General features: G+C 45.3%; 7 protein-coding genes and 1 long non-coding RNA gene across 15 annotated transcripts; 2 read left to right on the top strand and 6 right to left on the bottom strand.

Moving 5' to 3' along the window:
* The first annotated feature begins 786 nt into the window (after window positions 1-786).
* Window positions 787-14879, top strand: timm23a (translocase of inner mitochondrial membrane 23 homolog a (yeast)). The gene is made up of 7 exons (XM_007899254.2): window positions 787-978; window positions 3815-3873; window positions 4546-4639; window positions 5720-5804; window positions 9026-9084; window positions 9364-9474; window positions 12311-14879. Exons 1-7 carry the CDS (start codon window positions 852-854, stop codon window positions 12424-12426), a joined length of 651 nt encoding a protein of 216 aa, XP_007897445.1. The 5' UTR covers window positions 787-851; the 3' UTR covers window positions 12427-14879.
* A 2019-nt stretch (window positions 14880-16898) lies between these two features.
* On the bottom strand, window positions 16899-37308 carry ncoa4 (nuclear receptor coactivator 4). Of its 3 annotated transcripts, none has more exons than XM_007899225.2 (12): window positions 37149-37308; window positions 30718-30878; window positions 29377-29517; window positions 28270-28358; window positions 26968-27076; window positions 25955-26020; window positions 25314-25445; window positions 22170-23417; window positions 21069-21143; window positions 20363-20455; window positions 19532-19618; window positions 16899-18883 (listed from the first exon to the last, which is right to left on the bottom strand). In XM_007899225.2, the coding sequence occupies exons 2-11, from the start codon at window positions 30865-30867 to the stop codon at window positions 19565-19567; spliced, it is 2157 nt and encodes a 718-aa protein (XP_007897416.2). In that variant the 5' UTR covers window positions 30868-30878; window positions 37149-37308; the 3' UTR covers window positions 16899-18883; window positions 19532-19564. The 3 variants fall into 3 exon arrangements, with proteins under 3 accessions (XP_007897416.2, XP_007897425.1, XP_007897417.1); XM_007899234.2 differs by lacking the exon at window positions 37149-37308 and adding an exon at window positions 32075-32335; XM_007899226.2 differs by lacking the exon at window positions 37149-37308 and adding an exon at window positions 32053-32335.
* A 6645-nt stretch (window positions 37309-43953) lies between these two features.
* LOC103182276 lies at window positions 43954-50600 on the bottom strand. Its single transcript, XR_488301.2, has 4 exons — window positions 50399-50600; window positions 48567-48652; window positions 46562-46685; window positions 43954-45691 (listed from the first exon to the last, which is right to left on the bottom strand). It is a non-coding gene; the product is annotated as an uncharacterized LOC103182276 (long non-coding RNA).
* A 3597-nt stretch (window positions 50601-54197) lies between these two features.
* Window positions 54198-67896, top strand: LOC103182722 (L-threonine ammonia-lyase). Its single transcript, XM_007899817.2, has 12 exons — window positions 54198-54298; window positions 56592-56681; window positions 57454-57817; window positions 58625-58741; window positions 59254-59495; window positions 60903-61068; window positions 62323-62419; window positions 63284-63359; window positions 63684-63809; window positions 64285-64452; window positions 65840-65897; window positions 67375-67896. The coding sequence occupies exons 1-12, from the start codon at window positions 54198-54200 to the stop codon at window positions 67471-67473; spliced, it is 1704 nt and encodes a 567-aa protein (XP_007898008.2). The 3' UTR covers window positions 67474-67896.
* A 915-nt stretch (window positions 67897-68811) lies between these two features.
* tmem254 (transmembrane protein 254) lies at window positions 68812-76075 on the bottom strand. Its single transcript, XM_007899224.2, has 4 exons — window positions 75929-76075; window positions 73897-74000; window positions 72933-72992; window positions 68812-69621 (listed from the first exon to the last, which is right to left on the bottom strand). Exons 1-4 carry the CDS (start codon window positions 76013-76015, stop codon window positions 69498-69500), a joined length of 375 nt encoding a protein of 124 aa, XP_007897415.1. The 5' UTR covers window positions 76016-76075; the 3' UTR covers window positions 68812-69497.
* Window positions 76076-78164: 2089 nt separating this feature from the next.
* On the bottom strand, window positions 78165-94704 carry fam149b1 (family with sequence similarity 149 member B1). Of its 4 annotated transcripts, none has more exons than XM_007899204.2 (15): window positions 94607-94702; window positions 92746-92859; window positions 91584-91719; window positions 89374-89516; window positions 88390-88512; window positions 87599-87757; window positions 86105-86295; window positions 84778-84911; window positions 83969-84072; window positions 82936-83160; window positions 82630-82750; window positions 81537-81662; window positions 81241-81322; window positions 80705-80842; window positions 78165-79991 (listed from the first exon to the last, which is right to left on the bottom strand). In XM_007899204.2, the coding sequence occupies exons 1-15, from the start codon at window positions 94651-94653 to the stop codon at window positions 79918-79920; spliced, it is 1917 nt and encodes a 638-aa protein (XP_007897395.2). In that variant the 5' UTR covers window positions 94654-94702; the 3' UTR covers window positions 78165-79917. The 4 variants fall into 4 exon arrangements, with proteins under 4 accessions (XP_007897395.2, XP_007897413.2, XP_007897414.2 ...); XM_007899214.2 differs by having other exon boundaries at window positions 79928-79991; window positions 80665-80842; XM_007899222.2 differs by lacking the exon at window positions 87599-87757 and having other exon boundaries at window positions 94607-94704.
* Window positions 94705-95663: 959 nt separating this feature from the next.
* On the bottom strand, window positions 95664-116426 carry bms1 (BMS1 ribosome biogenesis factor). The gene is made up of 24 exons (XM_042336965.1): window positions 116367-116426; window positions 114333-114585; window positions 113401-113591; window positions 112989-113068; window positions 112156-112344; window positions 111752-111894; window positions 110901-111022; window positions 110115-110308; window positions 109445-109584; window positions 108176-108338; window positions 107612-108140; window positions 106802-106903; window positions 106198-106349; window positions 105200-105281; window positions 104243-104322; window positions 103053-103223; window positions 101935-102123; window positions 101256-101436; window positions 100286-100344; window positions 99330-99452; window positions 98995-99142; window positions 98032-98207; window positions 96928-97089; window positions 95664-96235 (listed from the first exon to the last, which is right to left on the bottom strand). Exons 2-24 carry the CDS (start codon window positions 114509-114511, stop codon window positions 96011-96013), a joined length of 3780 nt encoding a protein of 1259 aa, XP_042192899.1. The 5' UTR covers window positions 114512-114585; window positions 116367-116426; the 3' UTR covers window positions 95664-96010.
* A 1004-nt stretch (window positions 116427-117430) lies between these two features.
* Window positions 117431-123767, bottom strand: dnajc9 (DnaJ (Hsp40) homolog, subfamily C, member 9). Of its 3 annotated transcripts, none has more exons than XM_007899179.2 (6): window positions 123710-123767; window positions 122092-122273; window positions 121455-121595; window positions 120013-120267; window positions 119478-119564; window positions 117431-118776 (listed from the first exon to the last, which is right to left on the bottom strand). In XM_007899179.2, the coding sequence occupies exons 2-6, from the start codon at window positions 122269-122271 to the stop codon at window positions 118660-118662; spliced, it is 780 nt and encodes a 259-aa protein (XP_007897370.1). In that variant the 5' UTR covers window positions 122272-122273; window positions 123710-123767; the 3' UTR covers window positions 117431-118659. The 3 variants fall into 3 exon arrangements, with proteins under 3 accessions (XP_007897370.1, XP_007897364.1, XP_007897354.1); XM_007899173.2 differs by lacking the exon at window positions 123710-123767 and adding an exon at window positions 123633-123703; XM_007899163.2 differs by lacking the exon at window positions 123710-123767 and adding an exon at window positions 123629-123703.
* Between the last annotated feature and the right edge of the window lie 4107 nt (window positions 123768-127874).

A 127874-nucleotide genomic window follows, 5' to 3' on the forward strand; every position in this document is an offset into this window, starting at 1 on the left:
TTTTGTATTTGCCAATCATTATTTTGAAGAGTTTTTCCCCTTGCAATGTGCCAGCATTACTTGGCGAGCTCGGATTGTCAGGGGGTGCCATCCTTCAAAATAGGCGTTAAACCGAGGTCCTGTCAGTCTGTTCAGGTGGAAAAGGGAAGGGATTTTCTCCCAGTGTCCAGGCCAACAATCCCCCAGATAAAATTGGTCCTTAATGGCCTTTTGTGGGATACTACTGGGTGCAAACGCCAAAGGCTTGGAAACCCTAGAGTATACGTTGGGGTAACTGCTGGAATCTAACCAGCTAAAACCGCATATACTGCCTGACAAGCTTTCCCCCTCCGCTTGTCCAGCTGCGACCACCCAACCCATCAGGGCTTTGGATTGCAGGGTTAACGGCAGCTGAGTGGGATGACTCCCTGACCCCAGTGACCGGTCTGACCTTCCAGGTCTGGCCGATGAAAGTGACTTGGTTTGCAACCGGTTTGCGGACACGCCTGGCTCAGGAACCGGCCTGGAGAGGGTCACGGAGGGATGGCTCGATTCCGACACTCCTTGGCCAGGAGTGTCAACCTTGGAGCCCCAACTGGGTATCTCTGCCATTCAAAATGAACTCGTTGCCCCCAACAATCATGGCGTCGGGTGAGCGAGTGTGAGGGGCAAAATCCTCACCACGTGGTCACGCAGCAGCCAACGGGCACGCAGAGTGCATTGTGCCGAGCGATCCGTTTGGCCGCTGCAAAGTGTCGCGCTGAGCCCACCCAACCGGTTTGCGGTAGCCGGTTGCCTAGTGACACGGGCGGCAGGCGGTTGAGGGAGCGGCGGTGGCGGCGGCGGCTGACGTTGAGCTGTAGGTGACCCACATGGACAATTCGGGCGGCGGCGGCGGGTTCCGCAGCGGCTTCGGCCTGTTCGGCGGCGGCGGAGGAGCAGGGAGCGGCGGGGCTTCAATGCCTGACTACTCGCAGGCTGACCTCTCCAGTGTCCCCTGTGAGTAACATGCGCAGCCTGACAGCTAGGCCGCACCTCACCAAACGCCCGGTAACTCAGCAACACGAGCTAACCGGGTCCAAGTGCCCAGCCAACCAGTTAGTGCGCTTCACTGAACCAGTTTCACTGGACTAACCGCTTGGCAACAGACTGTCGAAATCGAGTCCGATCTCTTGTGACCGTCTCCAGTTCTTCCCGAGCCAGGATCACAGTAATAATAGTAATAATAATAATAATCCTTGCATTTGATACAACGCTTTTCACGTCGGGAGGACGCCCCAAAGCGCTTCACAGAACGCACTGTAAAGTGAATTGACCGTATATTTGTGGGCGAACGCGGCAGCCAATTGCGCACAGCGATGTCCCACAAACAGTCGTAGATTGAAAATGACCAATTTATTATTGTTTTTGGTTTTGGAGGGATTATTATTAGGCTCTGTGTGGAGTAAGGAAACTTGCCCAAGGTTTCGCCCTGTGCCTGGAATTGAACTCAGGTCTCTCACTTGCAAAGCGAGTGCTCTAACCACTGAGCTACAGTACTCCTGGGCACGACTGAGGACAGATAACCAAAAGCCCTGTGTACAAGGGAGATCTTGACAAGGATATTGAAGGAGGTTCGGGGAAGAGGTGAAGTTCTAGAGGGTGGGGCAGAAAGGCTAAAAGCGCCATCACCGATGGTGGGGCAGAAAGGGTGGGGAACGTGGAGCAGGCTAGTGCCTGCAGAGCTGAAATGGTGGGTTGGTAAGTTCTTAGAAGGTCGGAAAAGTAGGGTGGGGCAAAACCATGAAGGGCTTTAAAAGTGAAGACGAGGATCTCGAACTCAATCCTTTGGGGGAGCCAATGTACTCGGGCGTGGGTAGGTTCACAGTGCCTGGTGTGGGAGAGGACACAGAGCAGCAGAATTTTGAATAATCCACAGCTTGTGGTGGGAAGAGTTGGGAAGACCGCCGAGCATAGTTAGCAAAGTCCACTGTGGAGATGATAAAAGCATGGATAAAGGTCCCGGCTGCCCGAGAGAAAGGTAGTGGCAGAGGCAGGAAATGTTGTGAAGGTGGGAAAAAGCTGAGCAGGTCAAGGCACGGATATGTAGTTTAAATGGCATTTGAGAATTGAACAAGACATCCAGGTTCCATACTGGCTTAGTAAGGTAGAGTGTGCATCCATCTATAATGATGATGTCAGTGCAGACAGACGGGACCTTGCTTTAACATCTCATCTGAAGCATGGCACCTCTACCAATGCAGAGCTCCCTGAGCATTGCACTGGTGGGTCAGCTTGGATTCTGAGCTCAAAAGCTGATGTGGAGCTTGAACCCACTTCTGACACAGAGTCGAGAGTGCTACTGACTGAACCAAGGTTATAATAATAATAATCCTTGCATTTGATATAGTGCTTTTCACGTCTTCTCGACGTCTCAAAGCGCTTCACAGAATATACGGTAAAATGAATTGACTGTATATTTGTGGGCGAACGCGGCAACCGATTGCGCGCAGCACTGTCCCACAAACAGTCGTGGATTGAAAATGACCAATTTATTATTGTTTTGGTTTTTGGAGGGATTATTATTAGGCGTGTGGAGTAAGGAAACTTTCCCAGGGTTTTGCCCTGCCTGGAATTGAACCCAGGTGTCCCACTTGCAAGGCGAGCGCTCTAACCACTGAGCTACAGGACTCCACTCCTACAGGTTCACTCCTGGGCAAGCATGCTACTGTATTTCATAACTAACAGTGTCATTGAATTGTGCAATGTATTTTGTATGATGTAATGGTTTGTGATTGTACCATTTTTCCTCAAATGTGTTCAGTGTGTTGGAAATGTTAAAAGTACAACTTGTTCCAAATGAACTAATCTGCAGTGACGCTGTGTAGTACAGTGCATGGAATTCAGGAAAGCATTGTACCTTATTAATATTTTATTATTATTGTATTAACAAGTGGCGTGCTCTGTGTGGAGATTAATGGCTGTGTTACAGCCATGATGCTGTAGGGAGTGATTGTAGAAGGATTTCTCTGTACCTACTCCTAAGCCTGCTGTGTCCTTGTGTAACCTCGCCCTGCACATCAGTACCATGGCCTATCTATCTATGATGGATTTGTGGCTGTTCAATCTCTTGAGCGCGGCTCAAATGCTTATTCTTGGAGGTTTTCCAAAATAGCTGTTATAACAAATCCTTTTCACTCATTTGGGATAAAATGTTTTATAGCGATAACAGCAGAGCAAGAAATGAAAAGCTGTAATAGTGTTTCCCTTTGAACCATATTTGTTTCCTCTTCCCCCCTCCCCCATCACCCCCTCATTTGTGTCTGCCACATGTTTTTCAACAGATGGATAAGTATCTAACTTTCAAACTTCAGAAATTTTGATTGTAGCAGTGAGGAGAATCCTGAGAGATGTTTGTGGAGCCCCATAGCATAGTGGTTAGCACACTCTCCTCGCAAGTGAGAGGCCCTGGGTTTGATTCCCGGGCAGCTCGAAACTTTAGGCAAGTTTCCTTACCCCACCCGCCTCTTTACCTAGCAGTAAGTAGGAACCTGGTTGTTAGTCGATTGGTGGATTTCTTTCCAGGCGTAATAATCCCTCCAAAAAAAATTAACATTTGGTCATTCAATCCATGACTGTTTGTGGGACACTACATTCAATCAATTCATTTGGAATATACTCTGTGAATCGCTTTGAGATGTCTCAACAATGTGATAAGGTGCTATATCAAATGCAAAGATTATGTTGTTGTAAATATCTGATGAGCTTTAATGCTTGAGAGGAACTGCTGCAAAAGCCCATCTGCTGGGACGGTAGCACTTTTCCATTAACATAAAGTTTGCTTTGCTCTTCGCAGTGACGGGGATGAGTCCTTTGTCTCCATATTTGAACGTTGATCCCAGGTATCTGATTCAGGTGAGTAGAAATGAAAGCCTCTTTAAATCTCTGAAGTTATGATCAGGTTTTTTGGCTGAGGTTGAAATACAAGCAGTTCAGTGAATATAGGCTTTCCTACAAATACATTTTCCTATAAATACGCAGTTGAAGTAAAATCCTGTGAAGTGCTTCGAGACGTCTCGATGGTGCGATAAGGCCCGACGTCAAATTCAATTATTATTATAGTAAAACTCACATAAATCTTATCCTAAGTCATACATCCACCCAAGTCCAATTAAAACCACTTAGATTTCTTTACACTACTCATATTAATCACCTTCTAACTCGTAACTCCTCTCCCCTTCGCTCCTTCACTGCTGCACTTACTAGCTGCATTGACTCACAGGAAATGATGTCCTGACCTGCCAACACTTGTGCACTTACCAGCTGCATTGAATTACACACATGCAGTGTAGATTATGGATTAAATTAGATTTTGTACAGTTTGCCTGCAACTTGGACTTTTGCGTAAATCATATTAAATGTTATGCTCCCGACTGATACTATTTATGTGGCATTTCATTGTGTTTGAGATCCAATCTGTTATTTTTTTAGATTGTCATTGAAACAATGTTGTAAAGATTGCAGTGTAAAAATGTTGGGAAGGGTTTATTCATGACATCCATAGTGATTCCAGCCTCTCTCTTTCAGGACACGGAGGAGTTTATATTACCAACTGGAGCCAATAAGACTCGAGGCAGATTTGAACTGGCATTTTTCACCATTGGTGGCTGTTGTATGACTGGTAGGTTTGGTTTAACAGTCATCAATCTGTGCCGAGTAAGGCCCAAATGAGCAGCCTCTTTGAGCTTTACTCTGTGTCCAACTTATGCTGCAGCTGGGAGTGTGCTGGATACAATACAATTTACATCTATACAGTGCCTTTCGCATTGGGAGAACATCCCAAGGTGCTTTTGTGTGTTAGCCTGGCTCAGTGGGAGCTTTCTCGCTTCTGAGTCAAAAGGTCGTGGGTTTAAATCCCACATAGAGACTTGAACTCTAAGATGACACTCCAATCCAGTGGTGGGGGTCTGTGGTCATCCTTTGGATGAGATGTTTACCTGAGGTCCCATCTGCCTGTTCAGGTAGGTGTTAAGATCCCGTGGCGCTTTTCGAATAACGAAGGGAGTTTCTCTCTCCCAGTGTCCTGGCCAACAAGTTCCTCCAAATTAAAAAATAAATTGTTCATTCACTTCATGGCTGTTTGTGGGACATTGCTGTCTTTTTGTAATTATCTTAAATTTGTGTCTCACAATCCCTTCAAAATAAAAAATGTGGTCACTCAATCCACAACTGTTTGTGGGACACTGCTATGCGCAATTGGCTGCTGCATTTCACCCACAAAATAAAGTCAGTCCTCTTTACAATATATTCTGTGAAGTGCTTTGAGACGTTTGATCGACGTGATAAGGCACTATATCAAATGCAAGGATTATTTTTATTAGTCTTATCTCGTGAGCAGAAATGACTGCTGTATATTAACTGGTTGGTCAAAGCCTCCATGTTAGGAAATGTTGAATGCTGAATGGGGATAAGGGAAGCGTTGTGACTTCAGGGACCTGGATCAAAGCCATTTCAGGAATAAGGATGTGAAGTGAGTTGAATTTGAATCCAGGGATGCTCAATGCTGCCCCTGCAGTATAATTTACCTCAGTTTGTCAATGTGGGAAAACGGAGACATTACATTAGTCCAGTAAACAGTGCTCAATCTGATCCATTTGCAATCTGTCCAAAATATGTTCCATTGAGCCTTAAGTATGACTTTTGAATAGAGACCTTTTGAGTGCACTTGCTATTCTGTGTCACACTGTGTTCTGTGTTTCAGGTGCTGGTATCGGTGCAGTGAATGGCTTGCGTCTGGGATTGAAGGAGACCCAGGACATGGCTTGGTCAAAACCTCGAAACGTTCAGTGAGTGCCCGAGTGTAATGCAATGCGTAGCCGGGGATTTCAGTTAATCTGAGATTTACACAGATATGCTCTACACTGATCTTAATGACCAGTTCCTACAGCCCAGTGTGAAACCATCTCAATGCTAGAGATAATGCTATGTATGGTGTACAGAGATTTTAGGAGCTTCTCTTACTCTAAGATAGCACATTAATCATAGCGTGCTGACCTCGCAAGCGAGATGACCGGGTTCGATTCCGGGCAGGGCGAAATCTTAGGCAAGTTTCCTTACTTCACACGTCTCTGTTTACCTAGCAGTAAGTAGAAACTCAGTCGTTTGCTGATTGGCGGATTGCTTTCTGGGGGTAATAATCTCCGCCGCCCCCCCCCCCCCCCGCCATAGAATTCTTGGTTTGGTTTGGATATTCTTAAGCATTAGTGATGGATCTCCGCAAGTGTCAGACACCCAGCTGATCAAAACAAAATCTGCAATCATCTTATTGTTGGCAATTTTTTTTGTGAAACCTGTCTGCTTTGTGCAAAGGAATTGGGACCAGTTCCCTCTCACTTGCTGAAACTGAAAGTCACTGTTCCGCTATGGTGTGATGGTTCGTTGAGCCAGTAGATGGCGCTAGTCTCTTACTATAGATAAGCAGATGCGGTGGTGAGTGAGCTTCCAAAGATAGTAATAAAAATATCTCTGTATTTGATATAGTGCCTTTCACTTTGGGAGGACGGATAGGGCTGGAGCATGAAGGAAAGAGTGAAGGGAGCGTCCGGGTCAGTGAACCTGAAGGAGGTCATAGAGGGGGGAGGGCCAAGACTGTTGAAGGGTTTGAACACGAGAAAGAGGATTTTGAACTATCTGCTGGGAAACGGGGAGCCAGTAGAGCTAATTGAAGAAGAGAGTGATAGGCTCACAGGGCTTAGTGTGGGAGAAGACACGAGCTGCAGAGTTCTGGATAGTCTGCAGCAGTCTGTGTGCAAGGACCTTGGGGAGTCTGGCAAGTAGAGTGTTGGCACGCCAAGCCTGAGAAAGTGTCACATTTTTAGTGTCAAATACACATGGAGACTAATACTTGCTGCCGGTGAGTGAAATGACAGACCTCGATTGTTCTGTCTTGTGATTACTAAAGTCAGAAACATACCACAGTTCTGTGGTGCCCACTTGCCAGAGATTCCTAAACGCTTGCTTGGCCCTTTCCTTGGTCAGGGTAGCCTGCAGCTCTGCCCTAGGGTTTATCTCGGTATGATTACACAGCTGGTTTAACACAAGCTGATGATTAACGTGCACATTATCAGCCATGGTAAGTGTAGCTGCCTTATGGTACAACAAGTTGCAATTATATAACATGTAGGAAAAACATCTCAAAATACTTTACTGAGATAAGTGAGCATTGGTCAGGAAGGAGAATTAAAATAAAAATACACTAAGCTCTTTAGATTCAGAATTTAAGCATCCCAAATCACCTGAAATAATAATAATAATCGTTGCATTTGATATAATGTTTTATCACGTCATTGAGACGTCTCAAAATGCTTCACAGGATATGCTGTAAAGTGGATCGACTGCATTTTGTGGCCGATAAATACAAATAGACACCCCAAATCACGTGAAATAATGTTCCAGTACATCACCAGATAGGAATTTATTGAAGACCAATGAGAGACGAAAGGAAAATGTGAAGGTGTTGACCAAAGGCACAGTCAGAAAGAGAGAGGTTTGAAACCAGAACCATAGAAATGTCCGACACAGCAGTAGAATATTCGTCCTATTGTTTTATTAGGAGTCGCGTGGTGGTGAAATGATAAATAAATGAATAAAAGGCCAAGGATTCGCTGTGTCATGACGTCTAAAATCAAAAACATTCCACAGGTTTGTTGTTGACTTGCCAGAGTTTCCTGAACACTTGGCCAGGACCTTTCTTTAGTAGGGTTATCTGGCCCAGGGTTATCTCTGTCCATTTGTGCAGCTGGTTCAACACAAGCTGAGAAATCCACGTTATCGGTCTGAATAAAGCATTGAGCGCAGGGCAGCAGGTACAGAAACTCCCACCTCCCACAACGTCAGTTCAAATGTGTACTCATAGCCATATCCACCCAATGTGCACAAATCTCCAAACAAACCTCCCTACATCATGGTGTGTGCTTGCTGTGATCTTGGGCTGCCCCAAGGCATGTGTATGCTATGTTTACAGCCCCTTATTATATTGCATTGTGTCAGCCTGGCTCAGTCTCTTCAGTCAACGATTGTGGGTTCAAGTTCCAAGTGGGGCTTTGGACTCTTATTGTTTATGCTGACACTCTAGTGCGGTTTCAGAGGGCATTGTACTGAAGTCCTGTCAGCCAGTTCAGGAGGATGTTAAAGATCCCATGGCACTATTTAAAAAGAGAAGGGAGTTTTTCTCTCCTGATTTCCTGGCCAACAACCATTACATAAAATTGGTCATTCGCTCCATGGCTGTTTGTGGATTATTGCTGTGAGCAAATTGGCTACTGCATTTGCCTACAAAATATAGAGTCACTATGCTGTAAGTATTTTTAGACATCCTCCTAACATGGAAGGCACTATATCAAATGTAAGGATTATCTTTAATTCCTTGTATGTTACAGAACCACAAACACACAGCTCCGACTCCGAACTAATTGCACATGATGCAAATTGCATTCACTGCAAGACACACTTTAAATTGTGAGGGACTCCACCGTGGTGTCAGGTGGCAATTTATATCAATGGGAGCAATAATCGATGGTTAAATCTGTTCATTTGCTCATGTGATTGTAGTTAAATACTCTAGCTCTGTCACTGGCTATAGAAAGCCTTTGGGGAGTTGAACTATACGGTATCCACAAAGTCCTGTTAACCCCATGTTTTTTTTCTACAATGTACGGACCAACAACTGAAATGTGGAAGAATGATGGTAATTGTACTTAGAAGCACTTAATTGTAGTTAGTACAAGTGTCTAACTGTATTTAGACGTCCAGAGGATCAGTGTGTATGAGTGCCATCATTGTCATGGCAGATAATGATCCATCGCCATGTTCGGTGTGACGTCTTCTGTAACATGGATGGAGTGACGAGGCAAAATGCATCTCTGACAGCTTGTTTCAGCTCCTCTGTAGTCTCATAATCACTGCTTTGTAACAGGTGGATAACAGGACTTTGCGGACAACCTGTTTGGCTTTGTGTTATTTATGTTGAAAATGCAACTTCAAAACTGAGTTTGAATGTCTCTTCCAGGATTCTGAACATGGTCACAAGGCAGGGCGCACTCTGGGCCAACACACTGGGTTCCCTGGGTAAGTACGGTATTCATTTATGTATTGAAAGAAGGAACTTGCATTTTTACGGTGCCTTATCCTGTGCAAACACATCAAGCCCTTTACAGTAACTGCGAATCCTGCAACTTATTTTTGTGGCAAACCTTGCAGCCATTTTGCACACAGTGAAGTGAGATTCCCAGAGATAGCCAGGAGGTGAATGACCAATTCATCTGGAGGCTCTGTGTGGCTAATGTGTTCGGCGTCACTCTATTGCTGATGCGCTCTGTATGGTTGACGTGCTCTGTGTCCACACAGCTCTCTTATACAGTGCGTTTGGAGTGGTCATCGAAAAGGTTCGAGGAGCAGAAGACGATCTGAACACGATGGCAGCAGGAACCATGACTGGTCTACTCTACAAATCAACAGGTAACACACAGCTCTGGCTGCTGTCCTCAGCGTGTAACGTTTCACCCAAAACCAGTCAATCCACTTCACAGCATATTCTGGGAAGCGCTTTAAGACATCTCAATGACGTGATAAGGTGCTATGTCGAATGCAAGGATTATTATTAAGTGCTGATATGTTGTTTAGTTCTGCCCTATTTATAGATCAAATAGAAGTGGCTATAAAGGTCCCAGCCCCAATACTGCACTATTCCTCTGGAGGTAATTCTTCCCCCTTACACTTCTGAACTCGGTATTGTCTCCCAGCCACAGCTCTGTTCCTGTAATTCCTTCTAATAAGGTAGAGGGAGGAAAGGCTAAGTTGTTGATCATAGGTGATCTGATCATAGGTCATTCGTTGTTAATCTTAAATAAAGAAAAGAGCAGGTGCTGGAAATCTACCTCAAGTCAGTCCGCCTCTGGGTTATAACATTGAGTTTTATAGTCTTTCGGATCTGAACTGATATGTATGCAGGGATATGTTTGAGAGAGATAGGAAAAAGAGCAACAGCACAACCCCACTGTGTCACAGTGGCTCCAGGCTGTAGTAATAATAATAATCCTTGCATTCAATATAGTGCCTTATGTCGTTGAGATACTCAGGTTTGAATTTATGGAGAAGGGAGTTGAGATTGTGAGTACTAAAAAGGCTAAGGTTATAAACTGATGATAATATAAAAATCCTTATTTTTGATATAGCACCTTATCATGTTGTTGAGACGTCTCAAAACGCTTCACAGAATATATTGTAAAGTGAATTTGACTGGAAACTCGGCAGCCAATTACGCACAGCATTGTCCCACAAACAGTGGGGGATTGAGTAGCCAAATATTGCTAATTATTTTTCAAATTAATATTTTGTATTTTGAAAAATGTAGCAGTGCAGAGGCCATCATTGTGAAACTCACATAACAGGCTGTTCATAGATAAGCTCTTGTTTACCCTGAATGGGAGCGAGTTTATAGCTACAGATCTTATTGAAGCAAATGTTTCCAAGAGTGTCTACATGCACCTAGTGCAGGCTGTGCTGATAAGCTATCAGTGGCAGTGAAGGCAGTGTGTGCATGAGCAGGAATGTGTGCTGTCAGCCAGTTAGTTTCCACGTGACTGTTTGTTTATCACCGTTCAAACCTACATGTCATTAGTTTGCCTGTTGCTCTTGTGTCATTGTGGCGTGGATTGTTCGCTTTGTATCGCTTAACCAACCAGCAAGCAAGTTGTGCAACCTTACTATCTATTTTTGCACTAGTGAGATAGAGAGGGTGTGAATGTGTCCACGCATCAGCTGGATGTGTTGCTGGAACAGAATATGCTGACACAGTGCCCAGCCTCTCAGGGTCACTGCTCACATTGTAAACCCATCACGCACATTATCAACCCAGTCCAGGGGTAACTGATATACAGTTTATCCAGACAGCTCTTACCTACAGCAGGGATTCATTCATCTTCGGTTGTGCAAGACTCTTTCGTGAAATAGGCATAACTGTGCAAATACCGACTTCCCTCCCATATCCATAACATGGAGTCCCGTAGCATAGTGGCTAGTGGGCTCGCCTCACAAGCGAGAGGATCCAGGTTCGATTCTCAAGTGGGGCAAAATCTTAGGCAAGTTTCCTTCCTCCAAATGGCTTTGTTTACCTAGCAATTAGCAGGAACCCAGTTGTTAGTCGGTTGGTGGATCGCTTTCCGTGGGTAATAATTAGGGTTGCCAACAGATTGATCAGTAAATAAAATGGACAGGTTAATATTTCAGGACATCATAAGAACTGGATTAATGGTAATACAGAGGTCTCTTTATATACCAGGGACAGTTGGTCAGATATACTAATCCTTGCATTTGATATAGCGCATTATCACATCTTCGAGACGTCTCAAAATGCTTCACAGAAGACACTGAATAAAGAATAAAGTGAATTGATTGTATATTTTGTGGGCAAAATATAAGCTACTGAGTGAATCACCTTTGGTTTAAAAAAAAAGGTCGCTCAATCAATCTGTGACGTGCTTTGAAATGTCTCAACTATGTGATAAGGCAATATATCAAATGCAAGGAATATTAAATTATTGTTACATTAGGCTGCAAAGTGTAAGTCCTGACTCCTTTCTGGTTCAGAGGCAAGAGGGCTCCAGGCTCAGCTGACATTTTGGATGCACCAGGATAGACTTTTGCAGTTGGATACAATTTCTATACATGTATTCCTTGAGGTTTGACTCTATTAAGTGATCGCCGAGAGAGATTACATTATAAGCCATCTACACATCTCTGACGTATACAATTGCCAGCTTTGGAATCAGCTGTTTGAGAGCAACAAGAAATTACATTTAGAAGGACGTCCCAAAGTGCTGGACAGTTAAGGATTTGTACCCGAGCTGAGGGTTGAGAGCAGGGAAAATTGGGATAGGCGGGCGACCAAAGGTACGGTCAAAGAGGAGGGTCTTGAGACGTGCCTTGAAGGAGGCAAGGGTGGGAGCAAGGCAAAGGGACTGTGGGATGGAGTTCCAAAGGCTGAGGGCCTGACCACTGATAGTGAATAGTGAAACGGGCAAGGCGGGTGACACGGACAGGCCAGAGCCCGCTGAGCGGAGGGAGCGGACAGGTTGATATGGAGTTAGCAGATTATAGAGGTAGGGAGGAGCAAGTCTGTGGAGGGCTTTCAAGGCAAGGATAAGAATTTTGAACTCTACTTTGGGGGATGGGGATCCAGTGGAGCCGGGCGAGGATGGGGGTGATAGGGTCACGGAGCTTGGTGTGGGAGGCAGAAGAATGCCTTCACTGTCGACATCACTGTAACCTCTGTTATTTTTCCTCTTCATTCCAGCTGGACTACGTGGAGCAGCTCGGGGAGGATTCATCGGTCTTGCATTAACTGGGCTTTACTCAGTCTACAACAACTGGGACCATATAAAGGGTGTGTCGGTGCGAAATTCACTCTGAAGGGAGTTGTGCAGGAAGATGCAAAGGGGAGTGTTTGAATGTGTTGTACAGTGGATGAGGCCTGAGCTCCTCCCACTGTCATGTCTGATCTAATTTCATATGTTTTTTTGGCTATGTTTTTTCTGTCCTAAATTGAATGCCCAGTATTTCAATGATTGTCATAAAATGTTAATCTGCTAGTGGTGATGGGCCCAGCTTCACCCACAGGCCCAGCAGGGACTTTACGTTCCACAGGTCAGAGCTCTGGGACCTCACACAATACAACCCAATTGATGGTTCAATGGAAAGTGAATCTTGGGTTGCCTCTAGAGCAGTGACCCGCGGGGCCGTCACGAAGTGGCCCACTGAACTCTCGCGCTCGCCTAGGTAAGTCCGTGGTCAATCAATAGTGTGCTGTTTTTTTTCTTGATTGAACATATTTTAATTTTATGGCATAAATCAAGAAATATTGAATCAAGAACATTTATTTGGTTGGCCGACCAAAAAGATTAGCAACCATTGCTCTAGAGTTTGCTAGAGTGACCATCCATCTTATTAGCTACCTCTACTGGCATAGTCTTGGACTGTACTGTGGTCAGATCTTTAGACTAGAGTTTTGCCCCCACACCAAAAGTTCCCAGCCATGTTCTGCCCTATCTAGACACCATGAGTCCTGTGGCTTCATCCTCTTCCCTGCTGTCTACCTTCTTACTGAGTAATCAGATTAAATTCAGAGCTCAGTAATAAGAGGCTGTATTACAACATCAAATTCTAGCAATAGAAAGTAAACTGGCCAGGTGATATCTGGATTAAATTGCTTTTATTGGTCTGCTGGTCTAGGTGTGGTTTTGCCCACAAAATACACATTCAATCCACTTTACAGTAAATCCTGTGAAGGGTTTTGAGATGTATTAATGACCTGAAAAGACAGAATATCAAATGCAACGTTTATTATTATTATTAATCTGATCATTAAATAAAGTTGGAGGAGCCAATGACCACTTGGTCTTAAATGAGGAAATAAAAAGATTTTATAACTAATGGAATAAATCCCAGCTCTCAGCCTGTAGATGTATCAGGATTGTGAGAGATTTTCTACTTTGATGTGGGTTATACCATGTCTAGTGTTTGTTTCCTGTTTGCCTCTCCCCTCCCCCAATTTTAAGCATAATGGATATAAAAACACAAACTGTACAAACAGGAATGATCAGGTGACACATTAGGACAGACCACAGATGGCATCAGTCAGCAGCAGCCCAGATCCCAGTTGTGTTGATAGCTGACCACTACAATCGACTGCAGTGCCCCCTGGGCTCAGAGGAGAAAAATCAACCAGTTTCCTGCTCTATCATTATCTGATGTTTCCTAGTGGAAACCTGATATGTTGGATGAGAATGGTTGAAATGAGCTGTGATGCCCCTCCTCAGCCTGCAGATAGATGGCATCTCAGCCTTTCAGGAGAGAGCATTGGCATAAAAATAAGTCTCATGACTTCTGATGTACAGAATTGGCCTTAGGGACACGCCTGGATTAGACTCGGTGCATATTCCAGGCCATCAAAGTACTGTAATTTCACGTCTTATCTCACGGAATGCTGATGTCCTTCCATATAGTCTCGCCCTCTTTGAAAAAAATTCTTTAAACATTTTTTTCCCATGGCTTATTAATCCTCCAGGCAGTGACTTCTGAATCTTGTAAACCATAGGCCACAAGTCTTTCCCTGCTGTGTCTCTGTGGCAAAAGCATGCATTCTTAAGCCTGCAGTTGCCCTGTCTGTCTTTGTGCTATTTCTCCCTTTCTCTCTCAAAATCGAATGCCATCTGTAAAAGTCTTATTCTGCAACTTGGACCTTAACCCCTCAGGAGGGAGGGTTTGGTTGAAAGTGGGTTCCTCTGGCAAGTGCTTGAAATGGAGGTCAAGCCTTATTTAATTTCTGTTATTGGTGTCCCTCACCTTGATTATCAGTTCCTTCCTAATGAAGCTGGTCCTTTTTATAATGCTTAACATTGTGATAAAGTGAAATACTTAAAGACCACTGTACAATATTGTGGGAATGAGAAGCGATTATGTGCATGTTAGAATTACATTGAAGAAACCAGACAAAGTTTGGTAACGATTGGGCTATGTTTTGTGTAAGGAAAAAAGGTTTGGGAGGAATAAATCACGTTATCAGGACATTGTGGAGGGGGAAGGCCACTATCTGACGAGCTGTGTTGGTGCTTAACATTACAGGATGCCTGGCATGACCTGGTTCCCTATGGGTCATCTTGGAAATAAACAAGAAAAATGCTGACAAGCACTTTCAATAGTGCCAGGCATTTGAGAGGGGAAGGGTAACATCCCCTTAGAATTGTGAACAGTAATTCTGTTTGTGAACATTTTGTTTGTTGTTTTTAACTTAACTATTTGAGAAATCTGGTTTCAAACTGTACAGGACAGAGCAGCACAGAATAAAGAGAATATTTATTGTGTAATGAACCTGTGGCTTACATTTATAACTTATTGGTGGATTTTATGTTTATTTTTAATCGATCTAATTTTGATCTAACCTGATTTTCAGGTATGGAGTCCCATAGTGTAATGGTTAGCGCGCTCGCATCGCAATCAAGAGGACTTGGGTTCAATTCCTGGGTGGGGCAAAACCTTACACAAGTTTCCTTACTTGCCTCTGTTTATCTAGCAGTGAGTAGGAAGGAACCCAGTTGTTGGTTAATGGCTTTCTGGGGGCAATAATCCTTTTTTTAAAAAAAAAGAACTGGTCACTGAATCCACAACAGTTTGTGAGACATTGCTATGTGTAATTGGTTGCTGCATTTCACCCACAAAATAGTTATTCCATTTACAATATATTCTGTGAAGCGCTTTGAGATATCTCAACCATGTGATAAGGAGTTATATCAAATGCGAGAATTATTATTGAGGCATGGGAGAATTTATAAATGTGGTGAGTGAAATACAACTTCTGTAAGGGAAGTGTGCACAGCTGCCATAACATTTCCAAACCAAGGTCTTTTGAGACTTTGCCCAGTCGAAGCCCTTTCATATAAGCTGATCAGCTGCAAGCAGTCATTCCCTCGGCTGAAGAACTTGATCATCTTTGCCAACATCACAAAGGTACTGAAATTTTCTTGCTGCATTCAGTTGTCTCCTTGAGTGAGCTGTAAATCACTTTTAAGATACCAAATACCCAAGATTTTTACATTATATAAGTGTAAATTGGAATGTAGTATGAAACTGCAAATTTTCACTGCTATGCTTACTTTTGTGGTCAAGAAGAGCTATGTACAGACTCATGAGGAGTTGGGGGAAAGACAAAATATTTTAAAATATTATTTGACATTCATTGCAACTTTATTTACTTGAATTTGAAATGATTAATATTTGGTCAAATTAATGATTAAATTAACCACTTGTTGCTTCAACGGGGTTACAGGGAGTTGAATGTGAAATTGTTTTGCAGTGTCTTTCTTTGCTGATCTGGCAGCTTCTCCTTTTGTTGCAAAAACAGCTATGATCAGCAGCAAGTTAACATGTGTTCTGTTTAGATGCAGGGTTGGGGGGGGTAAAATAATTTGGGGAACAAACCAGTCTGATAAATCCTCTGATGGAAAAAAAACAAAGATGATTAGGTCCAGTGTAATCAGATAGTAAGGGTCTCTTGTTCCTGAAACAGCTGAAATTTGTCAACTTTTGCTGAACCCTTTATGCCTCCGTTTAAATACCAAATATCTGAAGTTTAACACGTTGCCCAGTGTTTTTTTGCTCAGAATTTCAACGATTCAGTATATATGTGCCTGAGCCCACAACAAAATTACATTTATAGAGCGCCTTTCACATCGGGAGGACGTCCCAAAGCGATAAACAGTCAGGTGTAGGGGTGAGGGAAGGCAGAGAGGTGGGAGGGAGACCAAAGGCACGGTTGAAGAGAAGTGTCTTGAGACCAGCCTTGAAGGAGGCAAGGGAGGAGAAGGGACCTTGGGGGGCAGAGAGGCTGAAAGCCCGGCCACTGATGGTAGGGCGGGAGACATTAAGCAGGCCGGAGCCCGATGAACGGAGGGAGCGGACAGGTTCGTAGGGAGTCAGCAGGTCAGGGAGGTAGGAGGGGACAGGGCCATTGAATGGCATTAAAGGTGAGGACGAGGATCTTGAAGTTGATCCTCTGGGGGATGGGGAGCCAGTGGAGTCGGGCGAGGTGTGAGTGATGGGGTCACGGAGCCTGGTGCGTGAGAGTACACGAGCTGCAGAGTTTTGGATGATCTGCAGCTTGTGAAGGGAAGAGTTGGGAAGGCTGATGGGGTTCTGGTAATGAGCCTTGATGTGAGAAATGCGTGGGTGAGGCAGTGGCAGAGTCTGACAATGTTGTGGAGGTGGTGGTAGGCACTACCGGTCATGGCGCGGATGTGGGGGAGAAAGGACAGTTCAGGGTCAAACAAGACCCCCTGGTTCCTGGGTACATTTTTCATTTGAATGCAGTAACATGGACAACAGACACCTTTTTATTGTAGCAGTTTATTGAGATTACACATTTGAATTCACAATGAAATTAATCTCCCTAAACAAGGCTGGTTAAATATGCAGCTTCCTGGCAGCTTAATACAGAACAAGCAAAGGACAGTCATTGTAACTTGATTTACTTAAGTTTGATACAAGTAATAATTGGTCAAATTAATGAACAGATTATTAATTATTATAACTGAATACTGTACAGGCAAACAACTGAAGTCAGCATCCCCTCCTGACCCTGGGTTCAGAGCCTACAACTTTATATAGTATATATACTGCTATAGTGAGTTGAATGTTTTATTAATCGAGTTGGGGATAGTCTGTCTGCCAGTGGCCTTGTGTGTGCTGAGAAGGTGGCATCTCAATTTTACTACAGGATCTTTAGCTCAGGCTAGTTTTTGATACTGAATTTAAGGTTGTTAGAACACCAAGATAGGATTAAAGCACCAACACTCATTCAGAGCTTGACCTGACTTATCTAGCTTGGTTCTAACTATTACTTAGTTGCACACAAAGTCACTGGTTTGATGAGCAGTTTACAATGACTGACAATCTAGCACATTCAGTTGAATAGTATGCTGCTGGAGACCACAGGGACACTTAAAGGTTTACAACAGGACAAGTTTGCTTCAGTGAAAATGAAGACATCCCAGGTTACATTTAAAAGAGTAAGACAGGAAGCACATTTCATCAAAACAAGTCAATAGTTTTGTGGTTATTCCAAACATTCAGTGGTTATTGGAAGAGAAATTCTATAAGAATTTTAAAAGCAAAAATTGGCTTAAAAGCAATAATTGGGTTGTGAAATAAATCATGGCCCCTCAGATCTGCTTGTTCAGGATAGATCAGCTCAGTACATCAATTCACTGGTACTCATTTAAATAATGACATGACTGTGCACATGTGACTGCCAGGATAGACCTTGGTCTTTCATCTAGCAATTATGTTCTAACATGCAGGAATTTTCAAATCATTAAGCCACCCAGTGTGCTACACTCCAACATCTAGTGTTAACACCCATCGTAACCTGGATTGTGTTCATGTCTTCTGTAGAAATTCAGTATCTGGCAGTTTAAGGAATCAAACCTCGAAGAACTTCAAACTCAAACAAACAGATGAAAATATTGTTTGTAGCATTAGGTGCACTTTTGCAGACATACTGAGCTGCAAAATAATTACAACAAATGCCACCACTCTGTTCAGTGTTGAAGACTTTCCAGATTGATTCTGACTGGGACACAGACTGGTAAGTTTGTCCTATAACAGCAGAATTACACATGCATCACCAAGGGATGGGAGCCATTCCAATAAACACCCACTGAAAAAAATGATCAAAGCATGTAAAAGGGGCCGACAGTCCACGCACTACAAATAAAAGGCTGTGCAGTTTGAACACTGTTGCTGGTACTTAATGAATCACAATTATCCTCTTTTCTACCCCAAGCAGGGCAATCCAAAAAACTTCCCAATATGGGTCTCGTGAGGCATTACGTACAGGTTTACTGTGCTGTGTTGGAACAGATTAATGCATTGTTTTCTCCACTTGGAGTCTGAACAGCCCCACAGGAATTGCACAGGAGGCTGCATAGACTCCCAGATCAACAGTATGTAGCATTATACCATGAATCAATAGTCACTGAAATCAGAGCAAGTATTGACTGACAGTGGTTTAATGGTAAGCTATTGTCCCAGTCATGACTCTGAGCAGTGGGATAGATTTAATAAGAGCATTGGCATGGCTGTTGGGAAGGGGTGGGGGAAGAGATGCCATTTGAATATAAGATTCCATGACAATGACTCCAGTTTCACAGCACAAACTTTAAAACACACCCAAGGTGATTTGAATACAGACTGACCTTCACAGCAGAAGCAAAACATTGATTTAGCAGAATCTTATCAGAAGGCATAATGTTTGCATCTGATGCAGCTACAGAATAAAGTCAGGTCAACCANTTTTTTCACTGGTGGCTCCAAGCTACAAGGGAGTAGAAAAACACAAATTAATACAAGGTAAAGGCACAAACTATTAGGTGATATTGCTGTCTGGCAAGCTTTCCTGCTGCTTGTCCAGCTAGGAACATCTTACCAGTCAAGGTTTTGACTTGCAGGGTTAACAGGAGCTGACTGAGATAACTGGTCTCCCCCTCCAAGTCTTGCCCATGAGCCAGGCTGGCTGTGCTGTCATCAGCAGTGCCCTGGAATATTGCATTCCCGCCTGGCTCAAGAACTGGATTAGAAACTGTTACAGAGGGCTGGCTCGATTCTGACATTCTGTTGCCAAGCATGTCACCTTGAGCCAGTTAAGCTCCAGGATACCCTGCTTATACACACCCCACCAGGGTTAAACTATTAGGTGCACGCTGTGTTCTGCTGCAGAAAAATCCCACACATTAAAACAAGAACCGACAGCCCAATGAACCATACAGACCAGGATCAACCCCTTGACCTTCACCAAATTAGTTGATCTTAGTCAAGGCATTTGATAATAATGTGTAAATAGGCAGACATTTGCTAACATTGTGTAAATGGTTCAATTCCTGCCAGCAGCTCAATCCTAAAGCCATAACACTGCAGGACATGATCAACATTCCCCACCTGTGCAAACCTTTTGCACAATAGATACCTTTTGGAATCCGTGTCCAGTTGCTGCGCCCAATCAATACAGATGGTTGACCTTAGGGATGAAAGTTCCAATTGGACCTTGTTCAATCTGTATATAAACAGATATTGTGATTAAAAACATGTATTTGATTATGTACCCATCATGTCAGGAGGACTTTTAAAAGAGCTTCACTGGATCTACTGTAAAGAGACTATTTTATAGGTGAATGTGGCAGCCAATTTGCTTACAGGAGTGTCCCACAAGTCGATGAGCAATTTTATCTGGGAGATCATTTCCCAGGACACCAGGAGACACTCCCTTCAAAGGCATCATGCTACCATGCTCATCCAAACCCTTAGTGCCCATTTGCAATCTTACAATAATCCATTTGTTACAGCAACAATATACCAAAACAACATTTATTTAGTGCCTTTCATGTCAGGAGGACACCCCAAGGTGCTGTATTGACTGTATTTTGTGGGTGAAACTCAGCAGCCATTTGTGCACAGCAGTGTCCCAGAAAGTTGTGGATTGAGTGACTTTTTTTGTTCTGCAGGCACCTCAAAATGCTTCAGAGAATTACTGACTAGGGTAATGACTATGAGGCAGTCACAGCAGCCATAGCAAGATCAGGAAGTGGCCTCTCCACCAAATTGGTCACTTAATCCACAACAGTTTGTGGGACACTGCTGGGCACGATCAGCTGCTGATAAGATGCTGTATGAAATGCAAGTATTACAATTATTATTACTCCCCACCCCCAGACAGCCCCAGGGCAGCCAGTATAAATCCCACCAGTAATGTTTCACATTTATGTGCAACCAGGTGCTATACAGTAACCACAAAACTAACCCTATGAGGACCTCTGTACAACCACTTCTCCGGATCAAAGGGCAGCCTCAAGTGAGCAAAGAGAATTCTCTCTTTAGACGGGTTGGATAAATCCTAAATGGAGAAAAGAAACCATTCATGGATCAGAGATGTGTCAATAACCTCAGAAGCCACATTTCAAACAGAACGCACACATTTATAAAGAGCCTGCAGGAAATTCCCTCAACTCCTTGGAGAGGACCTTCTGGAGGTATATAACTCACAAATAGGAGAGAGGGTAAACCCAGACCAATGCCTGCAGATTGAGCAAGCCAGCAAAACAAGAGGGCAATGATTCAATTTTAGGACAGACGCCAGAGACCATTTCTGTACAGTGGGCAATTGACAACTAGAACACTTTGAAGGTAGAATTCTGGGGATGGGTGGGTCAGCCCAGGTCATTTGATGTGACCCCCTGTACACTAGATACACCAAGGCCATTTCTATCTTTATAAACCAGTGGCGTTTCATGTGCATACGTGCAGCAGGCTGGAAGTGACATCAGCAGTCAGGCTTTCAGTCTATCTGCCCCCACTCTCTGGAACTCCATCCCGGAGTCCCTCTGACTTGCTCCCTCACCTCTTTCAAGCTCCGTCAAGACCTTCCTCTTTGACCATGCTTTCGGTTGTTCCCCACCATCTCACAGACAGTCCTTCACAGCACACAGACAAACCACACAGAGACTGACCTTTAGAGGGTTCTCACGATCAACAGATAGCTTCAAGTTGGAAAGAAGACTGGACATGTCAGACATGCTGTTCTCCTGTGTTCAAACAAATGAGAAACAAGTCACTAAAAACTGATAAAATACCATTTCATTTAATAAAATGAATTCAACTACCAATAAATCCATTTCACAGTAAAACCTGTAAAGCACTTTGAAATGTTCTTCTGACATGATCAGGTGCTATACCAAATGCAGGGATTATTATAATCATTGCAGGAACTTCTTCCCCTATCCCATCCTCAGTATACTTGGTCAGGGCTATTTCACTGTCTTTCAAGTGGACAAAATAATTTTGAAACCTAGAATGATTGGGAATCCTGGCAATAAGAGCAGGTAATAAACTCTGATCTGAGGCAGAACCCTGGCTAAAATGATCTCCACGTGAGGCCAACTGCAAGGCTCCCAGTTCTGAGATCAGTTATTTCAGTACAGACCAGGATTGGAACCTGTGACCAGGTGGTCTGAAGGGATGGCACAATATAACAATGACTTAATCTCCATCTTTGTGCAACTTTTTCATTTAAACAGGAACTATCCTAACAATGTCAATTCAGGGAGGTGACAGCCTGGCATAGTGGTAATGTTCTTGCCTCGGAGTCAGAAAGTTGTGCATCTAAGCCCACCCACCCCCACCAGGACTTGGTATCATGTAGTCTAAGCTGACACTCCAATATAATGCTGGGGGCAGGGTTGTTGTATTGTCAGATGTGCCAACTTTCGGATGTAATGTTAAACTGATGTCTATCTATTCAGGTGGATACCAAAAGTCCCATGGCACTATTCAAAAAGAGAAGGGAGATTCTCTCTTCTGGTATCCTGGCTAACAATCCCCCAAATAAAATTGGTCATTCATTCCATGGCTGATTGTAGGACATTGATGTGTGCAAACTGGCTGCTGCATTTGGCTTACAAAATACACAGTCACTCCATTTTACAGTATATCCCATGAATAAACTCTGAAACGTCGATATCATAAGATACTATAACAAATGCAAGGATTATTATTATGATAATTATATATTGAGCAGAGTGATCTGCAAGTCTGTGCGGAACCTGACTAACCTGAGCTTTCTTGAGCAGCAGAAATTTGTTCTCCACCTCGGATACGGCTTCTTTCTCTGGGCTCTCGCTGAGGTTTGTGGAAGTCCCCAGTCTATCGAGCTTCATGGGACTGCCGAAGGGAGTGTTTGCATTCTTAGCGACAGGGGAGCAACTTGGTGCAAGCCAGGCCGCGAGTTCTGTGCTCCTGGTTTTCATTGGATTCTTGACTGGAGGAGACTCGGGAAGCTCCTGGCTTTTGGGCATTTGGGTTTCTTGAATGGATCTAGAATTGGGGTGCAACCACTTGTCTAACTCCTCCCTCAGTTGCTCGGTGTTGCTCTTGCCAGGCTGGCCGGTCTCCACACCGTTCTTATCCTTCCCGGCTTGTTTCAGGAGCCACTCATTGATCGCCTCCTTCTCGCAACTCCGGCCGCACACGCACTCCGAGAAGCTGCTGCAGGGCTCGTTGGCTTTACAGGCCTCTTCCACCCGGATGGGCGGCTGCTGAGAGAGCCAGGCGTCGCTAGGTGACTTTTTCGTACCGAGGTGTTCACTCAAGCACTTTAATACGCTCAGGTTCTCAATCTCAACTGGTTTAGTCTGAGCTCCACAGCAGCTCCCGCAAGACTCACTCTTCACAAGCCAGTCGCTGGTGCTGTACTTCTCGGTGAAAGGCTTAGTTAGGGATTTCCACCTGTCCTCAGTGACGTGACCAAGACTCACTTTCCCGGAGCTTGGGCTCAGCTCTTCAGCGGCCTTGGGTTCTGCTTCCTCCTGCTCCAAAACCTCCATGTCTAACTCCTCAAAGGTGGAGGAGCTGCTGGCTAAGGACCCGCTGCGATGGCAAACAGTGGTGTATATGTTGGTGCTGTCAGCCTTCTGTTTGCTGGGCAGCAGCCAGTGCTCCAGGCCCTGTCGATGCCCCCAGGCCTGAATTCTGTAGTCGGCTTCATTCACAACCTGGAGAGAGCTTGAAGTAGGCTTCGAGCATTGGTGAGCAGTGGTGTTCTCAGTCAGGCCGTTCTTCTGCTTGTTGGGCAGCAGCCAGTGCTTCAGGTCCTGTCGATACTGCATTCTGTAGTGATCCACATCTTTCGGACTCTGGGTGCAGGTCGGGGTGGGTTTAGTGCGTTGAGGAACACTGCTGCTCTCAGTTGGGCCACTCTTCTGTCGACTGGGAAGTAGCCAGTGCTCAAGGCTTTGCCGATGCCCCCAAGCCTGCAATCTGAAGTAGTCTGGGTCTGTTGAGAGCTGATTTGAAGAAACCCCCTAAAGCCAAGTGAAATATTTCAGTTATTTTCAGATGCACATTCTTAATAGAAGCACAAGAGACCTCAGTACCAACCTCCCACAAGTGAACCCACCACACACAGAATTCAAAACCCTTCCAGCAAAAGCCCTAACGGGTAGGGTGGTCCTGGTTGGTCAGGCAGCAGGAAAGATAATAATAATATAATAATAATCCTTGCATTTGATATAGCGTTTTTCACGTCGGGAGGACGTCCTAAAGCGCTTCACAGAACACACTGCAAAGTGAATTGACTGTACATCTGTGGGCGAATGCGGCAGCCAATTGTGCACAGCAATGTCCCACAAACAGTCGTAGATTGAAAATGACTAATTTAATTATTGTTTTTGGAGGGATTATTATTAGGTGTGTGGAGTAAGGAAACTTGCCCAAGGTTTCGCCCTGCCTGGAATTGAACTTAGGTCTCTCGCTTGCAAAGCGAGTGCTCTAACCACTGAGCTACAGGACTCCACAAGATTGCCAGACAGTGCTCTCAATGGCAAGCAATATAGTTTAACTAGTTAGACTCCAGCAGTTACCCCAATATAAATTCTGGAGTACCCTTTATTAGCCAAATTTTATGGTGGGGGGTTGTCAGGTTTGGGAAAATGTTATGTTTGGGAAAAATTAAACCTTTTCTCGGAGGTCCCGAGCCTGTTTTGATTTTTGATATTTGTTTTTTTCCCTTTTTTTGGGGTCATCTTTGCCTCACTGTACGCAGAGTATAGGCTGAAGTACCCATTTCAACCCGAGCCTTGGCTCTTGCCAAACTGCGCCTAATACTCACTGAACTTAGGTACGCAGGAAGCATCCCTCCAGGGAGAGTGCGCATTCCATTCCAACATTGTATCTCTGGGATTTCCTTGTGTAGGTGGGATGTATGGCATTCTCAGTTTGGTTTGGATAACCGTAAGCATGGTGCTGGGTTTCCACATGTGCCAGTTACCCAGCTGACCAAAAAAAATTCAAAAACTGCTCAAATTGCTAATATTAATATATTTTGTATCTGCCAATTCCAACCCAATGTTGGCTGTTAAATACTCAATCCTAAAGTCAGAGCAAAATACAGGTCAACTGAGCATTTTGTCTGGACAAGCTTGCCCTGTAAGATCTGTAGCCTGGCTATCTGTTAGTAATTTATAGAAACTGGAAACAAATTGGGAATCCTCTGGCAATACTAGTTCATGTCAGTTTGCTTTTATATTAGGTGGGACTGTTCCCTCAGCTTAACTAGGTCAGTAATTGCAATATGAGTCATTGCTTTATGCAGCCACATTAAAGCACTTTGGGATGATCTCCTGATGTGAAAGGCTCTAAACCAAATACAAGGATTTGTATTAATTATTATTATATATTAACAGTTGCCTTTTAAGTCACCCACTCTGCATTTCAATGCTTCTCCTAGGTCAGGGAGCTGTGAACTATAGACATGCACGTATCAAACACACACAATGCTGTGTATATAAGTGAATATACACCATTTATTAAAAGTAAGTTCTTCAAAAGGATTAGGGGCAAATCCTGTGTCAGGTAAGAATACCACCACCACCGAGAAAAATAACAAATGACATCTGTATAGCGCCTTTCATGTTGGGAGTACATCCCAAGACGCTAGACACTCGAGATTTGGACCCGAGCTGGGGGTTGGAACCAGGAGGGGTGGGGGGAGGGAAGTAACAGTAGGTCGAATCTGATCAGCTAAATGTGCAATCAAAAAGGAGGGTCCTGAGAAGGGCCTTGAAGGAGGCAAGGAAGGGGACAAGGCGAAGGGACTATGGGATGACACTACAGTAAACACTTTAAAAAAACTACAGTAAAGGGCTGCTGAAAATCAAGCTGAGTCTGTGAGAACAGTAAGCTCCACGGTGTGTACTCACCTGGCTGGAATGCTTAAGTAGACAATCCTGAGGACTAAGGTTTTGGTTCCTCGGGGTGTGAGGACTGCTGCCCGACTTGCTATTGAGCAGCCAATCAGACAGTGGACATCCCTTCACACCAGGTGAAGTTCGCTGCAGGAATAAAAAAAAGGAACATTGAAAATTTATAGAGAGTAAGAACACACTACAGCAGCTTCCCCAGCTTTGGTACAAGGCAGACAGGCCACTTCCCAACACCTTTCCTCTTCTTAGTAAAACTTCTTGCCCTGCATTTTCCCTGGGCCGGGTGAAACCTTAGGCACGTTTCTCAACTCCGCATGCCTCTGTTTACCTAGCAGCAAGTAGGAACCCAGTTAGTTGATTGGTGGATTGCTTTCAGTCACTCAATCCACGACTGTTTGTGGGACACTATTGTGTACAAATGGTTGCTACATTTCGCCCTCAAAATAGTCAATCCAATTTACAATATATTCTGTGAAGCTCCTTGAGACACCTCAGGGACATGATAAGGCACTATATCAAATGCAAGGATTATTATATTGTTTTAGTGGAGTACTGAAGGCTCCAGACAACAAAAATGAGCTCTCTCCAGAATTGAAACCCGGGTGTCAATAACTTGGAGAATCAAACCCCTTCCTTACCTGTGTCAGGGAGGTCAGAAAGCAGTTACTGAATTCTTCTGCTGCACTGGGTCCAGACTCTGATCCCTAAATACAAGAAAAACATGTCTTCAGCTGCTTGGTTCATACCATTCAAAAGCATTAAGAGTCTCACTTAAGTTACTTCCATGTTTTGGGTTGGCATTTACTAGGTGTGAGGCTGCTTTGCTGGGCTTCCAATATAAGATCAAAGCTTGGGAGTGGGAAAATCAATTAGGATTCACACTCAAAAGGGTACGGAATAAAGACTTATTTAAAACATTCAGGGATGTGAGGATGAGCTGGGAAGTGTGATTTAAAGGCGATGTAGCAATGGAATGACACAATGCACTGAATTGCCCCCTTCCCAACTAGTCTATGTTCTCATATCCAGAGAACCTCGCTGAAGTGCATGTCTGTGAAGGTCAGGTGAGGCCAGATTCAATGGTGTTAAGCGACTCATTCAATCTACAATCCCAAAGCTTTCTTTTCGGCATAAAACAAACCAGTTATTGATGAAGGACCAAGGCACAAGGTCATTCTGCAAACAATGGAAAGTAAAGCCTCTTTCATCAACTCGTTTGGGAGTCGAGTGTGTATCCTCAGGGCAAGAGCAGGGGTGATTCATCACATCATCTCACACCCAGACACTCCTCGTTCCCGGTTCACAACCAGACGCCTCATTCCGCCTTTCACACCGAGACACTCCTCAGCCCAGCTCACAGACAACAACCAAAAATAACATTTGTATGGCACCTTTCATGTCAGGAGGATGTCCAAGGCACTGGACAGTCAAGGATTTGTACCCGAGCTGGGGTTGGAATCAGGAAGAGTGAAGGGCAGAGAGGTAGGAGGGTGACTGAAGACACAATCGAAGAGGAGTGTCTTGAGACGAGCCTTGGAATGACACGTGGGATGTGTAGATAGACATCTAGTCAACCCTCTTTCACACAGTAAAAAGACAAATCAGTACTTTTGAACCGCCTTATAACATTTCTTTATTGAAAAACTCTTACCAGGGTTCGGATGGTCCCAAAGGTGGTTATGGCTTGACGGAGGGAACGGACATCTGCTTCAAAATTTAGGGTTGGGGATTCCTCTGGCTTCAGGGTCAGACTATTGAGTCTGGAACACAATTAACGATCAAGTAAGTTGATGTCCGCTTCACATTTCAGTAATACTATCACAAAATTACCCGCTCATGTTAAATCTGTTTTCTCCACCCATCCCTCTACAGAGAGGTTGCTTACATAAAGCCTACAAAAAGCATACTTATAAAATCTAAAATGTAGAGACCATCACACCAAGTCTGCACTGGTGCTTCTCTTTCATATGGGCCATCTCATCGTTCAACCCCATTCTTTCACTTGCCCCCCCTCACCCTTTAAAACCCCTCCTTTTCAAGATCAAACTATATACTGTATATAGAAGTATTTTCTAACCTTGCCTTTTGTGATCTTAAATTTGTGCCCTTTGGTGACTTTTGCCATTTCCCCTCACACTCCCTTAGCAACCACCCCCAACTTGGATGCCCAGCCAATACTATCAAGCACTTTGGGACGTCCTCGTGATATGAAAGGCGCTGTACAAATGTAAATTTCTATTGTATCATACCTTGCCAGAAACCCAGAGGAGTGTGAGATAGTGTAACTTTATCAAGTTACCTCTTAAACACCCTCCAAGTAGGGAGACACACGGAGAGGGAGTAAGCAGCAGACCAGGATTTAATACCAATCTACTTAGTTCAAATGCAATTTTTTAAATTTCTTTTTTAAAAGAACTTTTCTATAATTGTTGCTGAATATCTTTAAGCTGCAATTGCTGCAAACTGTTCGATCGCAGCCTGATCCTCAGGATATTGGTACCTGAAGCTGAAGGATTCCTCACCTTCTGTTACCACCCAAGTAAATTTCAATTACAGCAGCTTGAAAGCAGCAGTTAAATAAGAAACAATTGCAATTTAATATGTCGCCTTTTAAATCATGAGCAGGACCAATAGAAAAGTTTCACCAAAAGTTGCAGAGAAAATTGACAAGTTTTGAAGAAAATTGAATGGAGTTAATTGGCGCTATTGAGAGGCACATTTTAAATGCTAACCTACATTTTTTTCACGAAATTGATAAAAACTAAACATGGAAGAAATGACACATTAGAGACTGTTGCAAAAAATTGCAAAAAAAAGCACTTCACAGGATTAATTGTAAAAGTGTAGTGACTGTATTTGTAGGAACATCCAGCAAACCATTTGCACACAGCAATGTCCCACAAAACAGTCACAGAGTGAGTGGCCAATGTTATCACAGTGGGAAGTAGATTACCTTTCCAGGCAGGCTGTAATTTGACTGACCGACAGGTTATTCTGGGGATGTTCCAGTTGATGAATAAGGCAGTTGAACTGACCCAGCAACTGAGAAAGGAAAATAAGACACTTAGTGGATCCACTCAACACAAATACAAACAAAGAACAATTCATCATAGAGACCGAGTCACGAACAGACAAAGTGGATTTGAAGCTGTACAACAACAACTTGCATTTATATAGTACCCTTCATCCGGGGTAGCATCCCGGGGCACTTAAACTAAGCCTTAACCAATGGATGACAGGATTCCACTGATTCTTATTCACAATAATAAAAATTAGAAAAAAAAATTACAAGAGCTTAACTTCTTTTAAAAGCCATTGTAACTTTTGAACTCTCAAAAGATGAACGTTAAATCCTTAAATTTCATATCTCTCACCCTCAACTCACAGAAACACAAAGGAAACTATGAGTCAATTTAAAGTGAGCAGTATATTTCAGTGGTTTGAAAATTAAGGGAACCATGGAATTGACATTAGGAACAGGTCGTATCCAATGGCAGGGTTTCAAGGTGACAAGATATTTCCGCCCGTCTTATTGCAAGGCTAAAGGATATACACTGAAACCACCACAAGCACGACAAGGAATAGAACAGTAAAGTAAAATAATCTGTATATTTCACCTCATTACTGTCAAAAAACCCTAGGCACTTGACAGGGTTTACTCTAAAGTGCAGCAATATTGTACAAAAAGCAGTGAAGCAAATGACTGATATTATTTGGTCAGACCTGGCTCTTTGTTGGCCAGGACAACAGTACAAACAGTACTGTTAAGCAGAATTGGCTGCTCCTACTTACTGCTAGGTGAACAGAGGTATGTGGAGTAAGGAAACTTGCCAAAGGTTCCATCCTGAATCAAGGAATCAAACCCTTTCGCTTGTGAGGTGAGTGCTTTAAACAATACGCTACAGGACTCCACAATTAATTTTCTTGAAGCAAAGCATAAATCAAGAAATATTCAATCAAGAAATATTGTTGGCCAACTATGAAGCTTAGCGACCACTGATTCGAAAGCCTCACCCAAAACTCCTCTAAGTTGGGGTGATAGGGCTGCCTGAAGCCTTACCCAGTACAGTTGCTGGAGCTGTTGTTGCAGCGACTCCTCCTTGAGATGTTTCAGGAGGTCGATCTGCTCCAGGAGCCACACTTCCCTACTGCGCAGGCACTCCATGTGACGGCTGATGCAACTATGAATCTGAGACTTTACCTGAAACACAAGAAAAGCAAGCTAAGCATTAGTAACCTCCTATCCCAGGGCTTTTATAAGCCTCTTGGTTTCAGTTTGGTCAGCTAAGTGTCTGACACGTGTGGATAGTCACCTCTACGCTCAGATCCAAATCCACACATGCATGTCATGGAAATTTCTCCACACCTGGAATGGAAGGAAAACTCTCTCCCTTGAGCTAGATACCCTACTTGCCTAATTCTGTGAGTGTTTGGCCCAGGTTGGAGAGTCAAAACTTGAGGACTCCAGAGTGTGCATTGCAAATCCAACCAAATTCAAAAACAGAAACAACAAAATTACATTTGTAAAGCCCCTTTCACGTCAGGAGGATGCCCCAGTTCAGGTAGCTTGCTATTAAGAACATCGTCTGGCAAGCTTTCCATTGCTTGTCCGGATAGGACCACCCTACCATCTGTTATGGTTTTGGCTTGCAGGGTTACAGTCACCGTCTGCCCCACCCAAGTCCTACAGACGAGCAGGTTTGAATGGTCTGTCATTTGCAGTGCCTTACGAGTACTGTAGACTCACTTGATTCAGGAACTAGACTACCAGAGGGCTGACTCAATTCCATTGCCTAGCACATAAGCCACACTTAACACCATCCCTCCCTAGGAGGTTAGCCCTTCTTGCAATACCTAAAAGATTGTAGTATTATAAAAACAATTTTTCAAGGAGTCCTTGTGTACATGAGTCAGGCTGTTGATGCTCTGAGCTGCACATACTTCTAGAATCCTACTGTACAGGAGGCCATTCGGCCCTTCGTACCTATGCCGGATCTCTGAAAGAGCTATCCAATTAGTCCCACTCCCCCACTCTTTCAATGTAGCTTTGCAAATGTCTCTTTTTTCCAAGTAAATATCCAATTCCCTTTTGAAAGTTATTATTGAATCTGCTTCCACCACCTTTTCAGGCAGTGTATTCCAGATCTACGTAAATATTGTTTACCCCTCATCTCCCCTCTAGTTCTTTTGCCAATTATCTTAAACCTGTGTCCTCTGGTTACCAACCCACCAGGAGAAACATTTTCTCTATATTTACTTATCAAAACCCCTCGATTTTGCGCACCTCTATTAAATCTCCCCTTAACCTTCTCTGCTCTGAGAACAATCCCAGCTTTCCTAGTCTCTCCACATCACTGAAGTCCTTTACCCTTGGTATCATTCTCCTTATAATTATTATTACCTCATGTGTGTTTGTTTTGATCTCTTGCTCAGCTTGCATGATGCTGGTAATGGCTGCCTCCAAGTCATGCCGGGCCTGCAGACAGCTTGTCAAGGAATCCTTGGGTTGGACAGTGCTTTGCCCTTCACACTGATCTCCTAATGTGTTCATCTTGGCCTTCACTGGAAAACACAAGACATTCAAGAGATAAGGAGACCTGCCATACACGATTAGCAGACGGTCACACCCTCAACTCCCAAGTCTTCAGAATACAGTCAGAACCACACAGAAAAGGGAGCTGGGTCAATTTAACAACTGCAATTTTCTGTCCTGGGTTAAGTTATTCTTTCAAAGCAAACTCAACCATGTCTCTTCACACCATTTCAGGTCTCAAAATGCTTGCCACAAAACTGACATCTCCATAGCACCTTTCCTATAGAAACCTTAAAGAGGTACTTCATCACAGTGAAATTCCTCTAAGTTTCCTTAGCACATTTCTGACATATCTTGAAAGTCTAGGGACCACTGAGTTTGAGGGCCAGTGGACTAGTCAGAATATTTCTATGGAAGAAATGCATTTCATGCCATTTAACAATAAAATAATAATCCTTGCATTTCATACAGCACCTTATCACGTTGTTGAGACGTCTCAAAGCACTTCACAGAATATATTGTAAAGTGGATTGACAGCGTATTTTGTGGGTGAAATTTATGTTGAATAACTTACACCAGACAGTCAGACACAGGAAGAGAAGAAGCATTAACTCAGCAACAGAGCGGAAATAAATGATTGCGGCACAGCACCATCCTCTCAACCTGAGGAGTTGCTCACTACACACTCTTAGAATCCCTGGCACCGCTGTCCTTAGAACTTAAAAGCATCGCTCAAGTTCCTCTATACTTCAGTTTCAGCCAACGTGTGCAGTTAAATCAGAAAAGCCACAGCACAGCTTAGAAACATTGAATTTGTTTAAAGAGAAACAGTTGAACACAAGGGTCAGGTAGAGTTGGTGGCGTGGGTAAAACCAGGGAAATATTTCTAGAAATTGGGCACGGCACAATTTACCTAACTTTAGCCTTTATTTATAAAATCTCTTCCTTCTGCCGAGAAGCGCATGATTCAGGAAATTCCATTCATGCCACTCCCCTTGTTAACTCCCCAATAAGGGATTTTACTTCTTGAAAGCATACTGAACAAGCGAGCTTCCTTCAGACCTCTGCACATCCACTCTTCTTTGTATTGTCAGGTGTAATTCAGGCATTAATGATCACCACCTCATTTACATTGCAAAGAATGCATTTAAATTTCTCCTTTGACAATCCCAATTAACAGCCCTGCCCATAACTTGAAATTACTTCCTGTGGCTGACGTCCTCACTTTTCAACGAAGATCATTCGCCACACACAATTCCGTGTCGCAAGTCGAGGGTGAACAAATAAGGAAGACTCCAGTTTCCTTCATTTTTAATACCTCTTCCTTGTCAGATTTTATAGTAAGTTTCACAGCGTTCACGGTACAGGAAATGTACTGAAACACAGGAAAAACAGGCTGTATTTTGTCTCAAATAATTTTCCCACATAGAACTACAAATAACTTAAAACACTAATGGGTTGCAAGAGTCGGGGGCCTCTCCGCTTTAATGACCCTAGCATTTGGTAGAGCACCTTTCAAGTCACAAGAACATCGTAAAGCTCTTCACAGGATTTTCTGTGAAGTGGAGCATGCATTTGTAGGTGAATATAGCAGGCCAATTGCAAAAACAGCCCTGAAACAAAATGACCAATATTACTTGGCGGGGGATTGTTGACCAGGACACCAGGAGAAACCCCTTTCCATTTTACGTCGTGCTTTGTGATCCTTAGCATCCACCTTAACCCAATTGCACAATGACTGCAATGACATTTATGCATACACAAACCATTAGAATTTTTTGGGCAAAGCAGGGATTGGGTCAAGGGTCAGAAAATGTTCCCAAATATCAGACAGACACTTTGCTCCCATCCTTGTTCAGGTTACCGTTATAGTGGTCCCTGCATGTGAGTACGTCTGGCATCGCAATGAGCTCAAGAGGTAGTGCGTTTCTGGGTCCTGTTGCCATGGCTGAAGTTCCTCTCTATAAACTGAAGCATTGTATGCTGCCTTTACTGGGATTAACAAATTTCAACACAGACTGAGAATCAAATCCGGAATATTGCTACCCATATAGATCAGGTCAGGTGAGTTACCTGGTAACTGAAACATTCAACGTCAAACTGTCAAGCATTGTGTGTTTTTCCACTAAGGAGTTTCACTGGGTTTCAAAAAAGTGATAAACTTTTAAAAGAACAGATTGCATTTATATAGTGCCTTTCATATCAGGAGGGCATCCCAACAAGCTGGTTTCAGAGGTTTTCACTCCAGCTGCAGGTTTGGATCAAAGAGGGGTGGAGGGCAAGGGGGTTTGGAGGAGGGAAGACGACCAAGCCACAGTCGAAAAGGAAGGTCTTGAAACAGGAACTACAGGAACAGGAACAAGAACTACAACTTCAAGAGAATCAAGTGCCACTGTAAGAGCACAACAGATGGGGACGCCAAATAGTTTTAAGTTTCTAGTCTTGAGAATCCCAGTTTCAACTATACCCCCAATGACACCTTAACATGGTGGTAGTGTCAGATTACGCACAAACAAGAACAGCCTTGCCTCACTTTTGACTTAAGATACTATAGCCCTTAACAGCTAAACAGCTTAAAATGTCTACCACTTCCTTTTGAAACTCAATGGAACTGTTTGATGGAAAAATACACAATGCAGGTTGGTTTGAACTACATGATGACTCGTCTGGTCTGAACTTTATAGATGGGCATATTCTAGGTTCGATTTCCTGTACTGAAATGACCCAATAAAGCCAAAATATATGGTTCACAACACGTACTTGCAAGCTTTGTTCAGGTGATAGTTAAATTCCTGATTTATCGTGTATATGCCCTTCGCACCCAACACATTTCCCCATTCAATCACATTTTTATTTCAGCAATTCAGCATCCTAATAGAAAAAACATTCCAAAATCCTTCATCAAAAATAAAACAGGGGTTAGAAAAATCAATTTACAGAATAGAGGCAGTAGTCCAGAACAAAACAAAGGCATTCCCCTTCATTCACTTCAACAGTGACTGCTGTTCAGTCATGCTCTATAGGATCCTCTATAGAAATCACCTTAAAGAATCAGTCAGCCATTCTTTCTTAGCCATTTTAAGCCAAATGGCTTCACTTTCAAACCTCTAAATACTTATGTGTGCTTACATGCACCCCATCTGGTGCAGGAGATGCCACAGGAATAAGCATGTTGATTGCAAATATGGCAGAGATCTACTGAAGGATCCATGTTTACATGAAGGAGTTTCAGATCCACCACACTTTGCAAAATGGTCCATCTTATGCACAAAAATACCTAAATCTACAATTAAGAATGTACAAAAAAACAATCTGATTTACCTTAAATACAGCTTGTGTCACAACTATTATGGGAATTAGGTCATTTTCTCAGTCTCTTTCCCACCCCCAACAAAACATTGTTTTGCACTAGCTCAAGTTGAGATAACATATCCAACTAAAAGCCATGGACCCAGAGATCTGCAAAGAGCCAGGAATATTAATTGCTCAGAGGACAAAGTCAGGCAACTATCAAATGCCCTTCAGCCATATGCAGGGATAAGGTCAATCTGCTCAAATTTACACTACCTCCTGTACCCTTCAATTTAGAGCTGGCTGTTAGTACAGAAAAGACTAATTTCCAATGCACGAGGGTTTCTCTATAACGATGAGACAGCAATAACATTGGAGAACTGGACACCCAGCATCAATGGGTACCAACATCTCAAATGTAAACAAATAAACATTAACATGCCATATATTGAGTAATACTCTTTAACGCCCTCACAATAAGAACTTGCATTTATATAGCGCCCCACACTCAGGGTAGCATCCCAGAGTGCTTGACACAACACTAAGCCGGGGGGAGGGAATCATAGGCACGGTCAAAGAGGAAGGTTATCAGGTGCAATCTGAAGATGAGGAAGGAAGAGGCAAGATAGAGGAAGTGTTCCAGAGTTTCAAGGCATACTCACACACACATCCACACACTATTCAGCTCACTTGGTTTACAAGAAGTTTACAGCTGCATTTTGATTTAAGCAGACAATGCCAAAAAATATTCACCACACACACACACATAAGGATTATTATTATTTTCACATGACTGAAACCCAAGTGCCAACAAGGCACCAGTTGAAGTCTGCTTCTCCCTTGCTTCCATGGTCCAAACAATCTGTCAAATGAATGCCTCAATATTGAACAAAGCTGCCAATAATATTTTGATCACTCACTGCTTGTGAGACTCTGTTGTGCACCATCAGTTGCCACATTTCACAAAATACAGTCAATTCACTTTATATTATATGAAGCACTTTAAAACATTGCAACAAAGTGATAAGGCACAATATCAAATGCAAGGATTATTATTATTCAGAAGCTCAACACCTGCTCAGTGGACCCGATCCCCAACCCCTCTCCTTAAATCCCAGCTCCACCTCCCCCCACTACTCGCCAACATCATCAACCTTTCTCTGTCATCTGGCACTGTTCTTAACCCCCTCAAAACAGCTTATTACCCCCACCTTGAAGAAACATTCTCTTGACCCATCACAGCTATTCAGCTACCAGCTCATCTCCCACCTACCTTTTCTGTCTAAGGTCCTTGAGAGAGCCATCGCCTCCCAGCTTCGCTCTTTACTCTCCTCTAACTCCCTCCATGAGCCCCTCCAATCGGGTTTCCGTGCTGCCCACATCCTGACCATGTGTGACCAGGGCTCCCTCTGCCTCCTTGTCCTCTCTGTCACCTTTGATACTGTGGACCACTCCTCTCCTCCCACCTCAACCTTCAAGGTTCTGTCCTTGACTGGTTCAGGTCCTCCCTTTCACACCACCTGCACTTCGTCTCTGCAAACGGCTTCTCCTCTAGCCCCCGCATCATCTCGTGCGACGTTCCTCAGGACTCTGTCCTCAGTCTCCTCCTCTTCACCCTCTACATGCTCCCCCTTGGTGACAACATCCACAGACATGGGGTAAATGCGGATGACACCCAACTCTACCTCTCTGCCTCCACCCTGAACTCCAGGACTATTGGCATACTGATCGACTGCCTGTCCGACATCGTCCTGAACGAGGGGCAACTTTCTCCAACTCAACGTCAGCAAGACGGAGGCCCTCCTGATTGGCTTGCACCAGCGCCTCCGCACTTCAGGTTCTGACAGCATCAGCATCCACGGCTGCACATCCAACCTCACTAAGCCAGTCAGGAACCTGGGTGTCGTGTTTGACCCTGAACTGTCCTTCCTCCCCCACATCCGCGCCATGACCGGCACTGCCTACCACCACCTCCACAACACTGCCGGACTCCGCCACTGCCTCAATCCTCAGGCTGCCAAAACCCTCACCCACGCATTCATCACATCAAGGCTCGATTATGAAAATTCCCAACTCTTCCCTTCACAAGCTGCAGATCATCCAAAACTCTGCAGCTCGTGTACTCTCGCGCACCAGGCTCCGTGACCCCATCACTGCCACCCTCGCCCGACTCCACTGGCTCCTGATCCCTCAGAGGATCGAATTCAAGATCCTTGTCCTCACTTTCAAGGCCATCTATGGCCCTGTCCCCTCCTACCTCTCTGACCCGATGATTCGCTACCAACCTGCCCGCTCCCTCCATTCAGCGGGCTCCAGCCTGCTCCACGTCTCCTACCCGACCATCGGTGGCCGGGCTTTCAGAAGCCCTGCCCCCACACCCTGGAACTCCATCCACCAGTCCCTTCGCCTCACCTCCTCCCTCGCCTCCTTCAAGGCCGATCTCAAGACCGTCCTCCTCGATCGTGCCTTCAGTCGCCCTCCCACCTCTCTGCCTTCCCTCAACCCTCGACCCTATGCTCGGGTCCTGACCCCTGACTGTCCAGCGCCTTGGGACGTCCTCCCGACATGAAAGGCGCTCTCTATAAATGTCATTTTGCCGTTGTTATTAACTCCTGCGCCCAAACAACCTGACTGCAATCCCCTGCCTGGGAGCTTTCCTTTCTACATTTCATCCACAAAATACACTGTCAAACCACTTTACGATACATCCCATACACTGTTCGACACGTTGCAATAACACGATGAGGCGCTGTGTCAGAGGCCAGGATCCCTATTATTATTATTATTACTATTATTACTATTATTATTGGAGGGTTACAAAACAATGAGAGGCGGACATGTTGTGCCCTGGAAACGCTCAGAGAGACAGTGAAGCAGCCGAGGGAGTGAGGCCTACAGTAACAGGCTCCGCCTCCGGGGTGACCCGTGTCTCCTGCGGCTCCGCACTCGAGACTGTGGGCGCCGCCGGTCACCTCACAAGCGGCGACCAGTCGAAGGGAAGCGCGTACCTGTGGGGGCGCCGGTTGCCCGGTGTTGGCTGCGGTTCCTCGGTGCCTTGAGGAATGCTCCACTCCCACCGGGAAAGATCACGTCGTCGCCGCCTCCGCCGCCGCTCCGTCTGCGAGGTGAGCGCCGCCGCCGGTCACTCTTATACCCTTCCTCGTCACGCACCGCGTACCTACGCGCTTGCGTCATCCACCCCACGCCATCCGCCACTAGCTGTTCGCGACATGGCACGTAGGCGGGGCCCGGCCAAGGGGGGACCCCGACTGCCCGATTGGGCGGCTTTCACGCCCAATTTGGGCGGGTTTTGGTGATCCTGTGCTGGCGCGTGAAATGGCTTTGCCTAATATTTTTTAAGGGGCAAAAAAAATTTTTTTTCCCCTTCTCTTGTGAAGAAAGACCTTTCCCGACACATTTTCAAAAGCACTAAACCTAAATCAGCCACTGCGCTACCCGCGTAACAGTAATAATCCTTGCATTTGATATAGCGCCTTATCAGGTCTTCGAGAGTCTCAAATATATTATATATATTTTTGGCATTGCATACTATTGGGTTCCTTTTGGGCCCTATGTGTATTTTAATTTCTGGCAACCTTTGCACACAGCGCTGGGGCATTGACACAGCTGCAAGCGGGAACACACTCTCTGACTTATTCCTTCCTCTGTGCTCCACGTTGACAAAAGTTTGACAGACTCTGAGAGGCAAACAAAATAAAACAACTCATTGCAAATCTTCCACCTCTTTTTTTTCCCCTCTCTCCTGAAAGGATTCAGATTTTCAAACCAACATCCTGCTCAGCACACACTAACAAACAGCAGATAAACTTCCAGAATTAAATTCCTATGTTATTACAAGGCTTCTTGATGTAGTAATCTTTCCACTTTGAACCCAATATTCAGGTTATATGTACAGTAAACTCCAGATAACTCGACCTTGGCTTAACTCATCACTACCACTTGTCATCATAATAATAGTAATAATTCTTGCATTTGATATCGCGTCTTACCAAGTCTTTGAGATGTCTCAAAGCACTTCACAGAATATATTGTAAAGTGGATTGACTGTGTATTTTGTGGGCGAAATGCAATTGCGAACAGCAGTGTCCCACTGTTGTGGATTGAGTGACCACATTTTTTGGGGGGCGATTATTGTTCCTGAAAAATGATCCGCCAATCGACTAACAACCGAGTTCCTTCTTACTGCTCGGTAAACAGAGACATGTGGAGCAAGGAAACTTGCCTAAGATTTCGCCCTGTCCGGGAATTGAACCTGGGTCCTCTCGCTTGTGAGGCGAGAGGGCTAATCATGCTATCAATATCCCAGCAGCATTTATGTATTTAATATTTAATAAATCGCCTAACTCGCCACTATGGATAACTCATTACTGAATCCTTCCTTTTCTCATGGCGTGACGAGTTATCAAATGTTTACTGTATCATAATAATAATCCTTACATTTGGTAAAGCACCTTTCACATCAAGGACATCTCAAAGCGCTTCATAAAGTTGTAGTGAATGTGTATTTTGTAGGTGAAACGCTGCAGCAAATTGTGCACAGCAATGTCCCACAAACAGCCATGAAGAGAGTGACCGATTTTATTTGGGGGATTGTTGTCCAGGCCAATAATAATAATACTTGCATTTGCCTTTCACATCAGGATGACGTCTCAAAGTGCTCTGGAATAATGGATCTTTAACGTCCACCTGAACTGGTATAAACGGACCTTGGTTTGATGTCTCATCTGAAGAATACAATACAATAAAAAATTACATTTGTATAGCGCCTTTTACATTGGGAGGGCATCCCAAGAACAGCATCTCCAACAATGCTCCACCAGCGATGCAATGAAGTGTCAGCCTGGACCTTGAGCACAAAGTCCTAATTCATGGCTTGAACCCACAACCTTCTGACTCGGAGGTGAGAGCACTACCAAGTGAGTCAGGCTGGGATAGTGCCCAGGTCCTGGATATCGGAGAGCATAAAGGTGGGAAGGTGAAATCTGGAGTTTCGTGACTTTTGGAAAAGGCATATTAACATTCAGTAACTTGACCGTTTCTAGAACTGTAGTTTCCTCTTGTACCTGGGGCGTCATTCTTGCATTATCTGCCGCCGAGGAAAGATGTTCTGCTTGCATCCATTGGTATAACTGGCTTCCAGTTGTGTACACAAGTATAAAATTGGCAACTTCATTGAATGGTTAACCTGATTTTACGGCACTAGGTCTCTGTTTTAACACGTACTGAGTCCTTTGCATTTTTTGCATTTTAACTTTTGAATGATTCATATGTAAACCTCAGGACAAAGGAATTGACATACGTGTGGGTGGAGGTGATAAGACTTAACCCCTTGATGTCAACTCCTTTTCACCCTTTAGATCATACGTCCAATCCACTCATATTTAACTGAACTTTTCTGACTGTATAATAGGACAAAACAAATATCATAACAATAATAAACCTTGCGTTTGATACAGTGCTTTATCATGTCTTCGAGATGTCTCTAAGTGCTTCACAGAATATACTGTAAAGTGAATTGAGTGTATATTTTGTGGGCGATATGCGGCAGCCAGTTGCGCACAGCAGTGTCTCACAGATTGGGATTGAGTGGATTGAACAACAATTTTTTTTAAAAGGATTATTACCATCAATCAACTAACAATTGGGTTCATACTTACTGCTAGATAAACAGAGGCGTGTGGAGTAAGGAAACTCGCCTAACATTTTGCCTTGCCCGGGACTCGAACCCAGGTCTTTTTGTTTGTGAGGCAAGTGCCCTAACCACTACACTACAGAACTCCAATGTCCAAATATGCAGAATAGTTTAATTTCCCCATAATTGTGGTAGAAAGCTGCAGAAAGAGCAATGTTATGTTTGTCCTCAGCAAGAAGTTAACGAAAACAATTGTGCGTCAGTAGGAATCTTTATTCTGTAGAACATTAACTTCAGGTGCTAATCCAGATTAGTGGTTTGAGGGCAAAATCCGACCAGTTTAGCTGAGTTGTGTTTTTTGTATTCAAAAAAATAAATTGCTTTAAGGTTCACGTGGATGCGCTGAGAGACTTGTACTTTACCTGCTGGCAATTAGCGATCTATTTCCCTTTTTTCTGGCCACCGTTCCCGTTTCTATGACAGTCTTCATTGTGGCGGAATTTGCTGAACACAGACCAGTCTTTGTGTCCTGACTGCTAATTGTGTTCGCACAATGTGAGATGAATATCTGGGATGAAAGGGGCTTAGCTGGGATGAGAGGCTAGAAATCCTGAAGTTATATTGCTTAGAGAAGAAGAGATCAAGAGGTGATTTTAAATATTGATAGGAATTGACAGGTTTGATAGTGGGCGAGTCTTGACTCTGGTAGAGGGTTCTGTTACAAGGGGCAGAACTCAGAACCAAGAAAATTAGAACTGAGACCAGAAGCGTTGCCTTCACACAGAGTGTTGTGAAGATTTGGAATGCTGTGTCCCAGAAACCTGTTGAAGTAAATTCAAGGTGGATGTTTAAAAGAGATTGGCAGAACTTGGGTGATCGCGGTATTAAATCCATCTAGAACAGAGTATATATCTAGACCGGATTTCTATCTCGACCGGGTTCCTACCTAGAAAGGGGATTCTATCGAGAATGGAGTATCTCTTTTTAAAGCTCAGTTTAACATCTCATCCCAAGGATGTCAGTGTCAGCCTGACGTGTCAACCTAGGCCCTGCATGGGACTTGCACCCACAACCTTCTGACTCAGAGACGAGAGTGCTACTGACTGAGAAAAGCCTGAAACTTACTTCCAATAATGATTTTGATTAACAATAGCTTGGGAGCCTTGTTGGAACGGTCTCCTCCCCTTTTCCCCGGTTCAGCCTCAAACTCCGCTATTGTTAAACGCTGTGGGATGTGAAGGGCACGATATAAATGCAAATTGTTGTTGTTGTTGTTGTGCATAGTTGAATGTTGTTTCTAAGGCCTCACACACTGTACCAATCCCAATATCGGGCCCCGCCAAACATTGCCTCATTGGTAACTGAGAGCGAGTGAAGGTTAGATACTGGGTATAAGCATCAGCCTCCAGCTGTTTGAGAGAGATTAGCACATGCGAAGCCACTCCAACACTGTCCGCTACAGTACACAAGGATATTGAATTTGAATTCACGTCAATATTCGTGCAGTTAATAAATACAGCAGGTTTGGCCAGTGAGTGCATGTGTGGTAGCAGTGGGCAGCAACACAGCTTCATTACGGTTTATAATAAATATAATAATCCTTGCGTTTGATATAACAACAACCACAACCACAGCAACAACTTGCACTTATATAGCGCCCTCCACGCAGGGTAGCGTCTCAGAGCGCTTAACAGTAGCGGAGCCTGACTCCGAGCCGGGGCGAAGGGAGAGGTGGCCGTAAGCACAGTCGAACAGCAAAGTTTTCAGGCGGGACTTGAAAGAGGGGAGAGAGGAGGCAAGGTAGAGCAATTGAGGGAGAGTGCTCCAGAGTTTTGGGGCATAATGGCTGAAAGCACAACCTCCGACGGTAGGGCGGAGAGTGCGAGGGACGAGCAGGAGGCCGGTGCCAGTTGAGTGGAGGCGCTGGGTGGTGGAGTGGGGTGTGAGGAGGTTGGAGAGGTAGAGAGGTGGCAGGGAGTGAATGGATTTGAACACAAGAGTGAGGATCTTGAAGTCGATCCATTCGGTGATGGGGAGCCAGTGGAGCCTGGGCCAGAATAGGTGAAATGTGGGTACAGACATTGATCTGGGTCAGTATGCAGGCAACAGAGTTTTGAATGAGCTGGATCTTGTGAATTGCGGAGCTGGGGAGACCAGTGAGAAGTGCGTTGGAGTAATCCAAGCGGGAGGTGACAAACACATGCACGAGGGTTTCAGCTGCATTTGGGGTTTAAAGTACGGTCGGAGGCGTGGGGCGGATGTGGAAGAAAGCGGTCCTGGTCAGGGATTGGACGTGGAGGGGAAAAGACAGTTGGGGGTTGAACCGGGCGCCTAGGTTGCGCACTGGTTCGATGAGTCTGAGGGAGAGCTCAGGGAGGTTGAGGAGTTTAGATCCACAGGAGTGAAGACAATGACGGAAGCTTCCGTCTTGTCCACATTCAGCTGCAGAAAGTTTGCACTCATCAAGGCCTTGATGTCTGTCAGGCCAGCTGAGAGAACATCGGTGGACCTGGAGTTGGTACTGGAGGAGGCAAAGTACATTTGTGCGTCATCCGCATACATGTGGAAGTTTACCAGATTCCTCCTTTCTGTGCTGAATAGATTCCTGTAGTTTAGTGGTTAGAGCACAAAATATACAGTCAATTCAGCAGCACTCTTGTTTGAGTTAAGATACAATCAATGAACAAAACAGACTGATAACCCACCATCTCGAGGTCGAAGACAATGGACACTTCTGCAATAAGAAGAGGTCAGAGGTAAGGAGCAGCAAGGCCGTAAAGGGTTTTGAAAGCAAGGATGAGGATATTGAACTCTGTACACTGGGGGATGGGGAGACAGTGGAGACAGGCAAAGATGGGGGTGATAGGGTCATGGATGTGGGTGATAGGGTCATGGAGCTTACAAACGAGTCCCATTATAACAAGAGAAACAACTTGCCCTTCAAACACTTAACATAGTAGTTTCGCTCATAAAATACAGTTAATTCACTTTATAGTATATCCTATGAAGCGCTTTGAGATGTAGCCCCCTACACCACCCCTCCCCCATGCTTGGACCCGGACACCTGACTGTTCAGCTCTTTGGGACGTCCTCCCGACGTGAAAAGCGCTCTATAAATGTAATTTTGTTATTTGCTGTTGTTGTAGTGATCACATGATAAGGCACCATATCAAATGCAAGGATTATTATTATTATAGTCAGGTGTCCAAGGGGTGTGACTATTGTCTTGGAGGTGGGGAGGTAAGTGGGGTCTCCTTGGAGCTGAACTGACTCCAAGGTGATATTTTTGGCAATGAAATGTCAGGATCAAGCCAGCCCTCTGTGACGGTTTCTGGTCCAGTTCCTGAGCCAGGTGGGCACAGTATACCAGGGCACTATTGATGAAAGCACAGCCCAGCTTGGCTCATTGGCAGGACCCGGAAAGGCAGACCAGTCACTGGGGTCAGGGAGTCATTCCACTCAGCTCCTGTTAACCCTGCAAAACAAAGTCCTAAAGGGTAGGATGGTCCTCGCTGGACAAGAAGTAGGAAGAGGAGGTGAGAGGAGTGGGGGCTCCACAGGCCAACACTGCATTTCTTACCAACTGGACTCTCTGCTCACTCTGTAGAAAATTCAACGATGTGATCTGTTGCTGATTCACACAGACCAGGAAGGCTGAAGGATTGGCTTTGGTAACTATTAGCGAGATAACTGATCTCAGCTAGGCGAGGGAGAGAGTGTGAAACAAAATAAGTCAGGATTCTCATTCCTGATTGTAGTGTAGTGGTTAGCATGCTCGCCTCGTAAGAGAAGACCCGTGTTCAATTCCTGGGCACGGCGAAATCTTAGGCAAGTTTCCTTACCTAGCAGTAAGTAGGAATCTGGTTGATAAGCAATTGGCAGATTGCTTTCTGGGGGTAATAATCACTTCAATTAATAATAATAATAATTTGGTCACTCAATCCACGACTGTTTGTGGGTCACTGCTGTGCACAATTGGCTGTTGCACTTCGCTCACAAAATATACAGTCAATTCACCTGAAAACAATTTTGAGGGATTATTATGATAAGATCAAATGGGTCAAAAGTCCTTATTCATCCAAACTTCCTCACGATCTTGTGCTAATGTATCACTCCCCCAACACTGTACCTGCCTGGACAGTGAGCCCAAAGTCCAAATGAACAGTATTACAAAACGTAGTCCTTTACACACACTCACACATGACCAGTAACCTAACACAAGGTACATTATAAATACACCACTGGATAATTTTTACATTGCTGATGTTCAGGTGCCTCTCTCGACTTTTGTAACGTTTAGTTGAGTAGTGAAGTTAATAATTCTTCCATTTTAATATAGAGAACATCATCGAGACATAGCACAACAATTGCATTTATACATGGCTTTATGTGGAGGAGGTCAGTGCCCAGAGAGCGCGGACAGGACAGTAAAGCTTTAGTAGATTAAGGAGATAGGGAGCAGCAAGACCATGGAGGGTTTTGAAAGCAAGGACGAGGATCTTAAACTTGATCCTCTGGGGGTTGAGGAGCCATTGGAGCCCAACGAGGATAGCGATGAACGGCTCCTGGAGCTTAGTGCGGGAGTGGACATGAGCTGCAGAGTTCTGAATAATCTGGAAACTTGTGGAGGGAAAAGTTGGGAAGTCCAGCAAGCAGAGAGTTGGCGCAGTCAAGCCTAGACTTAATGAAAGCATGGATGAGGATCTTGGCGGCCTGAGGGGAGAGATAGTGGCGGAGGCAGACAATGTTGCGGAGGTGAGGAAAGGCAGAACTGGTCATGCACGGATACAGGGTTCAAAAGGCAGTTTAGTTGAGTCGAACAAGGCACCAAGGGTTCCCGTACTGGCTCGGTGAGGTGTAGAGTGCATCATGAACAGTGATGCTGTCAGCGCCTGAGGTTGAGGAGCCGATAGGAGCCTGAGTAATCAGGTCCTTGCCTGAGTTCCTCAGCTCCTTGTGATGCAGAACGTGTTCCGTCCTATCATAGCTATGTCTCTTATCGAGCACAGAAACAGCCCGGAGCCGAGGAGATAAAGAGACAAGTGCAGAAGCTGCAGGCAGACGGGAGGGAGGGGCTCACCTCAAGTGTTATATCTTTCAGCTGCAGAATTCCAGCCGTGAAGGGGAGGTGCAGCGATAGCAGAATTGTGCCCCCACCCAACCTCGTACTCCCAACACCCCTACCACTCAGACTCTCACTGGCCCCCTATCAAGCCCCCCGTCTCTCACTCTCTTTGCCCCCACCCAGACTATCACTCCCGGGTCTCTCATTTTTTCCTGCTCTCTCTCTCCGCGCCGCCCCCCCCTCTCTCTACCCTAGTCCACGTTGAGGACACTGAACTCAGTCTAGGCTCCCGTACAGTGCTTGGGGCAGTGTTGCATTATCAGAGGTGCCGTCCTTCAGATGAGACGTTAAGAGACCCCAAGGCACTATTGAAAAAGAGAAGGGAGTTTCTCTCTTTCATTGTCCTGGCTATAATCCCCCAAAATAAAATTGATCATTGATTTCATGGCTCTTTGTGGAACATTGCTGTGCATAAATCAGCTTTTGGGTTGACCCACAAAATACACAGTCACTACACATTACAGTAAAATTCTGTGAACCACTTGGGAGACATCTCGGCAATGTAATAAAGCGCGATATCAAATACAAGAATTATTATAAAAACATACTGCTCCTTTAAAAGATTGAGCACGAGCACAGGGTTCACTATCGTCTCAGGTTATAGTCAGGAATCCCTATAGGAAAGCTTTCATGTTCTTGTGGGATACTATGGCAGAACATCCAATAATATAGTTGCTTCAGTTGGTTAGATTTCAATGTTGTGCACAGATTGCTCTCTGGTTGTTTTGCTGGTTTCCCATTCCTCAACAGCGCTTGGGGTGCTCAACTCGAATCTGTGGAAATTAGAGAACAAGTATAGACTTAACTCAGTGTCTCGTCAAAAACATCTTCCTTCGACCCATCTGTTCTCATCCCTCCAGAACATCCCACTCCAAACCATCTCCATTCCCCCCACTCAAGGTGACTCCCAGATTTACTTAACTGAGGCCACGCCCAGGCTTATACCAATACTGCTCCAAACCCAAACAACAACAACTTGCATTTATATAGCACACCTCACACAGGGAAGTGTCTGAGAGCATTAGACAGTGGCGGAGCCTGATGCTGAGCCAAGCGATGGTGACAGTGGATGAGGGGGGGAAACAGACCGTAGGCACAATCAAAGAGGAAGGTCTTCAGGCATGGCCTGAAGATGGGGGCAAGACGGAGGAATAGATAGAGCGTTCCAGAGTTTTGGGGCGTAGTGTGGCTGATGATGGTGGAAGGGAGAAAATGAGAGACAAGCTGGAGGCTGGAGCTAGTCATGCAAAGGCAACGGGTAGTGGAGTGGGGAGTAAGCAAGTCAGAGAGGTAGGGAGGTCCCAGGGCATGAAGGGATTTGAAGACGAGTGTGAGGATCTTGAAATCAATCTGTTTGGTGTTATGGAGCTGGTGGAGCCTTGTGAGGACTGGTGTGATGGGGGTATGGAGTTTACTGTGGGTGAGTATGTGGACGGCGGAGTTGTGGATTAACTGGATTTGGTGTCGAAGCAGAACGTGATGAGATGCCCTTGAATGCATCTCCTCATCCCTGGGTCTTTATGGTATATTGCAGCAACCTCACCAACATTAGCTAACATTAAGTCTGTATAGCTCTGAACCACAGCAAGCAGTGCATTGAGCACCACTGAGATGCAAAGGTAAATTACTTCAATCGCACATACCCTTCTCAAAAATATCCATGACAGTGGGACCAGGAAGAAGGAGTGTGCTCCACTTTGGCGCTTCTATTATATCGAGCAGAGATGATAACTCAGTGTCCAGATAATTGACTGTTTCTTCTACGTTCTGTGAGGGAAACAAAGTTCTAATAAATACTATAATTAATAATACTTGCATTTGATATAGCACCTTTCATGCCCTGGAGTTTCACAAGCAATCCTGTAAAGTGCAGTGACTGTGTATTTTGAAGGTGAACACGGCAGCCAATTTGCACACAGAAACATTCCACAAACAGCCATGGAGTGAGTGACCAATCTTATTTGAGGGATTGTTGACCAGGACACTGGGAGAGAGAAACTCTCTTCTCTTTTTTAATAGTGCCATGGGATCTTTAGTATCCACCTGAACTGGCAGACGGAATCTCTGTTCAACATCTCATCCAAAGGATGCACCTCCGACAATAAGGTATCCCCTAGCATTGCACTGGAGTGTTATCAAAGACCAAATGAGCTCAAAGTCCCAATCCAGCACTGGCGAAGAGGCACATTGTTTTTGTTGATTGGAAGCAACACCATAGAAGGGGATTTATGTATTGGTTTAAGGTTCTCTGAGCAAACTCTGGAATTGGAGAGGGAGGAGTGGGATCTAGTAAATTGCAACTGAAAATACCTCTCGCGATGGCTCAACAGGTTTATCCACAGATTAATGAGTTTTACAGACCGGAAAGGTCCAGAGTTCAATCGTGGTCTGAATTAGCTAATCTCTTCTGTGCACCACTCTGGTCACTGTGGCTCAGTGTTCCTGAGTTTTGGAAATTAAACATCAGCCAAGTGATCGTTATCCAGTCACGTATAAAGACATCACATGAGGGCAGGTTAGCCCCAGACGTGATACATTAAAGGCTGTATAAATTGTATAATCGTGTAAGTCATACATCGGTCCAAGTCCCCTTCAAGAGTTTATATTCTCTGTAAATTTGACATAACTCATACTTTTCGCAAGTCATATTAAATGCATGGTCCGACTGATGCAAGGTTTACTGTAATAACATATAATAATAATCCAATTGCACACAGCAGCGTCCCACAAACAGTTGTGGATTGAGTGACCATATTTTTATTAAGGGATTATTAGCTCAGAAAGCGATCCGCTAATCGACTAACAACTGGGTTCCTACTTACGGCTACTGTGGAGTAAGGAAACTTGCCTAAGGTTTCGCCCCACCCGGGAGTTGAACCCGGGTCCTCTAGTTTGCGAGGTGAGCGTGCTAACCATTATACTACGGGACAATTGAAGACAACACTTAATTTGCCTATCACTGTCAACTTTCACTGACAATGGACAATATTTAATGAGGAAGCAGGATTATTGTCAGCATGTGCTGCTATGGCCAGGCTTAATCAGCCCTACATTGGGGACTTTGAGCTCACAATCTAGGTCAGGGGTCTCTCAACGGTCGATCGCTGCTTGGTGTCATCTCCCACAGGCTCAATAAAATAAGGGGAAGGTGCGATATTAACCACAGTTTAAACAACAGTTTATTATTCTTATACGGTTTCATTTTTCAATTGGACTCAATAATGCCACAGTTCTATCACTCCTTCCTCTTGCCTTTTTGATCATGCACGACAGTGCCAACTGGTACAGGGTCCTTTGGAATGGATGATAAACCAACGTCCTGTTTTCCTGTTCAGGTGGATGTTAAGTATTCTGTGGCACTATTTGAAAAGAGCAGGGAGTTTCCTAGCCAACAATCTTCCAGTTAAATTGCTCATGCACCTCCTGTCTGTTTGTGGGACATTGCTGTGCATAAATTGGCTACTGCATTCACTTACAAAATACACATTATAGTAATTTGAGCCTATATTAAATGCAAACATTATTATTATCATCAACAAACATACAACAACTTGCATTTGTATAGCGTCCTTCATGTAGGGGAATGTCTCAGTTACCGTTCATCAATGCCCATTAACGGGACACGGGTTAGATATTGGTTCCTGTTACCTTTTCTACATGGTCCATACGCTTGTGAAGGGCTTTGTGGTGTTCACACCAGACACTGTTTGATGCATTCCCATGAGGAGCTGTTCCTGTAAAAACAGTTTTATTAGAGGGGAGGAGCGCTACATTGTCAGAGGTGCCATTCTTTGGATGAAACGTTAAGCCAAGGTCCCGTCTTGCCTGTTCAGGTGGACGTTAAAGATCCTATGGCACTATTGAAAAGAGATGGGAGTTTCTCTATCTCTTATTTCTGGCCAATAAGATGTCTCGAAGACGTGATAAGACGCTATATCAAATGCAATTATTATTATTGTGATTATTGTGATCACCCCAAGGCTGTTTGTTGGACATTGCTGTGTACAAATTGGCTGCCACTTTTGCTTACAAAATATACAGTCACTACACTTCACAGCGAATCCCTTGAAGCGCTTCCAGACATCCTTCCAGCATAAACGTGCTTCATCAAATGCAAGGCCTGTTTTATTGTTTTATTATTTATTACATTGAACAGGATAAATCTTCAGGCTTTGTGCTATGCACCATTGTGACCACTAGAGGGCCACCTCTGCCACATGATGGCACTGTTAACAGAGCGATGAGGAGGTCATTGATGAGAGATCACTCAACTGGACTAACTTGGTGACACTTCCACTACTTACCCAGGACTGACCGACGGAAACACAGCACAAAGATAACAATAATAATCCTTGCATTTGATATAGCGTCTTATCGTGTTATCGAGATGTCTCAAAGCGCTTCACAGGATATACTGTAAAGTGGAGTGACTGTGTATTTTGTGAGCAAAATGGGGCAGCCAGTTTTGTGCACAGCAATGTCCCACAACAGTTGTGAATTGAGTGACCAATTTTATTTCGTTGGCAGCTGTTGGCCAGGGCACCGGCCTCGGCAATACCTTAGGCAGGTTTCCTTACTCCACAAACCTCTGTTCACTTATCAGTAAGTAGGAATCCGGTTGTTAGTCGATTGGCAGATGCTTTCCAGGGGTCCAAATGAAAAAATTTGGTCACTCAAACCACGACTGTTTGTGGGACACTGTTATTTGCATTTGGCTGTGGTATTTTGCGCACAAATACACAGTCAATTCACTTTAGAGTATATTGTGTGCAGCGCTTTGAGACATCTCAACTATGTGCTTTGGGACGTCCTCCCGACGTGAAAGGCGCTCTATAAATGTAATTTTGTTGTTGTTGTTGGTTATCAAATGTATCTCGTCAACCCGCCCCCCCCACTCCCTCCCTCCCTCTCTCTAGCTAAATCCACAGTTTTAAAAAGAACAGAATCGTTCTACAAAAACTAAGTTAGGAAAGAGAAGTCAAACAAGGAGGCTGAAGGGTACAAGAGTCTGGAATAGACTATGTGTTAAATGAATAAATTTTGATCCTCGGGAATTGTATAATATTTATAATAATAATTTTTGCATTTGACGTAGCGCCTAAATCACATCGTTGACATGTCTCAAAGCGCTTCACAGAATACACTGTAAAGTGAATTGACTGTATATTTTGTAGTTAAAACACAGCAGCCCATTGCACACAGCAATGTCCCGCAAACATTGAGTGACCATATAAATTTTTTTGAAGGGATTATTACCCCTAGAAAGGCATCCATCAATCACCGAACAACCAGGTTTCTACCTACTGCTAGGTAAACAGTGGTGTGTGGAGTAAAGAAACTTGCTCAAGATTTCGCCTTGCCTGGAAATTGGACCTGGGTCCTCTCACTTGCGAGGCGAGCGGTCTCACCACTACACTAAAGGACTCCACATCAATATCTCGAGGAAACATGCAGCATAGGTGTCCCACCCTCTTACCTACCTGCTGGAGTCACTCCCAAGAGCAAGAGAACCGCAAATAGAACAAAAGTTTGTTGCATCGTTGGAGAAAAAGTTACAATCCTACTTTTCCTTCTGGTTTCAGCAATTGCAGTATTGCACAATGGAAATGAAATGCCAGGGGGGAGAGGGAGGTGTTAAAGCTGGAAACAGCCAACACTGCGTTTCAATCTGAATGAGTGATCACATTCACTGTGTTAACCACTCCCAGGCCAGCTGCAGGCATTCAACTCTCTTGTGTTTAAGCTCCATTAAACAACCCAGTTTAACAGTGCTGGAAAACATGCTTTCCTAGTGCGATATAATTTGCTCACAGAATAACACATGTGTTAATACCGGGGTCCAATTTACATTATAACAATAATAATAATCCTTGTATTTGATATAAAGCATTATCACGTCGATGAGATGTTTCAAAGCACTTCACAGAATACATTGTAAAGTGGATTGACTAATAGCTTTCCTGTTAGTGGGGGTTGCTGATTTGCTCAGCGTAAAAGCTTTGTGAATCTTTAATGCAAGGTGCGCTTGAACGAGTTAAGTTTGGCGTAAGGCTCAAATCCCATTAACTGATTGATGGGCACGGCTCAGAGCGGATGAGCACTGTTACATCACAAGATGCCTTTTGTGGGTCCCGAGTATTATCCTGCCTTTCACAGTTTACTATATGCATTACTCCGCAAATAGAAGTTTTATTTTGTCAGCCGGTATCTGACAGTGCCGAAACCCATCTTCGTGCTTACGCTCAAGAGTGTGGAGCCGAGCGAGGGGAGAGGCGATTGCCGGAGAGTTTATGTTTTACATAAAAATAAAAAATAATAATTTAGACGCTCAATCCACGACTGTTCGTGGGACACTCCTGTGCGCAATTAGCTGCCATATTTCGCCCACAAAATATATAGTCAGTATATTCTGTGAAGCACTTTGATACGTCTCAACGACACGATAAGGCGCTATAACAAATGAAAGGATTATTATTATTAACAATCTTCAAACCAAACTGAGAATTCCATGCGTCCAACCTAAACATGGAAATCCCAGAGATAGACTGTTGGAATGGAATGTGCACTCTCTCCCTGGAGGGACGCAGTCTGCTTAACTAATTCCAGAGAGCATTAGGCACAACTTGGCAAGATAATAATAATGACAATAATAATAATTATTATAAATTATTATTCATTATTATTATCATTATTATTATAATTATTATTATAGTTATTATAATTATTATTATTATACTTATTATACTTATTATAATTATTATTAATTATTAATAATAATAATCCTTGCATTTGCGCCTTGTCACATTGTTGAGACTTCTCAAATGCTTGACGTGATATTCTGTAGAGGGTAGTAACTGTATTTTGTGGGCGAAACGCAGCAATCAGTTTGCGCACAGCAATGTCCTACAACCAGCCATGGAGTGAGTGGCCAATTTTATTCGGGGGAATGTTGGCCAGGACACCGACGGAGAGAAACTCTCTTCTCTTTTTGAATAGTGCCATGGGAACAGGCAGATAGAATATCAGCTTAACGTCACAATGTTTAATGTTTAAATTCTATGAGTGTGTGTGTGAGAGAGAGATAAAGAGACTGTGTGTGTGCGAGATAATGTTTACTGTTAAATCTAAAAAATGAGTGAGTGAGTGAGTGAATGAGTGAGTGAGTGAATGAGTGATTCAGATATAAAGAGCAAGGGAACAGATTGCAAGCGATATCAATCCTGCCCATATCAAATGCAAGGGTTATTATTATTATTATCTGCTCGCAAACATAAATGATTCTCACCCCACCCCTCCCTAAACAGGCCACTGCAACAACAACATACACTCAGCGCCTTTGACATCCCAGGACGTCTCGGAGCTGATTCGGTGCCTGAGTGGGAGTGGAGGGAGCTGAGGAAGGAGACAAAGGGGAGAGGTATCCAAAAGTGGAGTCGAAAAGAATGACCTTAAGGCTAGCTTTAAAGGTGTGCAGAGGGGCCCGAACTGGAGGGGCTCCAGGATGGAGTTCCAGCGAGCAGGGCCAGAATGGCTGAAAGTTCATCCTCTAGTGGCGGGGTGGACGGGCGGGAAATATGAAACAGGACATTGTTCACTGAGCGGAGGGAACCCCTTACACCACTGCCCTTGCACCACAACCCCTTACACCATAGCCCCTTAAGGGACATACACACTCACTGTCCCTTACACCATAGCCCTTTACACCACTCTCCATACACCACTGTGCCCCTTACACCACTGTGTCCCTTACACCATAGTCCTTTACACCATTCTCCATACACCACAGCCCCTTACACCACTGTGCCCCTTATACCACAGCCCCTTACACCATTGTCCCTTACACTACTACTTACTGCTAGGTAAACAGAGGTGTGTAGAGTAAGGAAACTTTCTTAAGGCTTCACCCCATCCGGGAATCGAACCCTGGTCCTCTTGCTTGCGAGGCAAGTGCTCTAACCACTACTCTATGGGTCTTCATGAAGAAACTTCTGAATTTACTTCATTTCATCAGGATCTGGGGAACATGGAGCTATTCATGGAGATGGAAATACAGCAGTCAAAGCTTAAATGTACCAAGCATCAGCCAAGCTTTAATCCATAAGATCAGAAACAAAAGGTTTCTTGTGAGGAACCCAAGGGTCAAGGTAAATTTAGCAAGTGAATGGAACATTGTGAGAAGCTCTCAATTTACATGGACTGTAATGACAGGAGTTTAGCTTGTTAAGACCTGATACTCTGACCCTGGTACTCTAAGCGGATTGAGTAATCACACACACTGGCTCAGCACAAATGGAGCTTCACAGAAATCCTCACTGCACAAGAAATGTTAAAGGAAATGGTGGGAAGGCAGGAAAGAGGGCAATAGTATGCAGTACTCTGGGGTGTAACAAGCCTGATGGGCCAAATGTCTTTCTCCCGTTTCTTAATTCCTCAAAGAATCTTCAACCTTGTTCTCCTCTGAATTCCTCCCACTCCTTACTCAATGTCTATCGCTCCCATTGTTAATTATTTTGAGTTCAGACGGATGTCTAAACTGACACATCAATGCAGCACTGATGGTGGGGGGTGTTGCATTGTTAGAGGTGCCGTCCTTTGGATGAAATGTTAAACCGAAATCCCGTTTGGCTGTTCGGGTGAACGTTCTGGGTTGCTACGCTGCATGAGGTGTGCTATATACATGCTAGTTGTTGTCGTTGATGTTAAAGATCCCATGGCACTATTCAAAAAAAGAAGGGAGTTTCTCTAAGTTCCAGCCAAAAATCCCCCCAATAAAATTAGTCACTCACTTCATGGCTGTTTATGGGGCATTGCTGTGTGCAATTGGGCTGCCACATTTACCTGCAAATGACAGTCAATACACTTCACAATAAATCCTTTGAAGTGCTTTGGCATGTCCCCCAATGTAAGGGTGCTGTACCAAAAGCAAGGATTATTATATTATGATTATAAGATCTATGAGGTGACAGCTGAGCAGGTGTGAGAACTGATGGGCATTTTCTTTAGAGAGTAACAAAGGCTTTAGACGTAGCTCTCAGTAAAGGACGTCAGTGGCTAATCTGAGGCTAAAATTGACAGTGATAGCTCGTCGGGCCAAATAATCCCTTTAAATAGCAGCCGTAGAAACTCTGTCCTCACCAATCACTGAACAAAGGAAATAGAGGGAGCATCAACCCCCAGGAAACGTTCACAAGCTTCAAATCAAAGTCTGAATTCAAGTAAAGTCAAAGGGAACAGAACATCTCCGAGAGCCTTTCCCTCCCTGAAATCCCAGGAAAAGACATGAACCTGGCTGCCCAGTTTCTGATCTCCAAGGTCAGGAACGCCAAAGCTCCAGAGCAGAACTCTTCTGAAGATCACGAATATGATCCATTTTGGAAAAGGTTGGAGCGAGCTTAATTTTTCTAATAGAACCTTTCAAGATCCTCCCCAAGACATGGGCACAGGAAGTGTTATGTTGGCTGTGGAGTCCTGTAACATAGTGTGCACTTGCCTTGCAAGTGAGGGGACCCAGGTTTGATTCCCAGGCAGAGTGAAACCATAGGCAAGTTTCCTTACTCCACATGCTTCTGTTTACCTAGCAGTAAGTAGGAACCCGGTTGTTAGTTGATTGGCAGATCTCTTTCCGGGGATAATAATTCCTTTCAAAAAATAATAATTTGGTCACTCAATCCACAAATGTTTGTGGGACACTGCTGTGTGCAATTGGCTGCCACGTTTCACCCACAAAATATACAGTCAATTCACTTTACAGTGTATTCTGTGAAGCGCTTTGAGACGTCTTAAAGATATTGTAAGGTGCTACAACAAATGCAAGGATTACTCTAAGTTAGCGTTCTGCTTCTTTACCTCCTTGCTGTAGTGTTGGTGGGTTCACATCTTTCCTTTTGTACTAGCCCTTTTCATAAGGGAATTAGCCCCATTATGTATAGGATTTACTGGTATATCATTCCCAACAACAACGTAATAATACTGTAATTCTTGTATTTGCATCCTTGTAATCCTCAAAGTGCTTCACAAAATATATTGTAAAGTGGAGTGACTGCATTTTTCTGGGCGAAATGGGGCAGCCAATTGCACACAGCAGCGTCCCACAAACAGTTTTGAATTGAGAGACCACATTTTTTTTGACAACTTTCGAAATAACATCAGTCTCTGCAAAGGTTTACTCACCAATCAGGCATCTTACTGAGGTGTTCTATGTTACTGTTAGACTGTAAACGTGTTTGGTGATGGGACCTTTCTGATAAATGACTTTATAACAAGACAAGAAGGTTTATAATGAAGAGACGTCTCTGGTATCGGACTTGAGATGGAGGTTTGCAATGTTCGGAGGAAGGAGGGGTGGTGGGTGGGGGGAGGGTTAACAACAGATGGTATTAATGAGAGTTTGAATGCGAACTTTGTATAATATCGCACAATGGGTAAAGGCAACTGAAGGCAGCACTAAGCCATGCAGACCAGAAGGTCGCAGGTTCAATACCTGGTCAGTGCTGAGTTGGCTGATTGCAGTTGGGGCTACAATTGGTCTGAGTGACTGAGGAGTGAAGGGAACAATAGCCAACATTCCCATTCCGGAGTGGAAATCGGAGTGGAAACCAGATGTGGCGGGAGGTCAGGATTAGGCTCAGTTGTGATGCCAGTGATTAACCTGTCAAAGCTCACTGACGGCCCTCATGAAATGATGGGACCCGGTTCGATTCCCAGGCGGGGCGAAACCTTAGGCAAGTCATAGAATCATAGAATTATAGAGCACAGAAGTAGGCCATTCAGCCCATCGTGTCTATGCCAGAAGTTTCCTTACTCCACAAGCCTCTGTTTACCTAGTAGTAAGTAGGAACACGGTTGTTAGTCGATTGCCGGATCACTTTCCAGGGGTAATAATCCCTTCAAAATAAAATAATAATAATTTGGTCACTCAATCCACGACCATTTGTGGGACACTGCTGTGCACAATTGGCTGCCACGTTTCGCCCACAAAATATACCGTCAATATATTCTGTGAAGCGCTTTGAAACATCTCAAGACATGAATGTTATAACGTTTTTCCGAAACAGTCCAAGCATTTGGCTTTCCCGTGCTGAATCCTTGCCAGCTGAAAATAAATATTTAGCCAACATTTTCCAGAGGTCTTGAGATTCTCACCAGCAATTTCTGGCTGTTGTGTAAGAGCAGAGCAGCCCAATGTAGGGTCAATCTATCACTGACTCTGGTGCTGAGATAACAATAATAGCAATTCTTGATATAGGGCCTTATCATGTCGCTGAGACATCTCCAAGTGGTTCACAGAATATATTGTAAAGTAGACTGTGTATGTTGCGGGTGAAACCTGGCAGCCAATTGCGCACAAACTGTGGTGGATTGAGTGACCGCATTTCGTTTTCTTGGAGGGAATATTACGCTAGGTTAGTGAACCTCCAATCGACTAACAACTGGGTTCCAACTTACTGCTGGGTAAACAGAAGCGTGTGGAGTAAGGAAACTTGCCTTAGCTTTCGCCCCACTCGGAAATCAAACCCGGGTCCTCTGGCTTGCGAGGCGAGTGCACTAACCACTAGACTACAGGACTCATACCTTTCTTTAGCCTCTCTTTAATCACCTTGTCCTTTACTTTTCTTCAGTCAATTGTCCCAGTGATGTGCACCACTGCTCCTAATAGGCTTTGTTTATTTCCAGTATTGTTGAGCGGATGTTTGGAGACAAGCGGATTCTTAAAGAGATTAATCTGCTTATTTTACTCAAACACATTAAAGGTCAAGTGACAAGGTTGGCAGCCGTCACCTAGTTATCCCCTAAACTGATTCCTCCTTGGATTTTGGTATAATAAATAATACACCATTTACTGTATACATAACTATTTGGTACAGTTACTGGCAAACAGCCTCAGTGTATAAAGATCACAAATTTGAATAATTTCAATTTACAATGAGTGGCGAAAAACTACTAAATCCTAACAACTCTCTGTGTAAAATTATTCTCTTAATCTTCCCACCCCCACCTTTTGTTTCTTTGCTAATTATTTTAAATTTATTCCCTCTAGTCACTGACTCACTGACCAGTGGAAACAATTCCTCCCTATCCACTCTGTCACAATGTTAGTTGTTGGCCAGGCTGTTTAAGTCTTGCCTCTGAGTCAGAAGCTGTAGGTTTAAGATCCACTGTGGGACTTTGAACTCAATATTCTCTAGATGAAATTCCAGTGCAGTGCTGGGAGGAGTGCTGCATTGTCCGAGATGTCGTCCTTTAGATGAGGCATTAAAGGTGTTAAAGGCGTCTGTCTGCCTGTTCAGGTTGACATTAAATTTAGAGATTAAAGATCTCATGACACTATTTGAAAAGAGAAGGGATTTTCTCTCTCCCGGTGTCCTGGCTAACAATTCCCCACTTGGTTACTTGGCTGCCGCGTTTCACCCACAAAACACACAGTCGATCCACTTTGCAATCTATTCTGTTAAGCAGTTTGAGACTTCTCAAAGACACGATGATGGCGCTGTATCAAATGCACGGATCATTATTTATCTTTTCACGTTTGCTGCAGCGATGAAGGAGCTTCCCAGCCTGTCCCGGGCCCGTCCCCCGGGTCTCACTGCCACAGGGACGGGCCAATCAGGAATGGGTGCCTGGTGCAGAGACGGAAGATTAACCCAGACAGAATGAAGGACTTTGGGGAGGACGAGTACCTGAGCAATGACGTGAGGATGTGGGAAGTGACAGTGACGGGCCACTCGGAGACACAGCTGAGGAACGCTCCGCCGCCATTGCCAGTGTCAGTGCCAGTGCCCGCGCGTCCCTCCGTCACGAAGATCAATGACTCTGCCTGCAGCAGCACACATGTCCGATTCGAAGACATCAGTGCTGCGGCCTTCAAAATCCAGTGCGGACTCCAGAAGACCCCCTGCACGGTACATTGAAGACCAATGTTCTCTCTCTCCCCATAGCGCAGTCCAGTGATGCCCAGAAGTGTAGGGTCAGTGAGACATCAACAAGCTCCTATTGTAATGTAAGGTGCGTGTCAGCCTGGCTCAATGATAACACTCTCGTCTCTGAGTCAGAAGGTTGTGGGCTCAAGCCCCACATCGAGACTTGGAATCACATAGTCTAAGTTGACACTCCAATGCAGTGTTGGGGTGGGGTGGGGGACTGGTGCTGCATTGTCGAAGGTACCGTCCTTCAGATAAGATGTTAAACCGAGGTCCCATTTGCCTGTTCAGGTGGATGTTAAAGATCCCATGACGTTATTTGAAAAGAGAAGGAATCCCCTCAAATAAAATTGGTTACTGACTCCATGGCTGTTTGTGGTACACTGCTGTGTGCAATTAGCTATCGCATTTCCTTCACAAAACACACAGTCAATCCACTTCACAGTACTGTATATCCTGTGAAGTGCTTTGAGGTGTCTCAACAATGTGATAAGGGGCTGTATCAAATGCAAGGATTATGATTATTATTATTGTTATTATTATTACACACCAGCACCAGAGTCAGCAATAGATTGACATTTTAATGGTGATTACAATGGGCTGCCCTCTCATACAAAACAGCAAGGAATTGCTGGTGAGAATCTCCAGGCTTGTAGAAATGTTTGCTAAATATTTACTTTCAGCTGGCAAAGATTCTGCACGGGAGAGCCAAAGGCCTGGACTCTTTTAGCAAAACATTGTAACATTCATCCCTGGGGAGTTACCAAGTATTTCTCTGACTTTCCCCAGTACTCCAGGCTGTCTAAGCAGTATGGAATGGAGATTCACTTAAAGAAAGAATACCTGCACTACACCGGGAGTACGAAAGAGAGAGGCGTGTGGTACATATTGACGTCTCTGCCTCAGGTACGAAAAGGCTGTCTCACTGTTTGTTCAATGTAGTTTTGGGAACAAGAAATACAGTAAAACTCGCACTAAAAAGTCTGATCTGTATAAATCGTACAATCATCCAAGTTGTACATCTCCCCAAGTCCCTTTCAAGAGTTTATATTCTATTCAAGTTTGACATAAGTCATACTTTGCATAAGTCATATTATTTGATAATGCGCCTCATCACGTCGCTGAGACGTCTCAAAGCGCTTCACAGAATATACTGTAAAGTGTAGTGACTGTATAATTTAGGCGAAATGGGGCAGCCAATTGCGCACAGCGGTCATGGATTGAGTGTCCAAATTATTATGATTTTTTAGTGAGGGATTATTACCCCCGGAAAGCGATCCGCCAATCAGATAACAGGGGCGTGTGGAGTAAAGAAACTTGCCTAAGGAACTGAACCCAGGTCCTCTCGCTTGCAAGGCGAGTGCGTTAACCACTACGCTACAGGACTCCACATGGTAATTGTGTGGCTTGTTTCACAGGAGCAGCAGAGGAAGGGGGTGATTGTGGCGTCTGACAATCACTTCTCCATGGCAGTGGCGTACCACGCCACCGAGCTCCACATTCCAGTCTTTGTCATCATGTCCACCAACACCCCCCTGTCCAAGATCAAGATGTGCCGGGAGTACGGGGCCATGGTGATTGCTTACGGAGGCACCGTCAAGGACTCCCAGTGCCATGCACAGAAGCTGGCCAAGGAAAACGGATACCTTTACCTCCAGGAGTGAGTTAACCATTGCTGCTGTCAGAATAAACAATCATGATCCTTGTATTTCCTCCATTTCATCATGTGTAGACTTGACTCCTCAGCTCTTACCTACATAGGCTACAGGCTATCCAGGATCCTACAGCTGGTGTCCTCAAAGCGCTTCACAGAATATATTGTAAAGTGAATTGACTGTATATTTTGGGGGCAAAACACAGCCAGCCTATTGCGCACAGCAGTGTCCCACAAACAGTCGTGGATTGACCACATTTTTTTTGAGGAAAGGAATCTTGTAGCGTAGTTGTTAGTAAGCTCGCCTCTCAAGCAGGAGGACTTGGGGTTGATTCCTGGGCAGGGTGAAACCTTAGACATGTTTCCTTACTCCACATGCCTCTGTTTACCTAGTAGCAAGTGGGAACCCGGTTGTTAGACGATTGGCGGATCGCTTTCCGGGGGTAATAATCACTCCAAAAAAAAATTAGGGTCACTCAATCCACAATAGCTTGTGAGACACGACTGTGCGTAATAGGCTGTTGCATTTCTCCCACAAAATATACAGTCACTTCACTTTACAATCTATTCTGTGAAGACTTGAGACAGCTCAACAGTGGGATAAGATGCTATATCAAAGGCAGGGATTATTATTGTTAAGGACAAGTTTGGGCTCAGCTGCGCTGTCTCCTACAGTCTCAAAGCACTGGGTTGACAACAATTTCAAACAAGTAAAACAGCTTTCCATATGGCTCAAAGATACCCCCAGCTAAAACTTCACACCAGATACAGATAAACTTAGTTAACTCAGGGAGAAAGAAATCTCTGCAACATGCATCCACATATTATAATAATAATCCTTGCATTTGATATAGCAACTTTCACATCGGGAAGTCTCAAAGCATTTCACAGGATATGTTGTAAAGTGTGGTTCCTGTGTATTTTGTAGGGGAACGTGGTAGCCAAATTTACAGGAGATATTAAAGATCCCATGGCACTACTTGAAAAGAAAAGGGAGTTTCTTGTTCCCACTGTGCTGGCCAACAATCCCCCAGATAAAATTGGTCATTCACTTTGTGGCTGTTTGTGGTAATGGCGATGGGATTGTTAGCCAGGACACTGGGAGAAAGAAACTCCCTTCTCTTTTCAAGCGGTGCCATGGGAATCTTTAATGCCCATCTGAACAGGAAGACGGGCCTCGGTTTAACGTCTCATCTAACAAACATCACCTCTGAAAATGTAACGCTCCCCCAGCGCCGTATTGAAGTGTTAGCCTAGATGAGTTCAAAGTCTCGACGTGGGGGCTTATAGCCACAACCTTTGATTCGAAGCGAGAGATTGTTACCACCTGAGCCAGACTGACCCGCACTGGATAGCTGAGGAGAGTAGAGTGGCTATCAAACTGACGGTATCTTTCTGGTTTGTGTCTTACAGGGAGGACAGTGTGTGTTATTTGGCTGGTCTGGGGACACTGGGGCTGGAGATTTTTGAGCAGGTCCACAAGCTGGATGCTGTCATATTGCCAGCGGGGGGAGAGAGCAACCTGCTGGTGGGAGCCGCAGCCTCCATCAAACACCTCAACCCACATACCACCATCATCGTAAGTGCTCTCAGCCTCTGGTTCGCCTCCCACTGAGCTCAGTACAGCTGGGAAAAGGCTAACCTTTTGCTTAATCAAAGCGTATCATGCCTTAAGACTGACCACAGAATGAATATTTGAGTAATGAGACAGTTCTACCCGATGTCTCAGAGCACTTCACAGAATATGTTGTAATGTAGTTACTGTATCTCATCTTTCACCTCATGGTAGGGGCAAATTCTCACCAGGAACCCGGTTATCAGTCGTTTGGTGGATCGCTTTCCAGGAGTAATAATTACCCCCTCCCCCAAAAAAATGTGGTCATTCAATCCACGACTGTTTGTTAAAAACTACTGTGTGCAATTGGCTACCTGTTTCGCCCACAAAATACAGTCAATCCACTTTACAGTATATTCTATGAAGTGCTTTGACATGTCTCAACGATATGCTGAGGCACTATGTCAAATGCTAGGATTATTATTATTATTGTTATCTTAGAAGGGAAGGGAACCTCACAGCTCTATATAAAATGTTCAATGACATTGAGAAAATCAACCCAGAACAATATTTACGTACCCACCAAGGTAGCAGGATCCAGACACAGATTTAGGGTTGCAAAGGGTAAGTGTGGGACAGACACCAGGAATTATTTCTTTACATCGAGATTAATTGACAGCTGGAAATGGGGAACAAGGAAGTTGGTTGAGAGCAGGACGATGCTTAATGCTATAATTCACTGCGGTTCTCAACTCCACACTATACTCTGTGAGCCGATCAACCCCAACCTTGCCAGAGGATTGAGTTTAAAATTCTTGTCCTCACTTTCAAAGCTCTCTAGTCTTGCTCCTCCCTACCTCTGCGTCTCACTAAATCTTTACCAACCAGTCTACTCTGCCTGCTCCATGACCCTCGCCCTGCCACCCCCACCATTGGTGGTCAGGCCTTCAGCCTCTCTGCCCGCACACTTTGCACCTCCATGCAGGAGCCCCTCTGTCTAAACCCCTCCCTTGCCTCCTTCAATGCCTGCCTTAAGACCTTCCTCTTTGACCATGCCTTTGGTCATCTTCCCACCACCAAATCCTTCCCTGTCCAGTGCCTTGGGACGTCCCCTGACATGAAAGCCGCTATTTAAATGCAATTTGGTGGTGTTGTAATTCAAAGATGGTTCGAGTGGATATTCTGGAAAAATGAGATCAAATGGGCCAATGGACCTTCTTCATTTGCACCCCTGTCTGATGTCTGTCAGTGACCTTAATTCCTCTCCCTTGTTTACAGGGTGTGGAGCCTGAGAGCTTTCCTACATTGCAACACTCTCTCAAGATAGGCCACGAACCCCAAGACACAGCCGGCACCAAACACACGTTCTATGGAGGTCGGTCTGTTAGACCAAGGATTAGTCAGTACAAAGGATCCCTCTCTCCCATCATATGCTCTCGCATAACACCAGAGTAACTAACCCCAATCCACATTCTATACTTCAGCTGCAAAACAGACTACGTCAACTATATTGTCCCTGGGAGACTTGCAATGGTTTAAAGGGTTCATGCAATTCCCGTTTAAATTGGGTCAAATAGTGTGTGGAATGTGATGGACACAATGGAGCAAACAGACCTGGGAAGGCTGGCTTCTGGTCTGGAAACCATCCTGATGGAGGAGTAGAGGGACATGGCTTTCTCTGTAGGAGGTTGACTAGACGTGAAGCTTTAACAAAAGCTTTAACCCTGATTGAGAGGCAGCACGGACTTGATGTTAAGTCAAACATAACTGAACAAAACTTGCATTTTTTTCCCCCTAATTTTATTATTGTCCTATTATTTATCCTACTTTCTCCCCACTGGTATATATACCTTCGAACCAGGTCTGGCTCTTATTTCTGTTTATCTAGCAGTAAGCAGGAACCCAGTTGTTAGTCGATTGGCAGATCGCTTTTCCGGGGGTAATAATCCCTCAAAAAAATTTGGTCACTCAATCCACAACTCTTTGTAGGACTCTGCTGTGTGTAATTGGCCATGTTTTGCCCACAAACTACACAGTCAATTCACTTTAAAGTTTATCCTATGAAGCACTTTGAGACATCTCAACGACACGTGATAAGTCATTATATGAAATAAATACAATTATTATTATTATATAACAATACAATCAGTACACCTTGACTAAATATGACCAATGTTCCTGGAGCTTTTACTAGAACAAATATCATGACTCAATTCCAATCTGTCCTCCCATTTCACAGAATTGGTCAACTCCACTTTTGGAACCAACGCCTTCCAAATGGCCAAGAAACTTGTCGACAAGATTGTTACAGTCACGTAAGTGGCCTCTCGCCTCACAAGCCAGAGGACCTGGGTTCAATACCCATACCCTCCCTGCCCTCCACTCTCCTGATTCCAACCCACAACCCCGTTTCGCCCACAAATATACAATCAATTCACTTTACAGTATATTCTGTGAAGCGCTTTGAGAAGCCTCGAAGACATAATAAGGCACTATATCAAATGCAAGGATTATTAGTATTATTGTCATTATTATAACCCCCAATGTGTGTCCAAATCCTTGATTGTCCAGCGTCTTGGGCATCCTCACAACCGAAAGGTGCTGTACAAATGTAATTTCTTGTTGTCTCTGTGTTCCAGGGAGGAGGACATCTTGCTCTCACTCCTCCGGCTCACAGAGTACGAGGGGGCCACAGTGGGGGCTGAGGGAGCTATCACCCTCGCTGCTGTGGTGGCGGGCAAATTGCCACAGCTCAAGGGCAAACGGTAAGACACGGCTCAAGTATAACCAACTGAGTCAATGCTGTATGTATAGAGAGACGGTGTGTCAGTGCTGTGTCTACAGAGTCCCGCAACATATTGGATAGAACACTCGCCTTGCCAGCGTCACACGCCACTGTTTGCCTAGCTGTAAGCGGTTGCTAAATCCGGAGGTAATAATCCCTTCAAAACAATATAACTATAAAAAATAACGATAATTTGGTCACTCAATCCACGACGCAATTGGTTGCTGATTTTCACCCACAATATACAAGGTCAATTTGCTTTACAGTATATTCTGTGAAGCGCTTCGAGACGTCTCAAAGACATAAGACACCATTTCAAATGCAAGGATTATCATTAGTATTATTATTACACAGACGGCACTGTGTGTTTATAGAGAGACTGTGTGTCAGCTGAGTGCTGTGACCACAGACTGGTCCACATTGAGGAGCTGAATATCGAGTGTGTGTGTTTGCAGTGTGGTGGTGGCTCTGTGCAGTGGGAACCTGGACTATCCTCTGATGCGACAGTGTCTGGACAGGGCCCTAGTGCTGGATCACAGGCTCTGTAAGTTCGCCGTCCAGATACCTAACCACGCGAGGGACATGGTGAAGCTGCTGGAGATTCTGGCACGTGAGGAAGTGCGGTGAGTGATGATAACAGTGGAGTCCTGTAGCTCAGTGGTTAGAACACTCGCTTCGCAAGAGAGAGGACCCACGTTCGATTCTCAGGTGGGGCAAAACCTTAGGCATGTTTCCTTGCTCCACAAGCCTCTGTTTAAACTAGCAGTAAGTCGGAACCCGGTTGTTAGTCGATTGGCAGATCACTTTCCAGGGGAAATAAAACCACACAAAAAAAATTGGGATCACTCAGCCCACGACTGTTTGTGGGACATTGGCTGCCACGTTTCGTCCATAATATATACAGTCAATTCATTTTACAATATATTCTGTGAAGCATTTTGAGACGTCTCAATGATGTGATAAGGCGCTATATCAAATGTAAGGATTATTATATTATTATTATTATTATTATTATAACACATTTCTGAGGCGAGATTGGAGAAGTTCTCACTGGAGTGGAAAAGGTTGAGGGGACTTGATTAAGATGTACAATATCTTGAAGCATTTTTGTTAAGAGTAAATAGAGAGAAGTTATTTCCAATGGTAGGGGAGTCACTGCCATAAGGACATAGTTAGAAGATAACCACAAGAAGAGTGGAAGGAAAACTTAGGAACAACTCTTTCACCCAGAGTGTTGTGGAGACATAGATTTCTATGTTTCTATGCTTCCAAGTAACATAGGATAATGTAGGATAACACAGGAGTACTTTATAAACTACCTTGCTCTTCATCTCTCTCCAATCCCTCATTTTATGTCAGCCTGGCTTAGTCAGCAGCAAACTTGTCTCTAAGTTAGAAGGTGGGGTTTCAAGTCTAACATGGGAACTATGAACTCACAGTCCAGGCTGATATTCCAGTGAGGTACTGAGGGGAGAGCTGCATTGTTTTATTGTCGTAGGTGCCGGGTTCTGACACATCTGGAAACCCATCATCGAGGTTAAGAGTTTCTAAACCCAACTGAGAATTCCATACATCCCACCTACACATGGAATCCCAGAGATAGATTGTTGGAATGGAATACGCACTCTCCCTGGAGGGATGCATCCGGCGTATCTAATTCCAGAAAGTATTAATTGCAGGTTGGTAAGACCCAAGGCTTGGGGCCTGTGCATGTTCATGTTAAAGATCCCGTGGCGTTGTTGGACAAGGGAGTTTATTTGATGACAAAAAAACATTTCCCGTTGAAAACCTGCCTCCTACTAGGGTGAAGTTTAGATTCATCCAATTCCCTGTTGATTCAATTCCCCGTTGATCACTTAATCAACTCTGTTGACTCAACCAGCCTGAGGTGCTCTCAGGTCCAGATGAACAATAACAGTAAAAGTGGGATTAATCCCTGGAAAAGTCCAGAGAGTTGGCTCATGCTCCACACATCCTCACAATGGGATCTTCTCTTCTCTCTGCCCTCAGGGTGTTGGATATCATTCAGGAACAATCGTTTATCACCACAGATATCTTCAGTGTTAAGGTAAGTGTAGAAAGAAACATTAAATCACCTCAGTACTGCACTACTGATTTCAGTATAAAGATTGTGGATTCAAGCCCCAGTTCAGGACTTTGAGCTCATAGTCTAGGCTAACACTCCAATGCAGTGCTGGGGGAGTGCTACATTGTCAGAGGTGTCGCCCTTCAGATGAGATGTTAAACTAAGATCCCGTCTGTGTCTGTTCAGGTGGATGTTAAAGATCCTATTGGCACTATTCAAAAAGAGAAAGGAGTTTCTCTGTCCCAGTGTCCTGGCCAACAATCTCCCCAATAAATTTAGTGACTAATTTCATGGCTATTTGAAGGACAGTGCTGCGCACAAATTGTCTGCTACTTTCTCCTACAAAACATACAGTCATTACACTGGAGAGTAAATCCTGAAGTGTTTTGAGATACAGAGGGAGCATTGCTCTCTATCTAAGCTGTGCTGTTGCTGACCTGGGAGCTTGGTCGGACAGTGTAGAGGGAGCTTTATTGTCTCTAACCCTGACTTGGACAAACAAGGGTTTGCTTTGAAATTGTGCATGGACGAGCTCCAATTTCTGTTGAAATGTAGCCAACAGAAGCCTTGCAGCCACCTGGCATCAGGCTTTGGACACACAGAGCATTCACCAAACCCCCATATGCTCAGTGGCCTGTGTTTCCTGCCTTAATTGTGTGAGTTTAACAGCATGTGAGCAGCACTGAAGCTTGGGGCCAAAGACAATACTCCCAGCCCTCCCGAGGAGATCTGGAGAGGTTCCAACAGGGCTATTTGGCTTGCATACAGTACAATGTAACAACTAACTATTCTTTGAGTGGCTGTTTGTTTGGCTTAGTTACGAGAGGGGTAAATGGAAAATATTTGAAAGAGTTTTTTTCTTCTCAAAAAACAAACAGATCTTGCTAAAGCTCCACAGCTGGGAATGAGGTAGTTTCAGAAGCCAATGTTCTGAGGAGATAGTGTGGGCTATAGCTTTCAATTAGACCCATTGTGTGACTGTCTCCCATGTACGTCAACAGACAGAAATAATTCTCCTCTGTGAAAAGAAACAACTCCTGGTTCGTCTGTTCAAATTAAATATTAAATAATAATAATATTAATCCTTGTATTTGACACAGCAACTTTCATGTGGTGAGGACATCTCAAAGCCCTTCACTGGATATACCTTAAAGTGCAGGTATCGTGCATTTGTACGCAAATATAGAAACAGGAGCAAACCATTCAGGCACTCGAGCCTGTTCCACCATTCTATAAGATCAAGGCTGATCTGTACCTAGAGTCCAATGACCCACCCTTGCCCTGTATCTCTTAATACGCTGACCTAACAAAATGTCTATCCACCTCAGTCTTAAAGATGTGAATGGAACGCAGCAGCCAATTTGGGGAAACGATTCCTGAAGCCGGGGGCAGCCTGTCAGCGCGTGTCGTTTGTGGTTTTCGGTCTCTCACTCCCTGGTCCTGACGCCCTGTTTTGCAGGTGACCTGCGTGGTTGAGACACGAGACAAGGTGCAGGCACTGCAGCTACAGACCTCGTTGGCAGAACACTTCTCCTCCATCATATGGCTGGAGCGGTAAAAGGACTCGGACACTCAGAGCACATCGCCTCCCCTCCTGCCCTCCCCATAAGTCGTATCAGTCGGACCATAGCTTTTAATATGTCTTACGCAAAGTCCGAGTTGCAGGCAAACCGTATAAATCGGATAAGATCCAATTGAAACAATAATCTACTCTGCGCATTCGGCTATATTTCCCACGATTAGATATGTCTTGACCCGTCACCACACACACTTACCGGCAAGCGTTGAAATCACAATGAATCGCAGGAAATGTTCTTCTGCACGAGCGTCGACGGATCAAACCCCTGATGTGGGGCTCGAACCCACAACCCTCTGACACAGATGTAAAAGTGCTACCACCGGAGCCAGTCTGATATGCACATTAGGGGTTTAGAGATGAGTTTCACTCGTCAATTCATTGTTATTTGAGAGGCTTTCGTGGCTGCTGCATTTGGATATTTAATACAAGGTGTTATTTCCTCATCATTAGCAAATATCAACTGATTTGATCATTAGTTTAGGTCCTGTCTGCCCTGTGGTTCAAGTGGAGACCCCTAGCATAGTGGTAGCAAAGTGAGAGGACCCGGGTTCGATTTCTGGGCAGGTCGAAAACTTAGGCAAGTTTCCTTATTCCACACGACTCTGTTTACCTAGCAGTAAGTAGGAACTCGGTTAGTCAATTGTCGGATCGCTTTCCAGTGGTAATAATCCCTCCAAATAAATAAATAATACTCCACAACTGTTTGTGGAATACTGCTGTGTGCAATTGACTGCTGCGTTTTACTTACAAAATACAGGCAATTTTGTGAGTGAAATTCACTTTACAACATATTTTGTGAAGCTCTTTGAGATATCTCAACGACGTGATAAGGCGTTATATCAAATGCACGGAGTAATATTATAATCTCACTCCGTAAAGAGCAGTGTGGAGTTTCTTTTAAGTGAAAGGCGCTGCCAAGGAGGCGTTAGATAAATCCATTACCACTGACGATTGAGGAGGGAACTGTTGCCCTCTGTTTAAATCTGTATGTAATTGAGCCGAAGACGATCTATAGTTTCCTTTAGGTAGGCAGGAATCTATTAGCAATATATTGCTGTGGGCTTCAGCTGTTAGATAATAAATGTCTGTAATGTGTAAGGCTGGTCTTGTGTGGTTACTCAGCTACTCAATTTATTAAAATCCACGAGTTCATAAATTATTCCCGCTACAATTGTGCATCCGTGCATTTGATCCCAGAGCAGAATGATATTCAGTGTAAGAGGAATCAAGTCGTGGGCAGAGATTAGACCAAGACTGTGGGGGGGAGGGGGCAAGATGGGCAAGGGGAAGGGCAAGGTCATCAGGGGAGGGGCAAGGTGGTCAGGGGAGGGGCAAGGTGGGCGGGGGAGGGACAAGGTGGCCGGGGAGAAGGTTGACAAAGATAAAGATGACTGAACATCTGGGAGTCAGCATTTGTAATGGGGTGGGGGAGGGGGGGTGGGGGGTGGTCTGTATAATACGGTCCCTGATTCCCAGCGCCCTGGGACGTCTTTCCGACGTGGAGGGCACTATACAAGAATAATTTGTTGTTCTTAATTCCCATGGACAGTCTCCAGATGAGGTATTGTGTCCCTGGGGCTAAATTTGCCCTGTGTTGAGTTCAGCAACACGAACAACAAACCGAGCAAGAACAATAATATTCTAAAACAGAGACGCTCATGAGAGAGACACAGCCATTAATCCAACACACTTATCCTGTACTATACTGCCAGCATCAGCTATTGTGGCGAGTTCAATTATTTTACATATATGTGTCCCTAGATTTGGTTGGAAAATACAGTCGCCCTAACTGTATAGGTGATCATGGCGATAGGTGTGTGGGGGGAGGGGGGGAGGGGGAAGGGGTCGATTGGTCCATTAGCTTGTTACCCTGGTCCACCTTTCTAGCGTTGGAAGCAAGAGGGAGATGTCCTCGTTGCCAGCGGACGGTGCTGGGGGTGGTAACGAGGAGTGGGAATGGTAGCTTGTGGGCAATCCGAGCTGAGCTGAGCCGAGCCGAGCCATCATTTGCTCTTGCTGTGTTGCTGTGGCATGTAGGATATCAGAAGTTGCAGGGAGGCGAACCCAAACAGGAAGGTCTGCACCAGCCATTTGAGCCGGGCGCTGGAGCTTGTGATCCTCTTGTCACTGTGGGGGTCAGAGAGACACAGAGCCAGTTAGAGCCAAGACAGGAGAGAGTGTTACCCTCAGCAAGAGGGGCTTTGCTACTGTAGAAAGATAAAGACTGAGGTTCAGCTCCATGGGCACCACACCAACCAACAACAACAACAACAGTTTACACATGTAGCGTATTGTTTAGAGCGCTCGCCTCGCAAGCGAGAGGACCTGACTTTGATTCCTGGGCTTAGGCAACTTTCCTTACTCCTCTCGCTTCTGTTTACCTAGCAGTAAGTAGGAACCTGGTTGTTAGTTGATTGGCCGATCGCCTTTCCGAGGATGATAATTCTTCCAAAAATAAATAAAATAATAATAATTTGGTCACTCAACCCACAACTGTTTGTTGGACTTTGCTGTATGCAATCAGCTGCCAGGTTTCGTCCACAAAATAGACAGTCAGCCCACTTTACAGCTCTCCCTCCTCACTGTTCTGCAGTGGTTGTGGATCCAGACTGACATTCCACAATGTTAATTCCAGTAAAACATTTTGATTGGAATATTCCAACAAACTGCGTCTACTCTCTGAGGCCCGCTCACCCTCCGTGTGTTTTGAAAGTCAGTTATTACACTCTTTCCCTTCTGGGTTACCTTGGGAACCGTGGCATTTAGCCAGGGTTAGTTGGGACAGATCACTAACACGTGTGGAGCAAATTAATCTAACTTTCACTTCACACTGAGTGACGATCCAGTGCCTTTACCTCTCTGACTGCCCCATTGGTCATCTTTTCTCCACCTCCCCCCCCACCCGAGCCCCCCACACCCGCTCAGGTTCCCAACCAGCTGTGTAAAGTGGTTTGAGACGTCTTCCCGACATGAGAGGCGTTTATATCGATAGTATTTGTATCTTCGCTTTCCACTTCTTTAACACAATCCTTCCACAGGATCCAGTCAGTAAATAAGTCTTTCTGTTGTCCTCTCCAACTCTTCCCTGCACAAGATGTAGATTATCCAGAACACAGCTCGTGTCCTCTCCCACACCAGGCTCCGTGACCCTATCACCCCCACCCTCGCCCAATTCCACTGGCTCCCCATCCCCCAGAGGATAGAGTTCAAAATCCTTGTCCTCATTTCTAAAGCACTCCAAGGCCTTGCTCTTCCCTACATCTTGTTACCTTTTAACACCATACCAATCTTTCAGCTCCTTCTGCTCGGCAGGCAGTGGCTTGCTCCACAGACCCTGCCCTGCCAACCCCTCAATCCCTCCATCTCACACCCTCCCTCGCCCTATTCAAGGCCCATCTCAAGACCTTCCTCTGTGAGACGTTAAACCGAGGTCATGTCTGCCTGTTCAGGTGGATGCTAACTGTTCAAAAAGAAAAGGGAGTTTCTGTGTCCCGATTTCCTGGACAACAATCCCCCAAAAGAAAACGGATAATTTGCTTCATGTTGTTTGTGGAACATTGCTGCGTGCAAATAGGTTGCCATGTTCACCTACAAATACAGGGTTGCATATATAATACACCTATTTATAAAAATACACTTTACAGTAAAATAGCTATGAAATGCTTTGAGGCATCCTCCTGATGGTGAAAGGTTACACCACCACTTTGTATTTGTTCTTCTCGTCCCTTTTGAGGGTAAGGTTCGATCCAAAAGCAAAGATTATTATTGTTATTCCTCAGATGTCATGTACACCAATTACAGGGAGATTCCCTTTCCCTTGTAATTTCACTGTTGAACACTGCCATGTTTAAAGCAGCAGCAAGGTTTTCCAGTACAGCACTCGCACCTGCTTGGGAAGAGCGGTACTTTAGGAAGGTCATTTTTGCTGAATCCCTTCTAGCAATAATAATAATCCTTACATTTGGATCAGCATCTTTCACGTCGAGAGGCCGTCCCAAAGGATTTATTGTAAACTGTAGTGTCTGTGTGTTGTGTGGGAAAAAGCAGCAGTCAATTTGCACACAGAAATAAAGTGCACCAGGGCATAAAGTGATTTGTATGTGAGTGTGAGGATCTTGAAATTGATTTGTTCTGCATTAGGGAGCCAGTGGAGCCTGGCAAGGACTATGGTGTTGGATATGTGGAGTTTGGCAAGGGCAAGAATACAGATGGCAAACTTTGAATTAATTGGATTTTAGGGCTGCTGGAGCTGGGGAGACAAGCAAAGAGAAAACGTTGAGGTCGGAAAGCGTGGATAACGATTTTCAGATGCGTTGGTTGTGAGGTACAGTTGGAGGTGGAAGATGTGGCAGAGGTGGAGGAAAGTAGTCCTGGTCACAGAGCGGATGTGGGTTAGGAAGGACAGCGAGGGATCGAACCTGACCCCCCCCCCACCCCCGTAAGGGATGAGAAGAACAAATAAATATAATAATAATCCTTGCATTTGATAAAGCGCCTTATCACATCGTTGAGACTTCTCAAGGAGTGTATTACTGACAGTGCATTCTGTGGGTGAAACAAATTACTTTTCTGCTTTCTGGTGGCAAATGCCCTTCCCCATGGCCTGAGCTGGTGAAGCCAATACCAAATATGCAAAATACTTGGAATGGTCAGAAAAAGACTCCAGTCTTCCCTGCAGTACTCACCCCTGCCAGCAGAGGACGGCCTTTAACCACGTAGTAACAGAAGTAAAAAAATTCCACGCTGCAATCTACTGGTTGGACATTGGTTGTGCGAGTCCATGTTTTCTCTGGCCCGTCAATGTGCGAAGTGCTTCGTAAAGAGTTAGCATCAAGAGACAGGAGCCGGAAGCCCAAAACCTCGTCCCCTCTCACTGTGTCTGCTCGTTTAACGAAGCGTTTGAAAATGAATGCGTTGCTCACGTACAGGTAGGATTAGGACTGGATCGTTACATCCCAGGAACTCACACTCAATCCACAACTCTACGTGGGATGTTGCTGTGCACAATTGGCTGCCTTGTTTCGCCCAAAAAATATACAGTCACTTTACAGTATATTCTGTGAAGCGTTTTGAGGCGTCTCAACGAGGTGATAAGGCGCTATATCAGATGCAAGGATTATTAATATTATGGCGATTTGGCTAAACTAATACAAGATCACAAGACTAGTTTGGATGAAGAAGACCTTTCAGCCAATCCAATCTCCTCCTCCAGAATACCCACCTTACCTTCTCCCCATCACAGCATCATGCTGCCTTTTAAGCGAGTCCCAGTGTCCTGTCCTCAACCACCCTTCCTGTCAAGCATGTTTCAGTTATTAGTTACCAGCGGGCGTCCACAGACTGTGCCAAACACTTCCAGGAGCAGAGAGAGTTAATGAGGGAAAGAGGAAGAGACCAGAAAGAGCAGCTGCTTGGTACTGGAGATAAGAGCCTCTCACCTGCAGAGTTTGATGCTGTACAGAGCTTCGAGAACGTGCAAGAACCAAGCAAACCTGTACCTGTGGAAAAGACAGCAAACTTCATTCAACAATCTGTGAAAAGACAACTTGCGTTTATCCAGCAGCCTTCACGTGGGGTAACGTCTCGGAGTGCTGTATGGTGGCCGGGTCGGACTCTGAGCAAAGGGAAGACCTGCTGAATAGCAAGGATTTCAGGCAGGATTTAAAATAACAACAACAAATTACATTTACACAGCACCTTTCACATCAGGAGGACATCTCAAGGCGCTGGAAAGTCAAGAAGTTGCACCCGAGCTGGGGTTTGGGATCAGCAGGGGTGGAGGGCAGGGAGGGGAGGAGGATGACTGAAAGCACGATCGAAGAAGAGGGTCTTGAGACAGGCCTTGAAGAGACAATGGAGCGGGCGAAGCAAAGGGGTTGTGGGATGGAGTTCCAAAGGGTGGAATAAATAGAAGGGGCGAGGCGGAGGGATTGAGGTGAAATTCCAGAGACAGCAGCACAATTGTGGGCTTGTAGCTCCTCACGTCTCAAAGAGCTTGACAAACCCAGCGACAGTGCAGAAGTTCAGACACCAAACCAAATTCCAGGCCGAATAGATGGGTGTTAGGAGGCTTTTGAAGGCAGGGAGAGATTACAAAGCAGAGTGTTCTGTCCCTCCAAGTCCTGAGAACGAGCCAGGCTGGTCTGTGCTGCCATCAGCAGCGCCCGGGAGTACTGCACACCCTCCTGGCTCAGGTGCTGGACTGGAGACTGTCAGAGCGCTGGCGTGATTCCGACATTCCATTGGCAAACACTTGGAGCAAGTTCAGCTAAGAGAAGACCCTGCTTACCCACCCCATCCCAGGAAGAACAGTCTATAAAAACAGTTACTACACTGGACAGTAATTACTGCAACGCACGTAGAGACGTTTGAAGGTGATAATTCTCGTTCTCTTCCACTTACCCGGCATACAGGTAGGGGTAATAGTTGTTCACCTGGTATTCCAGGAAGCTCCCGATCACTCCCAGATGCTTGTACGGGATGTTTTGTGGCCAGAAGATCACCACCTGGGGAGACGGCACATTGCTGGCGTGTGAAACATGGATATCTCTCAACAACAACAGCAACTTGCATTTATATAGCGTCCCTCACCGGGTAAAGTCTTAAGATGGCAAATGAGGAAACACTGGTCAGGCAGGGCTCAACAACAACATCAAAATTACATTTATAGAGCGCCTTTCATGTCAGGAGGACATCTCAAGGCGCTGGACAGTCAGGGGTCAGAACCCGAGCATGGGAGAGGGATGGGGTAGGGGTGAGGGGAAGAAGAGAGGTGGGAGGGCGACTGAAGGCACGATCGAAGAGGAGGGTCTTGAGACCGGCCTTGAAGGAGGCAAGGGAGGAAGTGAGGCAAAGGGACCGAAGGATGGAGTTCTAGAGCGTGGGGGCAGAGAGGCTGAAAGCCCGGCCACTGATGGTAGGGCGGATCAGGCAGGAGACATGGAGCAGGCTGGAGCCCGTTGAACGGAGGGAGTGGGCAGGTTGGTAGGGAGTCATCAGGTCAGAGAGATAGGAGGGGGCAAAGCCATGGATGGCCTTGAAAGTGAGGACAAGAATCTTGAACTTGATCCTCTGGGGGATGGGGAGCCAGTGGAGTCGGGCGAGGGTGGGAGTGATGGGGTTACGGAGCCTGGTGCGTGAGAGTACACGAGCTGCAGAGTTTTGGATGATCTGCAGCTTGTGAAGGGAAGAGTTGGGAAGGCCGATGAGGAGGGAGTTTCCATAATCGAGCCTTGATGTGATGAATGCGTGGGTGAGGGTTTCGGCAGCCTGAGGGGTGAGGCAGGGGCGGAGTCTGGCAGTTTTGTGGAGGTGGTGGTAGGCAGTGCCGGTCATGGCGCGGATGTGGGGGAGAAAGGACAGTTCAGGGTCAGCAAGCTTTCTAGGTTCCTGACTGGCTTAGTGAGGTTGAGTGTGCAGCCGTGGATGCTGATGCTGCCAGCATCCGGGGTGCAGAGGCGCTGGCGCGAGCCAATTAGGAGGGCCTCGGTCTTTCTGACGTTCAGTTGGAGAAAGTTGTCCCTCGTCCAGGACTTGGCAGTCGATCAGGACGCCAGTAGTCCTGGAGTTCAGGGTGGAGGCAGAGAGGTAGAGTTGGGTGTCATCCGCATACCCGTGGAAATTTACCGCGTGTCTGAGGATGATGTCACCAAGGGGGAGCATGTAGAGGGTGGCGAGGAGGGGACCGAGGACAGAGCCCTGAGGAACGCCGCCCGAGACGGTGCGGGGGTTGGAGGAGAAGCCGTTTGCAGAGACGAAGTGGAGGCGGCGTGAGAGGGAGGACCATTCACCAACTGCTTAAAAAAAAAGGCCGTTTCCCCTGCCCTGCACTGTGCTGGGACACTATCCTGCAGCATGAGGGGCGCTATATAAATGCAAGTTGTTGTTGTTGTTGGAAGAGGGCATTTAAGTGGAAAACCGCTAAGGCTGAAAGCCGATTAAAGTTACAAACAGCTGATACATTGTAATACAGTGTATCAGCTGTTTGTAACTTTAATACATAATAATAATCCTTGCATTTGATACAGCGACTTATCACGTCGTTGAGACATCGCAAAGTGCTTCACACGATATACTGTAAAGTGAAATGACCGTGTGTTTTAAAAGAAAGAAGAGAGGAAGAGAAGGAAAGACAGAATGGGAGAAACAGACATAGAGATAAGAGACCGAAACACAGGGAGGAGAAGAACTGTGGAAGATGAACAGAACCAGATACAAAGGAAGAAAGAAGGAACAGAGAGAGAGATAAAAGACTGGCAGAAAACAGCGAGAAAGGGGGAGGGAGAAAACAGCGACATAAAGGTAGACAGGGAAAACAGTGGGGGAGGGGGGTGCGGGCAGGTGGAAGGGGGCAGAGGGTAATACAGGTATCCCAGAAAGAAGACGTGTTGCGAAAAGGAGGCCAACCCTGGCTCCCTGGGACCGAGCGACTTACGGTGAAACAGCCAAAGGTTGCAGTGACTGCGACCATCCAGAAGAGGCTGGTTCTCTTGAAGTAAGCGCTGGGGGATTGACTGCCCATGGTTCCTCCCGCACAACAGCGAGTTCCCAGCAAACAACTACAAAGAGCAGCGGCTCAGCTACACTTCCTGTGCTGGAGCAAGCCTCCTTAAAGGCAGACCGTCTCAGGGAAATGCATAATAAGTCAACAGACGCAACTGAAGAATGCTCATTCAAGGAAGTTAACTGCTGAGTAAAAACAGTGTTACATTACCAACAACTTGCAGTTATATATAGCCCTTCACGGGGGGGTATACAATAATCCTTGCATTTGGTATAACAATGATAATCCTTGCATTTGATATAGCGCTTTTCACGTCGGGAGGACGTCCCAAAGCGCTTCACAGAATATACTGTAAAGTGAATTGACTGTATATTTGTGGGCGAACGCGGCAGCCAATTGCGCACAGCAATGTCCCACAAACAGTCGTAGATTGAAAATGACCAATTTATTATATCGCGTTTTATCACGCCTTCGAGATGTTTCAAAGCGCTTCACAGGATACACCGTAAAGTGTAGTGACTATATTTTGTGGGTGAAACACAGCAGCCAGTTTGCGTTCAGTAATATCTCACAAACAGTCGTGGATTGAGCGACCAATTTTATTTGGGGGATTGTTGGCCAGGACACCAGGAGAGAGAAAGTCTCTTCTCTTTTCGAATAGTGCCATAGGATCTTTAACATCTACATGAACAGGTAGAGGGGACATGGGTTCAACATCTCTTCCAAAGGATGGTACCTCTGACAATAAAACACACTGCACTGGAGTGTCAGCTTAGACGATATGATTCTAACTCCTGACGTGGGGCCTGAACCCACAACCGCTCAATCAGAGCCAAGCTGACACACATAATAATAAGCATTACATTTGATGTATAAAATGCACGTTTATGTTGCAGTGTCTCAAAACACAGAGCCTGATGCCAAGCCGGGGAAAGAGTACCATTGTCGGAGGTGATGTGCTTCAAATGAGACGGTAAACCGAGGTCCCGTAATAATATAATAAATAATAATAAATTCATAATAATAATCCTTGCATTTGATATAGCACCTTATCACCTTGTTGAATGCCAGGATTATTATTCTAAGGCTCACATCCACAGGACCTGGATGGGTGATCAGACAAGCTGCACCATTATTGGCCAAAGCTAACATCAGCCTCTGTCTGACAGTCAGCACCAGAGAGTGATGTGTGCGAGTCTCCCCTCACTGATGTACTGCGCTTCTCAAACTGGTGAGGGTGCAAAGAAATCAAACACATTTGTAAACATAACACGATTGTAAAGTTTATAATGTATAATAATCCTCGTATTTGATATAGAGCCTTATCACGTCGTTGAGAAACGGAAATGAAAGATCGGGAGCAAAGAGAGTGGAGAGAGGAACATTAGGAGAAAGAGGGTGTTTTACACTGAACTAATGGCATCAGATCGTGGCAGAGAGAGAGGCCATCACTGAGCTGGTATTCATTGCAGATGCCTCTTAAACAAGGCCACAATTTATTGCATAATCAAACCTAGGATACATTAATATTTACAAAATATTTCAATGAATTTTAGCAAAAATAACATTTCATATTTTATTGAAGGATTGACTGATAAAATGATAGTGTTGTGCTCTGTTAGCCAGGTTTTGTACATGGATCTCTGTACAGATCAGAGTACACTTGGTCATTCACCTCATGGCTGTAAGTTGGACCTTCTCTGTGCAGAACGTATGCAGCGTTTGCTTACAAATAGTCACTGTGCTTGACAGTAACTATTGTGAAGCGCTTTGTTTCAAAATGACAAGGTGCTATAAAGGTACAAGTTTCTTCTCTCTTTAGCTTCCTACAGCAATTGGGAGGGGGGTGTGGGGGGCGGTGTACCCTGTACCTCAGTGACACTGAGCACTACAGAACTGGCTGCTATTTTGTCAGATGGGCAGAAATCACGGCTAACAAACTCCCTGCTTTGTGGATTCGACAAGAGAGGCCTTGAGACACTATAGCTCTTCTACCGCAACCCCACAACTAATACTATAGCTTGTTATTGAGATCACTGTCTGGCAAGCTTTCCTGCTGCTTGTCCAGTTAGGAACACCCTATACTTTAGGGGTTAGCTTGCAGGATTAACAAGAGCTGAGTGCAATGACTCCCTGTCCCAAGTGACTGGTCTGCCCCTCCAGAGTCCTGCCGATGAGCCAGGCTGCGCTGTGCTGTCATCAGCAGTGCCCTGGAATCTGTGGACCCACCTAGCTCAAGAACTGGTTTACCAAGACCCCAACAGACATTCTGTTCCCCAGCTCAGCTCCAAGGAGACACTGTCTCCAAGGTGACTCGTGACCAGTGAGTTACTTGACAGTGGGATGACATTGCAGTGGGACAGCACTCACCACGGTCTGGGTGCAATTCCAGGTCAGTATGGCTCAGGGTGTGTCCACAAACCTAAGGCCTCTGTGAATACACCACAAGCTCACCAGGTACTGGGACATATCCAGCTGCAGTTACATAGCCACCCGCTCTATCGTTTTACAGAAAGATTGAAAGCTCACCTCCATGCAGTGGCTCGACATGTGACATAGCCCAACAGTATACACCTTGGCCCGGAGGGAAACAGTGGTAGTGGGATGGGGGGGAAGGAGCGGGTGGGACTTGTGGAGGAGTGGGTGGGGGGATAAGACACGATAATAATTTGAGGAGTAGATTTGTAGCCAAAAATCACCGGAAAAAAAGCCAAGTTTGTTCCTTTTCTCAGCTGAGTTTTCAGGTTACTTGCGTGGATTTCAGTACAAAGGCTCAATGATTGTACCAAGGCCAATCAGAATGCTACCACATGCAGTATTATTCCCTGCTCTCCATCCTTCCCTGTCAAAACCTATTTTCACGTTTTCCAGTTGTACAAAATACTTTGGTTAAACTTTCCCCCAAAAAATCTTTCTAGTAAAAATGGCACCATTGACTGTCCTACCAGTTTACACAAGACACCTCGCTAACACACATCATCTCCCTGAGTCAGTGTCTCACTCATAGTCAGTGTCTCCCTTGTGTGTGTCCCACACTGAACTTCAATGTCTCCCGTGTATGTGTGTCTCACACTCACCGACAGATGACACACCTGAGAATCGGTCTCACAAGTCAAGTGTCTCAGACAAGTTTGCCATCAAGAAGCAAAAGTGCTGAGCTCCACAGAGAGTGAGACCTTGTTTTTCTCAGGCTGCTCACATAGCTGTCAGTGGCCTTTTCAGAGAGCCCCACAGAGATCCGGAGCCTCCAAAGCCTCATATGTTGGGGTGCCCACAGACAGAGGGCGAAAGCAGGAACGAAAGTCAGTGGGGGGGGGTGGGGGGGGAGGGGGGATTACCTTAAAGACACACCAATGGCTGGTTTGTAATACTGTCTGTCAGTGTCAGTGCTCTGACTGACCTGCACATAACAGATACTGCAATCAACAACAACCATGTCCAGATCACCTCACACAACTGTGCAGCCTCTTCCAAAACGGAGAAGGGAGTGGATTTGTCTCCCCATAGCTACTCGGGAAGAGCGTGCTGGTTACTGAGTGCTGGCCTGCCAAGCAGAAGGTAAAACCAACACCGCGGATTAGATTGGACACGATTCCATCATTGAAAACATCAAGAATTCAGGACAAGGTATCTGCTGCCGCAGCAGGTGAAAGTTTCAGTCATATAGAGTTTCACGGGGGGGGCCCTTGCAGCAGATATAAGCGATTATGAGGTCCGAGTTTCTGCTCACTCTTGTACCTACGCAGAGCATGTTGTGTGTACACCCTACACACTCTGCTCCTCCCCTCATGACCTCTACTGATCTTGCCACTCGCCAGGCTCCTGAAGCACAAAGGGGAACAAGGTGCCTCATGATCCCAAACACAGGAGTCAAAACGTGCAGGCTGTTATCTCAGGGCAGCATCCATTTGCACAACTTGCTACAACTCTCTTCTGCTCCTGGAGTTTGTTCCTCCACGGCTGTGAGGTCGCATAGGGAGGGTGACCCGGGGACCTGGATAAAGGAGGCCAGGTTACAAAACATGTAGTACGTCTTTTTCCTTTCTCATTCGGCCCCTCCCGCGCCCCCCAGCCCCACAAAAAAAAAACTACCTGCGTGTAATCTAACATTACGCAATGACACCAATGAGCCGCTCCTCTCCACCGTAGCTGGCTCCTCTCTGATGTTTGACTTTTTAACNTTTTTAAATTCCGCTGCTTCCGTTCGACTGGCTCCAGTCTCCTGCTTGTCCGTCGTGCCCTCCGTTCCATCATCAGTGGCCGTTCTTTCAGCCACTACATCCCAAAACTTTGGAGCACTCTTCCTCAATCCCTTCGCCAGGCACCCCCCCCTCCCTATCTTGGAGCTTTCTCTTCGACCGTGCCTACTGTCACATCCCCCCAGCTTAGCATCATGCTCTGCCACTGTCAAGCGCTCCGGGGCGCTACCCTGTGTGAGGGGCACGATATAAATGCAAGTTGCTGTTGTTGACTGTAGGTGGCTCCTCTCTAGCCCAATGTGACTGCACTTCACTCCTCACCTTCTCTTCCTCCAGATCATGGCTTTCCTTTCTCCTCCCTCCCCTCCCTGACCACACCAGGGACCTCACAAACAAAGCAGAGAGCTACGCGATGAAAATATAAATTGTCCAAGGATAGACTCGGGATTAAGTCTCAGTGAATCTAACCCTTTGTCGCAGCCAGACTTGATCCTGGTCTATTCCCTACCAAGTGACAGCTGATGCTTGACTTCCGCCTCCTCAGTCTCAGTTGCGGAATGCCTGAGGCTGTGCTGGGGTAACATGTCCAGGTGAGAAGAGCTGGACACACTCAGGCTGATCCCAGTCACTCCAATACTGAGAGAATCTGGGCAGAAATAAAAAGCATTGAATTATAAAATCAGGCAGGTTGTTGTGATAACCCCCCAAAGTTTATAGTATTTCACAATAGAAATTTGAAAATACAATTTTTTATAATAATAATCCTTGCACTTGATATAGCCACTTATTGAGATGTCTCATAGCGCTTCACATGATGTATTATAAAGAGGATTGACTGTATTTTGTGGGCTAAACGCGGCAGTGTCCCATAAACAGTCGTGGATTTCTTGTATAATAATAATAATTATTTTTTGAAAGCAAAATAGCTTTACTCCTCCATTGTAAAATACAAAGGAGCAGTCTATTCACAGTACTGAACATTCGATGATATGTGTGTGTTTGTAGGGGGGGGGGGTGAGGGGAACCATTGAGAGAATGGTTTACCTGGCCCTGCAGATCCCCTGCCAACACGCATCTGATGTGCATTATCCAAAACAGTGAACGACCGGCGATAAGAGGTCTCCGACTGAAACAAAACACAATATTGTATTATTTCCCAAGGATCCTTTTACACCTCTGTTCTTTTTTGGGATGCTGGCTGGGAGTTGTCCTTCCTTGAAACAATGAATTCATCTCAAACATACTGACAAATTGAACTTTTGAATAAGAACTGATTATTTAACAAATTATTTAATCAGTTAATAAATTAATGTCTCTCTCATCTACCATTGGCTTCTTACCTGGAATACGTGTGTCGTACTGGGCCTGGAGTAGTACTCATCCCCGAGGAATCGGTCTCTTGGTAGTAAGTGGCTTGTCTCATCCATAACTGCACTGTGTGCTCGGTTAGCGTAGACTCGCATTTTCTGTGGAGAAAAAACAGTGAATAATACCAGTCAGCAGCAACAACAACAACTTGCATTTATATAGCGCACTTCACGCAAGGCAGCGTCTTAGAGAACTTAACAGTGGCGGAGTTTAACGCCAAGCCAGGGGTGGGAGGATGTGACCGTAAGCACGGTCGAACAAGAAGGTCTTCAGTCGTGATCTAAAAGGGGAGGGGGCAAGGCAAGGATTGAGGGTTCCAAAGCTGTGGGGCGTAATGGCTGAAAGCACGGCCGCCAATGGTGGAACGGAAGGGATGAGGCACAAGCAGGTGGCCAGAGTCAGTCGAGCAGGTATTGGAGTGGAGAGAAAGCAGGTCACAAAGGTAGGTAGGTGCCAGGCCGTGAAGGGATTTGTAGATGAGTGAGAGGTTCTTGAAATCGCAACATCTTCAGATTGAAACACTGGCAGGCCTTCTTCCTCATCAAAAAATAATACCTTGATCTCTCTCCCTGCCCTACTCTAACAGTCTGGCATTTCAGACACAAATTGTATTTATCAAGCGCCATTCAGGTAAGATAACGGAGAGTTGTACAGTGGTGGGATTGTACCCAGAGCAGGGATAGGGGATCATATTCACGGACAAAGAGGTTTGTTTCCAGGTGGGATTTGAAAATTGATAACATGGTGACAAAAAGTTTCACGAACGCAGTGAAAGACATCTCCTGTGATAGCTGCATACTCTCTACCAATGTGGTTTTTAAAAAACACAATTAATAAATAAAAACTATGTGTAAGGACTTCTGATTCACACTGTATAAATGCAATTATTGTATCACATCATGTTTTGATTATCAGGTAATTACTGAGTTACCTTCCCTCACCCAGCAATAATAATAATAATCCTAGCATTTGGTGTAGCGCCTTTCATGTTGGGAGGATGTCTCAAAGTGCTTCACAAGATATAATGTAAAGCATAGTGACTGTGTAATTTGTAGGTGAACATACCTGCAGTCGAGGAATTGGCATTGTAGTTAAGTGCTCGGTCTCTGGGCTGACGATTGGAGGGAGCAGGGTGTTGCGGCTTGGAGGCAATGCAGAGGTTGAAAGTCGGTCACTTGCTGTTGATCTGGAATTAAAATGGCAAAAGATAATAATAATGTTTGTATTTGATATAGCTTCTTATCACATCATTGAGACGTTTCAAAGTGCTTCACAGAATATATTGTAAAGTGCAACGACTGTTCCTTTCCTTCCCAAATGTATGACTGGTTATAACAGACACACAAACTTTCTATCGTGGATCATACTTACAGCCGTGTGCCCCGGACCAGGTTGTCCATGGATCTGACCGGAGTTCCTGAACGAGGTAGGTTGGAATTTATGGGATGGAGCGTGCGAGGAAGTTTGCGTCTCCGTGCAGACTGGACTGGCCGAGACAGCGAGGAGGTGCTTTGCTGCAGTTGGCGACTGGAACGGAATTGGTTTGAAGACACGGTACTTGAATAGGGTCGTAGTAAAGGCCTCTCCTCTGGGTCCCTGTAACCAGGTCATGTATTGTTATACCACGTTACAGTTATTAAGATCCCGCAACAGTCTACATGCGGAGATAACCATTCCAGCCCAACACATACACAAACTATACAGTCAATTTTTTTTACAATATATTCTGTGATGCACTTTGAGATGTCTCAACGACGTGATAAGGCACAATATCAAATCCAAGTATTATTATAATTTGAATTTATATAGCGTCCCTCACATGGGATAGCATCTCAGTCTGTTTAACAGTGGTGGAGCTTGACGCTGAGCCGGGGAGAGGAGGAGAACATCTGAATGATTTGAATAAAAAAACAGATTAAGAAGGTTGACCCAATACACTCTTAAACATATCGCTCAGAAAAACACAGATGTAACAAATGGCCAGGGATTTGTGGGCAGCTGCCTTGCTGATGGAATTACAAAAGCATTCTACAGAGGTGTCAACACTTACTACTTAAGACAGAGCAATACACTAAAGGGGAAATAGATAACACTAAGGAGGGAAATGATTTGCTTTATTACAAACTTTGACATTTCATCTGTGACAAGCAAATGGGAATCAGAAATGACATCCCTTTACTCGCAAAAGGGTCGTACAGGAAATTGAAACGTTCCAATTTGAAAAAAATATTTACTGTAATTTACTGATATTGTATTTGTGATTGTGTAACACTCTCTAAACAAACCACCACATCTGAGCAGGACAAGATCAAATGGGATGAAGACATTTCTTCACCTGAACCTCTCTTGTGGTTAATCCCTTACAAGCAGATCGCTGCACAGATCCACTGTCCAAACTACTTACTGTGTCTTCTCGGGCAGTGGAGAGGTTCTTTGCTGAAGGGAAATTCCTTGAATCTTTAAACTGTTCAGAGTACGATGTACGGCCCCTCCTTGCAATCGTTGCCCCTTGATGTGAAATAAAAACCTCGGAATGACGACAGATAAACAGCTCATATCAAAATACTGTGCAGAATTAATCTGTGCACTAGATTCACTCTTTTTTCAAAGGCTGGTATAGGGATGCTAATGCACATGATCCAATACCATAACTGTGGAGTCCTATAGAGTAGTGGTTATCACCTTAGCCAAGTTTCCCGACAACACATGCCTCTGTTTACCTAGCAGTAAGAAGGAACCCAGTTGTTAGTCGATTAGTGGATCACTTTCCGGGGGTAATAATCCCTCCAAAAAAACAGGAATTGGTTGCTGGCTTTCAAAAACATGGTCAATTCACTTCATAATATATTCCGTGAAATGCTTTGAGAAGTCTCAAAACACTTCACAGGAGATGGTGTAAAGTGTAGGGTGTATTTTGTGAGCGATGTGGCAACCAATATGTGCACAGCAGTGTCCCACAAATAGCATTGGAGAGAAACTGGTTTCTCTTTTCAAATAACACCATGGGATCTTGTAACATCCACCTGATCAGGCAGATGGTAACTCAGTTTAACATCTCACCCAAGGACGGTACTCCAACAATGCAGTGATCCCCCAGCACTGTACTGCATTGTAATATTCACAACATTAACAAACCAAATCCACAAGCCATACTTACAAGTATATACATTCCATACTGCACCACGCCAGCTGAATCCATTACACAATACTAACCTGAGACTGGAGTAAATAGGAGTTGAAAGCAGGCAACTGCGAATGTGGTGCCCGTGGAAACAGCTCAAGAGGCAAAGCTGAATTCACTGGGATGGTTCGTACATTTTCCACAGATGCGATGCCTCTCTCATCATCTGCACAAGTTAAAAATCATTTAGAGACAAGGGTGTGCGAGACATCAGCCACTCCTCCCCACCACATTCGTTAAACATATTTCTATAAAATACATTCTTATTAGAAGGACATTCTGATTAACCCTAGTTCTTAGCTAGTTCAAACACACAATACGTTTTCTAAAGCAGAAAATATACCCTCCGTATTCCCCATTATTCCCAAACTTACACTGGGAGGCACTCAGTAGTCTGTTTAATCATTGCTTTGAAAACAATTGCTATTTGTGGAGTCCTGTAGCTCAGTGGTTAGAGCACTCGCTTTGCAAGTGAGAGACCTGAGTTCAATTCCAGGCAGGGCGAAACCTTGGGCAAGTTTCCTTACTCCACACGCCTAATAATAATCCCTCCAAAAAACCAAAAACAATAATTAAATTGGTCATTTTCAATCTACGACTGTTTGTGGGACATTGCTGTGCGCAATTGGCTGCCGCGTACGCCCACAAATATACAGTCAATTCACTTTACAGTGTGTTCTGTGAAGCGCTTTGGGACGTCCTCCCGACGTGAAAAGCACTATATCAAATGCAAGGATTATTATTATTATTTATCCAAACTTTCCTGTCCAGTAAATCAAATAGTGGAGGCCAACAGCATAAACTTGGAATCTGAAGGGCTCAGATCCAGGTGGGTCCCTTTAGCCTTCAGCCTTTCGAGACAATAAAATATCATATCTAAACACATCTTCCTGGAGAGGGGAGGCGGGGGGGGAAAGAGGAGGTAAGCAAGTTTTTTGTCGGATTGCAACCCACTCAAAGGAAATGTGCCCGAGAAAACAAGGCAGGTCTGCATTTATCCAAGATATTCATGATAGTTGACCAGCCTGACTGGTAGGTCAATGACACTTGGATTTGCTGATATGTCTCAATCCTGTGAGCCAAAGTCCCAATGTGTTGACAGTTCCCATTTGGGCAATTAGAGTGAAAAACATATCAATAGTATGCCATTTGTAGTGACGGCACTGGAGAATGGATTCTGCACACAATGTCTGGTCCCAGCTGGCTTTCACCAACTGTTTCAATGCAAACACAGGAGCACGGAAAGGATCGAGAGACACCTGCAGGTATAATGCAGTTAATAACCTTGTCCATTAACAATTTAAAACCCAAATTATTCCATACGACAGACTTGGTATTTCAGTCCAATGGTCTGTATACCTGAAATGGGCACTTCCCAGTGCTTACGGATCAGCTCCTTCATACAGCCCATAACCTCCCTCCACACTTCATCAAAGAGATCTGCCATAATTGCACTCCTTGTGCATTGGACAGGGGACACTGGAGGCATCCCCAGTCTATTCTCACACTGCAAGGCAAGGCTCATCCTCTTCTCATAGCAATCATCCTCCCTGCATAGACCCAAAGTGCACATATCTTAGTCATCAATTTAACATACAAACAAGACTATCTTACAATGATTTATGAGTAATATGTCAAGGAAGTTCAGTCAATCTGGCCTCTAGTGGAAGGAACAACTAATAAGAGTGGGTTTCACAGTCATACTGCAGACAATGCCTTTCATTTATAAATTATACATTCAGAGTCCTGTAGGTAGGTGGTTAGAACACTCATCTCGCAAGCGAGAGGACTCTGGTTCAATTACTGCAAAACTTTAGACAAGTTTCCTTACTCCACCCGCCTCTGTTTACCTAGCAGTATATAGGAACACCATTGTTAGTTGATTGGTGGATTGCTTTCCAGGGTTAATAATCCTTCCACACNAAAAAAAATCTGGTCACTCAATCCATGAATGTTTGCGGGACACTATGTGCAATTGGCTGCAGGGTTTTCCCACAAAATACACATCCAATTCATTTTACTGTATATTCTGTGAAGCGTGTTGAGTTGTCTCAATTATGTGATAAGGTGCTACATCAAATGCAAGGGTTATTATTATAATAATTGTGGGACATTGCATGTGGAAACTGACTGCCAAATACAGACAATATACTTTGCAGTAAGTCCTGTGAAGTGGTCCTCCTGTTGTGAAAGGCACTATATGAAATGCATGGATTATTATTTAATTTTTAAATCACTTTAGTTTTTTCAAGGTATTTCTCCCAATTGCTCTTCAGTACTTATGCAAAGTACTTGTGTGTAAAACAACTTACAAAAATACTGTATCTTTTGTAGAAAGAAAAATATCTCAAAGCACTTCACAGAATAAACCAACCACAGAAATTTACAGTACAGAAGAAAACCATTCAGCACATTGATTCAAGATAATGAAATTAATTGGAAATTAATTGAATATGGTTTGGTTTGGATACTCTTGATGTGTTTCTGCACATGTCAGATGCCTGTCTGACCAAATAAAAAAAAGTGTTTGTTTACAAAAATAATAATAATCCTTGCATTTGATAATAGCGCCTTATCACATCGTTGAGATGTCTCAATGCGCTTCACAGAATATATTGTAAAGTGGACTGACTGTATTTCGTGTGCAAAACGCAACAGCCAGTTACACACAGCAGTGTCCCACAAACAATCATCACTGAGTAGCTCAATTTAATATATAACATTCTTGCGTGACAGCAATTCCTGTGAAGGGCTTGGACATATTGTGATGTTAAAGGGTGCTAGGAAATTACAGGTTTTTCTTTAATTAAAAGACAGTCTTGAGTGATTTAAAGCTAAACGATTGATACTAACAGGTCTTTGTGATCAAATGCAAGGTATTCTTCCACTAAACCATCTGCTATAATCACACCATTCTCTGCCTCTTCATCTTCTTCTCCAGAAAGCGTACAAATACCTATTTTACACTGAGGGGCATCTGACAGCAACACTTTTGTACCGACAATAAAGAGTCTGAAAGAAAGAAGAGAGAGATGGTTCCACACTGTCTGAAAAAGATGTTTAAAACACGAGTGAAGCTGGGGCAGGGGCGGACTGGGGAGGGACAGAGAAAGGGAGAGAATTTGACTGACATATGCAAACTATTTGCACATGATAGCAGTGTTAGCCCTGTAAAACTGATACTGCGCACAGAAAAATGTATCTGAAAGCCAATAATAATTCTTGCATTTGATATAGTGCCTTATCATGTCGTTGATACGTGTGAAAGCGCTTCATAGAATATATTGTGAAGTTAATTGACTGTGTATTTTGCAGGCGAAACACGGCAGCCAAGTGCGCACAGCAGTGTCCATGAGGCAAAGGTTGAGCCTTACCTTTCAGGCGGTGTATGTATTATAACAGTAACCTCCTGGGACATCCTGCCCACCATAGTGTAGACCGTGCAGGCAGCATGGGAGACTTGGAGGTGGGGAAGGGAACAAAATAGAGTCAAAGGAAAAGATGGTTATGTGATTCCCAAAGCAGGTCTGTCAGTGCAGGGATAGCCTCATTCCCTAGATTGATATCTAGCTCAGGCCACAAGGTAGGACAGCATATACAATGGCTTTCAATACAAATGGCTGGTTTGGTCAAGTTATGCTTACTCATTCGCATCTCTCTCGTGGCCTGGGCTGTTGGCTGGTGTTGATGTGTTAGTCCCTGTCACAGAGCTGGCATACCACTGATAAGCCTCATCAACAGGAGCCATCACTTGTGTCCCCAAAATCCTACAGGAGAAAATGTGCAAGATTTAAATGACTGATCGGCACGAAATTTGCACTGCATTGAGACCCTTATCCAACAAGAACCTATCCAGCTTAGTCTTGAAAATTTGAATGGATCCAGCATCCACAGCCTTGCGGGGGAGAAAGTTACAGATTTCCACTACCCTTCGTGTGAAAAAGTGCTTCCTGATCTCACTCCTAAATGGCCAAGCTCTAATTTTAAGACAATGCCCCTTGTTCTGGATTTCCCCACCAGAGGGAATAGTTTCTCTGTAGCTGCCCTATCGAGTTCCTTTATCATTTTAAACAACTCAATCAAGTCACCCCTCAGCCTCCTAAACTCAAGAGGATTTCAAGTCATGTTTATGCAACCTGCCCTCATAATTTAACCCTTTCAGCCCTGGTATCATTCTGTTGAATCTGCGCTATAAGTCCTCAGTGTGGGAGTTCGGGTTCTTTTACGCACACATCGTCTGATTGTTATTTTTATTGAGAGAACCAACATCAAGCGATCCCGGAGCTGTGGACATGTTACATACATGGCTTCGAATTGCACAACAGGTTCTCTTAATGCAGCAGGTGATTAACAACTGGAAAGGGTTTGCTAGGAAAGTTGATAGAGGAGGTCAGGAATGCCTTTAAATTCAAACAAATAAAATAAAAACACCCAGCTGGAAATTTCAGAGATCCATTTGAATGAATCGTCTCCACTAATACTGTCATCTCATGTGGGACAGCGTCAGTTGGAGGTACAGGATTTGATTTAATTTTTAAGAGTTTATTTACTGCTGGCGTACAGATTCCTTGGGCAGAACAAAACAAGACAAACATCTTGCACGTGAAGTTCACAGTCCTGCTCCTTACCGAAAGTGCTGGAAGCTGGATTTCCATTCCTGGCACTCCTGTTCCAGTCCTTCTATACGAGAGCATTTCTTTCCCTCAAACAGAAACTCTTCAATCTCACAGAACATCTGCTGGACCTGCTGCGAGGCTGCCTTCTCAAACTCCTGGTACACACAACAAGACACGGTTAAAGGAATGCATTGGATACTGAAAAAACACTCTCCCTGTATTCTTCCACCTTGCCCCCTCCTTCCCCACCCTCCGCACTGTCAAACGCTCTGGGTGCTACCCTGTGTGGGGAGCGCTATATAAATGCCAGTTACTTTTGAAACAAAAATTAGCACTAAAAAAAATGAAATAAGTTTTAAAGATTTTGTTTGTTCTAAGCATTGTAACAATTGAACTTCTGGTGGCTTTCATGAGGGGATGAAAAAGTACTAAGGCAAATCAGCCCAGGAAATCAGTTTACAGCCTCAATGTACTGCACTTGGAATGATTCAAAGCGTGGTTTAGAATCGTGAAGCCACCATACCCCAACGCAATTCTCTCTGAGCTGACTGTGAGAGAAGGTGCAGATAGGACAGGCTCTCCCCAGAGATGGAAAGAGCAGGGTGCTGAAAAATAAATCACTCCTGCGCTGTTCTAATACAAGGTACACTGTGTCAGATGGTTAACTTGACTAACAGCTGCCTTAGGCCAACACACCTCTCACAGACACAGAAAGGCTTTAAGGAACACTGGTGTCATAATGAAATTCAACACTCGTGCGATAGAGGGAGTAGTTTTGTTTGAAGTATACTTTTAGGGTGGTTTTAAGGATATGGAACCTGCACTCTGCTTATATCAGCACCTGTGTGCTAAACGGATCATTAGCTTGCATCCAATTATGCACTTGACCTCTTTGACCGTGCCTTCAGCTCCCCGCTCGACTCTCTACCCTCTACCCCCTCCTCGCTCCCTCCCTTCCCTCCCCTCCCCCTGACCATTTCCCCCTTGCTCGGGTCCTGACCCAACTGTACAGTGCCTTGGGATGTCCTCCCGACGTGAAAGGCGCTCTATAAATGGAATCTTGTTGTTGTTGTTGTTGTGACCTGGGACTGCTTAAAATCAATGCCAAATGTGGGGAAAATGCTCCATTCACTTTGCTGAGAATATTTATTTTTTAAAAATCATAGAAAATGGATTAGATACCAGTAAGCCTCATTCTTTATCCCAGTGATGATAACAATAATCATCCGTGCTTTTGATATAGCGCTTTATCATGTCATTGAGACGTCTCAAAGTGCTTCATAGAATATACCGTAAAGTGAATTGACTGTATATGTTGTGGGCGAAATGCGGTTGCCAATTGCGCACAGCAGTGTCCCATAAACAGTCGTGGATTGAGTCACCAAATTATTATTTTTTTTAGTCTGTTGACTGTCCTGTGGAGTCCTGTAGCTCAGTGGTTAGAACACTCGCTTTGCAAGCGAGAGACCTGGGTTCGTTTCCTGGTAGGGTGAAACTTTGGGCAAGTTTCCTTACTCCACACGCCTGATAATAATCCCTCAAGAAAAAAAACAATAATAATAATAATCCTTGCATTTGATATAGCGCTTTTCATGTCTTCTAGACGTCTCAAAGCGCTTCACAGAATAGACTGTAAAGTGATTTGACCGTATATTTGTGGACGAAACGCGGCAGCCAATTGCGCACAGCAGTGTCCCACAAACAGTCATGGATTGAAAATGACCAATTTATTATTGTTTTTGGTTTTGGAGGGATTATTATTAGGCGTGTGGAGTAAGGAAACTTACCCAAGGTTTCGCCCTGTGCCTGGAATTGAACCCAGGTGTCTCGCTTGCAAGGCGAGTGCTCTAACCACTGAGCTACAGGACTCCTCAAATAATAAATTAGTTATTTCAATCCACGACTGTTTGTGAGACACTGCTGTGTGCAATTGGCTGCCACATTTCGCCTACAAATTCACTTTACAGTCTCTTCTGTGAAATGCTTTGTGATGCCTAGAAGACATGTAAAAAGGCACTATATCAAATGTAAGGATTATTAATATTATCGTCTGTCAGACATCATTTTGATGTCCAAAATGCAGTATCACCTTTAACAGTTGCACATTTCAATAATAGTCTGTTTCAGCCTGGGTACAGAATGATGGACAACACTGATTGCGATGTAACAAAACACAGCTGTACATAGGGTACTCGGACTCAATCGAGAACATTGCTACTCACATCGTCACCCCAGGAGAAGACCGAGCTGCACTCTGTGGAGATTCCAGTCTCTGTGTAACTGTTGATAACAGACCAGGGGAATCTGACATCACCCAGGAGAGTCTGGTTGCTGGTGTCTTCGTAAGTCTCAGACTCGCTGCAACATTGATCAGTTATACATCATCTCGGACAACAACAACTCACATTCATATAGCGCCCTTCAAGTGGGGCAGCATCTCTGAGCACTTAACAGTAGCAGAGCCTGATGCTGAGCTGGGGGGGGCGAGGCAGAGGTAACCATAAGCACAGAATGCCTTGCCTTCTCCTGCCCCCCATTTATAAACGACTAAAGACCTTCAGAAGGAAGGTCTTCAGATGTGATCTAAAAGAGGAGAACAATAACAACTTGCATTTACATAGAGAGCTTGAAGGTAAGGAGCAAGGAGGAGGGATTGAGGGAGAGTCACAAAGCTTCGGGGTGTAGTAGTTTCCAGCGCCTTGGGACGTCCTCCCGACGTGAAAAGCGCTATACAAATGTAATCTTGTTGTTGTTGAAAGCACAGCCACCAATGGTGGAAGGGAGGCTATGAGCAGGAGACCAGAACCAGCTGAGCGGAGGCAAACAGGTAGTGGAGTGAGAAGAAAGCAGGTCAGAGAGGTAGGGAGGTAGGTAAGTTGCAGACATGCAACCTGGAAAAGATATTGTTCACAGAAACACAGCATTTTCTGTGCAGACACAGTGACGTGGAGGTCTCAGGCCTGGATAGATAGAAGCAATCATTTGTGTGGAAATATTTAATCGGAAATATTTTGTGCAGAACAAGGAGGGAATCTTCCACCTTCTACTCCTTGTCAACAGCACAGGACGCTTTATAGCCTGTAATTTGGAACGCAAGACTAAGACATAACTTGACGAGGATATATTCCAATTCAAATTTGCATTTATATAGCGCCCTTCACATCAGGGGGTTGTTCTAAAGCACGTAACAGTACTAGCTAGTGCAGGTAATCAACAACAAATTACATTTGTATAACGCTTTCACGTCGGGAGGACATCTCAAGCCCTGGACAATCAGGGATTTGGACCCGAGTGTCGGGGGGTGGGGAGCTGGGATTAGGAGGGGTTGGGATTTGGAGGCATGGAGTACGAAAGGTGATTGTTGGAACAAATGGGAGTTATTACCTGCTACAGGTAGAATATGTGTCCTTAATGCTGGGGATGGGAGAAGGTGACAAATGCTCCTCCAGGGGCTCTGGCAGTGGGTGATTTTCTATGCTGCTTCGAGACAGGCCACAACTGTGAGAGTAAATAGGATGTTTTAAGTCACATTGTTTCATAGATTTTTTTAAAAATACAATAACAATAATAACCCTTGCCGTATCACATCGTTGAGACGTCTCAAAACACTTCACAGAATATATTGTTTTATGGATTGACTATGTATTTTGTGGGCAAAATGCGGCAGCGAATTGTGCACAGCAATTTCTCACAAACAGGTGTGGATTGAGTGACCGTTTTTTTTTCAAGAATTATTACCCTAGTGGAAGCGATGCACCAATCGACTAACAATCGGGTTCCACTTACTGTTAGATAAACAGAGGTGTGTGGAGTAAAGAAACTTGGCTAAGGTTTCCCCCCCACCTGGGAATCGAACCCGGGTCTTCTTGCTTGCGAGGTGAGTGTTCCAACCAATATGTTGCAGGACTCCCAAGTTACATTTCCTAATTGCATTTTATTAAGGGTACAGCAGCATTGGTCTTGGGAATGGACAGGTTACAGGTTACAGGAATGGACAAGTCCCAAAACAAGATACATTCTTGATGTGTATAATAATAGAATAGAATAATAATCCTTGCATTCGATATAGCACCTTTTACATTGGAAGGCGTCTCAAACATAGAGGTTGTAACGATGTGATTTTTGTGGGCAAATGCACCAACAAAACCATTTGGATTAAAGGTAGGAGATTGAACTGCATGTGCAGCCGGCAAATCCTCAGACCATGACCAGCACCTACCTTGTGGAGATGTGGGTAGTTAGAGATTAGCAGGATAATAATAATCCTTGCATTTGGTATAGTGCCTTATCACTTTGTTGAGACGTCTCAAAGTGCTTTGCAGAATAAGTGAATTGACTGTGTATTTTGTGTGCGAATGAAGAATAATGAACAGTAAAGCCACGATCAGCCAAATCCCAGGTTGAAAAACTGCGGCTGGAAATACGATTTAACTGGTGTTATTACCTGCACATCCAATCGAAAAGCACTCGGTCTCGATCCCCAGCCCTCCGTAACGTGCTCGGGATCAATTAATAATTTATTTCAGCTTTATTTCTCGGAAGATCTTGATTCCTTGCCGGGCTGCTGACTGCCCACTAATATACCCGGCAGTCTAGACTGACTGCCAATGTTGGCCGGCTATTCAACCGTGGGGGCGTCACACCCAAGCCTGATCCTGGTTGCTGAGTGCTGGCAAAGAGGGGAGGGAACCCGCAGCCAATTCTATTTTCACCTGACAGCCCCCCGACCGCCCCCCCCCCCGCGCGCTTCCAGTGGCGGAAGGCACCCCCGACTGATTTCCTCTTTTCCCTTCGGCTTTCCTCGGTTCCCTTTGGGCTCCTCGAAGTTTGGCTCGGGCGCTCCAGGAGGAACGCACAGGTCCGTGCGCTGACCGCCGGCCGAGCGGTGACCAGAGGTATTGGGGGCACGCGAGGAACGAGCGGAAGGGGCCGACTGGCAGCACCCAAGCGCTTCGCAATGCCCGATCTCCAACGCGCCGCGCGCTCTGGGTGGGGAGATCCCCCCCACCCCCAAAAGCCTGGGCTCTTGCCAACCAAAGCCTAATACTCTCCAGAATTAGGTGAACAGGTCGCGTCTCTCCCAGGGGGGGAGGAGGAGGAGGAGGGGGCGGAGGGTGGATTCCATCCCAACAGCCTGAGTCCGGAATCTCCGATGTGGGTGAGAGGCTCAGTCTGGGTTTGGGTCGCGTTGGGCGATGGGCGCTCAGGGAATCAACAGATGATAAAAGACTCTCAAAACACTCACATCTCCCGGGCGTTCGAGACCGGCTTCCTGGAGTACCTGTTGATCATCGCTGCCTCGGCTCCCGGCTCCGCGCGGCGCACTGCTCCTCTGTGCGGGAGGCTCCCTCCCCGGCGGCGGCGGCGGGGGGGTGGGGGGACGCGGCGCATCCTCCGGCAGCCGAGGCCCGGCCCGGCCCGGCCCGGCGAGGCGGCCGGTCCGCCTGCGGCCTACAGCTCGCGTTCACTCGGCGCCCCCACCGCAGGTTCCTGGCGCGTGTGGCGGAGCGAGAGGCCGAGGCGCTCGGATTCCCGAGTCAAAGTTAATAGGCCGCCGGTTGCTTCACCGGAAACCGCGGAGGCTCGCCATTTCCGTGCGGCCTTTTGATCCCTGCGAACCGCGGCGCCATGGAGACGGCGGCCGCTCCGCCGCAGGGGCTGCTGGGATATGTAGTCCGCAGCGTCGCTGGTCGCCATGGAGACGGCGCCTCCGCCGCGGGCGCTGCCGGGACATGGAGTCCACAGCTTCACTCATCACCAGGACGCCAATGGGGCTCTCAGAGCAACACCACTGCTGCTGATTATATTTGCATTTGTTACAGCGCCTCATTATGTCGTCGAGACGTCCCAAAGCGCTTCGCAGGGTACACAGTAAAGTGGATTAATAATAATAATCCTTGCATTTGATATATCACATCTTCTCGACGTCCCAAAACGCGTCACAGAATATACCCTAAAGTGAATTGACTGTATTTTGTGAATGAACTATGTATATGTTATGGATTAACTATATATGTTTGTCCCACAACAGCCATCCCTCCAAAACAAAACAATAATAAATTGGTCATTTTCAATCTACGACTGTTTGTGGGACATTGCTGTGCGCAATTGGCTGCCGCGTTTGCCCACAAATATACAGTCAATTCACTTTACAATGTGTTCTGTGAAGCGCTTTGGGATGTCCTCCCGACGTGAAAAGCGCTATATCAAATGCAAGGATTATTATTATTATTATTATTATGGAGTGAGTGACCAATTTTATTTGGGGGATTGTTAAGATGTTGTAAAATAATTCTCCGCGGTTTAAGATTAAAAGGATTTTTTTTTACTGATGGTACAAATTTCATAAATACACTGTACACCACAGAATGGAAATCTGACCTCTGTGTTTCACAAAGACTATTATTGTCAAAACATCCTGTGTGGTTCCAAGCAACTGGAAAAACAAGAGGGCAAATTATCTCTTCAGCTACTTCTACCATCCCAAGTTTTGCGAGATTGAAATCAACAGATCAGAAGTTTGGGCAGATAGACCTTGCGACTACGATGTTACTATTGATTTCACGCAGTCTGATTTGAAGCCTGCTGTCTGATTTTGGTGGAAAGTTCAGGTATTTGGTGAGTACTGAGGTCCACTGAGGCGTCAGGCTCAGGCTTCTTCACGTCCTTTCAGGCTGGATTTCACTTTACGCTTTTCTTTCTGTCCTAAGACCCGGTAGATCTTCTTGCGAGCTTCCTTCTGCCTCTTAATCTTGTCTTCTTCCTGTTTCCGCTTCTGCTTGAGAAAGTCTTTGCGCTGCTGGCGATGCTTCACCTTCTCCTTCTGGACTTTGTGTCCGTGGACGGTACTCAGAGCGCCCAGCAGGGCGGAGATCTAAGGGTAGAATGATTAATTTAAGAAAGGGCCAGTTCATTTTCACATGCAGAAGGACATGTACTTAAAATGCTGATGACAACACAGCTTGGCTCATTGGAAGGACTTGAAGGGCAGACCAGTCACTGCGTGCAGGAATCCTCCCACTCAGCTCTTGTTTAACCCTGAAAGCCAAAGCCCTAACAGGTGGGGTGGTCCTAGCTGGACAAGCATCGGGAAAGCTTGCCAGACAGCGATATCAATGGCAAGCAATGTGGTCTTAGCTGATTAAACTCCAACAGTATCCCAACGCACACTCTAAGGGTCCCCAAGCCTTGGCTCCTACCGACCCTAATACTCCTAATACTTTCTGGAATTAGTGAGTAGGAAGCATCCCTCAGGGAGAGTGTGTGCATTCCATTGCAACAATCTATCTCTGGAATTTCCACGTGTAGGTGAGTTGCATGGAATTCTCAGTTTGGTTTGGATACTCTTACACATGGGTTTCGGCATGTGTCAGACACCACCCCCCACACCATCCCCCCAAATATACTGTGAAACAAATATGTGGCACTTCAGTGGAGCCACTGTGACCCAGGGTTGAGTGAGATTGGACTTCATTATATATGTATCTGTGCGACCCAGTTGTGTCCTAAACGGACTGTGACCGAAATGAGACTTTCATGTGTCAGGTGTCTGACGCTAGGATTTACCTTTTGCTCATATCTATCTCTGATGACTGCTGGTCGCTGGCGATCACGTCCCACTTTGGCCTTCTCCCCGAGAATCTTTGGCTTGTTCTTGAAGGGAAGAGCTTTCTGTAGTTCCTTGGGGATGTGCAAGGGATTGAAATGCCTCTTCTGCCTCTCAATGGGCTGCAGGGAAAATCCAGAGTTTCAAACCAAGATAACCACAGTAAAACACAGCAAGTGCACTCTCACTATCACAGAGGGTCAGGCAGCTACATGAGATTGCAGCTAGAGACAAACAGAATGGTTGGAATTATATCCAGAATTATATACAATATTAAGGAAACGTTGATGAATCTTTATAAGATGTTGCTGGTCACAGCTGGAATATTGTATGCAGTTTTGGACTTGTACTACAGAAAGGATATTAGAGCTATGAACTAATACAAGAACAACTTGCATTTATATAGTGCCCCTCACACTAGGGCATTGCTATAACTGTTTCAATCCATTCTGTCACTGCCTGGAAGGCTGATAATTATGTAGGTTTAGTGCTGGCAGAACACAAGCCTGGCTCAGTTGGTAGCACTCTTGTCTTCAAGTCAGAAGATTGTGGGTTCAAGTACCCACATTGGGACTTTGAATTCATCTAGTATAGACTGACACTTCAATGCAGTATTGGGGGTATTCAGACAAGACATACAATTGAGGTCCTGTCTGCCCCTGTTCAGGATGTTAAAGATCCCATGGCACTATTCAAAAAGAAAAGGAAATTTCTTCTGGTGTCTTGGCCAACAATCCCCCAAATAAAATTAGTTAGCACTTTATGGCTGCTTGTGGGACATTGCTGTGTGCAAATTGGCTACTAGTGTAGAAAATACACAGTCGCTACACTTTACAGTATATCCTGTGAGGTGCTTGGAGACTTTCTTCTGACTTGAAGGGCTATATATCAAATACAAGGTCTATCATGTTGTTAATTTTATTATAGACTTATGAGCTTTGCTGTTCAATATTCAGAGGGATAACTTGGCAATTGTTAGAGGGAATTGCAGTAAAGGACAAAGGGGGGAAGACTGGAAAAAAAATGGCTATAGAAAAATATTGTTTAAAGTGTATTGCACAAACCTTGTAGAGAGAATCCTTGTTTGGTTTTATTCTGATACCCAGGTCATACTTAAGCTGCCCCAAGCTCTTCATTCCAGTCCAGGTCTCCTTCTCACCACTGGGTCTCAGTAGGGATGTTACTGGATTATACAGTGTGGGCAAAGTGACAGGATACCATGTTCGTATGAAAACAATATCTGTACAGAAGCACAGAATAGGAAGTTAAATTGCCGAATGGTAAATTTGTGGATGTGAATCACTTAGTGATTCAATGGCACTACTCGAAAATAGATGAGAGTTTCTCCTGTATCCTGGGTAACAATTACCCAGGAAAAAAATGTTCATTTGATTCATGGCTGTGTGGATCAATGCCTTCTGAAAAACTGACTTCCACATTTGCCTACCATTACAATCACCAAGCTTTACAGAAAATTCTGTGAAGTGCTTTGAGATGTTTCAATGTGATAAGGCATATCAGGCACGGAATATGATGGTAACTTATTAAGAACAAGAGTTTAGAAAACAATGACCCTAGTGGGGTCTAATATGGAATATTTAACTAGTGGGTGCTGCTGTTTGCCAAGTGTGACAATTTCTGCCATGCACCAGAGAGAAACTCACCAATATTTAAAGCACAGCTTGATGCTGTGATGGGAGTACGGTAGGGTGGGTATTTTGGAAGGATGAGATCAGATGGGCAGAAGGGCCTTCTTAATCCGAACCAACTTGTGATCTTGTGAACACGAAGCCTTAACAACGATGCATTACTATTCTAAGTGCTGGTTCTCTGGGTTTCCTCTAACATTTTTCATCCTTGACTGAAGGATTCCATTTTTCCCTAAAGATCAGGGAAACAGTACCTCGCACACACGACCAGGATTTTCTTTCTAACGTGTCCCATAAGTATCACTGTGGGTTCTGGCATTTCTTAATTCCATCCAAGGCCCGATTTCAGAATAACACTCCCAGGGACAAACTACTCACCGCTCATCAGCAACTTATCCTCGAATGAGGCTCGGAACGCGCCTTCAGGAGTCCGAAGCGCTTTCTTCAGGATCCCGCGGATCCCGCTTACACTGCGGATGGCGGCACCCTCGAATTTAGCAACTTCCAGCATAGAGCTAAACATCCCCTGTGTGCAGAAGCAAGACATGTTTTCTGAACTACACCGGAAGGACCAAGCGTCATGGGGAATCTTCCCCCACTCATAGAGCAAAAAGGAGGAATAGTCTACACGTCTCACAGCAAAAAGAGATTTCTAGAGCAGCTGGTGTATCACACAGGCAGACAGGCCTCATTACATCACGGTTGATGCTTACCTTAATGAAGGAAGTGTTCTTGTAAATCTTGAATGGGTACCCGATCAGCTTCAGTTTCTTTACAATGGTAACAGACTTGTCCAGGTCAAGAACCACTCCAGTAGCTGCGATCCTGAAGTTTTTCTGGAGCGAAGACAAATACATGTTCAACTGCCATGTTGTTTGGGACATGACAAGTGCATGTGACTGCCAGGAAGGTGGAAGGTGAACTGGATGGACCTTGGTCTTCTTTTGTCTAGCAATTCTTAACTCCAGGGGAGCGGTGGATAGCCCAACGACAGAGAATAAGGGAACTATTTACTCATGGATGTTTATATTGAAGCCTCCAGAGTCCTTCCACCACTAATCAACCCCCCACCATCCCAACTGCCTTCACTATTCTGCTATGGTCAGTCTGGTCTGACACATGCAGAAACCCATCACCGTGTTTAAGAGAATCCAAACCAAAATGAGAATTCCATGCATTCCCACCTACACACGGAAATTCCAGAGATAGATTGTTGGAATAGAACGCACTCTCTCCCTGGAGGGATGCTTTCCTAAATCCGGAAAATATTAGGCATAGGATGGCAAGAGCCAAGGCTTGGAACCCAGAGTGTGTGTTGAGGTACTGGTGGAGTCTAACCAGCTAAAACCGCATAGCTTGCCATTGATATCACTGTCTGGCAAGCTTTCATGCTGCTTGTCCAGCTAGGACCACCCTAACTGTTAAGGTGTTGGCTTGCAGGGTTAACAGGACCTGAGTGGGATGATTCTCTGCCCCTCTGCCCTTCGAAGTCCTGCAGATGAGCCAGGTTGGTTCTGTGCTGTCATCGGCAGTGCCCTGGAATACTGCGGCCCGCCTGGCTCAGGAACAGGACTAGAGAACGTCACAGAGGGATGGCTCGATTCTGACATTTCATTACCTTCCCTACTGTATCCCAACACACACAGACATCATCACGGTTCACACTCACCGTCACCCCAGCCACAGATTGAACTGCTAAGAAACCAGTGCCCTGCGGAGTGATGGGACCTGGAGAAAGCAAAGAAAAATGTGCGTTTGGGATTTCTTCTCCATAGAAACAAACCAAGAGACACTAAACTAGTTAAAAGTAATTAGTCCTGTAAGTATTGTTACAGTGAAGCCAGGATTACTTTACAGAAAATCTAGTTTCATTATATTGCAAGTAGGCAGGAGATAATGTAATATGCGCAATTGCTGCCACGTTTCACCCATAAAATGTACAGTAAATTCACTATACAGTATATTCTATGAAGCTCTTTGAGCCGTTTCAATGACGTGATAAGGCGCTATAGGAAATGCAAGGATTATTATTATTAATGTTTTCACACTTGATCTTGGAAAATGCACTAGCTATCTAATGGGCATTTGTAGCATTACAACATAAGGTGATGATTCTTCACTCTGGTATTGGGATCCAAAAAAAAGGGGAGTGGTGTTAAAATTAGAGCTCAGCTGGTCAGAAGAGAAAAAATATACTTTGTACTCCAATAGACAGATACATAGGAAGTCAATATCGTTAAGTGATGTGGAAAAAAGGCAGGGAAATGGGATCAAAAAATATCCTACTACTGAATAAAATGGCTTTCTGTGTTCCTATAGTATGTCTTCAGTTCTCCAAGATGCTACCCCACACGTAGGGCACTATATAAATGCAAGATGTTGCATGACGTTAATAACAGCAAATGCAAATATTACAGTAAAAGGCTAATATAAATCCAGGAGCCCTTTCTTTCCATCATTCCTTTAACTCATGTTGCTAAATTGTAACTAGCCAAAGACGAGGATGTTTCATTATGGTCCAAGTGTGTGTGTGTGTGTGTGTGTGGGGGGTGCATGCCTGCCTGTCAGCAACACACAGATATCCGATGCTTTAAGTCAAGCAGAACTCAGATCTGATTTGTACAAATCCCAACACTTACCCCATATGGAGGCAGAGCAGTGCATGTGCTCGGGGGTGTACTTGAGCAGCCTGTGCCTTCCATTGTGGTCCTCGATGTAATACATAGGGATGGTCTGAAAACGTCTCCAGCCCAGCGAGAAGATTAGAGGGTCTCTCGTCTTCAGGATCTTCTTGTGCCATCGGTGCTTCTTCAAACGCATCTGTTCCAGAGATAGAGAGGAAAGGCATGGATTGGTCAGAGTTACCAGGTCACTTTTTGGTTGGAGCCATCTGTAATACCAATAATTCTTGCATTTGATAAAGCATTTATCACGCCGTTGAGACGTCTCAAAGCGCTTCACAGAATATATCGTAAATTGGATTGACTGTATTTTGTGGGCGAAACGTGGCAGCCAATGGCACACAGAGGTGTCCCACAAAGTCTGGATTGAGTGACCAAATTATTATTGAAGAATTTATTACCCGTGGAAAGCAATCGGCCAATCGACTAACAACAGGTTTCATACTTACTGTTAGGTAAACAGAGGTGTTTGGAGAAAAGAAACTTGCCTAAGGTTTCGCCCTGCACGGGAATTGAACCCGGATCCTCTCGCTCGCGCGGCAGGTCACTAACCACTACGCTACAGGACTCTACGATATCTTGCAGGAGACAAGATTATGGATTAGCCAAGAGACTTCAGCACCAGCGAGCTCAATACCTGCACATATCCGATATTTCCTTCAGTGCTTTTCAGGCCTCCGAGAATCAGTGGATAGTGAGCATCAAAATTGGCCACAAATTCGCAGGGAACATTGTTAATCTCAACCCGGACATACATTCCCGGCCTAAAGCCCTCATACTGGACACGAATCTCATCATCCTGGTCTTCAAATTCAGCACGGTTAAGCTGTTTAAAGGGAGGGAGAGAAAGAGAAAAGGGGTGGGAGAGACAGATGGACAGAGGGGGGGACATGGAGAGGGAGACAAAGAGGGACCAGAGAGAGGGGAGGGGGAAGAGGGGAAGAGAGAGAGAGAAGGGGGGTGGTGAAGGGAGAGAGAGAGATAATACTTTATTAAAAATCATCAGGAGATAAAAGCTGATTTTGTTTTGAAGATCAGTGCAGATCAGATTTCACACAGTCTTACTCCCAGCGATCACCAAATTCAGGATGTGGCACCAGCTCGTAAGCCTCAGTCACAGATGAACACTCCTTACTTGGTAGTTCCTGTTTATTCCCATTTAGATCCCACCTTCCCCTCCCCTCGAAAACAAGATTACATTTGTATAGCGCCTTTCATGTCGGGAGGATGTTCCAAGGTGCTGGACAGTTAGGGATTTGGACCCAAGTTGGGGGAAATAATGGCATGATTTTCCCGTTCAACAACCCTTTAGGAGTTTTTGCCCTGCACGGTCAATGGGTTAAGCAGTCAGAGCCGCCACCTGTATGAGTCTATCCAGCCGGCTACAGGATGTTGACAACGTGTTATAAGCTTCCCTCGAGTGGTTCACTTAACAACAACAAGACTACATTTGTATATCGCCTTTCACGTCGGGAGGACGTCCCAAGGCTCTGGACAGAGTACAACATTTCAGACCCAAGCTGGGGTCGGGGGGGGAGAGGGGAGGGGAAGGGGCGTGGCCGATGGCATGGTCAAAGAGGAGGCAGGACTTGAAGGAGGCTAAGGAGGGGGCGATGCAGAGTAACTGGGGGATGGAATTCCAGAGGTTGGGGGCAGAGTGGCTGAAGGCTCTCCCGCCAATGGTGGGGCAGCTGGGGTGGGGGACACAAAGCAGGCCTACAATACTGGCCTGGTTTCAGGGAACATTGTCCGTACCTGGGCCTGCTTATGCATTTCATCCTTAAGATCGTCGAAGTACGTTCCTTCCCCTCCGTCGTATTCCAAGTCAAACATTTCCTTCAACTTCCGTTTTTTTGCCAAACGCTTATTCTGTTTCTCGTCTTCTGGATGTGCAGCATTGGCTTTATCTTCCTCATCTTCCTCATCCTAAATAAGGAAGCCAAAGTTATTCCCTTTACTCTCAAAGGCACCTGAAGATGCCATGCCACAAAGTGTTCAATATTGTGAGCAGGTTTGAAATACAATTGCAGGCTGAAAATCAGGAAGAAATAACAGACAAGAAGAAAAACAGGTTTCTTTAATTCTGTGGTCCCTCTCTTCTCCCCCAGCCCTTATATTTTTATTCTTATTAAATCTTTTAAAATAATAATAATCCTTGCATTTGATACAGGATCTTATCACGTGATGGAGACGTCTCAAAGCGCTTCACAGAATATACAATAAAGTGAATTGATTGTGTATTTTGTTGGTAAAACACGGCAGCCAACTGCACACAGCAGTGTCCCTTAAACAATCGTGGATTGAGTGACCCAAATTATTTATCTTTTTTTAACATGATTACTACCCCCAGAAGTGACCTGCCAATCGACTAACAACTGGATTCCTACTGACTCCTGGCTAAACAGAGGAAACTTGCCTAAGATTTCACCACATCCGGGTCCTTTCGCTTGGAGGCGAGTGCTCCAATCACTGTGCTACAGGACTCCATGTTTGTTGCAACAACATCAATTTGCATTTATATAGCACCCTATAGGATAACGTCTCAGAACGTTACACAATGGTGAGACTGGACACTGAGCCAGGGAGAAGGAGATATGACCATAATTGTGGTCGAAGAGGTAGGTTTTAAGATGGGATTTAAAGACAATAACAACAACAAATTACATTTACACAGCGCCTTTCACATCAGGAGGGCATCCTAAGGTACCGGACAGGGAGGGTAGGGGTAGGAGGGTGACCGAAGTATGGGTCGCAGTGGAAGGTTTTGAGAGGGCCTTGAAGGAGGCAAGGGAGGGTATGAGGCGAAGGGAACTGTGGGATGGAATTCGAAAGAGTGGGATAAAAAGACATAAAGAAGGGATAAGGTGGAGGGATAGAGACAGGATTCATAAGTCTTGCAAACTTACACTCAAATGCCTGTTGATTTATAATGATTTTATCCTTACCTCCTCCTCATCCTCCTGCTTGGGTTTCCCCTGATGAACATCTCCTGTCTCCAGATCCTGAAATGTTCCGTACAAAGAATCTGAAAGAGAAGCAAATACTAAATAAATTCCCAGATGCCTGCAACTGAATCAGCATACATAGAGGGAGTAGCTCTCCAACTGTCTGCAACACCCTCCATCCCACCTTTCCCTCCCCACACACACAGGTGGGGAGCAGGAGCACAAAAGCAAAATTAATGAGACGATTATAAAGTAGCACATCCACATTCAACTTCCTCGATATGAATATGTGGGCATGATGGGTGTGTATTCAACAGTGAATTTGTGCCTGATAGACTGTGTGTGCAAGTTACACTACTCTTCCCCCTGAGAACATACAGTAATACTTGCATAAATCTTAAATCATATATTCACCGGAGTCCCATTCAGTTTCCTATCAAAACCACTTTGATTTCTTTACACTACTCATATTGATCACCTCCTAACTCATAACGCCACTGCCCTACCCTCCATTACTCCCCCTTACCGTTTGCTTTGAGTCGTGAGAAAAGACATCCTGACTCGTTGATACACATGCATTTACCGACTGCATTGAATGACGGGAAGCATAGTCTTCATCTATTGCAGCACACGCAGAAGAACTCCATTTCCCGCGATTCAAATGCTTGTAGGTAAGTGCACATGCGATGATGGGTCAAGACGCATTGAATAGGGAGAAATGTAGTCGTGACCTGTTGCCGCCTGCACACTTACCAGATGACGTGAATTATGCACACACAGTTTAGATTATTGATTAAATCAGATATTCTACGATTTATAAATTTGCCTGCAGCTTGGACTTCACGCAAGTCAGATTAAATGCTATGGTCCCGACTGATACAATTTATGTGAGTTTTACTGTTATCGTTCTATTTCAGTAACAGAACTCAATGAGTTTTTAAGAAAATCTCCACATACCATCTTCCTCCAGGAGAGCAGTTGCATCCTTGTCCGCTTCCCATTTTCCCGTGACAAAACAGTCTCGGATACAGTTCATCACCTGCACACAAAACCAAATCAAGTTATATTGACAGACGCTACATTCACAATTTCGCAGACGAAGCATTATTCATCTTAGTTCATCCCGGCTCAACTCAACCTCATCATAGCTCAGCCATTCCATAGTAATAATAATCCTATTAATCCTTGCATGTGATATAGGGCCTCATCATAGTAAACTGTTAACAATAATCCTTGCATTTGATATAGCGCTTTTCACGTCTTCTAGATGTCTCAAAGCGCTTCACAGAATATACTGTAAAGTGAATTGACTGTATATTTGTGAGCGAAATGCGGCAGCCAATTGCGCATAGCAATGTCCAACACACAGTCATGGATTGAGTGACCAAATTGTTCTTATTTTTTGGAGAGATTATTATCCCCGGAAAGTGATCCACCAATCGACTAACATCCGGGTTCCTACTTGTGTGCGTGGAGTAAGGAAACTTCACCCCGCTGAGAATCAAACCCAGGTAGTCTCACTTGCGAGGCGAGTGCTCTCACCACTATGCTACAGAATTCCACGTAGCAAAACCAGCATACACAGGACGGGTACCAATCACTTGTCAGATGCTGGCACATAGACTACGACATCACAGCAGGGATCAGAAATCCACTGAGAAGGAGATGACAAGATAGTAGCGTGGATTCACAAGGACGAAAGCAGCAAAGGCGGGCTAATGTACAGTGAAAAGTTTGTCAGCTTGGCTCAGGGATGTGAGATTAGGAGGAGGTAGTGTGTGGTATCAGAGAAGGTTTTGCAGTTGAGGAAGTTTGATGGCTGAATGTTCATCATCTGTTCCTAAATTGTCAAAACACGTTTTACTTCATAGAAGTCAACCCATTGGCACAACCTCCTTTTACTTAGGCTTCACTGTGCTGAGAAGCAGGTACCAGCCACTGTCTCTTGTCCTCACCTCCTCCAGGTCCCAATCTTGAGGCTTTTCCACCAAGAACTTCGAGGAGTCCAGACCATTAGCCCTCTGTCTGGAGTCCCTGTCCGACCTGGTGACACGGAAGAGTCCTCCCAAGATATCCTCCTCATCCGAATCCTCATTCTCTTCAGCCACTGTAAACAGAGTTCAGAAAGATCTCATCTCATTTCCCTCACCACTCCCTTCGCTTGTACCAGCCTGTTTCATGCCTCCTCTACTCCACCCCATCATCAGTGGGTGGGCTACCCCTGTTGTCAGAAACTTCACGCCATGCTCCCTCCCTCCCCTCGTTGCATTGTATTGTACTCAAAAAATTACAAGCAGAGTGTTCAATATTGTACTCCTCAAAACCCAAGCAACTTCAATAGTGTGGACCTCTCCACCGCTCCACTATGTGCACCTGAGAGACAAAGCCCAGCATCCCAAGTCCCAGCAGAAGGTCAGGCACTGTTCTATTTATTCCAGGCCAAGTGGCTAGGATATCCACAAGGGTTAATAAGTTGACACTATGACATTTCCCTGTACAGTGGGCAGTAACTGACAGGTTCAATCACAGCCTCACTGTACGCACTCCGCCTCCCCTTACCTGCTCCGTACACCAGCTTGCGAAGATTCGTCACCGACTGCTGCCGCCGTAGAAACGAATCAGCTGCTCGCTCGGCCAGGCCTTCCTTCCACTTCAGCGACCCTGCACACACACAGCAAGTGTAACACGCACACTGCTCAAACGTAATCCAACAACAACAACAACAAATTACATTTGCACAGAGCCTTTCACATCGGGAGGACGTCCCAAAGCTCTGGACAGTCAGGGATTTTCGCCCGAGTTGGGGTTTGGGATCAGGAGGGGTGGAGGGCAGGGAGGGTAGAGGTAGGAGGGTAACTAAAGGCTCAGTCGAAGAGGAGGGCCTTGGAAGGAGCAAAGGAGGGGGCGAAGCAAAGGTACTGTGGGATTGAGGCTGAAGGCCCAACCGCCGACAGTGGGGTGGGCAGGGCGGGGGCCATAGAGCAGGCCAGTGCCGCTGAACGGAGGGAACAAAAACAACAACACAATTACATTTGTAAAGCGCCTTTCACGTCGGGGGCAGATAGTTTGTTATGAAGTTAGCACGTCACAGAGGTAGGGAGAAGCAAGGCCATGAAGGACCTTGGAAAGGAGGACAAAGATTTTGAATTCTATCCTGCTGTAGAAAGGAGCCAGTGGGGCCGGACTCCATTATCATTAATGGGTGTCTGACACATGTGGAAACCCATCACAGGGCTTAAGAGTATCCAAATCAAATTGAGAATTCCATGCATCCCACCTACACATGGAAATCTCGGAAATAAGATTGCAGGAATGGAATGCATCCTGCTTAGCTAGAAAAAGGTACCAGACAAACGTCTTTTCACACACCTGCAGTTTCTGCAGTAGAATCAATACGTTCCTCATAATCCTCTTCTTTCAGAAGTTCTTCAATTTTGCTGTCTTCCTGGCTCAGAGGCTTGTCCTTTGTCCCCTCTCGACTGCTCAATGCTGCCTGCCTGTCCAGATCTGCCTTGGAGTCCAGATCTTCACCTCCACTGTCAGAGACCTCCCCCTCTGATGATTGCTCCTCTTCTGTGCAGTTGCCCGAGTCAACTTTAGGAAGCCTTTTACCACCCAGAACTGTGCCTGTACTTGTTCTGGACTTTGTTGTTGGCTCCCTTGATATTTTATCATCAGGGAGACAATCAACCTCCTCAGTATCGTTCACCTGCTCTCGGTCACCCTTCTCCTCGTCGCTGCTCTCCTCGGTCTTCGAATCCTCTTCAAGGTCATCATCACTATCCGCAAACACTGGCATTTCGGCGGGAATGCCCGTCTGATTCTCCTCCAGCCTCAAACGTTTAACTGGTCGCAGGTCAGTGGCTATTTTTGAATCCACACTGTCATCATCATCCTCCTCCCCATCTTCTTCACTATCTTCATCTTCATCACTCTCTCCTCCGCCTCTTCCTCACTCTCTGCCTCATCCTCGCTTTTCTCCTCCCCCTCGCCTTCGCTCTCACTCATCTCTTCCTCCTCGTCCTCAAACATGGCCTTGCGACGTACTTGGCCACTCTCGGGATCAATGACTTTCTCCTCTCTGGGCATCTGGCATCTGTTTTGCAAAGAAAATCTGATGTTAACTGGTTTTATTGCCTTCATCAGGAACAAGCAGTTCTCATCTTTCCCTGTACTCGGAAGAGAATTGTGTGTCAGTCTGACTCACTTGCCTCTGAGTCAGAAGGTTGTGATAAGGCACTATATCAAATGCAAGGATTCTTCTTATTATTATTGTGGGTTTAAGACTAGGCTGATACTTAACACAGCGCTGCATTATCAGAGATACCATCCTTTGAATCAGACGTTAAACCGAGGCCTCCTTTGACTGTTCAGGTGGACAGGGGAAAGGGGAGTTTCTCCTGTTTTTCTGGCGAACAACCGCCCAAATAAAATTAGTCATTCACATCATGGCTTTTTGTGAGACATTGCTGTGTGCGGGATATTGCTGTGTTTCCATAAAAATTCACAGCCAAATATACTTCACAGTAAAATCCTGTATCGTTCTCAACAATGCAATAAGGTGCTGTATCAAATGCAATGATTATTGTTATATGATGCCTTATCAGGCTAATGTAACGTTTCAAAACACCTCGCAGGATTTACTGTAGTGTCGTGACTGCCAATTTACAAACAGTATTGTCCCACAAGCAACCAGCAGGTGAACGACCGATTTTTATCGGGCAATCGTTAGCCCCAGGACACTGGGAGAAATTCTCTTCTCCTTTCAAATAGCGCATGGTATCTTTAACATCCACCTCAACAAGCACACAAGATCTCGGTTTAATAAAAACAATAATTGATACTGCGCCTTATCACGTCATTAAGGTGTCTCCAATTGCTTCACAGAATATACTGTAAAATGAATTGACTATATATTTTTGGGGTGAAACATGGCAGCCAATTATTTAATTGTTTGTTTTTTGAGGGATTACCACCCCTGGAAAGTGATTCACCAATCGACTACCAAACAGGCAGTCGATTACCTACTGCTAGGTAAACAGAAGCGTGTGGAGGAAGGAAACTTGCGAGGCGAGTGCTCTGACCAATACGCTGCAGGACTCCACGTCTTCAGATGAGATTTAACATCTGCCACTGCCCCCCACCCCACCAGCCCCCCTAAGCGCTCCACTGGAACATCAGCCGAAACTGCGAGCAGAATACCTGGCTTCCTCCACGTCCTCCGATGCCAACGGTTTGGAGTCCTTGAAGAGCGAGACTTTGCTGGAGGCCATTTTGCTGTCGATGGTGGTGTGTGTGGCAATCAGGCTCTGCACTAGCTCGTGAGTGGGCCCATGCTCTTCCTGCAAAACAAACAGGACTTTGTTAGCAACAATCAAAACCACCACAGAGAACTGTGCTCACCCACTGCATCGCGTCACCCAACCCCAGGCCACATTCAAACACTTTTGAGAATAAAGTGTACCAGAAATAGAACCATAGAAATGTACAGCACACGCAGCCATTCAGCCTATTGTGCCTGTGCTGACTCTCTGAAAGAGATCTCCATCCGAGTCCCATTCTCCTGCCTTCTCCCCAATGCCGAATGCAGTGCAAATGTCCCAGACGTGTGGAGTAAAAAAAAAACTTGCCTACAGTTTCGCCCTGATCGGGAATCGAAGCCGGGTCCTCTCAGTTGCGAAGAGAGTGCTCTAACCACTGAACTACAGGCGCCATATGCTAACTAGGGATCATCTTCTCGGTCCTCAGTAGAACATCCAGCGACTTATCTCAGGTGGCAGATGCTTCCTGACCCCCATAGACTGCATCTCAGCACCAGTCGCTAGAAAAGCAGAGAACTGCTAAAGAGCAGTCAGTCTCTGAAGTCGGTTACCTCTTTCGAGTGCATGTGGCTTCCCCCTAGGTCGATGTACACAGCATCCTTGTCGTAAACCACCCCTCCGACACCGGACATGGGGGCGAAGATCAGCCTCTCCTTCTCATTCAGAGAACGTTTCTTCTGCTGTTCTGGGAGGGGGCAGGGGTCCAGGAGGAAACTGACATCACGAAGACTAAAGTCACCCACACCTGGAGAAGCAAAACACAGGCAGAATAGGAATTTGCACCCACAAACGTTTATCAAATTAACAGTCATATATTGCAGCATTGCAGAAAGTATCCTTGCATCTTATGATAAGAAATATGTATTGTTAGAACTTAGAATGTCAAGACGCCTCAAAGCATTTTGACTGTCCATTGTTGAAACTTTTTGTCCGTAGGCATTTTATCACAGCACGGTCATTCACTAACCCGAGGTAAATAACCACTTTATCCACAGGATTGTTAGTCATGGGAAACTCTGTTCTGTTTTTCAAGCGCGACTGTATATTTTGTAGGTGAAATGCGGCAACCAATTGCACATATCAGTGTCCCATAAACAGCAGTAGATTGAGTGATCAAATTGTTTTTGTTTTTAAAATATTTTAGAAAAGCGAAAAGGGTACTGATTAGTGCGAGTGCGCTAACCACTACCCTACAGGACTCATGACACATACACGAGAGAGAGGAATAGAGGGGTGGAGGCTTGCATGGAGTATAAACACCGGCACGGACTAACTAGGTGGATGGGCTGTTTTTGTGCAGTATCATCGTGAGTAACTGTGCAAGTGGAATGTGTCACCTGGAATATGAACCTGACTGTTGTTCCTGATGTATGTTCCCCGCAGGTAGCCATACAGCGAGACTTTGCGGTCACACTTCTGATTGATGCGAACCTCCTCTGGGTTGGTCAGATCTTCCATTCTGTAAGGCAGGAGATACCACTATCTCTTTAGACACACGTACTTGTATCACAGTATAAGCAGAGCTCATCAAAGTAACAATGTGTTTTTAGATGTTACAAGATCCCTAAGCAGGATGTGTCCCTCCAGTGCTTCACAGTAAAGTGGATTGACTGTACATTTTGTGGGAGAAATGCGCCAGTCAATTGCACACAGCAGTGTCTCACAAACAGTCGTGGATTGAGCGACTACATTTTTGGAGGGTGGGGGGGGCTTATTACTCCCAGACAGCGATCCTCCAATCAACTAACAATAGGGTTCACACTTACTGCTAAGTAAAAAGAGGTGTGTGGAATAAGAAAATACGCTTAAGATTTCGCCCCATCCAGGAATTGAATCCAGGGCCTCTCGCTTGCGAGGCGAGCAGGCTAACCACTAAGCTACAGGACTCCACACGATATGACTCTTCATCGTAGGCAAGCCAGAACAATGAGAATTGGCAAGTTATTTAACAGTGGGAGCATTGCAGTCAAGCCCAACCCTTCCAGCAGCTTGTTAGAGCATTATGGAGTTTACAGCTTCCCCCCCAGTCATTACCTAGTTGGGCAGCACTCAGACCATGCTGGAGGCCAAACTCACTCCCAGTGTCGGCAATGCAGAATTCCCTTTCTGTTCTCTTTCACCTCCCTGGAAAGTCATCGCATTAAAGCCACGGGCTCTGTTTGTGTTCCGTAAAATCCTGCGCACCCACCTGTCGGCCAGGATGTAGGGATGAGCTGTTTGCCACACAAGGGGCCGGAACTTCATGACGGAGATGAAGCGGCCCAGGTTGCGGACTTCCTGCTTCTGGTACTCGCTGTGGACCATCCCCGACAGGTAAAAGAGCTTTGCTCCCTGGCGAACACAGACAAGACGTCACGCCTCGCTTCAGCCGAGACAGGCAGCAATTCCATGGACACAAATTCCCAGTACCTCGTCCCAAGGGGCCACTCGTCAAATCCCTATTAACAATCCTTGCATTTTATAATGTTGTTTACAGATTAACTGACTGAACATAGGTAGGGTTTGGTGGTGGGAGGGAGGAATTAAACCATGATTCTGCTCTAGGCTCAGTAACACACTCTGACCACCCACACCCACACCAGTTGCCTGTACCTGGTAAACCTCCGTCCAGAACCTGTGCTTCAGCCTCTTCTTTGTCTTCCTCAGCTGCTTGTTGTTCTTGAAGCTGTCCAAGTGGGTGAGGACCCCCATGATCTTGGGGAAGCCGTGCACCTGGCAGATGTTCAGGAATTCAAACGTCTCCATCTCAAAGCCAAAGCTGGCATCGATCAGCATCAAAACCTGCCGAGAGCAGAGACTCACTCAGACCCACAGACCCCGCACAACTCAGCCACTGCGCACCATAGCAATAATAATAATCCATGCATTTGATATAGCGCCTTATCACATCATTGAGATGTCTCAAAGTGCTTCAAAGAATATTTTGTAAAGTGTATTGACTGTGTATTTTGTGGACGAAACGCGGCAACCTGTCATGGATTGAGTGACCAAATTTATTTATTTATTTGGAGGGCTTATTATCCCCAGAAAGCGATCACTTTGCACAATACGTTGGTAGATCCTTTCTCAACTTGAAACCAGTCTCTTTACTTCAGCTACAGATTGGCACTAAGTATAAAACCTATTTCCCTTTGTTAACATTTTCATGATATTTGCATCAAAATGTTGCTTTTGATATATTTTCATCACATGCTTCCAGTGTTGGCATCTTGGTTAGACACACAGTAAAGCTCCCTCAACACTGTCTGTCCACACTTGCAGGTCAGTGACACCACAGGTTAGAGACACAGTAAAGTCACATTAAGCGTCAAGAATATTGTGTAAAAGGTGTACTGGGAAAATAAGATTCAGTCACTGAGCCAACACTGTCCATCAGGTAACACTTATTCTGTGTGAAGAAACCAAAATGAAAAAAAAACACCTACGAGATCAGCCACTTTGGCCAAGTCGATCATACTGTTGATGTCGTTCCTGCATTCAATAATGGTGAGACGCCGCTTTTTGCCTGTTGGGATCCAAAGTGAAGGGTTTACATTGTGAAACAGTAGAGGGGTTCAGACGGTTCCAGGCTTTGTATCACTGAGATGTTGAGAGAGCCTAACAAACTGGATTATATTCACAAGAGAAACAGTGCGTGAACAGGAAAGATCCATAATGTTTCCAAAACTATTGGAGCATTTAATTTTCAAGTATAGCAAGGCTGCTTCCATCCAAGCAAATGCAAGGATTGTTAGTATTAGGGAGGAAGGGAGGGAAGGAGTGGGGGAAGGAAGGGGGGAGGGAGGTCGAAAGAGACTTGCTGCCTTTGAAAACAAACACACTCATTATCTCACATACCTGAAACAATGGTGACAGGACCCCTGATGTCTGTCAGTTTTTGCTTGGTGAAGTTGCGAATAAGGCACTGGATCAGAGTGCTCTTGCCCACCTTTGGGGGTCCTACCACCACCACGACAATAGGCGGCGGTTCAAGGGGAGTGCGGTCCACCACGGGAATATGATGCTTTTTAATCTTCAAGTCCTGTGTCCTGGTTATAACAATAAAAAGGATTAGTTAATAATAATAATAATAATAATCCTTGCAGTTGATGGCGCTCATTCACTCTGATCCTCTGGACGTCTATCAGGCACTGATTTCCTTATTAAAATTCGAGCGGATGAGATACCACAAGACTTAATGAGGAAATCAGTGCCTGACCTTCCATCAGGAGGTGCAGGACTTTGTGGACACCCTGCAGCTCGATTTTTGGGGAATTTTCAACTGAACCAGAAGCCATTGATGTTCAAACCTTGACCTTTGGCAAAGTTTTGCAACCTGCACGAGCGCCGTTTTAATAATAATAATTCTTGCATTTGATATAGAGCCTTATCACTTCATTGAGACATCTCAAAGGGCTTCACGGAATATACTGTAAAGTGAATTGGTGGTATATTTTGTGGGCGAAATGTGGCAGCCAATTGCATACAGTAGTGTCCCACAAAGAGTAAATTAAGCAGTTTACAAAAGGAAAAATCCCCAGCGACATTAAATCGCTGCTCTAACGCTACCTGTGCATGCAAAAAAAAACAGGGTAGGTTTTTATTAACAAATTGCCCAACAAGAAGTCAGTCGGAATTGAACTAATTGCAGTTAACAGAGAGCTTTGCACTTCCAACTCTTCAGCTATTGGAAACCAAGAACGATTAGTGGAAGATGAGATGTTTCAGACACACCCCAAAAGCAATGCACTTAGAGCTGAAATAAATAGTGATCAGCACAGCTCTCTAACCTATGGAAGGTTTTGGCCATCCTGACGGCGGACTGGACGGCGAAGGCCTTGGGGTTTCTCTTGCGTGGGTCAGTTTCATCGCCGATCCCCAGGTTCTTCAGATGGCGCTTCCTCTTCTTCTCAGCCTTTGGGCCGCTGTGGCGCTGGTGGTGCAGCCTCTTCTGCTTCCCCTCCTCCATGCTGCGATCTTTCAGTTCACGGTGTTACCACACCAGCAGCTTCAGCCGATTTCACTGCAACTCGGCACGTCTCACTGCACAGACAAATAATAATAACAATTAAACACTTGTACTGAATACAATTAACTACTTCTAAACACAATGTTTCTGTTGTTGGTCAGTGCACTGTGGAAAAAGAACATGGGGGAAACAGGACTTTGTGAACACCCTGTAAGTGAAACAAAACGGCTCAGATTTGAATCACTGGTCTGTACCGAGTTAGCTGATCTCCAATGAGTTATTAATAATCCTTACATTTGATAGAGCACTTTACTTTGTTGTTGAGATGCCTCAAAGCATTCACAGAATATATTGTAAAGTGAATTGACTGTCTATTTTGTGGGCGAAAAGCGGCCAATTGCACACCGCAGTGTCCCACAAACAATCATGGATTGTATAACCAAATTATTATTTTTATTTACTTATTTTTGAAGGGATTATTACACCCGAAAAGCAACTAACAACTGGTTCCTACTTACTGCTAGGTAAACAGAGGCGTATGGAGTAAGGAAACTTGCCTAAAGTTTCGTCCTGCCCAGGAATCGAAGCTGAATCGCTTGTGAGACAAGTGCTCTTAACAATCCGCTACAGGATTCCACAAATGTACCAGGTTTCACATTTCACGTTTTAAATCCAGGCTTTGTTTGCAGAATCGTTAAAGAAAAATGTAAACAGGTACCAGGTGTGTGAATAAGGGACTTGTAATATGCCTGAAGCTAATAAATATTTTTGTTAGCTAAGAGTTTCAAGGGATATTGAGCAAAGGCATGTAATTGGGATCTAATAGTATGGCGGAACAGGCTCGAGGGGCTGTATGGCCTCCTCCTATTCCTATGTTCCTGTGCTCCTTGCCCTCCAACCCTTTTGCCTCCAACCTCCAGCTCGGGTGCAAACCTTATTGTCTAATGCCTAGAGACGTCCTCCCAACATGAAAGGCGCTGTGTAAAAGCAATTAGTTGTTGTGTTGGCTGAATACATGGAGGTGGAGGAGGGGGTTATTTATTACTCAGCTCAGACCCGGGCGCTCTCTCTCTCTCTCTCTCTTTGGGGATAGATAAGAGGCTGGGATTGTGGGGGGTAGTGAATGGGGGTTTATCTGCCCACCCCCCACTCTCTCCCCCCACCACCTCTCTCTCTCCCCACCTCTCCTCTGCTCCCCCACTCTCCCCCCCCACTCTCTCCCCCCACCTCTCTGCCCCCCCACTCTCTCCCCCACCTCTCTCTCTCCCCCCCAACTCTCTCCCCTCCCCACTCTCCCCCACCTCTCTCCCCCCCTCTCTCTCCCCCCAACTCTCTCCCTCCCCACTCTCTCCCCCCACTCTCTCCCCCCACCTCTCCCCCCACCTCTCTCTCTCCCCCCAACTCTCTCTCTCCCCAACTCTCTCCCTCCCAGTCTCTCCCCCCACCTCTCTCCCCCCCACTCTCTCTCTCCCCCCACTCTCTCCCCCCCCACTCTCTCCCCCACTCTCTCCCCCCACCTCTCTCCCCCCACCTCTCTCTCTCCCCCCAACTCTCTCTCTCCCCCCAACTCTCTCCCCTCCCCAGTCTCTCCCCCACTCTCTCCCCCCACTCTCTCCCCTCCCCCACTGTCTCTCCCCCCACTCTCTCCCCCCCAACTCTCTCCCCTCCCCTCCCTCTCCCCCCATATCTCCTGTCTCTCACACACACACTCTCCATCCACGGCCTCTCCCGGGGGTCTCTCCTCCCCCCTCTCCCCTCCCCCCTCCCGGGGGTCTCTCCTCCCCACTCTCCCCTCCCCCCTCCCGGGGGTCTCTCCTCCCCCGAGGGCTCCTGTCCCGGGGTCCGGGTCCCTCACCCGCTCTCAGGCTCCTGTTCACTTCCCAGCACGTGAAGTCACACCGGAAGTGCGCCACTGAAGCGGTCCGGCCGAGGAGCAGCAGAGCGCGGTGTTCGGTTCCGGGTATATTCCGCCCCCCCCCCCCCCAGGGAGGGACAGGTCGGTTGCTCCAGTTTTCACCAACGTTGACTCTGGTGATAACTCTCCCACAGGTTATTCACTGAGAAATCGTTTCGACTCTTATGTTAACTCCCTCCCGGGCAGGGCTGGCGAAGTCATGTTTATGATCCAGTCCTATAATAAACCCTCCAAAACCAAAAACAATAATAAATGGGTCAATTTCAATCCACGACGGTTTGTGGGACATTGCTGTGCGCAATTGGCTGCCGCGTTCGCCCACAAATATACAGTCAATTCACTTTACAGTGCGTTCTGTGAAGCGCTTTGGGACGTCCTCCCGACGTGAAAAGCGCTATATCAAATGCAAGGATTATTATTATTATTGAATTCAACTGAATTACTCAAATTATAATACTGATCTTTGCACTTTATCGAACGTCCAAAAACATCTCAAAAGTGCTCTTCGTGTTATTGCTGTCATTGAACTGCGGTCCCAGATTTTTCTGTTCAGGTGGATGTTGAAACCGCAAACAAATGCTTCTGTTTACCAAGCAGTACATAGGAACCCGGTTGTGAGTCGATTAGGGGATCACTTTCCAGGGGATTTATTTAAAATGTATTTATTCTATCCATGACTGTTTGTGGGACACTGCTATGTGCAATTGGCTCCCGGGTTTTGCCCACAAAATATGGAGTCAATTCATTTTACAATGCTGTGAAGTGCTTTGAGACATCGCAACAAAGTGATAAGGCGCTATATCAGATTCAAAGATTATTATTGTTAAAAATATTTTAACATTTTTCTCCCAGTATCCTGACCAACAATCCCGAATAAAAAAATGTTCACTACTTCATGGCTATTTGTGGGATGTTGTTCAACTGACTGCCCCAAACACACAATCACAACACTCTACAGAAATTACCGTGAAGCGCTTTGAGACCGAGACGTCACAGACACAATATCAAATGTAAGAATTTATTATTTTTTATTGAAAGTAAAGGATCAGCGAATACATTGCAGGAGAATTGAGACCATTAGTGACCAGGCTTTGTACAGCATTGTAACCAATAACACTTCACCACCGCCACTGACGGGCACCACTGGTTATAAACCTTATTTCAAATGCTCAAAATTGAACTATGATGTGCACAATTCTATTCAGAAAATATAAAAGGTACAGAATCAAAAGTAGGGTCAAACTCTTAACCCTCTCACTCCTCCCAACAGTACAGGATGCCCACAAATTCCTGTTACCCCATTACATACAGTGAATGATATGAGACTACAGAGCTGAAAGGAGTTCCATTTTGCCTCATCACTCCATTCATGTTACAGATGTTACAACGAACATGGCGACAGATCATTATCTGCCTGAAAATGATGCCGTATAACCTGGGTAAGAGGTATTCATTTCACAAGTATCAACTCGGAATATCATCTTCGATGATCCAGTTTATCTTACGGATAAGCTCACTCGGGAAGCCGGATTCACTGCCAGACACACGGGAAGGTTCATTCCCATTTTGTGGAAAAGCAATACTGTATCAATGGTAAGCTATGTGGTTTTAGCTGATTAGACTGCAGCAGTTACTCCAACACACACTCTAGGATCCCCAAGTCTTGTCTCTTGCCAATCTGCGCCTAATAATTTCCAGAATTAGGTAAGGAGGATGACTCCCTCCAGGGAAAGAGTGCGTCCATTCCAACAATCTATCTTTAGAATTTCCTTGCGTAGGTGGATGCATGGAATTCTGGATTTGGTTTGGATACTCAAGCATGGTGATGGGTTTCCGCATGTGCCAGACATCCGGCTGACCCCCAAAAAAGGTGATTTTTTTGTGGGAGGGGGGACAGGTGGGTTAGAAAAAGAGCAAAGAAAAAATCATCCAACATAACTGTTTTTAATCTCCAGCAAACAGCAGACACAGATGAGTGAGATGATCTGTCCAGCACAGGTCCTGTGCTTTAAACACAACGTGCACCAGTTCAAGACAGTTTATGTGAGACAATGTCAGAAGTAGAGGACACCGTGTGCTCTCTTTTTGTACTTCCCAAAAAATAGGTTCATCTCTCATCACAGCTGTTCTGTTCCAGTCTCAGAACAGTTAATTGTCTATGTTGCAGCCATGTGCTAATATGTCTGGGAGCGTACCAATCTGCCTGGCGTCCCTCAGAGAGACTCTGAATCGTTCACTTCATCCTTTTCTTGGCTGTTTTCTTCCCACTTTTCTGGGTGTTTTTGCAGTACTTGGCTTCCATGGCTGCCAGGAAATTGTCCATCTCCTTCCCCCGATTTTTCTGCTTTTGCTGCATACAGAATTGCAAGTTAGCAAAGCTTCTACAATAGATTACATTTGTATAGCGCATTTCAAGTCTGGAGGACGTTCCAAGGTGCTGGACAGTCAGGATTTAAAACCCGAGCTGCAGGCTGGGATCAGGAGGGGTGGAGATAGGAGGGTGACCAAAGGCACAGCCGAAAAGGAAGATCTTGAGACGGGCCTTGAAGGAGGCAAGGGAGGGGCGAGATGTAGGGGCTTGTGGATGGAGTTCCAGAGGGTGGGGGCAGAAAGGCTAAAGGCCGGATGTCCAATGGTGGATTCTCATCCCCTCTCTCACTCTTTTCCATCTCCCTTAATACGTAAACTGTAACTGGATGATAGTTGCTGGGAAGAAAGGACCAGTATATGAAGTATAGCACCAGGGCCAGAAGAGAGGGAGAGAAAAAAGAGAAAGGCTGAAAGAGTGGAGTGCAATACAGAAAGCTGACAGAGTGAAATCTCCAGCTGGTATCCGTATTGGAAAGAGAAACATTTCAAATGTAAAACTTAAGAGAAACTGGAAATCTTAACCCAGCTCTTCATTTCTAATGGAGCTGCTGAGGCTGTTGAGTCAGTGTTCGGCTACATCACAGTGAGTCTGGTTTACAAGACAAATTACATGTAATATGGTCGGTTAGGCATCTCCAGCAGGCAAATCGAAATGGCAGCAAAAGCCAGGAGGAAAGTTACCTGGATCAGCAATTTCAGGGAATCGTCCCCGTCATCTAAGTCGAGCTCCTTCTTGGCCTCCTCCGCCTCTTTGGCCTCTTTCTCTCCCTGACATAGTTCAGCAAAAAAATACATTGTTAGACATCAAGTCAAACAGCTGAATGGCCGATCGGTAGCACAGACAATATGTGAACCATAGTGTGGTGGTTAGCCTGCTGACTCGCAAGTGAGAGAACCTGGGTTCCACTCCCTGGTGGGGTAAAACCTTATGCAAGGTTCCTTACTCCACACGCTTCTGTTTATCCAGCAGTAAATAGGAATCTGGTTGTTAGTCAATTGACAAGATTGCTTTCCAGGGGTAATAATCCCTCAAAAAAAAATTGGTCATTCAATCCACGACTGTTTGTGGGACACTGCTGAGCAATTCGCCTCGGCATTTCACCCACAAAATACAGTCAATCCACTTTACAGTTTATTCTATGAAGCTCTTGGGAGACGTCTCAACGACGTGATAAAGTGCTATATCAAATGCAAGGGTTATTATTTCTCTGCTTACCCTCCTTTTCCTGGCTTTCTGTTTCTTGGTGCTCTCCTTGGTGAAGGCCTGGAACGCTGGGATCTCCTGGGCGTCGAGGGCCTTCTCCAGTATCTCCCGTATCCGCGGTTCATCCTCAAACGTGGTACACATCAGTGACTCCATGATTCCATCCATGTCGCCCTTCAGGTCCAGGTAAGCCTGCTTCACGTCCACCCTCTCCTCTTCTGAGCCCTTATACCTCTGCTCAAACTCCTTAATGTCTCCCACCGTCACCTGGAAGCAAATCGGTAAAGCAAAGAAGGGTTAACAAGAATAAAAAAATAATCCTGCATATAGCAAATTATCACACTGTCGCAATGTCTTAAAGCGCTTCACAGAATATATTGTAAAGTGAATTTACTGTATGTTTTGCACACAGTAGTATCCCACAAAGTCATGGATTTTTTGGGGAGAATATTACCTGCGCAAAGCGATTTGCAAATCGACAAAAAGCCAGGTTCCTATTTACTGTTAGGTAAACATAGACGTGCAGAGAAAGGAAACTTGCTTCGTTTCAAACTCGGATCCTCTCACTTGCAAGGCGAGCCACTACCCACTACACTATGGGCTCCAATTAATATACCGCCAAATTCTGGGGCCGATGGGGTCAGCAGATAGGAGGCCAGTGAGAGTGTAGTGGATCGATGCACTGGGTTCTGATGGTGCAGATTAACACAGATTAACATTTTGATCACATGTCAAAAATCAAGTGCAACATTTGACGGATGGTCATTGGTGCTCAGTGAGATGAATCGAGTCAATCTAGAAGGTCCCAGGTTCAATCCCCGGTCGGCATCTCAATCTCAGTTAGGGAGAGAGCGTAGGGTTTAAGATCTGGATTCAATGATCATTGGTCTTAAGATCTGGGCTGTAACGAGGGAGAGTCTGGGTTCCTGCCTCCCAAAAGCTACAATGCTCCCTGCTGTCAAGGTCATGTAAAGACGAGGTGAAGCTGCTGTGATGTGTCTTACATAGAACCCTGTGAGAACGAGAGACTGATTCATAGCACAGAGACAAAGAAACTGAGAAACAGCAACAAATTACATTTATATTGCGTCTTTCACATCGAGAGGACATCTCAAGGCGCTGGACAGTCAGGGATTTGGATCCAAGCTGGGGTTTTTTAATTGGTGGGTGGATGGCAGGTAAGATGGGGGTAGGAGGGTGACCGAAGAGTGGTCGAAGAGGAGGGTCTTGAGATAGAGAGGGAGAGCACCGTGGAACCCTCAAGAAAGGACTGGAATTAGAAAAAATCCAAATTGGTTTGATATCCTCTGAATCTGTAAGCTTTTATAGCTATCCCATTCCATTTACTCCCTCTCTAACAAGCCATAACTGTGGCCTATGTTCACAGGAATTGAAGCTTTCCCTGATACTATAGCCGGTGGCTGGTCATTCCCTTAGCCTCTCGTGATCAGCACCTTTTTGAAGAGCAGCCTCCAGTACTCTTGCCAGTCCCGCTCTTGACTCAGGGTCTCCACTTCCTCATCCACGATGCCCTGCTCATCGTACACTGCCCGCAGCTCCTCCTCACTCAGCACAGCGTACACTTTACCCAGGATCTGGTTGAACAAATGCAAGGAGTTACTAGGCTGTACCTGGCAAAGCTTCCCCCAGCGTTCCAGTTAGTAAAGTCACAATCTTCAGGGTGTTCACAAAGTACTGTTATTCCCCATGTATGTTTTTCTCACCATTAATTTTTATTGTCTGTTACAGATGAGTCACAGTCATGGATTGGGGGGCGCGATTATTACCCCAGAAAGCAATCCGCCAATCGACAAACAACCGAGCTCCTACTCACTGCTCGGTAAACAGAGGCGCATGGAGTAAGGAAACTTTCCTAAGGTTTCGCCCTTCCCAGGAATCAAATCTGAATCCTCTCACTTACGAGGTGAGCGCACTAACCAATACACTACAGGACAGTTAGCTAATCTCCAGCTAAATGCCAATACTGCACGACAAGTGACAGGAGCACCAGCCGAGACAAGGTAACACTGCTCATGGGATGGATGGCACAGGTATGGTGTAACAAGCTGGCGAGTGGATGAAGAGACTCACCTGGAATCTCTGAGTGGCTTCTTCCTTCTCATCCTCAGTCACCCGGTCTGGATGGACTTTGAGAGAAACCTTGTGATATCCCCTCCGGATCTCTCCCTCTGTGGCCTCTTTCCTCACAGCCAGAACACGATAGAGGTTGGAGGTCCCAAAATACTCCTGGCATTTCTCCAGCAGCCCCATGCCTGAGGGGGGAAATCAGATTTCCATTACACCCACCCCAGGTCTATAATCATCAGCCCTCCATTACCCCCACCTCGGGACTGTAATAAACAGCCACCGCCCACCACCCACTCGGGGACTAGAATTATCCATTACATTCCCCTCTCACACACTATTGGGTCTGTTTCTCTCCCCCCCTTCCCCACTGGTATCCTTTACCAAAGGCTCTCTCTTTCTCTCTCTCACACATCACAGGTTCCCAGTTTCTCACACCAGAGCCCCGGACCCCTCTCCTGGTCTCTCCCTCTCTACTAAACTCCTTGTCCCTGATCTGTGTGTGTGTGTGTCTATCTTGTCTGCCTGTCTGTCTGTCTGTCTGTCTGTCTGTGTCTCTGTGTGTGTGTCTCTGTGTGTGTGTGTGTCTCTCTCTCTCTGTGTGTGTCTCTCTGTGTGTGTCTGTCTGTGTGTCTGTCTGTGTGTGTGTGTGTCTGTCTGTGTGTGTGTCTGTCTGTGTGTGTGTGTGTCTGTCTGTCTGTGTGTGTGTGTCTGTCTGTCTGTGTGTGTGTGTCTGTCTGTCTGTGTGTGTCTGTCTGTCTGTCTGTGTGTGTGTGTCTGTCTGTGTGTGTGTGTCTGTCTGTCTGTGTGTGTGTCTGTCTGTGTGTGTCTGTGTGTGTCTGTCTGTCTGTCTGTGTGTGTCTGTCTGTGTGTCTGTCTGTCTGTGTGTGTGTGTCTGTCTCTGTGTGTCTGTCTGTGTGTGTCTGTCTGTATGTGTGTGTGTGTCTGTGTGTCTGTCTGTGTGTGTGTCTGTCTGTGTGTGTCTCTCTGTCTGTCTGTCTGTCTGTCTGTGTCTGTGTGTGTGTGTGTCTGTCTGTCTGTGTGTCTGTCTGTGTCTCTGTGTGTGTGTGTCTGTCTGTGTGTGTCTCTCTGTCTGTCTGTCTGTCTGTCTGTGTCTGTGTGTGTGTGTGTCTGTCTGTCTGTGTGTGTCTGTGTGGTGTCTGTCTGTGTGTGTGTCTGTCTGTGTCTCTGTGTGTGTGTGTCTGTCTGTCTGTGTGTGTCTCTCTGTCTGTCTGTGTATGTGTGTGTGTGTGTGTGTGTGTGTGTCTGTGTGTGTCTGTCTGTGTCTGTGTGTGTCTCTCTGTCTGTCTGTGTCTCTGTGTGTGTGTGTGTCTGTCTCTGTCTGTGTCTCTCAGTGTGTGTGTGTCTGTCTGTGTGTGTCTCTCTGTCTGTCTGTGTCTGTGTGTGTGTGTGTGTGTCTGTCTGTGTGTCTGTCTCTCTGTCTGTGTCTCTGTCTGTCTGTGTGTGTGTGTGTCTCTGTGTGTCTGTCTGTCTGTGTGTGTATATATATATATATATATATATATAACTGCGTCTCTCTCACCCGCCTCCGTGTCTCTGGGGTTTGTTTATCCCGTTCTTGGCGCCAAAGCCGGACGGTACCGGAAGTGTGCAGCGGCCTTACCGGGTCCCCCGGGCGCGGCCTGTGGATAGCGGAGCCTCTCCCCCCCACCCTCACCCCTCCCCCGGGCTCCCCCTCCCGGTGTGTGTGGTTCCCCCTCACCCCTCCCCCGGGCTCCCCCTCCCGGTGTGTGTGGTTCCCCCTCACCCCTCCCCCGGGCTCCCCCTCCCGGTGTGTGTGGTTCCCCCTCACCCCTCCCCCGGGCTCCCCCTCCCGGTGTGTGTGGTTCCCCCTCACCCTCCCCCGGGCTCCCCCTCCCGGTGTGTGTGGTTCCCCCTCACCCCTCCCCCGGGCTCCCCCTCCCGGTGTGTGTGGTTCCCCCTCACCCCTCCCCGGGCTCCCCCTCCCGGTGTGTGTGGTTCCCCCTCACCCCTCCCCGGGCTCCCCCTCCCGGTGTGTGTGGTTCCCCCTCACCCCTCCCCCGGGCTCCCCCTCCCGGTGTGGGTGGTTCCCCGTCAGAGCCCGAGCGCCAGACCCGGGAAGCAGAGACGGGAGCAGCAGCAGCAGCGGCAGCAGCAGCGCCCCCAGGCGGTGGGTGTCGCCGGTGCCCGTGACCCTGACCATCGCCTCTCATTGTCTCACATGGCAACTGCTTCACACACTGGCGATTGAACCGCGTCCGCCCCCCCCCCCCCCTCCCCCTCCCCCCCCCCCACACTCCAGGCTGACTCTCCAGTGCAGCGCTGGTGGGGGTGGGTGGGGGGTTGTGAGGGGAGCGGCGCCGTCCTTCGGGTCAGACGTTTAAACCGTCTGCCCGTCCGGGTGGTCCCGTTGAAAGATCCCGTGTCCCTTCGAACAGCGAAGGGAGTGTCTGTCCCGGTGTCCTGGCTATCAACCCCACCCCCACCCCCGCCGGCCCCGGTACAATTGGCCGCTCACTTCGAAGCTTTTTTTTTTTCCCCACTCCCCCCCCCACCACTCCGCCTTGTGCTCAGCCGCGGACGTGTCTTGGCGCGCGCGGAAAGCCCATCGCCGCGCTTAAGGGTATCCGAACCGCGCCGAGAATGCCATGCCTCCCACCCACACGTGGAAATTCCAGGGAGAGGAATGCGGACTGTCCCTCTGGAGGGACGTGAGATCACTTCAGCGCCTCGGGACGTCCTCCCGACGTGAAAGGCGCTCTATAAATGGAATCTTGTTGTTGTTGTTGTTGTTGTTTCTCTTTGACCGAGCCTTCAGCTCCCCTCTCGACTCTCTTCCCCCTCCTCGCTCCCTCCCTTCCCTCCCCTCACCCTGACCATTTCCCCCCTCCTCGCTCCCTCCCTTCCCTCCCCTCACCCTGACCATTTCCCCCCTGCTCGGGTCATGACCCAACTGTGCAGCGCCTTGGGACGTCCTCCTGACGTGAAAGGCACTTTATAAATGGAATCTTGTTGTTGTTGTTGTCGTGTGGCAAGCGGCTTGCCCAGGTAGAACCGCCCTACCTGTTAGGTCTTTCGCTTGCAGGGTTAACGAGCCGAGTGGGGGGGTTCCTTGCCGCCAAGGCTGTCAGTAAGGGAGAGACCGGAGAGCAAGAGAGAACTCGTTCATTCAGCAGAACAGTGGGAAATCTTTCTTGAGGTAGAGGCAACCTTATTTGAAAACCGGCAACTCAAGTCAATTAGCAGTTAATCATAGGCCCAGTGTTGTGGGGAATTAATAAATTTGCTGATTAATAAATTAATAATACTTGCGAGAGCCTCACTTGACCAGAGAATCCAGCAGCGTGAGGAGGGTACTGAGTGAGTTGGAACGGAGTGAGTATTCTGATTAGGAATTTGGTGAGAGTGGGAATTCCTCAGTAACAGAATACTTTCATTCAACAAAATCTTTCTGGAGGCAGAGGCAACCTAATATGTAAGCAGACAAACAAGTTAATTAGCAGTTAATCATAGGCCCCATGTTTGGGGATTAATAAATTTGCTGACTAGTCAAAACTGGGAACTGGGCGCTTTTGTTTGAGTCCTAAATAATGGAGAAGGTTTGCGAGAGCCTCTCTTGTGCAGAGCCAGCAGCGCGAGGCGGGAACTGAGTGAGGTGGAACAGAGTAAGTATTCTGTTAAGGTATTTAGTGAGAATGGGAATTCTTCAGTAAGAGAGATACCAGAGAGCAAGAGAGAACTCTTTCATGCTGCTGAAGAGTGTGAAATCTTTCTTGTGGTAGAGGCAACCTTATATTGTAAATCAGTCAATTAGCAGTTAATCATAGGCCCGTTGTTGGGGATTAATAAATTTGCTGACCACTCAAAACTGGGAACTGGGTTGCTTTTGTTTGAGTTCCATATAAAGGAGAAGACTTCCAAGAGCTTCAGTTGATCTATATAAATGACCTGGACTCAGGTATAGGGAGTACAATTTCCAAGTTTGTAGATGATACGAAGCGAGGAATAGTAAACCGTGAGGAGGATAGTGGCAGACTGCACATGGAGATAGACAGACTGGTAAAATAGGTAGATATGGGGCTGATGGAAGTTTAATGTGTCTAAACGTGAAGTGATGCATTTCGGGAGGAAAAATGAGGAGGCAACATAAGGTAGATGGTACAGTCTTAAAGGGAATGAGGGAACAGAGAGACCTGGGGGTTCAACAAGTAAATCTTTGAAGGTGGCAGGACAGGTAGATAAAACTCTTGAAAAAAGCATACGGGATACTAAACTTTATAACTATGGGCATACAATACAAAAGTCAGGAAGTTATGATGAACCTTTATAAAGCATTGGTTAGGCCTCAGCTAGAGTACTGTGTTCAGTTCTGGGCACCACGCTTTAGGAAGGATGTCAAGGCATTGGAAAGGGTTCAAAGGACCTTTACCAGGATGGAACCAGGAATGAGGGTTTTCAGTTATCAGGAGAGGCTAGAGAAGCTAGAATTAGAGAAGCAGAGAATGTTAAGAGACTTAATAGAAGTTTTCAAAATTAAGAGAGGATTCGATAAGGTGAACAAGGAGAAACTATTTCCACTGGTGGTGGGTCGGTAACCTGAGGACACCGATTTAAAATAGTTGTTAAAAGAAACAGAGGGGAGGTGAGGAGAAATTTTTACACACAGCGAGTTGTTCGGATCTGGAGTGCATTGCCTGAAAGGGCAGTGGAAGCCGATCTGAAAACAACTTTTAAGAGAGCAGATAATTATTTGGGGAGGACAAGTTTGCAGGGCTATGGGGAAAGAGCGGGGTAGTGAGATTGATTTGGATAGCTCTTTTCAAAGCATGGACACGATGGGCCGAATGGCTTCTTTCTGTGCTGTATAATTCTATGATTATTATTATCTTCTACCCCTTAGGTTACCTAAGGCTTGCTGCACATTCGCCACTCTCCACACCTCCATCAGGCTGGCCGCTCAGCTACCATGCCAAAACCTCTGGAACTCCACTCCCCCCACCCTTCACCGAGCCCTCTTGCGCCCTCTCTAAAAAAAAATCTCACTTGTGATGTAAGTGAGTAAAGTCACTATAGGTGGGTAAAGTCAGAGAAATAAATGGAAACTATTTGACATTTTATTATGTGTGATTGTCATGACCAAATAACACTAATACTTGAAACAATACTAAACAGATCCATACAGAGAATAAAATGGAGCAGAGACCATATTTCAGTACAGTAGATTCACCTCAGATACTGGGCTGTGTCAATTGCTCAGTCTTTTTCTCATAGAATCTTATAGCACAGGAGGCCAATTTTTTCCTTTTAAAGTATATATTTAATTTATAAGGTATATTTCATTGGCCAAAGTGATGCCCAATGACAAAGGTTTCACACACTTTCTTTCGTCTGACCAGAGCTAGTCTGTGTCTCCACAAATAAAATAACATTTGACTAAATAACGGGCTTGTTCGAACAGAGCAGGTGAAATTTACACTTGCCGATTTGCTTCCTGTTTATTTAACATCTGTAAAAATAGAAGTGCGAGACTTCTCTTTTTCCCCTCTCCCCAGAAACTTTCAAAACAGCCCACCACAACTGAGCCCTCCAGCCTTAGATCACCTATTTCCAGGCTTCTGCTTATTCTCTTCAGTTCTGTTCCTTGTGGGTATTGATGGTTTTGAGTGCCTTTCTTCCCTTCCTCTTATTGCTCTCTTGGGAAGCTTCCCAGATAGTTTTTGAGGTTTCCACTCAGGGTGTGTCACAAAAGCATAAATTAAACAAATAGAGAAATCTTACAAATGTAAGATTTTGCATTGAACAGCCCC

This window comes from Callorhinchus milii, unplaced genomic scaffold, assembly GCF_018977255.1.
Source record: "Callorhinchus milii isolate IMCB2004 unplaced genomic scaffold, IMCB_Cmil_1.0 Scaffold7, whole genome shotgun sequence".
Classification (NCBI taxonomy): domain Eukaryota; kingdom Metazoa; phylum Chordata; class Chondrichthyes; order Chimaeriformes; family Callorhinchidae; genus Callorhinchus; species Callorhinchus milii.

Bases quoted from the DNA above. Each gene is read 5' to 3' on its own strand.
- timm23a (XM_007899254.2), top strand. From the start codon at position 852: ATGGACAATTCGGGCGGCGGCGGCGGGTTCCGCAGCGGCTTCGGCCTG. The intron at 979-3,814 runs GTGAGTAACATG...TGCTCTTCGCAG, and splicing joins TGACCTCTCCAGTGTCCCCT to TGACGGGGATGAGTCCTTTG. The intron at 4,640-5,719 runs GTAGGTTTGGTT...TCTGTGTTTCAG, and splicing joins TGGTGGCTGTTGTATGACTG to GTGCTGGTATCGGTGCAGTG.
- ncoa4 (XM_007899234.2), bottom strand. The intron at 20,456-21,068 runs GTCAGTCTCTGT...TTCTCCATTTAG, and splicing joins ATCGTGAGAACCCTCTAAAG to GATTTATCCAACCCGTCTAA. The intron at 19,619-20,362 runs GTTAGTTTTGTG...GTTTATATACAG, and splicing joins TGTACAGAGGTCCTCATAGG to ATTGAACAAGGTCCAATTGG.
- LOC103182722 (XM_007899817.2), top strand. From the start codon at position 54,198: ATGAACCTGGCTGCCCAGTTTCTGATCTCCAAGGTCAGGAACGCCAAA. The intron at 56,682-57,453 runs GTTGGCAGCCGT...CGTTTGCTGCAG, and splicing joins ATTAAAGGTCAAGTGACAAG to CGATGAAGGAGCTTCCCAGC. The intron at 58,742-59,253 runs GTACGAAAAGGC...CTTGTTTCACAG, and splicing joins TATTGACGTCTCTGCCTCAG to GAGCAGCAGAGGAAGGGGGT.
- tmem254 (XM_007899224.2), bottom strand. From the start codon at position 76,015: ATGGGCAGTCAATCCCCCAGCGCTTACTTCAAGAGAACCAGCCTCTTC. The intron at 72,993-73,896 runs GTAAGTGGAAGA...TCTTTTCCACAG, and splicing joins TACCCCTACCTGTATGCCGG to GTACAGGTTTGCTTGGTTCT. The intron at 69,622-72,932 runs GTGAGAGGCTCT...TGACCCCCACAG, and splicing joins TACAGCATCAAACTCTGCAG to TGACAAGAGGATCACAAGCT.
- fam149b1 (XM_007899204.2), bottom strand. From the start codon at position 94,653: ATGATCAACAGGTACTCCAGGAAGCCGGTCTCGAACGCCCGGGAGAT. The intron at 84,073-84,777 runs GTTAGTATTGTG...TTTCACATCAAG, and splicing joins CCTATTTACTCCAGTCTCAG to GGGCAACGATTGCAAGGAGG. The intron at 79,992-80,704 runs GTAGGGAATAGA...TCCTTTATCCAG, and splicing joins CAAGCATCAGCTGTCACTTG to GTCCCCGGGTCACCCTCCCT.
- bms1 (XM_042336965.1), bottom strand. From the start codon at position 114,511: ATGGAGGAGGGGAAGCAGAAGAGGCTGCACCACCAGCGCCACAGCGGC. The intron at 112,345-112,988 runs GTAGGTGTTTTT...TGCTCTCGGCAG, and splicing joins TGGCCAAAGTGGCTGATCTC to GTTTTGATGCTGATCGATGC. The intron at 103,224-104,242 runs GTAAGGATAAAA...TTCCTTATTTAG, and splicing joins AGCAGGAGGATGAGGAGGAG to GATGAGGAAGATGAGGAAGA.
- dnajc9 (XM_007899179.2), bottom strand. From the start codon at position 122,271: ATGGGGCTGCTGGAGAAATGCCAGGAGTATTTTGGGACCTCCAACCTC. The intron at 121,596-122,091 runs GTGAGTCTCTTC...TTGTTCAACCAG, and splicing joins AAGCCACTCAGAGATTCCAG to ATCCTGGGTAAAGTGTACGC. The intron at 119,565-120,012 runs GTAAGCAGAGAA...GAACTATGTCAG, and splicing joins AGAAAGCCAGGAAAAGGAGG to GGAGAGAAAGAGGCCAAAGA.